Source organism: Eschscholzia californica, unplaced genomic scaffold (genome assembly GCF_041429995.1).
Source record: "Eschscholzia californica isolate CP2 unplaced genomic scaffold, dmEscCali1.0.p SCAF_1, whole genome shotgun sequence".
Classification (NCBI taxonomy): domain Eukaryota; kingdom Viridiplantae; phylum Streptophyta; class Magnoliopsida; order Ranunculales; family Papaveraceae; genus Eschscholzia; species Eschscholzia californica.
The window spans coordinates 46048810-46192988 of record NW_028238198.1 but is presented as its reverse complement, the minus strand read 5'-3'; the positions used below and the strand labels follow the sequence as shown (position 1 = coordinate 46192988).

The 144179-nt window shown below is 37.4% G+C and overlaps 7 protein-coding genes across 8 annotated transcripts; 1 reads left to right on the top strand and 6 right to left on the bottom strand.

Moving 5' to 3' along the window:
* Nucleotides 1-27595: 27595 nt before the first annotated feature.
* On the top strand, nucleotides 27596-86215 carry LOC147567164 (uncharacterized). The gene is made up of 9 exons (XM_086653787.1): nucleotides 27596-27833; nucleotides 27990-28222; nucleotides 81745-82453; nucleotides 83010-83048; nucleotides 83138-83218; nucleotides 83428-83466; nucleotides 83555-83635; nucleotides 84028-84803; nucleotides 84946-86215. The coding sequence occupies exons 3-9, from the start codon at nucleotides 82404-82406 to the stop codon at nucleotides 85983-85985; spliced, it is 2106 nt and encodes a 701-aa protein (XP_086509913.1). The 5' UTR covers nucleotides 27596-27833; nucleotides 27990-28222; nucleotides 81745-82403; the 3' UTR covers nucleotides 85986-86215.
* On the bottom strand, nucleotides 51948-53989 carry LOC147567166 (zinc-finger homeodomain protein 4-like). Its single transcript, XM_086653788.1, has one exon. The coding sequence runs from the start codon at nucleotides 52977-52979 to the stop codon at nucleotides 52185-52187; it is 795 nt and encodes a 264-aa protein (XP_086509914.1). The 5' UTR covers nucleotides 52980-53989; the 3' UTR covers nucleotides 51948-52184.
* LOC147567165 (uncharacterized) lies at nucleotides 72173-73177 on the bottom strand. The gene has a single exon (XM_086657174.1). The coding sequence runs from the start codon at nucleotides 73175-73177 to the stop codon at nucleotides 72173-72175; it is 1005 nt and encodes a 334-aa protein (XP_086513300.1).
* Nucleotides 86216-87617: 1402 nt separating the features above from the next.
* LOC147567163 (uncharacterized) lies at nucleotides 87618-89818 on the bottom strand. The gene is made up of 5 exons (XM_086669056.1): nucleotides 89679-89818; nucleotides 88770-89580; nucleotides 88426-88597; nucleotides 87984-88345; nucleotides 87618-87896 (listed from the first exon to the last, which is right to left on the bottom strand). The coding sequence occupies exons 2-5, from the start codon at nucleotides 89168-89170 to the stop codon at nucleotides 87701-87703; spliced, it is 1131 nt and encodes a 376-aa protein (XP_086525182.1). The 5' UTR covers nucleotides 89171-89580; nucleotides 89679-89818; the 3' UTR covers nucleotides 87618-87700.
* LOC147567162 (uncharacterized) lies at nucleotides 89387-92053 on the bottom strand. The gene is made up of 6 exons (XM_086657162.1): nucleotides 91520-92053; nucleotides 91296-91433; nucleotides 90360-91146; nucleotides 89989-90093; nucleotides 89679-89894; nucleotides 89387-89580 (listed from the first exon to the last, which is right to left on the bottom strand). Exons 1-6 carry the CDS (start codon nucleotides 92051-92053, stop codon nucleotides 89387-89389), a joined length of 1974 nt encoding a protein of 657 aa, XP_086513288.1.
* Nucleotides 92054-108781: 16728 nt separating this feature from the next.
* Nucleotides 108782-118026, bottom strand: MMT (methionine S-methyltransferase). The gene is made up of 12 exons (XM_086653786.1): nucleotides 117540-118026; nucleotides 117080-117273; nucleotides 116761-116967; nucleotides 116588-116683; nucleotides 115565-115753; nucleotides 115172-115360; nucleotides 114849-115085; nucleotides 113498-113632; nucleotides 111650-111955; nucleotides 111264-111443; nucleotides 109767-110723; nucleotides 108782-109482 (listed from the first exon to the last, which is right to left on the bottom strand). Exons 1-12 carry the CDS (start codon nucleotides 117754-117756, stop codon nucleotides 109171-109173), a joined length of 3219 nt encoding a protein of 1072 aa, XP_086509912.1. The 5' UTR covers nucleotides 117757-118026; the 3' UTR covers nucleotides 108782-109170.
* Nucleotides 118027-136815: 18789 nt separating this feature from the next.
* LOC147567160 (ornithine carbamoyltransferase, chloroplastic-like) lies at nucleotides 136816-139994 on the bottom strand. Of its 2 annotated transcripts, XM_086653783.1 has the most exons (6): nucleotides 139854-139994; nucleotides 139163-139425; nucleotides 138464-138798; nucleotides 137977-138108; nucleotides 137574-137849; nucleotides 136816-137202 (listed from the first exon to the last, which is right to left on the bottom strand). In XM_086653783.1, exons 2-6 carry the CDS (start codon nucleotides 139392-139394, stop codon nucleotides 137020-137022), a joined length of 1158 nt encoding a protein of 385 aa, XP_086509909.1. In that variant the 5' UTR covers nucleotides 139395-139425; nucleotides 139854-139994; the 3' UTR covers nucleotides 136816-137019. The 2 variants fall into 2 exon arrangements, with proteins under 2 accessions (XP_086509909.1, XP_086509910.1); XM_086653784.1 differs by lacking the exon at nucleotides 139854-139994 and having other exon boundaries at nucleotides 139163-139533.
* Between the last annotated feature and the right edge of the window lie 4185 nt (nucleotides 139995-144179).

The window sequence follows — 144179 nt, the reverse complement described above, 5'->3', positions numbered from 1 at the left end:
CTTCTTCATAGATCTACCCGTATTGTCCCGAGGTAAAAGATGGCACCTGCTTTGGCAGACCCACCATCGATGAACAAGGACTCAACAGGTGTCTTAATCTGGGTAGGCTCTACTCAAAATTCTTTTTGGGACTTATTACGTAATTTATCAAGTTGTGTTACTGTGAACTCTAGCATAACTATACATGATTTATTACGTAAAAGTTTATGTGGGTTTGCGTAATGATTTATTCAATCTTAGTATAACTCCTAAAAGATCTCATCTTTTAGGTTATTTCTTGTTCGCCTATGGTTCGTTTGGATTCATATCCTTGAACATCCATTGACTACTCCCACTTGAACCACGATCTCATCGTTCGGTTCGTCAATAGATTCTAAGACCCTATACTCTAAGTATTATTCAGACACATTCACTTGTGCTTAAAAACAAGAAACGATTACTTATCTAAAGGTATACTATTCTACGCAATCACATATGTCCATACATACAATAATATGACATTCATAATTAAAACATAAAGTATGTATCTTAGATTCGTTTCTAGGTTTGCTACGTTTCGTATAGCTAATCGTAGGAAATAGTGAGATCTCTATATCTAATGGGCTTTAAAGTTTATTTTCGTAAAAATTCGGACTAAAAGCTCATTATGTTTCTTCCTTAATGATTTCTAAAATCGATTCAAGGAAAAATTCCGTTTGGGCTCTCCGATGGCCCGGATCGATGTTGGAAAAATATGCTTGGAATCGGGAGAAAAAGGTTTGAAAAACTCCCACTTAGGTCAAAGCCAAAAAGCCCTCGAGTCAAACTCGAAAAGACCTAAGTCAACCCTAGTCAAAGTCCCTTGACTAGTCTCGGATCAGCCTAGTCATTGGCTGGACCAAGGGACAGCACATTCCTTTCGTGCTCTGTCCCTCGGTCAGACGCGTCCTAGCCTAGCTAGACACGTCCTTACTAGGTCAGATGCGTCCTAGACGCTTCTGACCTAGGACAGACCATAGGCATCACGGATGGGATGCCTAGGATGCGTCCTGGATGCGTCCTGGACGCGTCCCGACCATCGGGTCTATGGTATACCCTCTCGGATGCTTAGTCCGAGAGGTGTTGGAACAGTGAGACGCCTCCAAGACGCGTCTCGGGTCGGGACAGTGCATGGCCATCTCGGATGCAAGGTCCGAGATGCCTTGGTGCACCACAGTCGCGTCCTAGACGCTTATGTGTACGGACGACACGGGCATCCTGCATGGGATGTCTTCTGAACGCGTCCAGATGCGTCCTAGACGCTTCTGGTTGCTCCAGACGCGTCCTAGACGCATCTGGATGCTCCAGTCGCGTCCTAGGTGCGTCTGGAAGCTTCCAGTCGCATCCTAGATGCGTCCGGTTGCTCCAGACGCATCCTAGATGCGTCCGGTTGCTCCAGACGCATCCTAGATGCGTCCGGACCTAAGTCCAGGGTCTCGGTCCTAGACCGAGACCACTAGGATTCCCTAGAGCGCGTCCCAGACGCGTGAGGGACGTCCGAGACGCGTCTGTCTCGGATTCCTAGTCCGTCTCAGACTGAGATATCCCAGACGCGTCCTGGACGCGTTGGGATGTCCGAGACTTCGAGTCTCGGAATCCTAATCCGTGTTGGACTAGGATATCCCAGGCGCGTCTTTCACGCGCTGGGATGTCTGAGACGCTCCTATCTCGGACTCCTAGTCCAGTCCGGACAAGGAATCCCGATCCTTGACGGACTGGGATATCCAGTCCGTGTCCCACCCTGTCTCGGACTTCCTGTCCGAGACGTGCTGGTCCGGCCCGGATGCGTTCTGGACGCGTCCTGGTCGGTCCGGCCAACTGGGTTTCCAAAATTTTTGGAAACCCTAGTGTTCCCTTCTTCTTTCTTTTCTGTTTTCTTTACCAAGCTATTGTAACCTGCTGTTTTTGATGAATTCCTTCATCAAAACAGTAGGTGTTGACACCCTTTTGTCAAAATTTTAAAACCTAAAACTAGTTTTTGAAAACCTTTATAAAAAATTCAAAGGTTTAGTGTTTTAGGTCATCGAATCATATCCAAAAATCCTAATTGATCTAATCAAAACATGTTTAAATCTCCATTCAAACGTAACTATCTAGTTGTTCAAGTTTGAATCTAATTCATCTAGTCAAAGATAGTTCATGCAAATGGCTCGTGATGCCACTGTAGGGTATTGGGTGTATCTAATACAACTAATTGACTAGTGTTCTAAGCGGAATCTCAAACATCTATATGTTTAACACTAGATTACCAGGATTTATACATGAACATATCAATGAACTAGAATGGAAAGATGATTACCTTTAATCGCTTTCTCACGAACGAAATCCCGACCAGTATTCGGAAGATAAGAGCTTCAATTGTAGCTCCTCTACTTGAGACACCGAGTATATGACTTGAACTCCCTCCTTCGAGTCAGCTAGGACCTTCTTGAAGGTTGAGATGAAGAACCTCTTCTTCTTGACTAGATAATTTAGAAAAACTTCTTTTCTCTCTCTCAGACAACTCTTTCTCTCTCTCTGAGAAATAGATTTGTTGGTTTTTTCACTCTTCTTTCACCCCTTCTTTAGGTTGTCTAATTAAGTCCATATATAGAATTCCATAGAATAGGTGTTTGACCCAAACTAGAATTCATAAAGACTTAATTAGGAGTATTTTGAAAATACCTTCGGAAGTATACCATTCCTTCTGACCTAGGGAATATATATTTCACGTACTTTCACCACCATCATCATACCTCCACCACTACCATCACCATAGCTCTACCACCACTACCTCTACTGCCACCATCATTCCTCTACGACCACCATCATACCTCAACCACCACCAAACCCCATAACCATACCTTCAAGGCACCGCCACCACTACTACCTCTAATATCGCCACCACTACTACCTCTAATATCACCACCACTTCCACTAATATCACCCCACTTCGTATACAAGAGTAATCGTGGAAATCATAAATAAATTCATTAAAATCAAGTATCTCTATGGGTAAAAGAAAAATAAAGTTATCAAAAGTAAATTGGATTACCAAACTTACTTTTTGACTTTTTTTTTACTTAAAAGTAACATTTTTGCCAAATATACTTTTGAAATTTTTTTACTTTTTTAAAGTAAAAGAACTTCTACTACAAGTAAAAGTACTTATACTTTTGCGAGGGAATAACGACCGAATCAGAGTTTGACACGTGGCGTGGAGAAGGAAATCACGTGAAGTTAGATTTCCAAATTGAATATCACACTTAAGTCCTCATCTATTCCGCGTTTACGCTTAAGGGCTTCCGCCCCAAACTTGATCTGGACCGTTGATCTGTTCAAAGATCCGGATTATAACAAAAAGTTCTTACAACCAACCCCAAGTCTCATCAACTTTCTTTAATAGTTTTCCTGTTCAAATCAACTTTCTTTAGTTTTTTTTGTTGAAGAAAATTTTCTTTAGTTGATAGACAATAAGAAATATCTCGTATATTACACAAATGCAATTATTTCTGGACGAAATGCAGGTGCTCTTAGTTGGAATCTTTAATAATGTAATTACATTTGTATTTAAAATTATCTTCTCCAAAATGTAATTAAAGTTGTATTTGTTAGAGGGCTTCACTTGTACTCAAATTTGACCTCACTTGGGTTCCATATTCCTTGGTATAATCACCCATTCATAAATGAATTAAAGTGATTTCAAGGGTCGGAGTTAGTGAACAAGAAAAAATGAAAGAATGAGACATGATCTTAGTATCCTCTCCAATCACCATAGTTACATAGTTTTACACATACTGAAATAAAGATGATGATTTCTTAGCATTTTCAAATTTAGCTTCATCTTCAATTTTACAAACGAAGAAGGTCATGGGCGAGGTACATGTGGTAGTTTATTAAATATCTTGCGCCTCTATATGAATAAAAATCTATCCCAGTATTCAAATGACTCATTTTTCTACCGTAAGAAAAAGAAAAATAATCCAACAATACAAATTAGCCTAAAAAACCAATTTCTCCGCCCTCTGAAGAATCAAACTCCGAAAAATAAAAAGTAGCGAAGTAAGTAACTGATTTCCAATGGTAAGGTTAGCATATTTATTATTATCAAAGATTCCAACTAGGAGCACTTGTTTGATGAATAATAGCATGTGTGTAATATATGAAATATTTCTTATTTTCTATCAAATACATAAAGAAACTTGATTTCCACACACAAACTATTAAAGATTTCTCAACACAAAATTAGTTTTTTTTTTGTTGAAAGGAAATATATTAACATTAAGCGTCTATTACAATATCCTAAGTACAAAAACAAAATTACAATACATAAAGTAGTAAAACAAAATATCAGAGCTGAAGAAGTGCAGAAAAGAACTTCGCTTTGTATAGCAGTCTTCATTCAGTGAGTTGCGAGGCTGGCATCTCTTCTTAAGCATGAAATAAACTTTGACCTTGAGAGTCCGTCTGGTTGTATTAAAGATAAAACCCTTACCTAACTTCTTGTAACAACTTAACATGGATTAAACATACACCCATAGTTTCAAGAAGAAACAAAGGTGTCTGCAAGATGGAACCATAGGATGACTCCGGGGTATCCCGCCAGGATTCTCCATATTCAGAGACCATATCTGATCGAATTCTACAAAGTAGAAACAGGTCAGACACCTGGAAATTGGGATTGCCGTTATAGCCTAAGTATAAATACTCCGCTAATCTGACAAATGCACGCAATAAAATTGCGAAAAGGGGTGGAAGTGAACATGTTACGGAAATAGTCAACAGAGTTAAATCTATAAGGTCACCATAGCCCAATGCTATCATCAAAAGGTGAGTAGGAGTATAAGCAACAGAAACTTCATGATGAGAATTGAGATTAATATTCGAAGACTTGTGTCGACCAGGGTCAAAGGGAAAGTTAAGATGAATGAAATTAATTTCTGTTCTGATTGATAGGCATAAGAGTTCAACAAATGTATGATTAGTGTACTTAACCCTATGGTAGATAATCAGGATGAACACAAGCTTAACTCTGCTCATGGTACTATGAGCGTGCAGCAACAAAAGGTAAACGATAACAAAGATTAAATCCAGACCCGTGAATAAGGATAGCAGTGGAGAATTGATATGCTTCTTGATAAGTATTCGATTAAAATCGATACTGTGAAGTAGAACCCTAAAATATAACTGCCTAGTAACTATTAAAAGGTAAAAGGGAGAAATACTACCCTGATTTTCAGATCCGAGCCAACCCCAGCTTCCGATTCTCGCGGCTGACTGATGCTGGTGGATCTTTGTTCATGTCCCTTGTTGATGTTTTGTGAGATATTTGATGCTGATTCTTTGTTGTTGAGGCTTTGATTTGATCTTTTATGGAATTAATATGATATTTTGAGTGTAAATAGATGGTTGCATGTGAGTTTTAGTGGTTAGATTAAGAGGATTTGATTGAGGATTTTTTGACACAAAATTAGTTGATGAGACTTCTTTCAACAAAGAAAAAAAAGTTGATGAGACTTGGGAGTGAGAACTTTTTGTTATAATCTGGACCTTTGAACAAATCAACGGTCCAGATCAAGTTTGGGGCGGAAGCCTTTAAGCGTAAACACGGAATAGATGAGGACTTAAGTGTGATATTCAATTTGGAAATCTAACTTCACGTGAATTCCTTCTCCACGCCACGTGTCAAATTCTGATTCGGTCATTATTCTCTCGCTTTTGACTTGTCGTGCTAAGTAACATTTCTCTAAACCTAAATCTGCTATAGCAAATAAAAAAACACCATATAAGTATGAAATTTAGAGAAGTTCTAAAATGGTCTTTTATTTATGTATGATAAACATTTTAGACATAGTTTCTCTATGATTAGTCAAAAGAAACAAATGGGGTCCTTCCACAAACCATGAGAACACAATATGATTGTTGCTCTCAATGATGTCTTCCTTGCAAGTTATTGTTTTAAGAAAACAAGTTGGAGAAATATTTTGAATTTGATTCGAACTGAGGAACAAATGGGAGTATATGGTAGCTTCCCAAGAAACTTCTTAAAATTTGGGAAGATTTCACACAATTGTCCAAAACCCCAGGTAAATCCTTTGAAGGCCCACACAAAAGCTATAACGGAACCAGACTCTGAAATTGACTGAGAGCCAAAAGATCAGAATTGGAATCTATGTTTGAAATGAAGTTTAGAACTTTGTCTAGTTGCTAAAAATGGGATGATACTTGTAAGACAAAATTATAATTTTAAAGCGAAAATCAGACAAAGATGGAAATATCGAGTTTTCCCTAAGTTTATGATTAAGACAACGAATTCATAGTAAGAGACTACGAATAAAGTTTTACTCTTGTCATAAAAGTCCATAAAAGATCAACTAGTACATCGAAAAGGGTAACTCATGGAACTGGTAAAGTAGGGAAACCACGTCGAGGGTAGAGGAATTGTGCTACACATAAGAGTTGATATCTTACATTCAAAAGTTTTGTTTACTTGTTCGACAAAATGGTAAGTGGGAGTAATCCAATTTTTTTGTCCAGTATGTATGAAACATACTAAAATTGAGAACACCATTTGAAATGTTGAAACAGTCAAGGAACTGGCTTAATAAAAGGACACCAGACAAGGATATTTGGGCATCGAATTAAAGTCTATAATTATAGATAAAGTAGATGATATGACTAGTTTATGAAAGTCTTGAAGAGGTCTAACTAGAATTACTCTAAAAGAGAAATTCTATCCATATCTCATGACACAATGCTTAGCACTCAAAATTTGAAAAAGGATCTGATGAGCAAAAGCAAACATGAGAGAGATACTTATTTCTGAAGCATAAGATCGATTATAAAGAGTTGATTGTTACCTTGACATCTTAAAATACTTGGAGCATGAGATGTCATCACCCATAAATTTCAAAATAAGTACTTTGGACTGTTAAAATTGAACTTCCTATAATGTTGAGACCATCTATGAGAAAATCTCAGAAAGCAATAAAAGAGAAGGTTGAAGCAAGTCATAAAATGTAATCGTCCGAAATTTAAGATATGACAATCTTAACGAAGGAAGGATAACCGGATGAAAGTGTTTTAAGCTGGAAGTTGTTGCAAACTCTATTAAGTAAAGAGAATAATTATAACTTAGGAAATACTAATTTCAGTTTAAGAAATTGATGTTGTCACTTAAGTTGACGGAAGCGTTCTTCAGGGATAAGATAATTAGCAAAATATAATATGGATAAGATCCACAAACTAAACTGTCTCCTCAGAACAAACATGAAAGATGTACAAAAAAAAATCTGGGGTATTTAGGGTCATATTAGAATGTCCTAAACTCGTAAAATTGAGTGTGTAAAAGAGTTTTACGTGGGAACTCTCATTTTACGAACTCTTGTTATCCGAAATAAAATTGTTTATTTTGTCGTCTAAATTTTAGTTTAGTATTTAAGCGACAGTCAAAAATAATGAAATGTCCCAAGTAGGATTATTAGATGTGTGGCCTAATAAATGAAACCCTGCTAAGTGAACGTGGAACCATTTTATTATATCATCCTTAGTACAAGTCACTAAAGTGGACAATAATGACTGACAAAGACTAGCACGAGAGATTGACGGATAGCGTTGTTTTTTGGGCTATACGAATAATGTGTATTCAGGTCAACTGCATGGGTGTATAGTATGATACACTGGATAACCCACAAATGAGAGTTCTTCAAAAGTTGAAACGAGATGAATGTCAGAACTCTCATTAGCAAATTGGAAAGATTCCTCAAAATATGAGTGCTCGACTCATCTTATGTAAGGAATGTTAACCTCTGGTCTCGTGAAATGCCACACTTTAAAAGAAGGTTATAAAGGCGGAAACCAGGTGAAGTATGATAGACATGAAGCAGAGTGGGAGTAAAAGAATGGAATATGTCCTCCTCAGTAAATTTAGGATTAGTATCTGAAGGCCACGTGGTGATTAACAACTGAAAATACATGGTCGTGCTCAAATGGATTAAAAGTTAATAATTTGTTTTCACAGTTTGTTCTCTATATCAAGAAAGTCCGAAAGGTATTTCGTATCAGATGAGATACAAAAAAGAATGGAAATGCGTGCAATTTTTCGAATAGGATAACGATGACCTTATCCGAAAGATCATCTAGTCTGGTCGAATTTGAGATCATAATGCTTAGCTATAAGCCAACTACGATCGTCAGATCACTTCAATGATCCGCGGCTAAAATAGATCGGATCCTACAACGGATTACACCAAAGAGTGGTGACTTGATAAGGGAGAGTTGATTAGAGGGAATTTGGTAAATAGATGGATTAGATCCAGTTTGATGGGCCTAAAAGGTTAAAAAAGAGTTTGAACAAAGATAGAAATATTTATGGATAACCAAGAAGATAATGGGTCTGCCATGTTATGGTAGGCCATATGACGACCATGCCCAACCCACTAAAGAGGCTGCCCTGGTCGGCCACACAAGGAGTCCCAGATGGGACGGAAACCCCATCTGAGAATCTTACTCAGAAAGGGTTTTCTGAGTCTTATCTTTTCTATGGTCCATATTGAATCCTAATTTGAATATGATTCTACCTTAGCTTTTCTATATAAGGACTCTTTAGGGACAGAAAAAGTGTGGAATTTTCTAAAAACAAAATCTAGTTCTACAACATCAATTAGAAAGTAGATTTAGAGAAAAAAACTCTCAATCTATCTATCTAGTCAAGAAGAAAGAAATTCTTCTCCTCAACCTGGTCCTAGTTGATATTAAAGAAGGGAGATCAAGTCAACCTACTTGCTGTCTCAAGTATAGGAGCTCTCATCTTGCAAAAAGCGTCGGAATCTAAGTTCGAGGGAAAACGATTAAGGTAATCTTCTTCCCAATTCCAGTTCATCTTTAGTTCTTGCATGTGATCATAGAAACTAGTGTTAGACGTATTAGACGTCTAAAATTCCGCTTAAAACACTAGGTGACACCAAAACCCAACAGTGAGGTCCTGTAAATATTGATGAAAGATGATAAGATTCAGTTATTAAAGCTAACCCCAATAAAAGGGACTTCAAACCCAGGGACATAAACGTATGGTGTGCTTTCCACAGAGAGTACGACCATAAAACTGAGAACTATAGACCCCTCAGAAACCTCATATGGAAGTTGATAAAAAAAGAGCTCGACAAGTACATTATATGAGAACACCAGGCTCACACGCCCGAAAATAAACTGAAGTCCCCAGGTAAAAGAGGAGACGGGTTAGGCCTTGACACGAAAACCCACTTCACTTATGTGAAAAGGTCAGAAAAAAATGAGTCGCAAGAAGACCCAGAACCCAAAACAGTGGGACCAATCACTACATAGCTGGGGGCGACATCAGATGGAAACACAAAGAATGCTCGTTGAAGATACGCGAACGAATCTAGGGGACCACTCCTCGTGTACAAAAATTCCGCAATCGAGCTTCCCCCGACCACCTTCGTAGATTACGACTAGCTCTGGATAATCATCCCACACAATGATCCTTTGGTAATTACTGCAACAATTGAAACCTGGAACGTAAGCCGAATCATGATCGATACATGCAACTCGGCTGACGTCATGAGCAAGGCTCATTTCCAACAACTCTGCGTGAGCCCAAATTACTTAAAACAATGAAACTTACCAAAATAAAGTAAGGTACTCATAGACAGAACACTCTCCATAGCTTTGGCGATCAAAGAAGGAAAGTTTAATAGGGTCATCCTGGTGGGCTTCATCGTGGTAAATCGACTCTCCACTTATAACTTCATCCGAGGAAGACGTTTTATGCAAGATTTTGGGGATGTCGTCTTTGTTTCACATTTAATGATGAGGTTTCTGATTACGGGAACTAACCTGATATGAACTGTCAGGGCAACCAAAAGCTTAGCCTGAGATTTTTATCCGATCTTGACCCAAATTTGCAATAAACCGGAGGAAAAGCTCGAAGAGATCGATGTATCTGATATGCAAGAGTAAACTCCCGACAATACCGGTAAGCATGGAGAAAGGACGAACAAACTAGGAGTGCAAGGTAAGGGCACCATTTCAGTGTACTTTATTTATATTTTTTTTAATAATAAAAAAATAATTAAAGACTGGGGAAGTAGCTTAGTACACCTATTAGGCTATAGTAGTTGTCTTTGAAACTCTATCCTTGAACTTTATTTTCAAGTTAGCAAAAGTACGTCTAGCCTATTTGATAACAACCCACAGGTCTTAGGAACTATATCCTTTATTCTTAGACCATAGAAATTTTATCTTGGTAAGTTTCATTGTTTTCACAACTCATGAGTTAGAAATTAGAATTTCTAAAGAAACTTTGGCGATTGAAATATTGTTTCCACAAGGCACCAACACAAAAACAATCAGTAGATTAAGTCCTGAAAGATCTAGAAGCAAGCGTTGCGAAAGCAGACCCCCGCAATTCAAAAAGCCTTGATAGTTCTTTATCACCTAGGCACCAAAAGCTATAAGTCTGGATAGCTCAGGCGACAATATGCGATCAAAATACAATTTTGCCCTGAACAAACATGTAACAAACTAAGCGTTGCTTCACAGACATCAACCCTGATAACCCAAGCTACGACCGGGATCAAGGGGAATTCTATGCAAAGCTCAAATTAAATCAAGGAGGAGTCTTATGCGAAACTCAAATTAAATGAAGGTGGAGTCCTATTCAAAACTCAAATTAAATGAAAGAAGAGTCTTATATGAAACTCAATTAAATTAAGTAGGAGTACTACGAAACTCAAATTAGATTGAGTATCTGAAACTCAAATCAAATTTAGGAGGAGTCCTACGCGAAATTCAAACTCAAATCAAGGAGGAGTCCTATTCGAAACTCAAATTAAATTAAGGAGAAGTCCGATGTGAAACTCAAATTAAATTAAGGAGAAGTCTTATGCGAAACTCAAATTAAATTAAGGAGGAGTCTTATACGAAACTCAAATTAAACTAAGGAGGAGTCCTATGCGAAACTCAAATGAAACTGAGGAGACCTACGCAAAACTCAAGTTAAACTAAGAAGGAGTCCTATGCGTAACTCAAATTAAACTAAGGAGACCTTTGAGAAACTCAATTTAAACTAAGGAGGTGTCATATGCGAAACTCAAATTAAATTAAGGATGAGTCATGCAAAAAATTCAAATTAAATTAAGGAGGAGTCCTATGCAAAACTCAAATTAAATTAAGGAGGAATCTTATTCGAACCTCAAAATTATGTCAAAGAAGAGTCATGCTCAAACCTTAAACCAAATTAAGGAGGAGTCCTATTAGAAACTCAAAATAAATTAAGGAGAATTTTGTTCAAAACTCAAACAAGGAGAAATAGGTTCTGAAAGGGAGTCGTTGTGGTTTCTTCAATATTTATTTCCGATGTGACTCGAGTGTCATTTGGGGCCAGTAGAAACTAAATATGGGTTTGCCCTTCTCTGTTAGAGATAGCCTCGTGAAAAGCCTTCGTGTTATGATCTCTATTTAAAGCCAAAAACTGTTGGGCCCTTTGTGCCAATCTAGTCCTTTATTCTCTTCAAGGTGTGTTAGGTCCTTTGTTATTTTTGATTCCTGTTGATTTTCCTAGTCAAAGATGGGTTTAGATTAAACACTAACGAGTTTGGATCAAAGCAATATTCGCTCTCTAAATCTCTGAAACTTTTGCCCCACATCTGTAGTTGATGTCAGCCACCTGTCAGTGATGATCTAACTGAGCCTTATACCTCTGATATTTAAGCCGATAAGTTGCAAATTTATCATGGGTTCCAGAAACCTAGAATTTTATTTTAGTAATGGGACAGTGATCATTGTTATATCTAGGTAGATGGGACTCTCCAGCGTTTGGATATACATTAAGCCAGTTTGCCGATGCTAAAAAGTGCTCTAGTCTTTCTGTGTCAATGCCCCCGTTGCCTATACTGTTTGATCTGGTATCAGCTGGTCAATTGTACCCAAAACCTATAAAACCAGAATTATTCATGAACGAAGTAAATGTTGTTTTCGGTGAACCGACTCAACGAGTTGACTCAACGTGTCTCTAACCGAATCACTAGTGAAACTGGTTACTACTTTGATTTTATTTGTAACTCAATCAAAAACACTTTCGTGCCAACTTAACGGGCATAGACTAAGGAAGAGAACAACTCATTATCTTTCGTATTTCTAACCGATACTGTCTATTATCCAGAACAGATGATTCATAGTCAAATCTCACTATCGATTTAAGATCGAAAAGAGGAATTGTATTCGTTCTGTGTTTTCTGATTTATCACTATCGATTTTATGCAGACAGAACGCGAGTCGTCCGATCTGCACGTGTTCTCTTTGTGCAAGTGGCTCCCAAACCAACTTTTCGTTATTGCCATTTGGTTCTTAACTTAACCATTTTTCGTCCAAACTTCAGACTTGAATATCTCATTCATCCGAAATCGGATTTGAGTGATTCTTGACTCTAAATTTAAGATCTCGACAAGAATAACGCAATGACTTGTTCTGTTTCTGAGTTTCACAATTTGAACCGATCCAAAATTGGGTCTGATTCCAACAATCCCCCCTCCCCCCCACATGAATGAATATTTGAGATTTACTACTATCATGCAGACTTACTAGACTGACACACTGACACTGACAGAGGGCAGAGGAGGAATTTCACTGCATCGAGATAGATAGCTTGCGGCTTTGAATCTATCGTAGTGAATAGTCATCAGGTTTACAAAGACCTTAGTGAACTATGCCTTGAACTTGGTCCCATAAGTTGTAAACCAACGAGTAACTATCACAAGTAGTTCCTTACTTTCAGAAGTTCTCGGTTGTGTTCGTTTCGGCGCTGGACAACCTGGTTTTCATGTATGTTCTGGAAAAGTTGGGCATTACGACCTTCTCATAGAGCTGACATCCGTTCACACATATACGGTAAATATAATAAGGTATTATGCTATAACTCATGTTAGAACCAAGTTATAAGTTTTTAGATTCGTTAAAAGCTTAAAGCTTAACCGCTCAATGAAGGCAACACTGATTTCCTCCTAGGATGGGTAAGAGATAAATCTCCTTCAGTATTCTGATCGAGTCGGTATAAACTTTAGTTTTCCCGTTGAATCTACATCTTGGGATCTCCAATCACACAGGTTTGGTTTCTGTTATGACTTTACTCATTTACTTTAGGTAAAAGTCCCATTCCCCTTGATGAAGCAATTATTAACTCTTTAGGTAACCTTTTTGTAAATGGATCTATTACGTTATCCTTAGATTTGATACAATCTACTGTTATGACTCCTTCTGAGACTAATTTCTTTATGGTGTTATGTCGTCGGCGAATGTGTCTTGACTTACCGTTACACATTTTACTACGTGTTGTTGCAATAACTGCCTTATTATCACAGTGTGCAGGCATCGACTTAGTCCATATAGGAATATCCTCTAGGAAGTGTCTCAGCCACTCTGCTTCTTCTCCTGCTTTATCTAGAGCAATGAATTCTGAATCTATTGTTGATCGAGCTATACATGTTTGCTTTCAGGGTTTCCATGATATGGCAGCCCCACCCAGTGTGAATACGTATCCACTGGTGGACTTGGTATCATCAATATCTGAGATCCAATTGACATCCGCATATCCCTCTAATACTTCTAGATATTTAATATATAATAGCCCATACTCTATAGTCTATCTCAAATACCTGGGTACCCTTACCATATCAGTCCAATGTTCTTTACTCGGCTTGCTTGTAAGCCTACTCAAATAGCTAACAGAATAGGCTATGTACAGTTCATCAGTTACATTAGACTTTCGATAATCGGTAGTACCTTAACTAGGTTACTCCTTGACCACGCGTTTTCATCAAATGCACGGTCGGATCTATTGGCGTCCGAGCTAAACTCTTGTCGTTCTTGTTGATTTTTTTTAGAATTTTCTCAATGTAATGAATCTGAGATAATTTTATCCAGATGAAATTCTAGAGATTCTTATTCCGAGAATGACTTCAGCTCTCTCTAAGTCTTTCATGTCGAAATTCTTAGACAACATCTGCTTAGTTGCTTTTACGACATCTATATTATCTCCCATAATACGTATGCCATCTACGTACAGACATAAGATAACACATCTTCTAGCAGTGACCTTAGTGTAGACGCACTTGTCACACTTATTTATTTTGAACCCATTTGATAGCATTGTTTGATCAAATTTCAAGTGCTACTGATTAGCAGTCTGCTGTAAACCATAAAGCGACTTTAAACTTTCTTCTCTTAGTCGGGTACCACAAACCCTTCTGGTTGAGTCATATAGATCTCTTCTTCAAGTTTTCCATTTAAGAAAGTTGTCTTTACATTCATTGATGTATTTCTAGATTGTGGATAGATGCTATCGCAATTTGTAATCTCATGACTCTCTGAGAAGTCTTGGGGTGTCATGTCCGACCAAAAAAATTAAGACGACAAAAAAGAACTTACAAGTATAAGTTGAAGAAAAAACTACAAGTACAAATCTCTCAGACTATCCTATCTGAGAGATCCTAGAACTAGTACACTCCGAAAGCTTACACAAAATCACAGAGTACTGTGTGGTCCGTGTGCTAGCAGTGAGCCTGATATAGTTCGTGTGCTAGAAAGAAAGTCTGGATAAACACTGTCCCATGATGGAAATTCTAGGTTGACGTTTTACTCAACCAAAATCACTAAAATTCAGGCTTATGCATGAAGACATAATTTGAACAAGTGAGGATAGTAGAAATAGAGAAAGAAGAGAGAAAGGAGTCAACGGAAAACGACAAGTTAATTGTGTTAAGACTTAGGAACAAGCCCGGAGTCCACCACCCTTTGGTGTAATGGTAGGACATCCCTCTTAAGCCCATGAGCTCTTCCGATCGAGTCTCGGTGGAAGCAGTTTATCGCCAAGATTTATTCCATGTAATTTAGGCACTAAATAAAAGTAGATTTTGTCGGGCTTTAGGCTCTTTGTTGTCGGGCTTTAGACCTCTTTCATTATCGGTTTAACATAGGCGGTTATCGTGCGTATCACATCTTAATGATGTATCAATGCTTGGTAACGACTAACGCAGATCGTAGTCAGTTTCTCAAAAAAAAAAGAACAACTCGGGATGTTAATAGATTTTCGAAACCCTATAACATTTCAAATTTCCGGATTGCTTGCTTTTAGTCCAGCCGGTGATAACATTTCAGCGGGGTGATTTTAATGGCGCCCTTTTTCAAGTGAACCTCATGTGGAAATTAGGGTGAAAGAACCACTATTGAAGTTTTAACATTAGAGGAAGGTGGCCAATACGTGGACAACTGTTTTTTTTATATTGACAACTATTTTCGGGCCCGGTGCGAGTCAATTATGCTTGACTTAGTTGACTTTGATTTAATAAGGGGACAACTCCATAAAGTCTTAAATACTAACAGTTACTAACTTGTGGACCATTAACAAAATAATAGTTCAAAATTGAAAACCTAAGTTGTCTTCTTCTTCTTCATCATCTTCTTCTTCTTCCTTCTTCTTAGTCTTATTCTATTATTGTACTGCTACTAAAAGTAAACTATAGTTTCTACCACTTCCTTTTGTTTTTTATCAAACCCTAGATGAATGAAGAAGATAAAACTCATCAATCTTCACTTCCCTTATTTTTTTAGTAAGCTATAGTTTCTACCACTTCTCTTTGTTTTTTAGTGAACTATAGTTTCTACTACTTCTCTTTGTTTTTTATCAAATCCTAGATGAGTTTTAATCAAACCCTACATTGATGAGGTAAAACTCTAACTTTTTTAATTTTATTTTGTATTTTTGTTTGGGTAGTTTGAAAGAATACAAAACGATTTCAAGGCAAAAAATCGAAGTGAAGAAGAAATTCCCAGAATTTCGTGGGAAATCTACGAAAATATGGTAGATTTTCGTGGCAAGTTTCCTTCTGTCTTGCCAAATTTTCGTAGGAAATCTACGAAATTGGCAAGTCAGGTTTTTTTTATTTTTTACAAAAATTCAGAAATTAAGATCTCTCGTGTTTTGTCAATTTTCCACGAAGCACGAGAACTCTACTTGTCTGTAATAAAATTTAGGGTTTTGAAATTTTTGATTTCTAGGTTTTAAAAGTTTAACGGGTTTTAGGGTTTTTAGATCTGATCTTTCTGGTTAGGAATATCTTTCAACAATTTTCTTCCCTTTGTTTGATACCATAATCTTCTTCAAAAAAAATTCTCTCTCTAGAATTTTGGGTTGATGATGAAGATGAAGTAGTAGAAGAAGACCAAACTCACTTAGAGGTTAAGAGAAAAGAGGGAGGTGTTAAAATAATACATCTAATTCTAAGAGGACTTGAGTGAAAATAATAGAGAGTTGTCCTTTTAGAAACTGGTGTCCATATAAAAAATTAATTATTTTGGTTGTCCACATAAGATAGTTGTCCATACAAGAAAAACGGTTGTCCACGTATTGGCCACCTAGAGGAAAGGGGTAACTAAATGAACATGGGTATATTGGTCAATTCCACTACAACAATGCCTATTTAATACAACCATACTATTTGTAGCACAACCTATTAAATATGGTCACATGACATCAGGGTTCCCAAATTAATTATTTGGCTGACTGATTTCGGGGTCCCTTGAAAAATGCAAATCGTCAAAATTGTCTGCTTCTCGAATTTGTGAAGGTCGTACGGTGTTATCCCTTCCCTCCCTTCTTGTCTCTTGTCCATTCCTTTAACAAGGTGCAAGCTTGGAGAAGGAACATGTCCAAATTTTATGCTCCTAATACTTTAGGATAATTCATCTAGGTCAATGTCTACATGAAAATTTTATCTATTAAAACTTTACTCCCATTTATTTTGGCCGCAACTCTGGGAAATAAACACTCCATTCCTATTAGTTTGATTGTTTAGGATTCCAACTTATTAAGAATTTTTATTTACGAAAAATGGTTGATTAGGTCAAAAAATTATACACAATAACTAAAAAAGCAAATAACTTTTCCTATTCACTATAAGTTGTCAAAACATTATGGATAATAATACATAAAATTTAAAATAATATATGAGTAATTATCAATAAGGTCATTTTCTAATTTTTCTGTTCCCAAAAATAGCCTTCTGGAAAACTCACTTTCTCTCACAAGAAAATCAGAAATTTTAGGGCTTTTGCTTTATTCCTCTTTTTCACCGTCGACGAATCTTCTTCTTCTCCGATGCTTTGACGGATCTTCTTCTATGATGCTTCGACGGATCCTCTCTCATAAGCATCTTTTTTCCTCTTTCATCTTCGTACTAACCAGTTCCGATTTTTTGCTATTTCTCTCTCTACACTCAGATCTTTGTCTTCTCTCTCTGAGAAAAAAAAAACCGATCTTTTCACCAACTAAAGTAAAGAGAAAAAGTACATAGAGAAAGCAAGAAATGAAAAATCGACATATTTCGGTCGAAATTGCCGAAATATGTCGGTTTTTAAAATTAGGGAAACGAAAAGCCACTTACATATATTTCGTGCAGATTTTCGGTCAAAATCTGGCGAAATTTCGCTTGATTTCTTTTCTATTTGCTTATTTATCATCTTCACAGATATAACCCTAAGAAATTTTCGTTCTAACTTGAGAAGATTGAGGTTTTTGGAAGAACCCTAGAGAGAGAGAGCAGGCTCGAAGAAGAAGGAAGAAGGTGAATGTCGTGCTGCTGAAAAAACCCTAATGTATTTAGGGTTTATTTTGGGAAGTGTTTAAGACTCCCCAATTTATTGCAGTAGGCACCCCATAAACAAATGAACCCCTTCAAACTTTCAGCTATGCAGGGAGCCTATTGCAGTAATATGAGGGGCCTATAGAGCTTTCATGGGTTTTACTTTGTAGTATATATAATTTGTAAGCTTAGTAATTTACCCCCTGATGTAACAATTTAAGTTTAAATTACTAAATTTACCCTCCTAACCTAATTGTGTAATTGTATATACCCCCAAAAGTAACAGATTTTGTTACAAATCAGCTATATTTTTTTCATGTTTGCTCTCTATATCAACTATATATAACATCTTTTTTACATTTATAATGATTAAAGAGTTGTATATATAATTGCACTACATTTCTATCATTTTTATAGATTTGTAAGGTTTCCACACTGACCGAAACGTTCACACTTTTGGACCAACCGAAATTTCCATCGAAACTGAAATTTCATTTCTTGAGAGAAAGATGATGAAATCAACAAATGGTGCTGATTCTCAACAATAGCCACAACCCCAACAATGAATGAATATGCAGTATCCGGCGGCCGCATCATCATCATCATTCGATGATGCCTCAACCATTTCATCAACCTTTCATTCCTTATCAACTTCATCAACAACAAGGATCTAATGATGAAAACAAAACCATCTGATTGGAGATCTTCATTATTGGATGGATGAGAATTATCTTCGCAGTTGCTTTATTCATACCAGAGAGGGTTCCTCTTTCTCTCTACCTCACCTTATTTGGTTTTACTGATTCTAGATAAGGTTCTTCCTTTTATTTTATTTCTGAGCTCAAATATGATACAATTAGGTTTCGATTTTAAAGGTATTTAGAGATCTGATTGAAATGAATGATAAAGATTCCAACTTTTCTCACAAAAAATACTAAAAAGACTCAATTTTTGGTTAAAATTAGTGTTTCTGTTCAATGCATATAAATTAGTTGCATATTTGAGAGTATAAACGATTTCGGTTATCAAGTTTAGTGTCGCGAATTATGCAGGTGGTTTCGATTAAGGTCATTCGGAATAAGCAGACTGGGTCAAACAGAGGGATATGGGTTTGTCGAATTCTATTTTCATGCAGCAGCAGAGAAGGTTCTTCAGAGTTTAAATGGTGCTGCAATGCCGAATACTGATCAACTTTTCGCTTGAATTGGGCATCGTTTAGCATGGGAGATAAACGTTCGGATATTGGTTCAAATCACTATATTTGTAGGAGATTTAGCTTCGGATGTTATTGATATAATATTGCAAGAAGCTTTTGCAAGTAAATACACATCTGTGAAAGGAGCTACAGTTGTCATAAACTCAAATACTGGTTGTTCTAAAGTTTACGGGTTCGTGAGGTTTGGTGATGATAATGAGAGAACACAGGCTATTACAGAAATGAATGGTGTATTGTTCTAGTAGGCTTATGAGGGTTCAAATGAAAGTTTTTGAACAGACAAATTCTAGGATTAAAAGAGATTTGTTGAAGATTGATGCTGGTCAGGTGAACTTTAATTGGGTTTTCTTTTTTCTTCCCTTTTTTTAATTGATTAAAGATTCAATCCAGATTTGTGGAAAAAGAATTAAATTTTAGCTATTTAATGAGCTTGATTTGGGTTTAGTAATTGATTTTATGTTGAATTTGTAAATACCCATTACCATATCATTGGGCTCTCATTGATTCCAACAAGTAGGGACAAGCAGATGGAAGGAAAACCAAAAAGAGAAGAAGAAACAAAAATCATGAAGAGCAAGAAAAGAAAGACTATGAGCAATAAAGATGGTTGTGGTGACATTCGAAACCCTACTTCTTTGGTTCTTGGTTATGATAGGTAGTCGGTACTCTTCGTTTACATTCTCGATTTGCAAATCGAGTTTGCAAGATATGGAACTTAAGATTATATTTTGGTAAGCTTGCATATCATCTATATTTTGCACATACAATTTGCAGTTTACATTATGCAAACACATGGTTTCAAAACAGATTGTTGCAAACATGTGCTTGCAGAACTTATTTGCAAACACTTGTTTGCAAAACAAATTGTTGCAAACACGTGTTTGTAGGGTCTTTTTTTTGAAAAAAAAGTATTGAAAGTGGATCTTGTTAGTAAACTAATGAAAAATCATTTCTAAATATATAACTTTTATAGAAATCCGACATCTCAAAAAAAGTTATATCGATTTAAAATTTAAAGAAAGATAAAAGAATTTAGTTACACAAAAAGGATATTTTAGTATTTGTATATGTTTTGACCTCAATAATAATTTTCAAATGTTATATGTTTTTTTACTTATTTTCTATATTATTTTGACATATATAGAAACTACCCCTTTCATTTATTGCTTGTTAACTAAATGTATTTTCTTTATCTACCCATAGTTACTTTAAGAGTTAAAATAAATACTATATTGGAAGTAGTGTGAAACCTTATTAAAAGTAAGGGTGGATTGGAAAATGACAACAAAATTACTAATAAATGAGCCATATTTAAGGTAAGTGGGCAAACATTTTGGGACTTCCTTTAAAGGAATAAGACCCAAACAAAATGGGACGGAAGGAGTAACCTCTAAAAAATAAATATTTATAGGGAATTCATGTTTTTTTTTTTCTCTTTTACGATTTCGAGGCATAATTCTTTTAGCTAAAAAATTAACTTAATGAAACATTGCCTCCTAATCTTCATCTTCTCTATCACCTTCACCACCACAACTTCCTACCACAACCATTTCGACCACCATTGCCACCTCTTCTCTTTCCTCTTTTCTCATTTGTCACTCATTGTGCCTTCTCTCTCGATCTATCCTCCACCTCTCTCAGTATTTGTCCCTATTTCTCTTTTTCCCTCTCGTTTTACTACTCAATCTCCCTCTAGCTCTCGATATTTCTTTCTCTAGGTCGCTTTCTCTCTTTCTAACTCGTCATCTCTTTATCTCACGATTGCTTCCTCTCTCACAGAACTCCAACGAAGGGGGGCCCCAAGGATGGTTTTGCCAGAAGCCCTCCTCAAGGTCTGATTCCGACTATGGGAATACTCCCCTTTGACGGAATTGTGTTTGTGTAAGAGAGGGAGAGAGATAAAGATCGAGAGAGAAACACTAGAGAGAAAGTTAGTGGGAAATAGAGAGTAAGAGAACGAGAGAAAGAAATTGTGAGAGTGATAGATAGAGTAAGAGATCGAGAGAGAGGTAGTAAGAATATGCCCCCTGAGTCAATATTTATTGGCTAAGTCTTTATGCCTAAGAGATTTTCCTTACTCCCCAAAGCTGTGTAAAAAAACTAATTTAATTGTATGGAAGAAATCACCATCGTTGGAGCCTAATCTCGTAAAGGAGATGGAGCTCGACTCTACAAGATGGTCGAATGCCGAACATGAAAGGAATGAAGGTAAGTAATAGATAACACTGGTTGCAGAGAAGTAGGCGAGTTTGGACTCTATCCCTTTCTTGGTGAAGTTGTTTCCTTATATAGGGATAAAGGGGCCTTACTGGAGCGAAGCCGGTGATAAAGGCGTTACAAGCTACGTTTGTCCGAGGATCTCGAATCTTGAATGACCTAAGTCTGACGTCGGCCGACTACGCGTTCTGAAGGTCGGTCGACCTCGCGTTCAAAAGGTCGGTCGACCTCGCGTTTTGGAAGTCTGTCAGCCTTTCCTTTTTTTAATGAAGTTTACGAGCCAAATAAATTGTGGTCCACTGTGTGTTGCATCGAGAGGTCAAACCCACCATTCTTGGGATTTTGGAGGCACTTCGCCTGGTTACTCGTATACGAGATTTCGCCCAAATAACAGTGCAACACTTATACCACCAAAGACTCTTTCGATTTTAGTTACCCATTATGTCTTAAATTAATAATGTGGTTGATTACGTTTAAATGTTTTAGAAATTTCTTACTATGCAAACACATTTCAAGTATGTCTCGTTTCGTATATACGTTTTAGCTCTTATGTCTTTTAGTACCGCATCAAACTCACTTGTAGATCAGTTCAGAGATTCTTAGTCATGCACCCACATGCCTTGAGTCCTATTCTAAAGGTTTGTCTTCTCTCACCTTCCAGCCAGGACCATTGATGGCACACTGACATCATTAGGTTGTATTGGCTCTGTCGTCACACCTCATATATCTCTTTAAATATTCTACATGTTTGGAATCACCCTCTAAATTTTGGTTCTATGAGGCACTTGTGTTGTTCTTGATGTTTGGTTTTCTTTTCTTTTTGAAGTTATTATATGCAGGATATACAAGCTCAAAATATGATTCGGACAAGGCGTAGACATAGCGCATTATATTTTGTAGAGAACTTAAAAGTACTTGATCTAGGAGCTATTACATTTGACTTATCTCATTTTCGTTTGAGTCATTCTTCTACTTTTATCTATGGCATTCTCATCATGGTTACTGTTTACTGGTGCACTAGAAGATTTGCAGGTTCAAAACATATTTTTTGTAGTGGTTGCAAACTGGAAATAACTTTACCATTTAGCCACAATGTATTTGTTTCAGTTAAACTTTTTAATTTAGTTCATTATAATGTGATGATCCATATAGTGGTAATCAGTTGACTAAGTACGCAAGTCAAGAAATGATTAAGAATCCAATGGGTCAACTCGTGACAGTTAACCAGGGGGATGAATTCGAAAGAGCTCCATCACTCAATCCCAAAACTTGGGGAAGGGGAGTGAGTACGAGTATGCTAGGCGCCTAAGCCTTGCTTTGACTCTAAATACAATCAGATTTCCATGGGTTTTAGAGAAGTGAGGGACGTTTGCGAAAGTAAAGCCGATACCTTAATCCCATAATGGAGGGGATGTAGAAGCGTGTCTGATATTTTTCAAACCTAAGCCCGAATTGGATCCTGGATATGGGACATAAAATATTATCAGTATCTAAGTAACTTGGGACACAAGAGTCCCCCGGGAGAAAACTTTCCCACAAAATATACAAGGTCGACAACACGATTATCTAAAATACAAAATATCCTCAAATAAGGAAACTTATCTTATTACGGAAACGAAATAGAAGTTTCATCTTAAGCCGGTGGATCCTTACCGCTGCTTATCTGCAGTTGGCTAAATGATCTTATATAAGGAACAGGTTCACCCTAAACTAGGCAAGCAATCAATCAATCAAAGGTTCAAAGTCTAATTTCGGGCTTTCGACTAAATTCTTTAATTGTAAGAACACTTTACTGACTTGAACGTTGGGAGGCTTCCGAGTTCCATGCAGGTTTTGTCCCTGAAGTACAAGAAACAATTCTAAGTTCAGAAGTAGCAATTTTGTTATCCTAAATGATAGTATTGCACGTGCACGTATTATTGATACTCAGACAACTGACACCTTTATTTATCTTAATTCACATATTATTTTATAGATGGTATTCCTTTGGTAGATCCTACACTATATTTTATTATTGTTGGTAGCTTAGTAGATCTCTCTATGTTCTGCATGATGTTAGTCAATTTGTGGGTTCAGCTACTACCGTTCATTGGATAGTTATTCTTGTTATTTTAAGATATCTTCGAGGTACTTATTTCCAGACTCTCTTTGTCTCTTTGACTTCTTCTTGATGTTACGACCATATTCCAATGTAGAGTGGGTGAACGATTGCACAACCGCAAGTCCATTATGAATTATTGTGCATTTGTGGATAATTCCATTATTCTCCGGATGAGTAAGAAATATATTATTGTATTTAGATCATCTAGTAAAGTTGTTGTACTGTGATAGTTGTAGGGTTTCATGCGTATCTAATACATTAAATCTAGTGTTCTAAGCGGAATCTCAACATCTATATGTTAACACTAGATTACCAGGATCGATTATACATGAACTAAACAATGAACTAGAAGAGAGATAAATACCTTTTCGCGTTTTTCCCTCGAACCATTCCAATTCGCTTGTGAAGATCGAGAGCTTCAATCGTCGTTCCTCTACTTGAGACACCGAGTTGGTTAACTTGATCTCCCTTCTTTAATGTCTGCTAGGACTTAATAGAAGGTTGAGAAGAACCTTTCTCCTTGACTAGATTGATAGAATGGGACCTTTTTCTCTACAATCTCCTCTCTCCACTAGTTGTATATTGTGAGAGAGAGAGATGTGTATTCTTGAGAAAATTCCACACCTTCTCTGAACTACTAATGAGACTATTTATAGGCATTACCTTAGTAGAGTCATACTCAAATAAGGAATCCAAAAAAGTCTCCTTAAGAAAAGATAAGCATAAAGGAGTTTTAGTCCTCTGGAATTCCCTAATTAGGGTTTTACCCTAATTAGGGCATCCCCTAGTGTGGCCGGCCATATCAGCCCATTATGGGCTTTATGTGGTCGGCCATAGTAGCCTTGCTTAAGGGCACTCCCTTTTATGCCCCATTGTTTCTATCTTGTTTCGAATCTCTATTCGAACCCTTTTGGCCTATTTAGTTGGATCCAATCCATCTTTAGCCTAGTCCCATCTAGTCAAATCTCTCCGATCAAGTTACCACTCTTATGTGTAACCCGTTGTAGGATCCGGTCTATGTTAGCCGTGAATTACCTAAGTAATCCGAAGATGGTAGTTGGCTTCTAGCAAAGCACTACAACCCTAATTGGACCGACTGGATGATCTTCATAACTTATTCATCGTTATCCTAACCGAAAAATTGATCGCATTGTCATCTTGGTCGAAGGACACTCCTTCGGAAGGACATTTCCTTCAGACCGAACGAATATATCCTTCAATAGTTTGGTTACGTTGGTTACTTGCAGACATGGGTGTTTCCATTGAATTGCTTCATAAATACAGAACGTACATTGGAATTGCTTGTCATTTCACTAAACACTATTTCACTCAAGGCACCATTAGTTTATCAAATGGATCATTCACGGTGCAGATAGTTGACTTGTTCACCAAGTCAATTTGGTACATAACTTTCATTTCTTAGCTGACAAACTCCTCATGATTTCCAATGTTGCACCATGAGTTTGAGGGGTTGTAGAGTTTTGGCTAGTTTAGTCATTTACGCTTTAAGAATTTTTTAGTTTTTTTCTCTACTATTTATTTACGTGTTTGCTACTTCTCTTGTAACCTTACTTCAATCTGATGAAATTCTAATCTCGATTGACAGGTCTTTTCGCTTCTTTAAATCTTTTTTATTTGCTTATTGGTATTTGGTAAGGATCTTCATATTATTAAGAATAAGGTTATTAAGATCTCTCAAAACCTACGTTTACGAGGAGTTTGTCAGCTAAGAAATGCAAGTTTGTCGGTCGAAAACTTTCACACACAGAGATATGTCGGAGCTGATAGGGGGACTCACAGGTTACCTCCTCTAATAGGACAAGGGGTATTTTAGTATTTTTATTGTATTTTCAAACTGTAAGAAGACTAAAATACCTCGTCTTATTAGCCACCTCAGCAATGAGGTATGCCAAGGGAGTACATAGAAATAAATATATATTAGATATATATGAGTAAAATGTTGGGTGTTTCCTGCTAGTGGGGAAACCTAGTTAGGTTTGGTCTAGTAAACCAAACTCGAGCCCGAGTCGAGTTTCTTTAATCTTAATTGGAAAGACAGAGCACAAATAGAAACGGACAAGAGAAGAGAGGAGAGAGAAAGAGGTTGCCGAGAAGAAGGGGTTGAACTTTTTCTACACGCGTAGTCCTCGTTGTTCGGAAAATCCGACGGTGAGATCTTCTCCGATTAAGCTGAAATTTTGCAAAGGTATTCTGACTTGTTCATCTAGTATATGTACGGTGTGATTGATATTTGGTGGCTGGATCCTAGTGAATTTAGGATCGCTTTGCACTGCATATTTTTGGGTTGTTTTGTTCTTTTTTTGTGAGGGTTTCTTCGTGTTTGAGATTGAATCCTTTTGGAGTCTGAGCCTCAGATTTTTTTTCTTTTGAACAAGGAGGGCGTAGTTTGCAACTCAATTATTGATTTGGTTTGACTACTAGTCCCGTGGTTTTTACTGCTCATATTGAGGTGGTTTTCCACGTTAAAAATCATTGTCTTATTTACTTTCAGTTCTTTGTTTATTGCTCCTACTATTCTTCATATTATACTCATAACTAACCCAAAGGGGGAAAGCTTATATTTTCGCCGCGTCGACTCAACCCATTTTTCCCAACAAGTCAGAGCTTCAGGTTAGAGAGCTCTTTGGATTGTGATAAATTTGGTTATTGGTGTGTTTGTGTTAATGATGGAAAATATGGGTAGAATGATACATTTGAATGGTGCTAATTATCATCTATGGAAGGCTAAGATGGATGACTTGTTCTTTGTGAAGGAATTTCACGTTCCAATGTTTCATGACAAGAACCCCGATGAGAAGACTATTGATCAGTGGACATTGCTACATCACCAAGTTTGTGGTTTGATGAGGCAATGGGTAGATGAAAATGTGTTCCGTCATATTGAGAATGAGACTAATTCTCGTTCTTTGTGGTTGAAGCTGGAGTAGTTGTATGCTCGGAAGACAAGAAACAATAAGATGTATATGATGAAAAGATTGCTCGAGTTTAGATATAAAGAGGGAACTCCCGCGACTGATCACTTGAATGTGTTCCAGGGGTTACTCAATAAACTATCTGACATGGGTATAAACTTTGATGAGGAGATTCACGATTTATGGCTTCTTGGTACGTTACACAATTCTTGGGATGTGTTCATGATGTCTCTTTGTAATTATACTTATAAAGGATATATCTCAATGGAATTAGTGAAGAACAGTGTCTTGAATGAGGAAACTAGGAGGCAATCAAATCCTATTTCTTCGCATTCAGATATGCTAGTTACTGAGTCGCGGGGGAGAAGTTCACATAGAGAGTCCAGAAGAGAAGACGCATGAGTAAATCTAATAAATTTTCTAATGTGGAGTGTCATTATTGTCATAAGAAAGGGCACTTAAAACATAATTGCTGACTGTTGCAGAAAGAGAGTAAGCAAGGAAAGAAGCAAAAAGATAGTGAAGAGAGAGTGACTGTTACTGAAGATGAGTTTCTTATACTCTGTGAGAGTGATGTTATTAATGTTGCATCCTGTGAATCCAGTTAGGTTATTGATAGTGGAGCGACTACTCATGCTACATCACGGAGGGATTTGTTTTATTCCTATACTTCTGGTAGTCATGGTTCCGTGAAGATGGGTGATGAGACATGGAAATGTCCCATCTGAGTCTCTTAATTTAGACGAGTTAGTCTCTCTAGTGCAGTTACTCTCACGAATTACTCTCTTTTATGTTCAGGTACCTTTTTACAGAGTTACGCGTGCAAAACGGATAAAGTCAGAAAGAATACGGTCTAGGGGCATTTTGGTCATTTGTTGATTCTGACTTCTTGGTCAAGATTAATGCTCGGATGAGAAGAGGGGTTCAATACGAACCCGTAGGCGAAAACGGAAGTCAAATCGGAGTTCGAATGAGTAAAATAGAGCGAGTCAAAGTTCGGGTCAAATTCAGTTGACCAAGGGTCAAGAGGGACACGTGGCGCGCATCCAGGAAGTCATCGGAGGGACAAAGAAGTCGCGGGCTACATTCTGTCACGGTCAGAAGTACACCTAGCTATTAGAAAAACACGGGATTATTTAACGGACCCGATTTAGCTGAGATACGTGGCAACATCAGAGAGCTGAGGCCGTACCATTTTCGTCCAGCCGCGAAGCACCGAATCCTATACAGATTTCCAGCAACAGAACACCGAGATTTTCTCTTCTCCGGCGACGAAGTTCGTTCGGATTTCCGTTTGAAATCTGGGGATAACGAAGAATCTATGGGTCGGTCCTAGAGGATACTCTTCTGGGGGTTTGTTATAAGACGGTTTAGAGAAGAAAACAAAGGAGGGGAGAAGGAGAGCCCGGTCTATAAAGAACAGTAGAGAGAGAGAGAAGGATCATCTCTCGGCTGGGGGTTCACCTCCTCAAAAAGCTCAACTAAAAACAGTAAATCAGAGAGAGAGAGTGAGAAGAAAAGAGGGACGAGTTGTACGGTTTGACAGAACAGTTTAGAGAGAGAGAGAGAGAGAAACCGGAGCTTAAGAGTTTGTGATTTTTCTCGACTTTTGATTTTTGTTTCTTTTCTTTGTTAAGCTCTACTTCTTAGTGAGAAAGAGAGAGAGAGATTACAGAGGAAGAGAGAGAATAAGAAAGGAGACAGAGAGAGTTATTGTAGAGAGAGAGAGATACCCGAGAGCTTTAATGGATGTATTTCTTTGATTTTAATTTTATATCTCTTTGATTATAATTAGTCTGTCTTTGTGAGAGAGATAGAGAGAGAGAATTAATAGAGAGATTATGAAAAGAGAGAGAAAACAGGAAGTTTAGAGAGAGAAAGAAGGTTGAAGAAGATGAGAAAATAATTTTCTCTCAGAGAAACCATTTCCGGGAAGACGAGAAAATCGTTTTCCCAGAGGGTGCGTTTGGCAGATTCTTGGAAAAACAGAAGGAAATCACTTCCTTAGGCTCTGTTTGGTGGGAAAAGCGCAGAAAAGTTAAGTTTCTTTCTTCTTTTTCTTCTATTACTTCAAATATTTATCGTTTCTAGCATGAGTGGCTAAGTCCTTTATATCTAGGGTTTTAGATGAAGTTTAAATAATTATTCTAATGATAAATTTATTACAATTTTTATTATTTTAACGATAATATCTTCCGGGTTTTTTTAGACCGTTCATGGACTGAAAACCTGAGTTATACAAAGAACTATCGAATTAGACCAAAAATTAATTTGTCCTTAGAATTGTTAGGAAAACGGATTCGAAAACCCTAGGTTCCCTTTTTCTGAATATCGAAATATTTATTTATTTATTTATTTATTTTTCTTGAGTTTTATATTATAATTCTATTTTATCACTATCAAAACCAATTTTAAATCTCAATAGTTTTAAGGTTAGAATTAGTTTAACTTAGTCTCTGAGGAACGAACCGGTCTTACCGGACTTATTACTTGACGCCCGTATACTTGCGGGTGGAGACCTTTTAGGGTAACCTTTTAGGCCCATCAAGTTTTTGGCGCCGCTGCCGGGGACTTAGTTTAAATTTAATCTAATTTTATTTCTATTTTTGGTAAGTTTATATTTTTGGACACTTTTACTTGCTTTTCCGTTTTTGGTGTAGAAAAAACACTAAGGAGCAAAGGAGAAGGCGCAACAAGGAGAGGAGCTCAAAAAGAAGAATTTACATTTTTTGTTATTTTTTATTTTGTTTTATTTTTTTGGTGAGAGAGAGACTTTTAGACTTTCTAGTTTTATTTTTTAAGTTTTGACCCTAAATTGGAGGGCTTAATTAAATTGTAACCGAAAACCAAAACGAAGCCTCAGGTTGGAACACTCGCGGGTCATCTACAAAGGTCATCGCCCGTCTTGAACGGGAGGTAAATTTCTTGAACACCCACGAATCTCCTGTCAGTGGGTATTGGTGTGAATTCGTGTGCCTAATTGGTTTGATCGAACTGTTAGTGTAATCATTCTAGTAAGGGCACTAACCCAGTTACAAGATAAGAAACGGATTTCATCACCGTTCTCTTGCCCACATAGGTAACAACATTCACGAACCCAAACCTCACTTAAAAAGCTAAAATATTATTTAGACATCAGCCCCTAAGGTATCGAGCTCATAAGACCCTTCAAAAACAACTCGGGAAATTGACTTTTATCTAGGCATTCTCAGAGGAAAGTTTGTAAACAATTCTTGTCAAAAAGGCCGCCTCGAGAAGAGGAAACGTTTGCCGAAGGAAGACGGCTGTCACAACGTTCATCGTTGGTTGTCTTCCTGGAGAATTGTTTACCGACTACTCTGATCGAGTAACCTTTATAACAGTCAAAGTTCAAGTATTGTGGTGAAGTAGGAGCTGTCTAGCTTTTTAAGTGAATCTGACAAACCCACTCATTGCTAGATTTTGTCTAGGTTGCTTGGTGGAGTCAGCCTGATTGTGTTTGCTTTCCTATAAGATCTTCGTAGGGCTTCCTCGGTTTTCGGTCTTCCAAAAAAAAAAAAAAATTTTGATAAGAAATGGATAGATCGTGGTCCCGACATAATGGCAGAAGGGACGAGAGTTTTTCTAATCTACCATGGTGGTATTTAGCAAATGGGCAGAATAGTGTTAGTCATCCTAGATACAATGTGCATAATGATGGTCCTAGGGATTATTATCAACCTCAAGAAGGTTATGAACCATATTATAGACATCCTGACAGATCATCTTACATGCATTATAGTAGAGAGTCTTATGCTCCAAATGTGTCCCAGCCTCAATGGGAAAACATTGAAACTAATGACTCTTACATGCATTATAACGAAGAATTTTATGCTTCACACGTGTCTCAACCGCAATGGGATAACGGTGAAACTATTGATCCTTCATCTTTAGCATCACCTTCGTTGGTCGAAACTATGAGTATGTTAAAGAAGGTTCATGAAGAGTCTATGAGTGCACTAAGGAGGATTAATGAAGAGTCTCATGCTTCACACGTGTCTCAACTTCAGTGGGATAACGGTGAAACTATTGACTCTCCATCTTTAGGATCATCTTCATTGACCCAAACTGTTAGTGATCTTCAAAAGAGTACTTTCGAGTTTTGTCAGACTTTAGAAGAAAAGACTGACAATACCTATAGAACTCTACAAGAAATAACAACTAGTATTATAGAAGAAGATCACCATGAGAATGTAGAGTACGGTCCACAGTGTCCTGTGTACTATGATGACGAGGATACAATTTTAGAGGAGTATAGTTCTCCCGACAACATCGTTATTGAGACTAAAATCTCAAAAACGATGGAGCCCGATATTGAGATATCCTCTCATTGTATCGAACTTGAAATACATTCAGACCATAATGAAGAGTTCACTAGAGTTGAAGATGATTTGAAGTCGTTTGACTCAACTGAGGATGATGAATCATGGTTGACCAATTTGCTAAATGAGAGGATTGACTCGCCTGATTTAGGCGAAGATTTAGAATTCTTTAGGGACACCGATGATAACATGATAAAAGAAATTATAGAAGGACTATCTAACTCGACTTCTAGGGATGGTGAGTCTGATAGTAGGGTTTCTCCATTAAAGGAACCCGAAGTACCTGTTTTAGAGAACCCTAGTTTAAGTCCGGGTGTCATTGATAGTCCTCTAGATTGCTTTGTATTTTGTCCCTCAAAACCATGTGTAGACTTTGAAGCACTCACTCCCTCTGTCGATCATCCATATGAAGACCTATTATATCCGGTCTGTACTCTTTCTAGTGCGGTGCCAAACTTAACGACCTTATTGTCGTCTAAGTTTGGGGATTGCCCTACTTTCTTGATAGTCTCACTTACACTATCACCAAGTTACGAAAATGTGAGACTATCGTTCACTAAAAACTTTGTGTTTTGGATGGACCCACAGATGTATCGATTAATGGTTTACAGTTAATCACATATTTGTAACCCAGTAGGTATAATTTTTTCTATTTTTCGAACCATCTGTTTCGTCTGGCTGAAGACGTTAAACTTAGCGCTTTCTGGGAGGCAACCCATGCATAGGACTTCTGAATCTGGTAATATCTTTCCCTAATCCTGTTATTTTGCATAGTCTTCAGAACATTGAGGACAATGTTCGGTTTAAGTTTGGGGATGGGGATTGAATTTTTAGTCCTTATTTCAAAAATTCAAAAGGGTTCAAAATTTTTAATTTGGATTAGAAACGTGAGTCTAGTTGTTTTTGCTTGTTAATAGTTATAGAGTCTAGTCGGTTGTACTATGCTTTTGCTAAAGGTTTTTCCATGAATTTCGAGTCTTGAAGTTGTCTGTGCACTAGCCATGTGAGTATTAGATAGGTGAAGAGTAGACTTTTCTAAGAGAACTTAATCGATCATTAGTGGAGACTTAACCCATGTGAGATTCTGAGCCTTTCTTTTGCTTTGAGTGATCTCTTCTGAGCTAATTCTGAGTAGAATGAAGAGCTACTCAACCTCGCAATATTCATTAGAACTCAGTTGATCTCTTGAGTTCAAATTTTACAACCACTAGGGATGTCATCAGGAATGCAAACCTTCTCTTGTAGTCTGAGAAACTTGAAAACAGTGTCAACTATAGGAAGATAGGAACTTCATCATTTAGAACCCTGAGAATAAGGCATGAAGCAAAGTGAATAGAATTTTACCCAAGGAAAAAATAATGTGAAGAAAGTATGATATGTATTTTGAGTTTTACCAGAGTCAGTAGCAAAAAAAAAAAATAATGATGATGAAAAAATGAAAAAGAAAGGAAAAAGAGTGTTTATGTAGTTTTGTTTAAGTGTTTACCCCTTGAAGTAGTTCTTGAAGATTTGAAGATGTCGAGTTCTCAAGAGTTCTAGTCAGATCCTCATTAGTGTCTATCGACCTCTAGGAAGCATTGTTAGATAGTAGATCAGGTGAGAAGAGTTGGTTTGTTTCCCCATTCCATATGAGTGGTTGTTTCCTTCTTTGAGATCAGTCGTCCACAGAATTTTAGTCCGTCTTTTTCATGTGTTGAGTTTTCCTTCATATTCATACCAACACATAGAGTGAACCATTCTTGAGTTACTTTGATTTTTGAGTGTATGACCGTGAGGCAGTAGTCGAGGCGAAATGTATCGAGACGGTAATCGAAGTCTTGTCTTTTCAGAACCGAAATGATACTCATATTGGCTGGTCACGTGCACTTCGAGTCTTGATTACTAGTGAAGGGATTTTTAGCATTTGTATGGTTTGATTGATTTTGATTTCATTTCTATTAACTTTCGAAAATCTACCGGATGAACATTTTTAGTCCACATCATATTTAGACCCTTTTGCATTTTTGATATTTGAATTTTGTGGGTATATTCACTGCAAACCCTCACGAGACAAAACTCGTCCTCTTGGGTAACCTAGAGGTTTAACGGCTTGTTGCACGTGCTAAGTGCAATCGTGGGTCCCTACGAAAGTGGTGAAATGGGTTTAGTTTTATTTTTTTGTTTTGCTCGAGGACTAGCAAAATCTAAGTTTGGGGATGTTTGATGAGACATGGAAATGTCCCATCTGAGTCTCTTAATTTAGACGAGTTAGTCTCTCTAGTGCAGTTACTCTCACGAATTACTCTCTTTTATGTTCAGGTACCTTTTTACAGAGTTACGCGTGCAAAACGGATAAAGTCAGAAAGAATACGGTCTAGGGGCATTTTGGTCATTTGTTGATTCTGACTTCTTGGTCAAGATTAATGCTCGGATGAGAAGAGGGGTTCAATACGAACCCGTAGGCGAAAACGGAAGTCAAATCGGAGTTCGAATGAGTAAAATAGAGCGAGTCAAAGTTCGGGTCAAATTCAGTTGACCAAGGGTCAAGAGGGACACGTGGCGCGCATCCAGGAAGTCATCGGAGGGACAAAGAAGTCGCGGGCTACATTCTGTCACGGTCAGAAGTACACCTAGCTATTAGAAAAACACGGGATTATTTAACGGACCCGATTTAGCTGAGATACGTGGCAACATCAGAGAGCTGAGGCCGTACCATTTTCGTCCAGCCGCGAAGCACCGAATCCTATACAGATTTCCAGCAACAGAACACCGAGATTTTCTCTTCTCCGGCGACGAAGTTCGTTCGGATTTCCGTTTGAAATCTGGGGATAACGAAGAATCTATGGGTCGGTCCTAGAGGATACTCTTCTGGGGGTTTGTTATAAGACGGTTTAGAGAAGAAAACAAAGGAGGGGAGAAGGAGAGCCCGGTCTATAAAGAACAGTAGAGAGAGAGAGAAGGATCATCTCTCGGCTGGGGGTTCACCTCCTCAAAAAGCTCAACTAAAAACAGTAAATCAGAGAGAGAGAGTGAGAAGAAAAGAGGGACGAGTTGTACGGTTTGACAGAACAGTTTAGAGAGAGAGAGAGAGAGAAACCGGAGCTTAAGAGTTTGTGATTTTTCTCGACTTTTGATTTTTGTTTCTTTTCTTTGTTAAGCTCTACTTCTTAGTGAGAAAGAGAGAGAGAGATTACAGAGGAAGAGAGAGAATAAGAAAGGAGACAGAGAGAGTTATTGTAGAGAGAGAGAGATACCCGAGAGCTTTAATGGATGTATTTCTTTGATTTTAATTTTATATCTCTTTGATTATAATTAGTCTGTCTTTGTGAGAGAGATAGAGAGAGAGAATTAATAGAGAGATTATGAAAAGAGAGAGAAAACAGGAAGTTTAGAGAGAGAAAGAAGGTTGAAGAAGATGAGAAAATAATTTTCTCTCAGAGAAACCATTTCCGGGAAGACGAGAAAATCGTTTTCCCAGAGGGTGCGTTTGGCAGATTCTTGGAAAAACAGAAGGAAATCACTTCCTTAGGCTCTGTTTGGTGGGAAAAGCGCAGAAAAGTTAAGTTTCTTTCTTCTTTTTCTTCTATTACTTCAAATATTTATCGTTTCTAGCATGAGTGGCTAAGTCCTTTATATCTAGGGTTTTAGATGAAGTTTAAATAATTATTCTAATGATAAATTTATTACAGTTTTTATTATTTTAACGATAATATCTTCCGGGTTTTTTTAGACCGTTCATGGACTGAAAACCTGAGTTATACAAAGAACTATCGAATTAGACCAAAAATTAATTTGTCCTTAGAATTGTTAGGAAAACGGATTCGAAAACCCTAGGTTCCCTTTTTCTGAATATCGAAATATTTATTTATTTATTTATTTATTTTTCTTGAGTTTTATATTATAATTCTATTTTATCACCATCAAAACCAATTTTAAATCTCAATAGTTTTAAGGTTAGAATTAGTTTAACTTAGTCTCTGAGGAACGAACCGGTCTTACCGGACTTATTACTTGACGCCCGTATACTTGCGGGTGGAGACCTTTTAGGGTAACCTTTTAGGCCCATCAATGGGTAATGATGGTTTGGGTCAGGTTGTTGGGATTGGCGATATTTGCTTGGAGACTAGTATTGGTACTAGGTTGTTGCTTAAAGGAGTTAAGCATGCCCCAGACATGCGGTTGAATTTGATTTCTACAGGGAGACTTCATGATGAAGGTTTCTATAGCTTATTCAGAGAGGGTAAGTGGAAACTTTCGCGGGGTTCTATGATTGTGACTCGAGGTGATAAATTTTCATCTTTCTATTGAATTAAAGCTAAGGCCTCCATGGATGGAGTTAATGAAGTGGAAAATGATGATGCCATGGAATTATGGCATAAGAGACTCGGTCACATCAGTGAGAAGGGATTGTGTGTGTTATCAAAGAGGGATGCCATTACATGTATCTCTAGTTTGCAATTACAAAAGTGTGAACATTGTTTTGCAGGGAAACAACATAGGATCTCGTTCAAGTCTTTTGGATCTTCTAGAAAACCTGAGATACTTGATCTGGTGCATTCGAATGTGTGGTCCAATGAACACAAAATCTCTTGGTGGTGCATCATATTTTGTCATGCTCATTGATGATCACTCTAGAAAGTTGTGGTTTTATCTTATGAAGTCCAAAGATCAGTTCTTGAGATATTTCAAGCATTTTGTAGCATTGGTGGAGAGACAGACGTGCAAGAAGCTGAAGTCCATTCGCAGTGATAACGGTGGAGAGTATTCTGGACCATTTGATGCTTACTGTAGGGAACACGGTATTTTGCATAAGAAGATGCCACCCAAGACTCCACAATTAAATGGGTTGGCTGAGAGGATGAATAGGACGATTGTCGAGAGAGTTAGATGCTTGATTTCACAGTTAGGTTTGGCGCAGACTTTATGGGGAGAGGCGTTGAGCTCGGTTGTTCATGTATTGAATTTGTCACCAAGTGCTCCATTGGAGGGTGATAGTCCAGCGAGGGTTTGGACCTGTAAGGATATTTCTTATTGTCATCTGAAGGTCTTTGGGTGTAAGGCGTTTGTACACACTCCCAAAGATGAAAGGTCAAAGCTTGAGATGAAATCGCGACAATGTGCGTTCGTCGGTTATGGTCAGGATGATTTTGAGTATAGATTCTATGACCTAGTGGAGAAGAAGCTCATCAGAAGCAGAGATGTTGTGTTCATGGAAGATCAAACGATTAAGGACATTGACAAGTCCGAAAATCTAACTCAAGGTTATGAAGGTTTAATAAATTTCAAGGTTGCTCCTTCTACATCTGTCGATGGTCATGTAGAGGTTGAGGTTCAAGTTGATACACTCGGTGTTAATGCTCCCGCACAAGAAGATAGTATTTGTGGTCATGGTGACGATCATGATGGAACACCAACTACCGAGAACCTCCCTATTGTTAGAAGATCTGAGAGAGGTCTGTGGCGTTCGACAAGGTATGATCCTAGTGAGTATGTGTTACTTACTGATGGAAGAGAACCTGAAAGCTTTGGTGAAGCTTCGGAAGATAAACATGAACATGAATGATGGAATGCCATGAGAGACGAGATGGATTCTACGGAGGAGAACCATACGTTTGAGCTGGTGAAGTTACCTAAGGGTAAGAAGGATTGCTTAACAAGTGAGTGCCTAGAGTTAAGCACGATGAAACCAGTTTGCTCCCTCAATATAAGGCTAGCTTGGTTGTGAAAGGATTCAGCCAAAGGAAGGGAATAGATTTCGATGAAATATTCTCTCCTGTTGGGAAGATGTCATCCATTCGGGTTGCAACTAGATCGGCAGCGAGCCTTGATCTAGAAGTTGAGCAGATAGATGTAAAGACTGTTTTTCTCCATGGTGATTTGGAGGAAGAGATTGACATGATGCAACCCGAAGGCTTTGATAAGAAGGGAAAATAGGACTAGGTTTGTCGCTTGAAGAAAAGCCTTTATAGATTGAAACAGGCACCGAGACCGTGGTATAAGAAGTTTGAGTCAGTTATGGGGGAACATGGTTATAACAAGACTACTTCAGATCATTGTGTGTTTATTCAGAAATTTGGTGAAGATGATTTTATCATCTTGTTGATGTATGTTAATGATATGTTGATTGTGAGCAGTAACTCTAGAAGAAGCCAAGAGTTGAAGAAACAGCTTAGCAAGTTCTTTGCCATGAAAGACTTGGGTCCAGCAAAGCAGATTCTTGCTATAAGAATTGTTCGAGATAGAGAGAACATGTTGATTCACTTATCTCGGGAGAAGCACATTGAGAAGATATTTCAAAGGTTTTATCTGGACAAATCTAAAACTGTCAGCACGCCTCTTGCTAGACACTTAAGATGGAGTAGTCAACAGATTTCTAGTATAGATTCAGAGAGGGAAGATATGGAGAGGGTTCTGTTGGGTTTTGTAGGTCTCTAAGACTCTAACTAGGGTTGCAAGCGGAATCTTAAACATTCTATGTTTAACACTAGCTAACCAAAATCATATGCAAGGACTAATAAGAACTAGAATCGGGAAAAAGAATACCTTAATCGTAATTTTTCCCTCGAACATTTCCAATCGCATGCGAAGATCAAGAGCTCCAATTGTCACTCCTCTACTTGAGACACCGAGTAGGTTAACTTGATCTCCCTTCCTTAATGTCTGCTAGAACTTAATGGAAGCTTGAGAAGAACCCATGTTCTTGACTAGATAGATTGAATGAGAGTTTTTTTCTCTAAAATCCTCTCTCTCTCTAAGATGTCCGAGAAAGTTGATTTTCTTTGAGAAAATTCCACACCTTTTTTGTTCTCCAACTGGCCCTTATATAGAGAACGCCTAAATAAGAGTCCCACTCAAATTAGGATTTTATTGGGTTTCCCCTTTAGTGTGGTCGGCCATCAACCCACTATGGGATTGGCCTGGCCGGCCAACTCACCTTGGTAGGCCATCATATGGCCGACACTTTGAGCCTTCTTCTGGGCACCCTTTTCGCGCCCAGTTCTTTCTATCTTTGTTCGAATCGTCTTTCGAACCCTTTTGACCTATTTAGTTGGATCTAATCCATCTTTAGCCTAGCTCCCACTAGTCAAATCTCTCCGATCAAGCTACTACTCTTATGTGTAACCCGTTGTAGGATCCGGTCTATGTTAGCTGCGAATTACCGAAGTGATCCGATGATCGTAAGCGGCTTCTAGCAAAGCATTACGACCCCTAAATCGTCCAGACGGGATGATCTTCCGAATTAGTTCATCATTATTCTAGCTGAAAAAGTGATCGCATTGTTACCTTGTTCGAAGGACACTTCTGCAGAAGGACATCTCCTTCAAAACAGTTTTGCCATATTATCCAATTAAAACCGTCCCCCTTTGAGTAATATGATTCTAAGATCCCATTTCTTCGAAGTTAAGTGTACTAGGGCACTGCCCTTAACTTCGTCGTCCTGGGTGAGTAAACTCTTTACTGATCATACTCCTATGATTCTTGGTTGATGAGTTTCACACTTGAGTGTCAAACTCATTCTTTGCCTCGAAGTCCAAAACTATTTTGCTGACTCGTTGAGAATAACCATTTAGACATGTAGACCTCTTCATAGGTAAACCCACCATCGATGAACAAGGTCTCAACAGGTGTCTTATTCTGGGTAGGTTTTACTCAAAATTCTTTTGGGGACTTTTACGTTTCTATCATGCATGCATTACTGTGAACTCTAACATAATCATCCACAACAGAAGACGTAAATAAGTAAATGCGAGCGAGAAAATAAATCAAGCAGACTAGATCCTAGTATGACCCCTAACCTAAAAGATCTAATCTTTTCAGGTATTTGCTTGTTTCGCGATAGTTCGCATGGATCTCCATCCTCGAACCTCCATTGATTTCTCCCACTTGAACCACGATCTCATCCTTCGATTCTTCAATGAACTCTTTTAGACCCTTTAAACTCTAATTACAAGACTTAACGATTCGCAAATCGTATAAGCCGAAATTAAAGAATTATTACATCGGGCACACATTTGTGCTTACAAACAAGAATAAAACACTTTTATGGCCATACTAGTCTCTTCATTCACATTCAAACATACATAATAATATGACATCCATAAAACACCAAAGTATGTCTGAGATTCGCTTCTAAGCTCGAATCTAGGTTTGTTATTTCCTAAATAACCATTTGGGATAAACTACCGACATCTCCATGTCTTACGTGCCTAAAGTTTATTTTTGTAAAATTTTGGACTAATGGCACGTTTCGGTTTTATCCTCAAAGATATTCAAAATCGTTTTGGAAAATCACCGTTTAGGCCTTGGGATGGCCCGGGTCACTTTCAGAAAAAATTAGTTCGAATGGGAAGAAGAAACGGTAAAACCTCACACTTAATTCAAGGCCCGAGTCAACTCGAAAGACCCAAGTAAAACTTGGTCAAAAGACCCATGGACTAGTCTCGAGAAACCCCAAGATAAGTCTCGGTCAAGGGCCTAGCACTGGTTGGACTAGGGACAACATGTTCCAAACGTGACATGTTCCTCGGTCCAGACGCGCCCCATGTTGGGAATTACACGTATCTAATACATAACCTAATCATGTTACTAGTGTTGGTTGAGGAATCTCAATCATCTTATGATTAACACTAGGTTGTCCAGGATCTATACATGAACATATCAATGAACTAGAATGAAGAAGAATAGCTGGATTCGCTTTCTCACGAAAAAAATTCTGACCAGTATTCGGAAGATAAAGAGCTTCAAGTGGAGCTCCTCTACTTGAGACACCGAATTGTATAACTCGAACTCCCTTCTTTAAGTCAGTTAGGACCTTCTTGAAGGTTGAGATGAAGAACTGCTTCTTCTAGACTTGATAGAAAGAATGAGAACTTTTCTCCAAAATCTTCTTATCTCTAAGATGTGTGAGAGAAATGATTTTTTCTGAGAAAACTCCACACCTTTTCTGAACTCATAATGGGGCTTTATATAGGCATTACCTTAGTAGAGTCATACTCAAATAAGGAATCCTAGAAGTCCCTTCAGAAAAGATAAACACAAGTTAGTGTTTAAACTAACCAGGACTCTTTAATATGGGGAAAACCGTAATTAGGGGATCCCCATGGTATGGCCGGCCAGAGAAGCCCTTAATGGGCTTGCTCTGTCTGGTCCACCCCTTTAATTAGGTCGGCCAGGGATCTCCCCTTAAGGGAATCCCTGGTTGCCACTTAAAAGTGGGTTTTTACCTTTTCGGACTACTTTTTCGAGCCCGATTCTTTCTATCTTTTAGACTGGATCATATCCATCTATTTACAAGTTTCATCATTCTATTCTCACTGTTCAAGTTACCAATTCTTATGTGTAGCCCGTTGTAGGATCCGGTCTATGTTAATCGCGGATAACCGAAGTGATCTGACAATCGTAAGCGGCTTCTAGCTAAGTATTACAACTCCTAATTGAACCGGATTGATTGATCTACCAATAAAGTTGATGGGCCTAAAAGGTTACCCTAAAAGGTCTCCACCCGCAAGTATACGGGCGTCAAGTAATAGTTCCGGTAAGACCGGTTCGTTCCTCAGAGACTAAGTCAAACTAAAATCTAACCTTAAAACTATTGAGATTTAAAAATGGTTTGATTGAGGTAAAATAAAAATAAAATATAAAACTCAAAAATAAATAAAGAAATAAGTCGGTATTCAGAAAAAGGGAACCTAGGGTTTTCGAATCCGTCTTCCTAATAATTCTAACGACAATTTAATTTTGATCTAATTGGATAGTTCTTTATATAACTCAGGTTTTAGTCCATGAACGGTCTAAAAACCCGGAAGATTTTATCGTTAAAATGGTAAAAACTTTAATAAATTATCGAGAAAATAATTATTATGACTTCATCTAAAACCCTAGATAGAAAATTAGTTCTTCATGATAAAGGATGGAAGCTTAACTATATAGAAAAAGGAAAGAAAAGTAGAAAAGTTGGATTTCTTACTGATTTTGTAGCCAAACAGAGCCTTAAGGAAGTGATTTCCTTCTGTTTTTCCAAGAATCTGCCAAACGCACCCTCTGGGAAAACGATTTTCTCGTCTTCCCGGAAATGGTTTCTCTGAGAGAAAATTATTTTCTCATCTTCTTCAACCTTCTTTCTCTCTCTAAACTTCCTGTTTTCTCTCTCTTTTCTTAATCTCTCTGTTAATTCTCTCTCTCTATCTCTCTCACAAAGACAGACTAATTATAATCAAAGAGATATAAAATTAAAATCAAAGAAATACATCCATTAAAGCTCTCGGGTATCTCTCTCTCTCTACAATCTCCTTCTCTGTAAACTCTCTATCTCTCTGTAATCTCTCTATCTCTCACAAATAGAAAAATACAACCAAAGAAATAAAGGGAAAAACTAAGAAATCAGAAATCAAAAGCTCTCGGTTCTCTCTCTCTCTCTCTACTTTTTTTGTTCTAAAACCGATCATCAAAACCGTGATGATACCTACTGTTCTATCAAAAACCGATTCTTCTCACTCTCTCTCTGATTTCTGTTTGTAGTTGAGCTCGAGAGGAGGATGATGCTCCCAGCCGAGACTCAACTCTACTTCTCTCTCTCTCTTATTCTTTTCTCTAAAAACCGTCCTTTTTTCTATGTTCTGTCTCCTCTCTGTTTATAGAGAGATGCTGATCGAATCCCCTCCCTCTCGGTTCTGTTTTGATTACATCTCTCTCTCGGCTTCTCTCTCTCTAGTTTTCAAAACTCTTTTTCTTTCCTGATTTGTTGGAGAAGATAAGAGAAAGTATGAGAGAACTGTGCCAATATTCGGTTTCGGGTCAGGGAGTACTGGTGTTGAGTGGAGAAGCCGTCGGATGGACTAATCAACACGCGTGCATATCAGTCGCCGTTAGATCTTGGCGGGAGTACCGTGTTTTTGTGTACCGCGTTACACTAAATTAGAGCTCGGTCTTGATCCGATAGTGACCCTCTCGTGTCCCACCAGTATACCGAAATATCACCAGGTATGTTGGATCGACGCCACCTGTCACTGGTATATTTGTGTTGACCTTTTGCCCGACAGATTATGAATCAAACTTTGACTTCACCTAAATTGCCCGTCCGGACTCCGATTTGACTTCTGTTTTCGCCTACGGGCTCGTCTTGGACTCTATTTTCCATCCGAACACTAATCCTGACCAAGAAGTCAGAATCAACAAATGACCAAAATGCCCCTAGTCTGTATTCTTTCCGACTTTATCCGTTTTGCACGCATAACTCTGTAAAAAGGTACCTGAACATAAAAGAGAGTAATTCGTGAGAGTAACTGCTCTAGAGAGGCTAACTTGTCTAAATTAAGAGACTCAGATGGGACATTTCCATGTCTCATCAAAAGTCATCATTATCCTATGATCCAAATCATACGTATTGCTATCTTGGTCGAAAGACATTCCTTTAGAAGGATATACCTTCAGACTCTAAGGACATATATCCTTCAGTCTCCCACTTGTACTTTGAACAAGTGCAATGCTCGATTCCCAGGTCTCTCATATCTCATCTGATACGTCGTACTTATCAGACTTTCTTGATCGGGAGGACAAACTGTCAAATCAAATGATTAACTTTTAATCCATTTGAGCACGGCCATGCATTTCCAGTTGTCACTCCTCAAGTGGCCTAGAGATAATTCATCCTAACTCTCGTTAGGAAGACATATTCCATTCTTGTACTCCCACTCAATTTCATGTCTATCCTGTCTTACCCGGCTTCCGTTTTTATAACCTCTTGTTACGGCGCGGCGTTTGACGGGACCAAGGCTTGACATTCCTTACATAAAACAAGCGAGTACTCATGTTTTGAGGAATCTCTTTGATTTGCTAAATGAGAGTTATGACGTTCATATCTTCAACTTCTTGAAGTATTCTCACTTGGTGGGTTCCAGCGTATCTTTATACACCCATGAAGTTGGCTTGAATTCTCTAATTCCTATAGCCCAAGAAACAGCGTTATCTTGTCAATCACTCATGCTAGTCTTTTTAAGTCATCGTTGTCCAATCGATGTCCTGGACTAGGGTTATTTTATAACGGAATGCTTCCATGTTCACTTAACATGGTTTCTTTCATTAGATCACGTATCTAACAAACCTGCCTGGAACTTTCCGTCATTTTTAAACTACCGTCTAAATTCTAAACCAAAATTTAGATGACGAAATAAATTTAATTTATTTCGGATAACAAGATTTTGTAAAAGTGAGTTCCCCACGTAAACTCTTTACGTGCTCAATTTTACAAGTCTCTTAGGGAAGTCTTTCATGACCCTAACTCCTTAGATTCATACATCTTCCATGTTCGATCTAAGGTGACAGTTTAGTTTTGTGGATTTAATCCACTTTTCATTTTCACTTTGCTTATCATTATCATGTTGAAGAACGCCTTCGTCAGCTTTTACGATAATGTCAGTTTTCTTAAACTGAAACTAACACTTCTTAAGTCCTAATTGTTCTTTCTTTACTAGTAGAGTTTGCAATGACTCCCACTATGAAAAATTATTTTTCACATGATTGTCCTTCCTAAAAGATTCCTATTATTTTCGGAAGATTGCTTTTATGACTTTCTTCAAGTTTTACTTTAAGAGATACTTTCTTAGATACTCCAAGTATCCTTTGGAACTTCTCTATTGTTTATGGGCGACGACATCAAATACTTATGTATTTTTAGATGTGTGGGTAAACATCGATCATCTTTATAATCGATCTTTATGTTTTGTGACATAAGTGTTCCCTCATATGTGCTTTTGCTCATCAAAATTCCAAGTTCTAATTTCTTGCTTAGCAGTGATCCATGATAGATGGGTAGAATCTCTTTCTAAGAGTATTTCTAGTTGGACTTCTTCAAAACTTCTTTTGAATGAGTCTTATCATCTGTTAATCTATAACTTTATAGATTTCGATGTCTGATTTATTTATTTACCCTCGTCTGGTGTCTTATTGAGTCAGTTCTTTTAACTGTTTTCTCAATTCTCATATGTCTCACATATAGGACGTGAAACTTACTTGTTTCACTCCCATTTACCCTCTTGTCGAACAAGAATCCAACCATTCTTTTCAGAAAATCAACCCTTGAATTTCTTTTATGAATGTTTAGATACCAACTCTTACTTTCCATTGACTCTTAGTCAATTTTCAGAGTCTGGTTCTGCTATAGTTTATTTGAGTCTTCTGAAGACTCAATGAGGTTTTCTGAACAATGTCGTAGAACCTTCTTAACTTATCTTAAGAAGTTAGGTGAGTTTCTCGTACTCCCATTGTGTTCTTTTGTAGCTCGATTAGAATATTTTCTCCCACTTGTCTTCTTCAACAACTCTTTTCAAGGAAGACACCATCGAGAGCAACAATCTAATTTTGTTTCGATGTTGTGAGGGAAAACCCCCATATTTCTTCTTTTGAAGAAGAAGAAACTATATCCGAAGTTCTCAGACTACAATTGAGAAGCTATTTTAGAATCTTTTTAAAATCCATATTCGTATGGAATTCTTTCAATTTCTATAGCATTTTTTGGTTTCTTGTGGTTATGCAGTTTTTATTTAGACACTATCGCTTTGGAAGACTTGTTATGACTTAGACTATTGATCTTATCAATATTTTAGTCATACTGATTCATTACTGGATTTAGGTGAAGTTTCTAAAACTTTTCCTAAATTCGAGCACTTAGTTGATTCTAGTCACATTAACCACTATCTTATGTCCAACATAAGTTTTAGTGATTAATTGACCTCTGTTTTGTCATAAGAGATCTTGTCAGATCGGTTAGTTTGAACCATGTTTATTCTTTCGAATTTCATGTTCATCCTAGTTGTCTGACTAGATTAGAATAACTAATTGAATCGTTCGGTCATTAATGTTTATAAGTTGAAATATGTACTTTTCTTAAGAACATCATAAAATATTGAATCTAAATACTTTATTTGTCATAAATCCAATTTTAGAGAGATTTTCAAAAGGAAAGAAAAATTACTAATATCTAATAAATGTAATGCCTATAGGAGATTTAAAATCCTTCTAGAACCTTCTCAACAACTATTGCTTCCTTGACTCTTCGACAGGTTCATCTCCTGCTTCCTTGAATCTTCGACAGGTTCATCTCCTTTCAGTTAAATACTCAGCGCCCATTTGCTCCTGTCATTCATAATGAGATGAGCGTTAGGTATCCAATACCTTTAAGGGAATTGTATTTAATTGAATCAACTTTTAACATTTTTACCTTGTCCGGAGTTTCCAACTCCGTGGTTCAGCTCTTTTTGGTAGCGTGGACAATCTCTTATCCATATATGAGATCTGCTACCATAGAATATACAGTTCTTGTTAGGAAGGATCGTTCTAGGTCTTCGGACTCGCCCACCCCTTCTTGTCCTAGAGCGTATCCTAATCCTAACGCCTTCCGTTCCCGAGTCGGTACCTTCTTGAACAATAAGAATTTCTTCTGTATTTCTAGGTACTTCGAATTTGCTTTCGGCTACTTCCTGAATAGCAAGCAATCTTTCCAGTGATACTAATCCAAAATTTTGTTTAAAATTGTTCCTTACTTGCTCAAATCTATCATGAAGGGACGGCAAGATTGTGTCAATTGCCGTATAAACATCCATAAGGGATCCCAACCACTTCAAGTCATTTAGACGGTCCATCATGCTTAAGACATGAAGTCGAACTGGTTCCCCTTCTTTCTGGCATTTACCAAGTATGTATGAAAAGATCTTGAATCTTTCCATCTGACATTGTGTTTTGAACATAATCCTTAGTTGTTGAATGATGCTATATGCATCCATGTCAATGAAAGTTTCTTGATATTCCCTTTCCATGGATACTAGCATTAGCGCTGTCACTGGTCCTGAGTTTATCTTGATAATGTCAGTTTGCTCACGTTCCTCTTTAGAAGAGGTTTCTGTAATTTCCGGGATCCGTCTGTCTAATACTTCTGCTCTTCTTCCGAGAACCTTTCTCAGATTTCTTTCCCATTGGACGTAGTTTGTGTTGTTCAATTTTTCCATCACGGTGTAGAGGTTGAAGATATCGTCGAATGTCATAATTAAACTACATGTAAAGAATGCAAAGTGACTTAAACTCGTTATCCTATCAAAATTTCCAATTTTGCCATATTATTCAAAATTCTCCATCCCTTGTTTGAATAATACGATTCCAAGATCCTAATTCTTCGAAGTTAAGCGTACTAGTGCACTGCCCTTAACCCTGTCGTCCTGGGTGAGTAACATCTTTATTGATCATGCTCCTATGACTCTTGGTTGATTAGTTTCACACTTGAGTGTCAAACTTAATCCTTTGCCTCGAAATCCAAAACCCTTTTGCTGATTCGTTGAGTAAAACCAGTTTAGACACGTAGACTTCTTCATAGATTTACCCGTATTGTCCTGAGATAAAAGTTGGCACTCTGCGGAGGCAGACCCACCATCGATGAACAAGGGATCAACAGGTGTCTAATTTTTGGGTAGGCTTATACTCAAAATTCTTTTAGGGATTATTACGTATTTTATCAGGTTTGCGTTACTGTGAACTTTATCGTAACCATTCGTGATTTTCATACGTAAGTTTTTATGTGAATTCTCGTAAGATTTTCTGTAAAATCTTAGTAGAGCCTTCCTAAAAGATCTCATCTTTTAGTTTATTCTTGTTCGCCTAACGGTTCTTTGGGTTTTCGTCCTTGAACCACCATTCATTACTCTCACCCAAATCATGATCTCATCATTCAATTCATCAATGGTTTTTCTAGACCCTATACTCTAAGTATTATTCGGGCACATACTCGTTCGTGCTTAGAAACAAGAATCATTTACTTAACTAAAGGCAATACTACACTACGCATTCACATATACATAAAAAATATATGACAATCATAAATAAAGTATGTGACCTAGATTCATTTCTAGGTTTTGCTATGTTCCGTATAGCTAATCGTGGGATATTGTGACATATCTATGTCTAATGGGCTTCTAAGTCAATTTTCGTAAAATTCGGACTTATGGCCCACTTAGTTTCTTCCTTTGTGATTTCAAAAATCAAACTCGGAAAAACTCCGTTTTGGGCTCTCGGATAGCTTGGGTCATGTCGGAAAAAGTGTGTTTTGGGATTGGAAGAAAAGGCAAGAAAAAATTCCCTCTCGATTCAAGGCCCAATGGGTCCAAGTCAAGCTCGAAAAGACTCAAGTCAAACTTAGTCAAAATGTCCTTTGACTAGTCTCGGTCAAGCTAGTCAAAATTCTGGACTTATAAGGAGTGGTCCTAGACCAAGTCGGTTGGCTTGGGCTAGTTGCGTCCTAGACGCGGTCTAGCTCGGCATGTCCCTAGGCCATGCTCGATCCAAGTACGGAAGTTGCCCGTCTCGAACTCCAAGTCTGAGACGCCATGGGCGCGTCCTAGACGCGTCCAGTACCTTGGACGGAACAAGTCGTCTCGAACTCCAAGTCTGAGACGTGCTCGGATGCGCCAGACGCGTCCTAGACGTGTCTAGATCCTCCAACTGCGTCTAGACGCGTCTAAAAGCTTCCAGACGCATTTAGATGCGCCTGGAGACGCGCCCTTGGTCTCGGTCCTCGACCGAGACCAGCTGGGAATCCCAGACGTGTCCAAGACGCGTCTGGGATGTTCGAGATATTCTCTCGGACACCCAGTTCGGTTGGGACTAGGAGTCGCGGTCTTATTAGGACCGGGACTTCCGGCCCCGCGTTCCGCGGTCTCGGGACGCTGTCACGATGCCAACTGGACCGTTCGGAAACGCGTCCTGGCTGGTCCGACTAGAGATTTTTTTGGAGATTTCCAAAAACCTCTCTTCCAACCTTCTTTTTCCTGGTTTTATTGGTGTTTAGCTGCTGTTTTTGCACTATTCACCACCCAAAATCCCTGATTTTGAAATTCGTTTTTCAAAATTTTTAGTCCTTTAGTTCCGTTTTCGAAAACCCTTTCCAAAAACATATAATTTTGACTATTTTATGCTTTGAAACCCTTTCAAATACATGTTTGAAAGTGTTTTAAAACCTTTCAAACTAATCAAAATTTTGTCCGAATCTTTATTCAAACAATTCTATATATCAATCTAAAGTTCGAATCTAATTCGTTCTACCCAAATATAATTTCATGCAAACAGCTCGTGATGCCACTGCTGGGAATTACACGTATCTAATACATAACCTCATCATGTTACTAGTGTTGGTAGCGTAATCTCAATCATCTTATGATTAACACTAGGTTGTCCAGGATCTATACATGAACATATGAATGAACTAGAATGAAGAAGAATACCTGAATTTGCTTTCCCACGAACTAAATTCCGACCAGTATTTGGAAGATAAAGAGCTTCAAGTGGAGTTCCTTTACTTGAGACACCAAATTGTATAACTCGAATTCCCTTATTTAAGTCAGCTAGGACCTTCTTGAAGGCTGAGATGAAAAACTGCTTCTTCTAGACTTGATAGAAATAATGACAACTTTTCTCCAAAATCTTTTTCTCTCTAAGATGTGTGAGAGAGATGATTTTCTTCTGAGAAAATTTCACACCTTTTCTGAACTCATAATGGGGCTTTATATAGGCATTACCTTACTAGAGTCCTACTCAAATAAGGAATCCTAAAAGTCCCTTCAGAAAAGATAAACACAAGTTAGTGTTAAACTAACCGGGACTCTTTAATATGGGGAAAACCTTAATTAGGGTTTCCCCATTGTATGGCCGGCCAGAAGAAGCCCTTAATGGGTTTGATCTGTCCGGCCCACCCCTTTAATTAGGCCGGCCAGGGATCTCCCCTTAAGGGAATCCCTTGGTTGCACCTTAAAAGTGGGTTTTTACCTTTTCAGACTTCTTTTTCGAGCCCGATTCTTTCTATCTTTTAGACTGGATCATAACCATCTATCTACAAGTTTCCAACAATCTATTCTCACTGTTCAAGTTACCAATTCTTATGTGTAACCCGTTGTAGGATCCGGTCTATGTTAGCCGCGGATGACAGAAGTGATCCGACAATCGTAAGCGGCTTCTAGTTAAGCATTACGACTCCTAATTGAACCAGATTGATTGATCTTACAATAAAATCATCATTATCCTATGAGCCAAATCATACGCATTGCCATCTTGGTTGAAGGACATTCCTTTAGAAGGATATACCTTCAGACTCTAAGGACATATATCCTTCACCACATAGCCACAGCCGCGCCCTAGACGCGTCTGACCGAGTTACAACCATCTCGGACATGAAGTTTGAGATGCTGGGGACGTGTTAGACGCGTCTGGATGCTAGGTTTAAGTCTCGGTCGTAAGCCGAGTCATGCTGGGATCTCAGACGCGTCCTAAACACTCGGTTCTAGTCTCGGCCCTAGACCTAGACGCGTCTGAGACGTCTGAGACGTCCTGGTCTGGGACGTCTGAGACGTCCTGGTCTCGGACTCCCAGCTAGGTTCGGACTGGGATATTCCCAGTCCGACATTCCTGCGTCTTGGGAATATTTCCTGGGATGCTCGGACCGGCCAGACGCGTCCTGCCGGTCCAGACTGGCTGTTTCTATTTCCTTTTATAGAAACTCCCGTTCCAGCCTTCTTCTTCTTCTTTTCTTGAATCGACTCCAACTGCTGTTGTTGATGAAGAATCATAAAAAACAGCAGGTTTTGTAAAACTTTTTTCAAAACAAACAACTTGTCAATTTCTATTCGATTACGTCTAAATCTAATTTAAACTAATCAAACTTCATGTCTGAATCTGTATTCAAACATAACTATTTAATTTATCGAGTCAGAATCTAATTCGTCCAGTCAAAGTTAGTTCGTGCAACCGGCTCGTGATGTCACTGTTGGGTTTTATAGGTCACTAAGACTCTAACTAGTGCTGCAAGCGGAATCTCAAACATCTTATGTTTAACACTAGCTAACCAAGATCATATGCAAGAACTAATAAGAAAATAGAATCGGGAAAAAGAATACCTTAATCGCAATTTTTTCCCTCGAACCTTTCCAATCGCATGCAAAGATCAAGAGCTCCAATTATAGATCTTCTACTTGAGACACCGAGTAGGTTAACTTGATCTCCCTTACTTAATGTCTGCTAGAACTTATTGGAAGGTTGAGAAGAACCCTTCTTCTTGACTAGATAGATAGAATGAAAGTTCTTTTCTCTAAAATCTTCTATATCTAAAATGTCTGAGAGAGTTGATTTTCTTTGAGAAAATTCCACACCTATTATGTTCTCCAACTGGCCCTTATATAGAGAACCCCTATATAAGAGTCCGACTCAAATTTGGATTCTATTGGGCCCAAAAAAGATAATACCCTTTCGGGGTAATTGAAGGTTTCCCTTAGTGTGGTCTGCAAGATCACCCCACTATGGGTTTGCCCTGGTCAGCCAGATCAACCCACTATGGGTTTGGCCTAGTCGGCCAACTCACCTTGGTCGGCCATCATATGGCCGACTCTTTGAACCTTCTTCCGGGAGCCCTTTTCGAGCCCGGTTCTTTCTATCTTTGTTCCGAATCGTGATTCGAACCCTTTTGGCCAATTTAGTTGGATCCAATCCATCTTTAGCCTAGATCCCACTAGCCAAATCTCTCCGATCAAGCTACCACTCTTATGTGTAACCCGTTGTAGGATCCGATCTATATTAGTTGTGAATCACCGAAGTGATCCGACGGTCGTAAGCGGCTTTTAGCAAACATTACGATCCCTAATTCGACAGAACTGGATGATCTTTCGAATTAGTTCATCGTTATCCTAGCTGACAAATTGATCGCATTGTTATCTTGGTCGAAGGACACTTCTTCAAAAGGACATCTCCTTCAGAACGAACGGATGTATCCTTCAGGTTCCATATGCTTCTGCAGTTGGTAGTCTGATGTATTTTATGGTGTGTACCAGGCCAGACATAGCTCATGCGGTTGGTACTGTTAGTAGGTTTCTTTCTAATCTGGAGAAGGAACATTGGACGACAGTGAAGTGGATTTTGAGATATCTTCGAGGGACTTCTGGTTTGAAGCTTACTTTTGGAGCTGATCAGTCATTATTGGTTAGTTATACAGACGCTGATATGGTTGGGGACATTGATTCAAAGAAGTCTACTTCAGGTTACTTAGTAACATTTGCAAGGAGAGCTGTAGCATGTCAGTCAAGGCTCAAAAAGTGTGTTGCACTTTCTACCACTGAAGCTGAGTTTATAGTCGCAACAGAAGCTTGTAAGGAGTTGTTGTGGATAAAGAATTATCTTGAGGAGATCGGATTCAATCAAGATAAGTATATATTTCTTTGTGACAGTCAAAGTGAAATACATCTCGGTAAGAGTTCGACGTTTCATTCACGTTCGAAGCACATCGATGTGAGGTATCATTGGATACCCGATGTGGTTGCTTCCAAGGAGTTAGAGCTGGCTAAAGTTCATTCAGACGATGACGAAGCTGATATGATGACGAAGGCACTGCCGAAGGGGAAGTTGGAGGTCTGTCGAGGGATAGCGGGGCTGGTTGTCCAGGGATGCAGAGGGACGACAGGGTTGATTGTGTCTCCCACCTAGTCAGAGGAGGAATTTGTTGGGTTTTTCCTCCTCGTGGGGAAACCTAGTTGGGTTTGGTCTAGTAAACCAAACCCAGTCCCAAGTCGAGTTTCTTAGGGTTGGTGACTTAGGTCGGTAGAATTAGGGTTAAGGGGAAGTCTATAAACACTTCCTTAATCTTAATTAGAAAGAGAGAGCACAAATAGAAACACGTAAGAGAAGAGAGGAGAGAGAAAGAGGTTGCAGAGAAGAAGGGGCTGAACTTTTTCAGGACGCATAGTCGTCGTTGTTCGGAAAATCCGACGATAAGATCTTCCCCGGTTAAGCTGAAACTTTGTAGAGGTATTCCTGACTTGTGCATCTAGTATTTGTACAGTGTGATTGATATTTGGTGGTCGGGATCCTAGTGAATTTAGGATCGTTTTAGACTTCATATTTCTGGGATGTTTTGATCTTTCTCGCGAGGGTTTCTTCGTGTTTGAGATTGATCCCTTTTGGAGTCTGAGTCTCGGATTTTGTTCTTTTAAACAAGGAGGGCGTAGTCTGAAACTCAATTGCTTATTATAGTTGATTTGGTTGGACTACTAATCCCGTGGTTTTTTACATCTCATATTGTGGAGGTTTTCTACGTTAAAAATCGTTGTCTTATTTACTTTCAGTTCTTTGTTTATTGCTACCACTATTCTTTATATTATCTTCGTAACTAACACAAAGGGGGAAATTTTATATTTCCTCTGCGTCGACTAGACGCGTTTTTCCCAACATAAAAAGAATAACAAACAAAAGAATACGGCCTATTTTATCTGTTTATTAAGTTCTTTAATCAAAACCAATTCCATGCTATCTATTGTACTAAATTTTAATGGTTGATTAAGATTTTCACCTCCCACGAGTAAATATATGTTTGCTCATAGACTCCATTGATCATGTTATTTATTGAAATGTATGAAAGACAGAGAGAGCGAGAGAGAGAGAGAGAAAGATCCCAAGTCATATATAGAAGAAACAAAATGCCTAGCCAAACATTGGTTTACTTGAAAAAGAAGAGTTTCTTCTCAGCCTCTCTATTGATTAAACCAAATCTGTAAGTAAACTACAATAATATAAAATGGTGACATAAAAAACATAGCAGAAAAGAAAAAGTAGTCTGAGCAAACTCATGGCTATAAGCTATCAAACTCATACATCAAGTAGAGAGGGAGAAGCACAAACTAGAAAGAGAAAATAAGGTGAGATCACGAGAGAGAAACAAGCTAGTTGAATAGTTCAAGTAATGGAATTAGAAATAATATTCTTCTTAGCCAAATTATGCTTGTTGTTATGCATCCAAACTTTGAGTACTCTCCTCTTAATTCCAATCTCTTGACAGAATTGTTGTACAACAGATTCCTCTAGCTTTTGTAAACCCCATCCAACTTTTTCTGCAAAATTGAACATCTTTTCTTTTTGATCTTGTGAGAATTTAGTCCTGAATCTCTTTTTAATGATTTGGGTAGGTCTTGCCAAAATCACATGATCACCACCTTCTTGTTCATCAGAGTCAGAAGGAAGTGACCCAAAGTTGTAAGGTAATATCATTGGGTGGTGGTGGTGGTGAGATTGGTGTGCTCTTGAAGGGATTATTGTCTCTGTAGGGTACCCTAAAGCTTCTGATCCCAAGACTTTGTGATGGCCAACAATAATTTTCCTTTTGTTGAGATGTGGGTGGTGATAACAATCACAAGATGAGGCTCCACCTTCTATCTCTTTTCTATGGAAGTTTCTATGACAGTTGCAGGCTGAACATTTTAGGGCTTCAAGGGTACCTTCTTCTCCACTTGGCATGAACTCACCACACCCATCTATTGCATTTCCACCCATGGCTGCGGCATGGTTCTTCAAGCATTCTCTGTACTTCACCTTCTGGTAGGGTGTATGACCACCTTCTATTGTAGGGGCTGTGGCAGGGCCATTGGAAGGGAGTTGAGGTTGAGGGTCATGTTGGATAATGGGACCATGACCATGTCCTCCACCATAGGCGCTGCTTATTGGGATTGGAATCTCATGACTAGAAAGATCCATTGCTATACTCCCCTCTCACTCTCTCTTTCTCTCTCTAGAGCTCTTTTGGTTTATGAATGTTTGCTTGGGGTGTCTGTTGGGTTGGAGACCAAAAAAGAAGAAAGAAAGACAGAACACAAGTTGGTTTTCTTGAAATGATTAATTAGAATTCTGTTTTAGTCATGGGTTCTTAAAAACATGTCTTAATCAAGTGCTCCCTATTCTTTATCTCTATTTCTCTCTCTTCCTAGACTAAGGACTAAAATACTTGCAACTCTGAGATTCTTGACAACACTATACTATTATCCCATTTTTCTCACTACCAAGACAAGAAAACAACAAAAGAGAAGATATTATAATGGGGAACTAGGAAACATATGTTTTAGAGAAAATTAGACCTAACTAAATAATCATGATCTATACTACTTTTATGAGAGAAGACAAGTTAAAAAAGCAATCAAGGTAATTAGTAAAAGGTACCTAAGGATTTGACACTCCTTAGCTAGGTTGTTAACTATTCACTAGTTATTGTCTCTCTTCTTTACCCTTTAGGTTTGGTTTGGGTGTGACTTGTGAGTTCAAAAAAAGAAGAAAGATGGGAAGAAAGATAGACAAAATTATTTATCTTTAGGGGTAGAGAGACTCTTGAAAGTGAAAAACCATTTCATAGAAGAAGGAAAGATGAAATGGTCCTTAAGCTAGACTTTGAAATGCCTCTCTCTCTCTTGGGGTTGGAAGGTGTAGCTAGATTAACAAGGCAATTTGTTTCCTCTCTCTCTAAAAATCTCCATCCCTAGAGATAGGAAGAGAGCTATTAAGAGTCTCTAAATATCAAAAGAAAATGATGATGATGATGATGATGATGATGGAAGATTAGAATGAGACATCCTTTTGTTTCCTTAACTAGAAAATAGAAATTGTGAGAGAATGAGCCTCAAAAAAATCTTCCACACAAAAACTGATAAGGGGTTTAGAAGAAGATAATTGGGTAGATGGAATTCAACCTAGCTAGATGTTAAAGGAGAGAGAGAGAGAGATTAGTAAGAGAAAGACATAAGAGAAGAGATGAGGGGAAAATGAAGTGAGTTTTGATGGCAAGTGAGGCATTAAGTAGGAGGGTTATAGCCTTATAGTAGTGTGACAAAGAACACAAAACATAGGGAAGGAGAGAGAAAGCAAGTGGGATATAAGCAGATTTTTACATAAAGATGAAAACAAGGAGGGTTTAGGAGAGAGAGATGGTAAAAACAAAAAGTAAGTGCTTGCTTTGCTTGCACTATCAGGATTCAGGAATCAAGCTTAAGCCACACAGAAGGCAGTGTCAGAGTGTATAGGCCATGAGAGAGTTAGAGAGAGTAAATGAAGAGAGAGAAACTGACCCCACCCTCAACAGATACTTTGAAAAAAGAAAAATAGTGAATTTTACTCATATATTTAGATACCTAAAATCAAGTTTACCATAAATTTGAGCCCTGATGCTATGCCCGGGTTGTGGTCCGGCATTTGATCATTTGATCATTTTCTCTTACATTTTAGGTGTTATAAATGTATGTATCTATTTTTACTAGAAAGACGGATTGATCTTGTCCTTTAAAAAAGATAATAAAACAATTAAAAAAGATAATAAAACAAACAAAGTTATACCATATTTTTTGAGTGAGAGGCCCAAAAAATGGAGGGTAAATAAGCATTACCTCCAGTCCAAAAAAAAAAGTTATAACCCAGTCCAAATTGTCAGGACAGCTCACAGTTTTCTGGTTTTTATTTTATTTATCCATCTTTTACCCCTCCACGGGACGGCAGCGAAGCAATTAATTCCCCGTACATGACGTCATGTCAGAGAAACATTCAGATTTTCTGAAAATTCAAAAATGGCGCCATTTTTTGACGAAATTTCAGCCAATTTTTTTGGATCCCTCCCATTATATTTTGTTTCAACTCCTTCTTTCTTCTTATTTATACATCCAAAAATCTTCTTCATCATTCTTATTTTGTTTTTCACATTTTATCTTCTTCATCTCTTTCAATCTCTAAAAACATAAATTTTCTTTTCTTTCTCTTTAAAAGTTTTATTTTCTTATTTTTGGATGTTCATCATTCCGGTTGGAAGGAAGGAACTTGACAAAAGTAGATTAATACATTTAAGAAATATATAGTAATGTCGCTTGGAAGGAAGGAACTTGACAAAAGTAAGTTTTAAGGAAGCTCTTATTCTTCTTCTCTAGTTCTAAAGTTCTAGTCTACTTTGTAGCCTATATAAATGGTGAACTATGTTAAGTCAACAAAATTGATTGCTTGTGGACTTAAAATAGTAAAAAAATAACATATTCTTGCCGTTGCTTCAATGTTTACCTCACTAAACAGATTAAAGTAGTATGTTTATCTGCTCGTTAATTATAAGATAAGCTACCAAGTGATTACCCATAAGCAATTGAGAAGATTTGATGAATGATTTCGATGATAAAACCCGATAAAACTTGATGTATATTTATAATCAACGAGTTATCAATATTTGAAACTTTACAAACAAAAATACTGGAAACATAATATATACAAGACCCACATAAAAAGTAGAAACTGATGATGTCAAAATTTGTCAACCTGGTACCAGTCAGAACGATGAGACTGTAATGTTAGATCTCACTGTGTATGATGCAGATTGTTGTGATTAATCTTGTTGTTGCTCCCCTTGACCTAGGGGAAAACCTGCAAGGACTTCAGAAACATTTCCACACTCAAGGCAGTCAGATTGCCCTTGCCGTTAAAAGAATTAAATATAAAGTGAACCTCTAAAGACTTACTCAATGAATTGAGAGATATGGTTCAAGGTTGTAAACGTGCCTTTTTCGAGGTGATTTGATTACCTTTTATAGGTTGTTTTGACTGACTGCAAGGAGGCGGCGTGATTGAGGCGGTTCAGATCAATCGCGTTGGCTTGAAACTACTATTTCGTAGTTAGAAGATTTTAAGGTATCTCTTTAGCGTTAATCCGTATTTTTGATATCTTGGAGTTACTTTATTCAAGGATTCTTGATAGATGTGTTCCCGAGTCGATAAATTTTTTGAGATGTTTCCTCCTTGAAAGACTCTTGAACCCCAAGTTAATTAAATATTTAAGATCTTCACCAACTGAAATCTTTGATTAGATTCGGGATTAAGTAGCTAAGCATTAGGCATGCTTCTACCGCTTGTTTGGGGATTGAGGTATCCGCGTTGCTGACGTGGACTTCCTAGTTTTCTCGTAAATTCCAGGACAAATCTGGTTGTATTTGAGTCAGGGTAGGACTTAAGACGCCTAGGACAATCGTATCGATCCCCAGTTCTGGTCTTAAGTGGCAAACCTCATTTGGATTCAACCTCTCTTTTGACTTGACGCATGTTGACTGGCGGACTTTTGGTATGTTCTTGACCTCAGTCAACTGATGGTCATTTTTTGGATCAGCAGAAACTACCCTCAAGTTCTCTCTTTCTCTTTTCTTTGATATCACCCATAACAGCGAAAACGTCTATCCTCAATACCGGCTCACAAATTGATTATTGGATTAGGACGAAGATTCATTCTGGGACATAACTCCAAAAACAATAAGCTTGACAGATTCTTTGTTAGATACAATTTCCAAGGGACTAAGGTTAAAATTAAATCGCCTTCCTAAACAACTAGAGAGTTTTTGTTGGTTGCCGTATTCAATGTGGATGATGAATCCATGGCAGAGGTAAAAACTGCTAAAAGAGTCAATCGTATAGTAATTAAAGTTATAGTAGACAAATTATAAGCTAGAACCATCAATTAAAATACCAGGTACAGTATCTACAATATTAGAGGAGTTTAAAGCAATTACTGTTGATGATGACCTACGAGAGAAATGACCTCGTTAGAGGATATGGCATATCATATCATATTGACTTTGTTCCTAGAGAAAACTTACAAAACATGCTTCAGTAAAGAATGAGTCCAAAAGATGATGAAACTTTAAAGAATCCGATAAAATAATTACTCTAAGTAGGTATTGTCAGCCGAAACATAAGTCCAAGTGTAGCATATGCCTTGCTAACACGAATTACAGAATATGGCTTATTAGTCAAGCTATCAACAAGATAACTACCAAGTTTGGAATTGAAGGAAATCTTTCGCAAGGGAATATTTCTCACTAGGGGATAGATCGTGAGATGAGTAACGCACAGTGGGAAAAGAGGAACCGAGCCAACTAGAACCCTATCATTCGACCAATAGGTCACGAAAACCCGTCCTGCCACCAGTGGAAGCAAGCTAGCCTCCTATGTCTTATCGTTTAGTCATATAAATGCAATTTCCAACTTAGGCAACTTGATTGTGTGAATGATGCAACAAGCACATGCAACCGGAAGGATTATAATGTTGCTTCAACTTTTCACCTGCAATCAACGAAAATCATTCCTCTCGTAGTCTCGTATAAGCTCATAAACTCGTTAATGGGAAGGACAGGTTTCTTTAATCATGAAGCACTAGTTTGTTGAGTTAGTGTCTTGTAAGATCTAAAATAAAAGTGCATGGAACTTTTCTTTTATGGTAGCAATACTGTATACTTTTTTAAGGGTTACGTGTGCCATAAGAAAAATAAATTATTCTTTTGATATTTTCGATATAAACTATACTTGTGGTGTTTACTGGGTCGGGTCAATCCAAAAATAAACGGGTCAGTCTAGGGTTCAACCCAGGCCTACCGAAATAGTGTCTGTTGGGTCACATTCATGAACCATATATCCTAGTCCCACAAGAGACTCCGACCAAGCCTATCAAACCCCGGGTCGGGCTTTGATCACTGGGTTGGTCTCCCGGTATACTTATAAAAACAATTTCGAAATCTTCAATTTCGTCTTTGAAACTTTAAATTTTATTATGGGAAGAGAAATGATCGAAAAGTTCTCTAAAAAAGAGTACAATTATTCACGAGAGGAGTTTGTTTCTGAAAGTCATTGAAACTCGTCTCAAACTCTCATCCAAAGGGAAAAAAACATGAATATTCATACATACATAATTGATCAGACTCATTATGAATACCTATAAGTGACTGGAAAAAAAATTCAGACGGGCCTTCACCCCAACCAGGGCTCACAATTGAGTCAGGCAAGACTGGACCTCCAGACTCAAAATCAATCCTAGCCCGTGACCAGAATATAACCCAGGCTGGTTTGCTCCGTGTTGTGATGCGCCTAGCCGATCTTGGCTCGAGCCAGCCCGATAGTCAAGTTAACCATTATTAGCTTACCCCAACACTATTAGATGCACTACTATATACTTCATACTTGACTCTTCGTACTCCTTTTGGATGATTTTTTCATCACCCAAAATTTAGCGTATCGAAACCTCCGATTGTATTCAACGTATATATATTTTTTTAATACAATATTCCAAAAACCTGTTGCAACAGAAAATAACAAAAGGAAGAAGCTAACCGTTGACTTACAAAATACTCACATAAGATTGCGTATAAGGGTAAGGCCACTCATTGACTACCCAGCCTAAAGTCGGGGGTAGCATTTGAAGATTTTGTTAGGAAAAATATCCTAATTAACTTGTTCAGGAATATGAAGATAAACGATGTGAATGTAAAAGTAGAGAAACCAAGATTATTTAACGTGGCAAAAAACCCCTCCAAACTAGAAGGTAAAAAACCACGGGACCTAGTCTAGAAATCTTCCACTATAATTAAGTAATGGGTTACACAATTCTTCAAGATGTGTAGAAACACTCTTGGACAACTCTTCACCAAACCTATGGTGGATAAACTGAAGAAAGAAACAAAGAAATAGAAATCTCTTACTCCTTAGGATTTGAACAAATCCTAGATTCCTAAAGGTTGAAGAAGATAACCACAAACTAAATTGCTTCACAAGATTAATAATCTTCTTTTCTTCAAACTAATATTCTGCTCTTTCAATCTCTCTTGAAAGAACCACTTCAGAAATCTCTCTTTCTCTGACTTCTCTTTGTTCTGGAAGTTGTTGTGTATAATATCTTCCCTTTCATTCCCTTTTTATAATGATAAATAGGGAGGTTTATCAAATAGGAATTCCTTTTTAGGCTTGAAAAAATAGAAGTTTCTATTTTTTCCCCAAACAAGGAATAAGGGAAATCCTATTCCAACTAGGAGTCCTTTTATTATAAGGAGAGACCCCAACAAACTCCCCCTCCCGACTTATGAAGAGAGACCTACCATCCCCAAACCTGCAACACTGCTACATAGCTCATGTTTGCCTTTGGGTAATGGTTTTGTCATCATATCTGAACCATTGTCGTCAATATAGATTTTCTCGATCTTCAACACCTTTTCTTCAAGAACATCTTGGATCCACTGTATCTCACATTTATATGCTTGGACTTGGAATGGAAACTAGAATTCTTACTGAGGTGGATGGCACTTTGACTGTCGCAATGAATAACATAATTATCTTGTTTCATACCAAGTTCTTCTAACAGTCTCTTCATCCATAACATCTCCTTGCAACATTCTGTAATGCCAATATATTCTGCCTCTGTAGTAGATAAAGCTACACACTTTTGTAATTTAGATTGCCATGACACTGCTCCCCCTGAAAATGTAAATAAGTAGCCGATGTGGACCTTTTAGAGTCTACATCTCCTGCCATGTCTGCATCTGTGTAACCGACTAATACTGGCTTATGATTACCAAAACATATACGAGCTTTAGACGTACCTCTAAGATACTTCAGAATCCACTTCACTGCTAACCAATGCTTTTTGTCTGGATTGGCAAGAAATCTGCTTACTACTCCAACTGCAAATGCAATGTCCGGTCTTGTACACACCATTGCATACATCAAGCTTCCTACAGCTGAAGCATAAGGAATTTTCTCAATTTCTTCTTTCTCACTTCTAGTTGATGGACACTGATCACGAGTCAATTTGAAGTGACTGGCTAATGGACAACTCACTGGTTTTGTCTTGTCCATATTGAACCTTTCTAGAACCTTCTCAATGTATCTTTCTTGTGATAGCCAAAGTTTTCCAGCTTTTCTATCACGAGAGATATGCATGCCAAGAATTTGTTTTGCTGGACCCAAGTCTTTCATATCGAAATACTTGTTTAGTTCCTTCTTTAATCTGCTAATTTTATTAGCATCCTGACCAACAATCAACATATCATCAACATAAAGTAGAAGTATAATCAAATCTCCATCAGGAAATTTATGAACGAAAACACAATGATCTGAAGCCGTCCTGTGATACCCTTGATCCTTCATGAATGATTCAAACTTTTTGTACCACTATCTTGGTGCTTGTTTCAGTCCATATAAACTCTTCTCTAACTTACAGACCAAGTGTTCCTTACCTTTAACTTCAAACCCTGTTGGTTGTTCCATATACACATCTTCCTCCAAGTCACCATGAAGGAAAGCCGTCTTGACATCCAGTTGTTCAATTTCTAGGTTCATACTTGCAGCCAATCCCAATACTAACCGTATAGAGGACATCTTCACCACCGGAGAGAAAATCTCATCAAAATCAATACCCTTAATCTGCCCAAATCCTTTCACCACTAGGCGTGCCTTATATAGTGGTTGTGAATTTCTTTCTTCGGTCTTGATTTTGAAAACCCACTTATTTTTAAGAATTTTCTTATTCTTAGGTTTTTCAACCAACTTAAAAGTGTTGTTTTTATGCAATGATTCAATTTCATCTTGCATAGCTTTCAACTACTCCTTCATGTGTTCATCATCTAGGGCTTCTTCATAACATTGTGGTTCTCCACTATCTGTAACCATCACATACTCGTGTGGAGGATACTTGGTAGATGGTGCTCTCTCTCTAGTCGATCTTCTCAATTCAACTGGTGGTTCATGTTGAACTTTCGTTCCTTGCTTAACATCATCACCCATAGGAACATCTTCATGAGCTTCATCTTCATGATTTTGTTCTTCACCAGCATTATCATGCATAACCTTAGAAGAGATATGTGGATCTAGATCAATGAGATCATTACTATGATTCTCATGCTTCTCAACTTTCCCGAAGTCCTCAATAGTTTGATTCTCAAGAAAGACCACATCTCTACTTCTAATAATCTTCTTATCGACTGGATCCCATAACCTGTACCCGAATTTCTCATCTGCATACCCTAAAAAAATGCATTGCTTGGCTTTATCATCAAGCTTTGCTCTTTAATCTTTAGGTATATGCACAAAAGCCCTGCAACCAGACACCCTTAAGTTTTCATAACTGACTTCTTTCCCAGCCCACACTCTCTCAGCTACATCTCCATCTAATGGTGCTGAAGGTGATAAATTAATCAGATAACATGCAGTACGCATTGCCTCACCCCAGAAGCTTTTAGGCAGCTTTGCTTCTGAGAACATACATCTGATCCTCTCCACAATAGTGCGGTTCATGCGTTCTGCTACACCGTTTTGTTGTTGAGTTTTGGGAACTGTCTGTTCATGTCGAATACCATGGGTTTTGCAATACTCTTCAAACGACCCGATGTATTCTCCTCCATTGTCAGTACGAATGTACTTCAATGATTTTCCTGTCTCCCGTTCTACCATGTTGTGGAAATTCTTGAAAACTGCAAGTACCTAATCTTTGGTCTTTATGGCATATGCCCAAACTTTCCTGGAAGCATCATCTATAAGAGTAATGAAATACAAAGCATCACCAAGTGTTTTGACCTTTAAAGGTCCACAAACGTCAGAATAAACAAGCTCCAAAACACTGGATTTTCTTTCAGATGCATTCCTTTGAAAGGAAACTCTATGTTGCTTTCCTACTAAACAATGAGAACAAGTGTTTAAATTTATACCTTTTATGTTCGGTAAGTCTTGTCGTTTAGCAAGGATTTGAAGTCCCTTCTCGCTCATGTGCCCGAGTCTTCTATGCCAAAGATCAGTGGAAGAATCTTTTTCAACTGCATTCAATTCTCCTTTACACAGTTTTACTTGAGTCATGTATAAAGTACAACACTTCTTCCCCCTTGCTATCATCATTGACCCTTTTGTGAGCTTCCACTTTCAATCATCGAAGTGACTGTGGTACCCTTCATCATCTAATACTCCGGTAGAGATTAGGTTATATCGAAGATCTGGTATATGCCTCACATTCTTAAGAATCAATGTACTTCCTGTGCTCGTCTCAATTTTCACTTCTCCAATTCCTACGATTTTTGAGAAACCTAAGTTTCCCATCCTAACTTTGCCAAGGTCACCAGTTCTGTAAGAGTTAAAGAAATCCTTACATGGAATAGCATGATACGAAGCACCTGAGTCAACCAACCATGTTGTTTCTTGTTCTGACTCATTCATACATAAGCAAGTGTCTCCACAACCTGAGAGTAAGATAATGTCATCACCTGAGGCAACTGCCGCAACATTATCTTGTTTTTCATCATCCTTTTTATTTTCCTTCTTTGGTTTCCTGCAATCACTCTTGTAATGACCCATTTTTCCACAACTAAAACATCTAAATTCTTTCTCTGGTTTTGATCTTCCCCTGGACTTATCACGGTTATGGGGTTTTCTACTTTTACCTCTCCCCCATCTTTTTGTAACAAGTGCCTCTGAATGAGACTCGTCTGACGATGATTTCCTTCTTGTTTCTTCATTCAACAAACCACCTGTTACGTGATTCATACGCATTATGCCATCAGGAGCAGAATTGCTAAGAGACACCACCAATGTCTCCCAACTATCTGGTAAAGAATTTAGAAGAAGTAAGGCCTGCAACTCATCATCCAAAACTAACTTCATTGCAGAAAGCTGATTTACTAGACTTTTCATCTTATTCAAGTGTTGAGCAATTGAGGTTCCTTCTTTATATTGTAATTTTCCTAGCTTTCTGAACAAGTAAGCCTTTTTGGCAGCTGTCTTCTGATCATATAATTCTTCTAATTTTCTCCATAGACTAAAAGCGGAAGTCTCCGTCGATACATGATGAAAAACACTGGGTTCTACCCATTGTCGAATAAATCCAACAACCTTACGATCTAATACCTTCCAGTCTTCTTCATCTATCTTCATCGATTTTGTACCGTGATTTTCAATGGGTGCAGCTAGGAATTTGCAGTATAACAAATCTTCCATTTTTGCTTTCCACATCAAGTAGTTTTCTCCATCTAAACTAATCATGCGATTAGTATTCACTTCCATATTTCTGAACAATAAACCCAACCTAAGCTCTGATACCACTTGTTAGAAAAAATAACCTAATTAACTTGTTCAGGAATATGAAGATAAACGATGTGAATGTAAAAGTAGAGAAACCAAGATTATTTAACGTGACAAAAAACCCCTCCAAACTAGAAGGTAAAAACCCACGGGACCTAGTCCAGAAATCTTCCACTATAATTAAATATTGGGTTACACAATTCTTCAAGATGCGTAGAAACACTCTTGGACAACTCTTCACCAAACCTATGGTGGATAAACTGAACAAAGAAACAAAGAAATAGAAATCTCTTACTCCTTAGGATTTGAACAAATCCTAGATTCCTAAAGGTTGAAGAAGATAACCACAAACTAAATTGCTTCACAAGATTAATAATCTTCTTTTCTTCAAACTAATATTCTGCTCTTTCATTATCTCTTGAAAGAACCACTTCAGAAATCTCTCTTTCTCTGACTTCTCTTTGTTCTGGAAGTTGTTGTGTATAATCTCTTCCCTTTCATTCCTTTTTTATAATGATAAATAGGGAGGTTTACCAATAGAAATAGGAATTCCTTTTTAGGCTTGAAAAAATAGAAGTTTCTATTTTTTCCCCAAACAAGGAATAAGGGAAATCCTATTCCAACTAGGAGTCCTTTTATTATAAGGAGGGACCCCAACAGATTTCATCTTAGTTAAACATTCTTTTGATATTGAACGAAGTCCAACTAAGTGCATCTCCAATACCAGGCTCAAATTTAAAATTTGCAAGTGTCAAATTTTTAAGTTTTTCAAGAAACTCTCTTCAATGTAAACCATATTTTCAGCCTTAAGATGCTTCAAGAAAGAAACTCAATATTTAAGATTGCTTTTGAGAATCTCAATTGTCCACTCAATATTGAAAGCAAAACTGCCTATCTAGAAAATAACATTAATTAATTTTGAACGTTTTTCTGGTATCAAACCAACACTTACTCAATTTGACCTTGAGTTGATGTTTTTCTAGTATTTAAAATACTTCTCCAGGGTGTTCAAAGTGTAAATTTCAATCTGAGCTATAAACCAATATATCATCAAAGAAAACAAAACAAAGTGGCGTACCTGACTTCAGATGACATCACTCATGAGATGTTGAAAGATAGATCGTCCTTGCTTCTCCGACGAAGGGTCTTCCCTTCGCCGGACTTCCTTGCTTCGTTCTTAATAAAGGTTATTTACTTTGTTGGTCTTTTAGGGCTTGTTTTATGTTGATCTATAGGATCTTTTTGTTGTTTTCGTAGTTCTTTTAGATCGAGTGCTTCGTCATGGACAACTGCTGGGAGTTTCTTCAACAACTCACAACTCTCTCAACCGATAAACCGGAACCATTCAAAATCCAAAGTTCATTCCAAGAAGTTCAACCCGTATACTATAGACATCTATGATGTTGACGTTGTTGTTTAAGCAAGACATGGTAGTTAGGCTGTGTTTTATGTGATTCAGAATGATGAAGAATAAAGTTCTTTTGTTTTGTTATTCTTGATGGATGAGATGATGGAATCCTACTGAGCATCATATATTTATTAATTACGGATCACAATTAGGTTATCTTGACAAGTAAACATACACAAAGGGAGACCGTCATGTTTAAGCTTCTTCCCAAGTATCCATATGAGTTCCAAAGTTGTACTATCATGGGAGAAGGATAACATTGCAAAATTGAAATCTTTTCAACCGGATATGTTAATGGAAGATGGCAATCCGTCGGAGGAGGAGGCGGTGCGCCGGAAAGAGAACACCGATCATCGACTCAAACTGACCACGTGGCAGGAGCGGTTACAATCCAAGAAGGTAGTGCTTTACCCGCTACATCCACTATTCTGGTACATTCCAGAGTGGTTACAATCCAAGAGTGGTTACATTCCGGAGCGGCTAGAATCCAGTTCGGGTTCAATCCAGTTCGGTCCGATAAAGGCTAAAACTGAAGCCCACGACTTGGCCCTGAAGATTGTGGGAATCATGTCACTTCCCTCTTTGTAGCCACTCATTTGTAAGAGTGTTTCTTTGTACTTTAACTTCTCCATGTAATTACTTTTGGCTTTGCCACATCAATGAAGTTAACAGTTTCCAAAAAAAAACTAGTTGAAATTTTATGTTGGTCGCAAACATGAAGAAATTGAGTTTACCTTAGAAATATGTGTTTTGTTTGAAAGAATCACCATTTTATTTTACCTCTAAAAACATGTTTCCATTCAAAATGTTATTACTATGATTATTGATAGATCATGATGGTTAACCTCCTCCATTAATGATGATTTTTGAACTTCATACTCTTTCCAATAATGAAGTTTCTTGAAATATTAACCTCCTTCACTAATCAAGCTTCAATGAGCTAATTTCTCATAATAATAACATTTGTGGTGGATGATTGTGCATGTGATAGTTTGTATATCGCATTTGATAGTTTGTATATCGCATCTGACAGTTTGTACAATGCATTTTTAAATGTGTAATCCATTTTAGTCTTTTGTCTTAAGTTCTTACCATCTGAAAAATTAGTTACGAACTTGACTTTGTATGAGTCTTAGATGTAATGCATTTCTAATTCAATGTTGGTATATTAGATCTGGTAGTTTGTACAATGCATTTGTAAGTGTGTAATTGTATTTGGTATATTGTACAAACTATGTGAATAATTACAATAATTCTGAAAAATGCATTGAGAATCATAAATAATGCTTGAAAAATCTGATGAGCAATGTAAGGTAAAAGTTATGCAATGTTACATTAACGGTTAAATTATAAAATACAAATGAAGTACACATTGTATGTAATTTATGGAACAACTAATACAATGCGACGAACATGGTTAAAATATAAAAGAAGCTTGAAGAAAATACATTGTATTATTCCTTAGCCATTTTGAAAAATGTACATATTGTAAATCATTAAACAATTAGAACATACATTTTAAAAAATGTACGAAGTATCTGAATAATTTACCACACTATCTGATAATGTATCATAATTCTGAAAAAATGTATGCTGAGTTATATGTATAGAGGGGTAAAGTTGGAAGAAGGACTTTTTTTTCCTAGAAATGGGGTTTAGTGCATCGGGATCCGTTTTGGATTAGATGTGTATAATTTGTTTTTGGATTTTTGATTCATTTTGGAAAATGAGGGGACTATTTGTACTTATAGGGCCTTCTTTTTGGACCTCTCACCTCTTTTAACTTCTATAACTTCTATATTTTATCTGTAACTACCAAAGTATATTGGGCCAGAAATAAAGAGTAGTATAACTTTTTTTTTTGCTCCCTAGAGAGCCTTTCATGCTATGTAAATATCAACCACCTTAATTTTAGGCTAGTCTAGCATACCACACAAAAGAGTGATCATCTTTTGTGGTAACATTAGCTTACCTCAATCTCATCAATCAGTACATTTTCAAGTGAAGTACCTTTCAAAAAAAAAGTGAAGTACATTCATTGGGCTGGTGCGACATGGACCACAATAAAAAAATATTAAAGGCTAAACTTAATAATGGAAAAAAATAATATTGTTTTTTTTTTTTTTGAAAACTTGATTTTTCTTCGTGCAAATGCACAAATTTATCACTATTGTGTTAAGTGTTTAGTGAACTGTATATGTGTATGAATATGTTTATACTTTGCCCAACACAAACTAAGTTGCATGACATTAAATAATGGCCAGCGCTTTGGGGAAAGCTAAATAGTTTCCGGGGTGTGAAGATTTGGTCAAAAATTGGTCAATTTTGTTTGACAATTTTATTTACGGGGAAAGCAACATAACTTCTCCACCTCAGCTCTCTCTCTCTCTCCACCTCAGCTCTCTCTCTCTCCACCTCGGAAAATTTTCCGGCCGACGACCTAATCGGAGAAGACAAAGAGGTGAGGTGGAGAGAGAGTGAGGTGAGGTGGAGTGTTTTTTTATCTCCCTTAAAATTTATTTCCCCGGAAAATTTCTAAAATTCTACATATTCCCTTTAAAATTTCACACCCCGGAAACTATTTAGCTTTCCCCAAAGCGCTGGCCTAAATAATAGAAGGTGTAGAGTTATTTCCGTTTTGGTTAATCCAGATAACCGTGTCATGTAAAAATAATTTGTTGGGTTAATTTCGTTTTGGCCCTCAATTTGTGACCAACTAACCGTTTTGGCTCCATAAGTGTCCGGCAGTTCGATTTGCCCTTAAGGGTAATTTTTTACCAAATTATCTTCGGGGGCCAAAATGGAATTATTTCTATTTTTTTTTTGTAGAAAGACAAGGCCACCTCACCTCCCTTATTTCCTCCACTTCATCAATTCATATCGTCTCACATCCATGTCATATGTCCATCTCATCATCTTCTCCGATGAAGGTCGCCGGTCGGCGAATTTTTCTAGCGACCTCCAAACATTAAAAATATATATGTTCTTCATTCTTTCTCTCTCTCATTCTTCTTCTTTCTCTCTCGTCTTCTTCTTATTCTTCTTTCTCTCTCTTCTTTTCCTTCTTCCTTTCACTTCTCTTTCTTTACTTTCTCTCTTTTTACCACTCTCTCTTTCTAAGGACTGTCCGGCGAAGGGGAGGAGAGAGAGTAAAGAAAAAAAGTGAGAAGAAGAATAAGAAGAAGAAGAAAGAGAAAGGAAGATTTTTTAAGGGTAACAGTGAGCGTCCGGAATTCCATTTTGGAGAGGAGGTGGTGTGACGGAGGAGAGATAAGGTGAAAGAAAAAGATGATGTCGCTTTTATGTCTTTAGCCTCTTTTGAGAAATGATTCCATTTTGGCCCATGAGGATAATTTGGTAAAAAATTAGGCCCTTGGGGGCCAAATCGAACTGTCGGACACTTATGGGTGCCAAAACGGTGAGTTGGTCACAAATTGGAGGCTAAAACGAAATTAAACATAATTTGTTTGGTGAATACCAAAATATATGGGCAGCGCTTTGGGGAAATCAAAATAGTTTCCGGGGTGTGAAGACTTTGTCAAAAACTTATCAACTTTAGTTGACCGGTATATTTTCTAATTGTTACGGGGAAAGCAAAATTTTTTACCATCTACTCTCCATTCCGGCAATGGTTGTCGGAATCCGACCACCACCATCATCACCAAAATCTGGCCACCACCATCATCACCAAAATCCGACCACCACCATCTTCACCAAAATCCGGCCACCACCATCTTCACCAAAATCCGGCCACCACCATCTTCATCAAAATCCGGCCACTTCCATCATCATTTTCATCTTTCACTCTCTCTCCCTATCTCTCTTTATCGATCTCACTGACTCTCTCTCACTATATCTCGTTTTCTTTATGATTGAATCTCGGTTTCTCCGATCACGAAACCATAATATTTCGTTTCACTCTTATTCACCCTAAACTCTCTCGCTAACAGTTTCAGATTTCGTGGGACAGTCGGGCCACGAAATGTGGTACGTGGCCGACCGACCCACGAGATCTTGTGGGTCTTTCGACGACAACCTTTTCGTGGGACGACTTCCCACGAAAAGTTGTTTAATAGAGCAAAATTGATTTTGAATGATAATTTATTCATCTCATATGAGGAGTATATATAATGTTACATGATAGACATGAATAGAAATAGAGATTAGGCATATGTTAACAATTTCGGAATACTGGTAACTATATATTTACAGATAATATTATTTCCTATATAATAATATTCTTTCCTATATGATAATATTGGGTGATTCACGTTTCCATGATTCACGCCAACACTCCCCCTCAAGGTGGTGCATAGATATCACCAATGCCCGACTTGACAAGTGAATCAGTGAAACTTTTACTGGGTAACACCTTTGTTAGAATATCAGCTAGCCGTTCTATTGACTTAACATAAGGAATTTCAATAATTTTTTCCTCTATCTTCTCATATATGAAATTCCGATCAATTTCAACATGTTTAGTTCGATCATGTTGCACTGGATTTTCTGCAATATTAGCAGCAGCCTGGTTATCACAATATAATTGCATAGCTTTGTCAGGAGGAAACCCAAGCTCCCCCATAAGTATTTTCAACCATAACATCTCACATATACCTTTAGTCATTGCCCTGTACTCCGCTTCTGCACTTGACATAGATACGACCTTTTGTTTCTTACTCTTCCAAGTGACTAAGTTACCACCAACAAATGTGAAATAACTAGAAGTAGAACGCCTTTTTTCACATTTGCCACCCCAATCCGAGTCTGTATATCCTATAATATTCGCGTGTCTATGGTTAGAAAACATAAGACCCTTTCCTGGAGCTGATTTTAAATATCTTAAGATTCTTGCAACTGCCTCCATATGAACTTCACTAGGATTGTGCATGAACCGGCTAACAACACTAACTGCATATGCAATATCAGGCCTAGTGTGAGATAAATAGATCAAATGGCCCACTAGCCTTTGATATTTCCCTTTGTCAGCTGGTACTTGATCAGGAAGCTCTTCCATCCCATGATTTTGTTCCATGGGTGTACTTATCGGCTGACAATCAAGCATGCCAGTTTCTTTCAACAAATCAAGGACATATTTCCGTTGAGACAAAAATATTCCCCGTTTTGACCGAGTAACTTCAATACCGAGAAAATATTTTAAACCTCCAAGGTCTTTCATGTCAAACTCAGAAGACAAGTAGTCTTTTAGCTTCCCTATTTCTTCATAGTCATCACCTGTCACAATCATATCATCAACATAAATAATCAACGCAGTTTGTCTACCATCTTGTCTTTTTAGAAACAAAGTGTGATCAACATTGCTCTGAACATATCCATACTTTTTCATAGCTAGCCGAAATCGGCCAAACCACGCTCTGGGTGACTGTTTCAAACCATACAATGCTTTCTTGAGCTTACACACTAAATTAGCATCTTCAGTAGAACTGTAACCGGGTGGGAGACTCATATACACTTCTTCATGTAAGTCTACATGTAAGAAAACATTCTTCACATCATATTGTTATAAAGGCTAGTTAAAATTCGCAGCAAGTGACAACAATACTCGAACTGGATTAATCTTTGCTACTGGAGCAAAAGTTTCCTGATAATCAACTCCATATGTGAAACCCCGAGCAACTAGTCTAGCTTTATATCGATCTATGGTTCCATCAGGTTTATGCTTGATAGTAAAAATCCATTTGCAGTCAACTGGCTTCTTTCCTTCTGGAAGTGGTACTAAATCCCAAGTTTCATTCCTGTCAAGGACGCACATTTCTTCACTCATTGCCTTTCTCCAAGTTGGATTTGCCAAAGCATCCTGAACTTTAGTTGGAATAATAATATCACTCATTTGATTTACGAAGGCCTTGACTGAAGTAGGTAGATTATCTGTTGACACACAATTAGCTATGGGATACCTCATACTCTTTGAGTTGTCGGGTGAATATCTATCTGGAGGCTTACCTCTAGTGCTTCTAGGTGGCAAACTATACCTGTCATTACTTAGAGCAACTGATATGTCATTGTTAGTTAAACTGTTAGTATTAAGACTCGGTTCAGTACATACCTCAGTTTCAGGAACATAAGGAGACTCATTGGATGGTACCGCAGAGAAGGGAGTAGTATTAGTAGTGGATATATGAGTACTTGGTTCTGAATGAACAATCATAACTTCTTCTGCAAGATTCGATGCTAATAAATCTAGTGCCGCAATATTAGTATCTTTATTTGACTGTTCTGGTTCTTCAATGAAATCTGGAAGTAGCTTCCTCCAATTCATCTCTTGGACAACAGTAGTCTCCCCCGGAAGAGAATAATTGGATATCGATGAGGAAAAATACATCTCATGTTCAGAGAATGTTACATCCATAGTAACAAACAATTTACGAGTAGGTGGGTGATAACACTTGTACGCTTTCTGATGAGGAAAATAACCGACAAACACACACTTCAAAGCACACGGATCTAACTTTGTACGTTGATGTTTAAGAATGTGAACAAATACTACACATCCAAACACTCTAGGTACCAAAGTCAACTGAGAAGGTATAGACACATATTGAGAAAGTTTCTCTAGTGGTGTTTTGAAATCCAACACTTTACTTGGGACACGATTAATTAAATAAACTGCAGATGTTATAGCGTTCTCCCAGTAAGTTGGTTGCATACTAGCACCAATGTGACTTGCACGTGTCACTTCAAGTAATTGACGATTTTTCCGTTCTGCTACACCATTCTGTTGAGGGGTATGTGGACACGTGGTTTCATGAATAATACCATGTTCTTGAAAATATTTTCTTAACTCATGATTAACATATTCACCGCCGTTATCCGAACGAAGAATCTTAACCGTAGTAGAAAATTGTGTTTGTATCATCTTATGAAAAATTTGAAAGCATTCTTGTACGTCATTTTTGTGTTTCATAAGATATAACCATGTCATACGGGTACAATCATCAACGAATATTAGAAACCAGCGATAACCATATACTGTAGATACCGGAGCAGACCCCCAAACATCAGAATGAACTAACTCAAAGGGTAACAAAGTTTTATTTTTACTAGAGTAATAAGAAGCACGATGGCTTTTTGCTAAAATGCAAGTCTCACAATTAAAATTTGAAATATCACAACCCGAAAATAGACGAGGAAATAAATATTGTAAGTAACCAAATGAAGCATGACCTAACCGCTTGTGCCATAACCAAATCTGTTCTTCCTTAACATGAGATGACCCTGTTACTGCTAACCCTTTTCTGATGCAGACATCATCCACATAATACAACCCCTTTCTTTTAGTACCACGCCCAAATATCTCCTTGCTGTTGAGATCCTGAAGTAGACAAAAACAAGGATACATTAATACTAAACAATTTAATTGCTCGGTCACTTGTGCCACAGACAGAAGATTATTAGATAATGAAGGAACCAGTAATGTGTGCTCAAGTGACAACGAGGGTGTTAAATTAACAGTTTTGGATTTAGTAACGGGTACAGATACACCATTAACGTTATCAATATGAGAACAGTGAGGTGCACCAAGATTAAATAATATATTAGCATCATAGGTCATGTGATCCGTAGCTCCAGAATCAATGACCCAGCCAGGATCCTTTGAAGCATCAGAGGAGAGAAGAGCGAAACTTCCTGATTATTGTATCAATTTTGGATCAAGAAGAGAGACACCAGAAATCGATGGTTGTGTATCAGAAACAGAATTCACTAGTGGATATAATTGATGTAGTGTTGTTGCAAGAGCTGTTTTTCCTCCACCCTTCTTATTTTTCCCTTCTCGTTTCCGTTCATTGTAACTGTCCCGCCAGTCTGGATATCCGTTCTTCTTAAAGCAATTTTCAATTACATGCTTAGAACTACCACAATGTTTGCATCCTCCTGACGGACCATTAGGTAACGATGGCCCTGAAAGTTTAGCAACCATAGCCATATTAGTATCAACATTTAGCATCGTGTTTCGGCGTTGCTCTTCACCCCTAACAATTGCAAAAGCCGAATCTAAATTCGGAAATGGATCTGTACGAAGAATATCACTTCGAACACGATCATAGACATCATCGAGGCCTGCAAGAAATACATAAACTCTATCTTCCCCAATTTCCTTCTGTCGAGCAAGAACAACATCAGGTTGTGTAAATTGAATTGGTTTATGGTAATCCAATTCATCCCAGATAGCACGTAAATCAGCAAAATATGTTGATACAAGTTTACCAGTCTGTCTCATCTGCATAGATTTACGTGTTAAATTGTAAATTATTGACCGGTATGCTCCTTCAAAATAAGTCTGAGAAACAGCTTCCCAAATGGCCTTAGCTGTTGGTAAACGAATAAATAAATTCATCACATCTGGTTCCATAGCACCAATAAGCCATCCTTTAACAATTGCATTTTCCATACACCATTTATCATAAATAGGATCTTGTATTTGAGGTTCAACATTTCTTCCATTAATATAACCTAGTTTACCTCGTCCAGCGATAAACGTCTCAACCACTTGTGACCAAAGTGAATAATTGATACCATTCAGTTTTACACCATAAGGAATAGACATAGGCTCACTAGTATAGATAGACGATTGTCCGGTGGTCATAGTCTGAGAACCAGACGGAACTGTCATTGACATATCTGATGAACCAGACATCTTATAATGTAGGAAGTATATAATATATATTGATAATATAAAAGATGATTTATAATCAATATATAACATAACTAACCTTAACAGTAGAGATAATGGATGACAAGCACTGTCAACGACACCAAAAGAAATTGAAGATGCCAAAAAAAACTTCGTACCTAATCAAGATTAATACAACCTAGATCCAGAAATACTCTAGATCTGGACACAACCAAACCTTGATGTTATGATAGTAAAAGCGACCGTCGGTGATGTATTCTCCGATAGTCGACGTAGCGGAAGCGTAACATTTTTAAATAACCTGCACTGATGCCATGTTTAATAGAGCAAGATTGATTTTGAATGATAATTTATTCATCTCATATGAGGAGTATATATAATGTTACATGATAGACAGGAATAGAACTAAAGATTAGGTATATGTTAACAATTTCCGAATACTGGTAACTATATATTTACAGATAATATTATTTCCTAGTATATAATAATATTATTTCCTATATAATAATATTCTTTCCTATATGATAATATTGGGTGATTCACGTTTCTCATGATTCACGCCAAAAAAAGTTAGTGGTATGTCGACCACGAAATGTTTCGTGGTCGACAGACCCACGAAACCCTCGAAGAAGGTTTGGTGAAACCCTCCTCGAGGTCTTGTTCCGGTTTAGGAAAATTTTCGTGGGTCTGTCGACCCACGAAACCCTCGAGAAGGATTTACCCTCCTCGAGGTTTTGTTTCGGTGAAGGAAGAGCTTTCCTTCGTCGGAACTGTGTATGATAGAGAGAGAGAGACGGTAAGTGAGAGAGGGGCAGAGGGAGAGACATCCCCCAATCAAGAGAGAGATCAGTATTTGGGGTTAGAGTTTGTTTTTAAAGTTCTAAGAGAGAGATGGGCAGAGATAGAGAGACAAACTATAAGAGGGAGAGAGAGAGGAGAGGAGGAAAAAAATGGTGGTGGTGGTGGCCGGAGATGGTAGTCGGAAATGGTGGTCGGAGTTGAAGATGATGAAGAAGAAGAGGAAGAAGAAATGTTTTATTTCCTCTTAAAATTTGTTTCCCCGGAAAATTTCTAAAATTTCACATGAACCCTTTAAAATTTCACACCCCGAAAACTATTTTGCTTTCCCAAAACGCTGGCCAAAATAATTTATTCAATGAGCCAAAAAATTTGTAATTTTTCTTTTATTTTTTAACAGATTTCATGTTAATATTGGACTTATTGTCCTCTTAGTTCGGTCAGTTTTTGTGTCTAACACAAAAAATTTGTGCATTTATTGGGTGGACTCTACCTGTACCTACTAGCAGATTGTCTTTCATAATAATTTGAATAAGCGGTTTTCATTAAGTTTGATCTTTATTCAAGACATATCAATGCAAGATAGAGCTAAAAGCAGCAAGGAAAGTGAAGCCAAAACCATACAAGAACAGACCCTGTGGGACACGCCTCTCAATTTGGATCAAATTATCATAGAAAGTGACAATCAAACCGTCATACATTATCTCCAACAAAAGTGAAATCTACATTAGATATCTTTACCACGTTACACAAAATAGGCGCATTAAGTAAATCATTTTCTGGTTTTGAATTCTCTTAATGTAATGCAATCTATTATATTAAAACAGCTCAGTCAGTTGTTCAGGAGATAAGTCTGACCGTACCTTTTATTTTAGAGATTTGGTTGGGAACACATCCGACGGATGATGTAAAAACTAAAATTTGTTAAAATATCCCTACAATAACTACTACCCACTTATTTCTCTTTACCCACGTATTTCTCTCCCTATTTATAAGTTGGTTGATATTTCTTCTTTGAGAAGATCCTGGGATAAAGAAATTAGTGGGGAGAAAATCTTTTGTAACCGCTCTGAAGAGATTAGTGGGAGAAAATCTTTTGTAACCGCTTTGAAGTGAATATCACTTACTGCTCTATATATATTTTTTTCGTAACAAAGTTTTGGTATCTTTTTAAAAAAAATTCACCATTTTTAGTTATATCCTTCGTCTGCTCTATGTCTCTCGGTCAACTTCAATTTAATGAACAAATGGTTACAAGAAACACAAAGGGATCAGTGAAGTAGAGAGAAAAATGTAGAAATTTTTCTTCAATCTTCATTATTTGTATTTTTGTTTTCTTTGGTATTTATATTTTTTTTTTTTTGGTTTACATTAGTTGTCATCTGTGTCTTTAGACAATTTTATTTTATGTTATTCCTATCTTTTGATTTAGTTTATTTTTGTTGTAATCTACTTATCTGGAGAAGTGAATAGTAGTCTTTTGATTTATTTTGTAATATATTTTTGTTGTGATTTACTACAACGGTACGGGCCGGGTGGGAACCTAGTATACAATAAGATAGCTCATAATGTAGCAAAAAAATAGGAATACAATCTTGCATAAGGACTTAGTCCCTACTAAGTCATGGTTTTGCTCTCTTTGTATTTTACTTCTTTAATGAATGTATCTTTTAACAAACACCCCCTCCCCCCCCCCCCCCACCACGCCCCCCGAAAAAAAAAAGAAAAAAAAAATTAAGTTTAGTTTTTATCAATCAGAGTCAAAAACTGTTTGGACCGGTCAGGGCTGATCACCCCGCTATTGCTTCCAATTATATGTACTACAAAACTAGTAATTTTGGTGACGATTATTCCTAGAGTAGGTGATTCGGGACGATTATGCCAACCATGCGTGTCTTTCTGTTGTTTCTTTTTTGAGAAATGATATAAAAGGCGAAAGGGGGAACCTACCATGGACCTACGGCTTATGTGTCGCGCCATTTCACGTGACAAATCCCAGCTGTTCCTTCCTCCTATTCAGATTTGCAAATTTGAAATTTCAGCTCACGAAACACACTAGTTAAAATAGCAGTTCCTCCCTCTTTATTTGATCTGGACCGTCGAAATAGATCGACGATCCATATTAAATATTGGTTTCTTGGGAAAAGAATCGACTCTCTCTCTCTCTCTCTAGAACGGACATTAATTCAAAACCTAGAGCCTTCTTAATTAGTTTTCCTTCCTTTTGTTTGGTCGATTGAAGACGGTGTTGCATCTAGGGTTTGTGGCGACGATACTAACTCAAATCTACAACTACTTGAAAGCTCCAATCGAGTCAAAATTCGGTAGAAAATCAACGCTATAAGTGAAATCTACATTAGATATCTTTACCACGCTACACAAAATCAACTAAAGAGGGAAGGACTGTTATTTCTGTTGTTCCTCTGGTTATCAGTTGATAAGTTGATTTGTCTCTGTCTTGTCTTGGTTAAGACATAGTTTCCTTTCTCTAATTTGTAGAGAGATAGACTGTAAGAGAATAATGATTTATCAGTATTCCTTCTTTCGGATTAACCGAGTTAGACAAACGTTAATGTAGTCGAGGCGAAAATAAATTCTCTTTCCTTAAGACATTTTACACCCCCGTAACCAGGGGCGGGGCCACTAAGGGGCCTGTGGGGGCGCATGCCCCCACAAGCTCCTTAGTGACCTTCTTGTCTTCTTCATAATTGGAAACCAAACCTTTTCATATGGAAACCATTCACCCTATATATCCACCACATATTAACCAATTAATAATTTAACTTTAGCCTATTGTGGAAATAAAGCAATTCCTAGTATTTTTCTACTTCAAACTCATACGTTTATTAAGATCCTTAAGATAAGATCAGAAAAAGTTTTAAAGGCACTTCTCGTTCTTGTTAAAAGAGTCTCTAAGTTAAAAGTACTCAGAAGTTCTAAAATTAAAAAAAAAACGCTCTTAAGTACGATTTTGTTTTGCTCAAAATCGATAGACTCAAGATTCAAAACTACCATTTTCTAGCGAAAGACAATGAAATCACATTTACCAAGTCAAAAGAATGCGTAACAAGAAGGGCAAGATGGCATTGTCAAAGCTTATCTAAGATCAAACAACAACATATTAATTGAATTTTTTTTCCAACATTGTCGTTTTTTTAAATATGGTAAACTTTTGTGTGACTTAAACTTTTTCCATTAAGGCGACCCAGGAGGAATTCAACACGGTAAATTAAAATATTATGAATAAATAAATAACGCCTTATTTACTTATGATACTTTTTTTTACAATGAAAATGTGCCCCCAGAAAAGAAATTTTCTAGCTTCGCCACTGCCCGTAACAGTACCAAACGTTAGGGTGTATGCCTTCGGGATACAACGACTTTCCTTTCAGAATTCTAAGATGGTACTTCTATATTCTGAAAGCGGACGAACCTTCGTAAGTATTATAAGCTCTTGGACTTATGCGAATGATCTTCTAGACGCTTTAAAAATTCACTCGAAAACTTCTTTCTTCCTTTTTCTTCTAGATATTCTAGGCAACCCAAAACCTCTAAAACTACTTCTCAATCAGATATTCTAGACAAACCATAACCTCTAATTGTTAGAAGAAAATAAGGAAATGAATTTGATGTCCTAGACGTTTTATGCTTATCACTTCACTCAAAACTTATTTCATCCTTTTTTCTAGATATTCTAGGCAAACCAGAACCTCTAAAATTACTTCTCAATCAGATATTCTAGACAAACCAGAACCTCTAATTGTTAGAAGAGAAGAGAAGAAGAGAATGAATTGATGTGTTAAATGAAGTGGGTTTGGTGGGTTTATATAGGAGTTGAATGGGTGCATAGTGTCTTTTGGGGTTAATGGATGTATCCCTTCGAAAGGGTGGACTAAACTGAAATAATAACTGAAATTGGAGTCGGTTGAAATGTGGACCGTCAGATTTCTCTAAAAAGCTCGATTGGAATGCCAGCCACATTCTGTCCCGAAATTGTCCCGACGCAGACTAGAGAAATGGCCGTTAGATTGAGATCTAAACAAATCCCGAAAGTAGCCCACCGCGCAGAGGACGCACACCGTTGGATCAGCGATGATCAAACGAATCTGGTTCGTGACCGAAACTAGCCTGACACATCTAAACGCGGGCCGTCAGATTTCGTTCAAATAGCGCGGAGTGAACTGTCCAGATCTGGACGTGTTCGCTTCGCTCAAATGGTCCTCAATCCGACTTGTCCGGTTTGACGTTTTAGTCCCTAATTTCACCGATCTTCGTCCAAACTTTAAACTTGAATTTCTCATTCATCCGGAATCGGATTCGATTCATTCTTGGCTCTAAATTGAAGAGCTCGATGAGACGAACGCAGTGGTGCATTCTGTTTCTGAGTTTGACGAGTCGGGTCGGGTCAAAATTGGCTCCGATTCCAACAATTTCAACTAGTGTGTTTCACAGGCTGAAATTTAAATTTTGCAAATCTGAATAGGAGGAAGGAACAGTTGGGATTTCTCGCGTGAAGTGGCGCGACACATAAGCCTTAGGTCCATGGTAGGTTCCCACTTTCGCCTTCTATATCATTTCTCTTATTTTTTTTTAGCTTCTCACATATTTCCACAAAAAGTCATTTTGTTTGAGGGGCCCTGTCAAAAGGAAAAGTAGAAGACCTAAATGATAAAAGTTACATAGAAGAAAATGAAATGAAGGAAGAATTAAGAGAAGAGAGAACAAAAAGGAAAAAAGTAGCCGTTGGTAGATATTCTGAACTTTTTAAATTTGTCATGACATGTCTAAAGGCACAACACAAATATTCTCCAACATTCTAAATGCCTATCTGCAAGAAGATTCCAACCTCACTTTAAGAAAGAACCTCTTCCATTTCTTTTTCTTTCTTTTCCTTTTATTTATCCTTTCCCTTTATGTTCTATTTTTTTCCATTGTATTTATTGTTATTGGCAAAAGAGAAAAATAAAAACACAAGTCAGAATTGACAATTTGATAAATAATTATCTTTTAATCAATTATTCAGTATAACGTAGTATTCTGAACAGACAAAATATTGGAAAAAGGAGAAAAACGCTAGTAATTCAATTTTTATGCATTCAAATGAATTGAATTCCTAACTAACTGGTCATGATTTATAATTTCAATATGAAAAAGGCCAAGATAAAGAATATTCAAAATAGATAAAGAGATGATATATTCTAGGTTTCTTTTTGTGTTAAAAGTTTAAATTGCTATCTCCCTTTATTTGGAATCTATTATCAGTTTAAGGATAAGCATACAATGGGATCTATGTGGTTGAGCAGCTCCCACAAGGCACACTTTACCAATACCATTAGTTTTTAGAAATTAGAACCATCTGATAGTTTCATAATCTTGGTGGCACACCAACCAACCAAAGTCTCATCAGAATGACTTAAATAAGTTCAAATTATCCTATGAGAAACTGTATTTGCATGAATCACTTGTAATTTGAAAGGGTAGACTTTGACATAGGTCTCCACTTTAGTACCAATATTCGGACTACACCCACTTTCGGAAAATAGTTGATTTACACCCCTACCAAATTGTTAATCCCACTTAACTTTGTGTGAGTTTACGAAAATGCCCCCTCTTAAATGCTAGAAGTTCACACCGGTATTACACTCCAACAATCATCTTCCATTTTAAGTCCTTGTATATTTGAATAGTCTCCTTCAACTTTTTCTACAATTTGAAGAAACTTAATTGATAAAAGATGCCATGAGGTGTTGAAAATTGATGATAAAGGTCTTTTTATATCTTCTATGTTAAACTTGATTTAATGGTTGGTGGTCATTCCTGAGTCAAAAACAAACTTGGAATTATCACATCATGCTTTCTACTTTAAAATCTGATTTTTTTTCATAGGAAATAGCTTGCCAAACTTACAAGATAGAGCCACATTTGGCCTCATATGTTCCTTTACATACTCATCCTACAAGAATAGGAAGTGCCTCAACATTCGAAAACTAATTATATCAAGCACAATTTACGTCAGCCAGGGTTGACCATAAGTACATTAATGTAGAGGTACCAAACCAAAAGTATAAAGTGAATACTGTTCCATTTTCAACACAAATATATTAATATAGAGTGTAAAGTGTTCTGGATGTATAAATCAAGGGTGGATCCATGATTTTACGCCAGGCAGGACTAGCCATAAGTTAAAACGACAAGAAAGAAAAATCGATTTATTTATTTATTTATTCATATTAAAGAATGTAAAATAAAGTAAAGTTGGTTAATTTAAAGGGTGTGTCTATAGGCGCATCCCAAAATTGTTTTTGGGGTTCTGCCTGTAGGCGCACCTCGTACACCCCTAGAGGCATCCCTATTCTTCTTTCCTTCTTGGTTTGTTCTTCTCTCTCTATTTTCTCTCCTAGATCTTGTGCTTGCTTCATTTCTTCTTCTTTTCTACAGAAAAATCCAAACCCCAAGTAAAAATAATATACATACTAATCCTATAAATGAATCAGAAAAACCCAAACACAAAGAACCCTAACCCTAGAGAAGTTGATGACAACTCAAGGGGAAAAGAGAGAGAGATCTCAAATGAGAGAACCGTAACAAAAAACGAAACCAAAGAAGATTAGCGATTAGGTCCAAACCAAACTGTTAATTGATAGCATTGAGACGAACGAGAGAAGGAGTAAAACAAAATGAATGGTAGATGAAAATCCAAAGCCAAATAAGATTAGGGATCTCATTGAAAAAAGGTAGAAAAGTTGTGCTGGTAATGGATGAGAGAGTATGGGATTGCTTGATCTGAGACCCTCGGGTTGGTCCAATCCGAGAACTTAGCAAGCCTAGACTAGTCAGTCCGAGTGTGGGGTGGGGTGGGGGCGTATAGGTGTCAAGAATTGACTAGAGTTAAACACTGTTAGGGGACCCTATAGCAATTTTCAATTGTACATGTGGACAACCTAATTTAAAACAGGAAATTGGGTCGAAGATCCAATTTTGAATATTTTTAGTTAAAAAGACAAGTTATATTTCTTTTTGTTAAAATCTTATGTTTTGTATTTTTTTTTTAAGCTCAAATATTTATATTTAGTTTAGGTTAAAACCTCAATATTTTTTCTAAAGTTATCACAAGGCGTTGCAAAGCTGTCGTAAGGTGTTGCAAGACATTGCAAAACTATTGTAAGGTGTTGCAAGGCGTTCCAAAACTGTTGTAAGTTGTTGCAAGGCGTTCCAAAATTGCCGCAAGACATTGTGAAGCTGTCGCAAGGCGTTGCAAACTAAAAAGAAAATACTAAGCAAAAAACTTTAAAAAAAAAAAATTGAGTGACCTTTTTTAACCAAACCCCAGATTTTTGGGGTAGTTTTGGTCAAATTTCCCAATTTAGAACCTAACTCCCTCCTTCAAACTCATTAACTAAAAGAGATTGGTTACTCTTACACGTCATCTTCTGGTGTTTTCTTCAACTTTGTCTCAAGCTTTGATGGGGTTACCATAACTTGGAGAATGTGTTAGTGTGGGTGGAGGATAATAAGATCATGGCGGTTATAAAGTGAAGGGGACCATTGGTTAGAGATTATAGAGAGAGTAGTAAACTAGTAAATGAGGAAGGTTATCATTCTCAAAGTCCACAATGGTTTTGAAGTTTCTCGAATTTCTTCGCCTTAGGGATTAGTGCTCACTTCCAACTTTATTATTTGGTATCATCTCCTTCCAACTTTATCTCCTTTATCATCCTTTCATGCTTTTGACAGTAAAACACAGTTAGTGTGAAAGAGCACGCAAGGGTTAGTTTTCAAAAAATGGGCGTTTGGTCCAAATAATGGGGGGGAAATAAGCTAGTCGTCCAAAAACGGCACAAAATTCATTTCCAGTCCTTTGTGTCAGAAATCAGGCCAGTTTTCCTTTTTATTTTTATTTTTTCCCCCTTTTACCCCTCCGATTGGAAACCGGGATTAGTTAATGAGGGAATGGGTCTTTGTCAGGTTGATTTGTAAGGGAGCCTTTAATTCCCAGCCATGATTTGACCTTAATGTCACCCTCCATGTCTCTAAATCTTCCCTCCATCTCTCTAAATCCCGCCAAATCATCCATTTTCTTCTTTCTCTCTGTTCATTCCTTCTCAAAACAGCTTCATTCTCTCCATTTTTATTCCAAATTTCAAATTTTTGGCGAAATTTGAAACTAAAATTTCGTATCCCGCCCATCAGTTTGAAAATAATTCATTTTCTACCTTATTTATACCTTAGATGAAGTTAAGTATCTTACCCAAAACCATTAACTTCAATGCTTAACAAAAACCATTATCTTCCATTATCTTCCTGAGTCTTCAATGCTATCCTAAATAGTTCACCTGATGTTTTCTGTTTTTTTAACCATTAATGCTATTTAAGATCCACCAAACCAAATAAGTCCTCACCCGTATTTTGTTTCTGATTTTGCAACTACATAATGGATAGTATTGCACAATGGTCCACCTCTTCAAACATAGGATCATTCACGTAAGTAGTTCGTTTGATATTTTTAATGTTATTTCTTCATCACTGATGTAACTGTTTTCGGATTATTCCTCTTTTATCTTTTCTGTTTTTGGATTCTTATAACTGGATGAGTTCCCTATGCATTTAGGGTGGTAAATTTTTCAGTTTCCTCTAAAGTAGTAAGTTCCCTAAGCCTCTGTAGGTGCATTATCCAGTTTCCTCTAAAGTCGTAAGATGTCCTGTCCCATGTATATGAGTAAATTCACAAGTTTTCTCTAAAGTAGAAAGTTTCCTAAGCTTTTATGTGTGTGCAATATCCAGATGCCTAATAACTTGGTAAGTTTCCTAAGCATGTATATGGGTAATCTCAAAAGTTCCCTCTAAAGTATGTATCTAGGTAAATTGTCCAGTATCCTGTAAAGTAGTTAGTTCTGTAACCGATTTAACTATTATTGTGTGATGTGTACATTATTATGTTGTTAATAAACTATCCGGTTTTTACTAAATTAACTTGTTTCCTGCTCACTTATGTAACTATGTTCGCACTCTAATATTTTTTGTGTTTTCCATGTTTCAGTCATTTGCTTTTGAATGTTCAATCCACCCCTCCTCTCTGGTGAATCAATCATTATGTTACTTTGTTTAGATTTTCTCCTTTTCTTTTTAAAATGACTAACTCTTAAGATGATTACATGAACTAATCAGTGTGGACCGCGAATTTGTCTCTTCCACCTCGGCTTCTGTAGCAGTAGCACAGGATGAAATTGTTCAACATGAAATACATAGGTACACTCCCTAACTTCATAACAATTTATATACTTTACTGGTAAACCGTACAATTTTCACTAAACTATTAAATTTCCTAATAGTCTGTGTGCTTGAAGTTATTTACCTTAGGCGAAAACTGTCCAGTTTCTTATAAGCTACTAAGTTTCCTCATCACATATGTAAATGTTTTCGTGTTCTTATTGATTTTTCTGTTTTCCATGTTTCAGTCAAACGCTTTTGAATGTTGAATCAACCCGTTCGCTCTGGTGAATCATTTTTTATATGACTTTGTTTAGTACTTCCCTGTTGCTTTTTCTAATGATTACATAAGCTTTGTTTTCTTGAACTACTCAGGGTGGAGCGCGACTTTTTCTGTCCCACCTCTGCTTCTGTATCTGATCCACGTGATGGAGCTTTCCAACAGGAAATACATCGGTAAGTTTTCCAGTTTCTCATAATCAAGTCAGTTCCTTAAGCATGTTTATGGGTAAATTGCCCAGTTTCCCGCAAACTGGTAAGTTTCCTAATCAGTTCTTAAGTTCCCTAAAAATGTATTTTAGGGATTTGTCCAGTTTCCTAATGTATAAGAATTTCCCAAACCTAGATGTACGTTTCCAAACCTAATGTATAAGAATTTCCTAAACTCTATAGTTTTCCGAACACCAGCTTGTGTCTTGTAATTCTTCAGATTTTGGAAAACTTGTACGTTTCCTAATAACTACTTAAGTTCCCTATGTCTGAATTTTGGGAAATTGTCCAGTTTCCTATAATATAATATTTTTCCTAAAAAACCTATCGTTTCTTAAAAATTATCTTGTGTCCTGCAGTTTTCCAGAAGATTTCCTCTCTCCCTCTTCAACAGGTCATGCTGATGCATCTACTGCCCTCGTTAGGAGTGAACCTCTTCGATCAGATAGTTGGCCGGAAGTTTTTACATCCATCGGGCAGGAATTTCCGGGGGGTGCTCCTGCGTTTCGACAGGCGCTTAGTCGATATTCCATAAAACATGGATTCAATTATAAATTCCTAAAGAATGATCTATCCCGTATAACTTGTGTATGCAAAACTTCTAGTTGTGGTTGGACCATTCATGCCGTTGCTCCTCTGAAGTCCCGTTCCATGTTTGTTCTGAAAGCTTTCAACCCTGTCCATACGTGTGATGATTTTGTATTGTCTTCTCGTAAACCTAGGCTGTCAACAGAAGCTGTCAGCCAGTTAATAGCTGATGACATCCGAGAGAATCCTACAAAGAGTACCAAAGATATTATAAGATCATTTAAAAAGGATTATGGTATATCTCTTAGCTACTATTATTCATATAAAGCTCGGAATGCTGCTATTTCTTTAACATATGGTGAAGAAGAGGATTCATACGGTAAGCTCCAGTGGTATGTGGATGCACTATCTCGGTCGAACCCAAATAGTCACATTGATCTTCAAGTTGATCCAGTTTCCCGTCGTTTTGTTAGAATATTTATTGCTCTTGGAGCAAGTATTGAAGGCTACAAGCACTGCCGACCGCTAATATTTGTTGATGGTACCTTTGCCAAAACTAAATACAATGGATGCATACTTGCAGCTGTGGCAAAGAATGGGAACGATGGTAAGTACTTCCTCATATATTTTTCCTTAAACTATATACTTTTTTGAACAGTAGCCGGTTTCTGAACACGTTCTTATTTCCCTAAAACTACCTGGTCTTGCCCCTACTGTATATGAGGAATGTATTTACTGTTTCATTGCAGGGTTTTTTGTGGTTGCTTACGCCGTTGTTGATGTAGAGAATGATACAAACTGGACTTGGTTTTTCTGCCATTTGTCGCAAGTTGTTCCTAGTAGTCCATCGTTGACGTTTATGTCGGATCGCCACCATGGTATTATTAATGCAGTTTCCAACATATTCCCAGAGGCCCACCATTCATTTTGCGTTTGGCATTTACGCAACAATTTGAATGTACGTGTCAAGAATGGCGCAAAGAAGTCGGATTATTTTCAGTCGCTAATGTTTAAAGCGGCTCGGGCGCTAACTGTATCGGACTTTCAAAAGTACACTACAGAACTTGTTGTCATGGGTGGAAATGGTGTTCAGTCGTTTTTGTACTCCGTCGATCCAAAAAACTGGGCGGATGTGTATTTCCCGGGTAATAGGTATGGTTTAATTTGTTCTTCTCTATCTGAGTCTTTCAATTCTTGGATAAAGGACGAGAGAGTTCTTCCCATTTCTGTCATGCTCGATATGTTGCGGGTTAAAATAATGAACATGATGAACGATCGAAGGATTGAATCGGCCTCCTGGAACTCATTCTTATGCCCGAAAGTCAATGAGACAATGAAGTCCAGATTTAACGTTGCTTGCAGTTGGAAGTGTCTTCAATCAGCTGAATTTAAATATGAAGTTATGTCGAACCCCAGCCACTCTGTTGATCTTGCTAATCTGACTTGCTCATGTCGTAAGTGGCAAGTTCAAGGTATTCCGTGTGAACATGCTATCTTGTGTATTAAAGTGCATGGAGGTGATAGCTCAAGGTTTTTTGATCCTGCTGTCACAACGGAAGCTTATTGTAATACCTACCGTCTTTCCATCAACCCTGTCCCTACTTTTGATGCACCAAAATCATTCGATAAAGACAACATGATACTTCCTCCCTTAACCAAGAAGCGTCCAGGGAGACCACGCACTGTGAGGATTGAAAGTTCAGGGAACTTTCGTAAAAGACAGAGGGTATGCGGTAGATGTAAACAACTCTCCTACCACAACAGTGCTTCGTGCAACCAACCTATTTGATGTGGGAAAATATCTTACCGGGCACTCTACAATTTTGAATAGCTTCCACAGTGTTGGTGTTTTTCAGATTATGAAGAGAGCCTGTGTTTTTGTTGACATTACAATGTCCCTTTTTTGTGAATTCTATTTTGTGTCCAGTAAATTGGGTAATGTACTGGAAATAGAGATGTTTTCTGGAAGTTTGTAAAATTTCTTTTTTATATGGAGCAGAATTTAGTTATTTAGCTCAACCAAACTGTTATTTTCCGGATTCCATGTTGTTTACAAGACATTTATTAAGTGTAAGGACTGGAAAAATTACGCAGTTTTCTGAAAACTAGTGAGTTTCCTAAAAATGAATTATTTCCCTAACTTAGTTTGTGCTTCTTAGTTTGTGGGTACATAGTTCCCTGAGTATGTATGTGGGTAAATTACACAGTTTTCTGCAAACTAGTGAGTTTTGCTAAAAATGAATAATTTCCCTAACTTAGTTACATTCTGCAGTATCTTGTAAACTCGTAAGTCTGAAATAGAGCTATTTATCTGGTAAGTAAGTGTATTATTTCCCTTTTTCTGCAAACTAGTAATTTTCCTAATTACTTCTTAAGTTGCCTAAGCATGTATATGGGTAAGTATAAGAATTTCCCTGTTGTGCTACTTATTTTGTGCGTACACTGTAAACTCGAAAGTTCCCTAAGTATTTATGTGGGTACATTCTCCAGTATCTTATAAACTCGAAAGTTCCCTAAGTATTTATGTGGGTAAGTCATTTATTTAGTGTAACATTTATCTACTAGAGCTAGTAAATGTACTGTCTATCTGGTACCTAAGTTCATTATGTGTTCTCGCATTGTTTTTGGTTGCTGGAAAATTTATTGGTTTATAGAAACTAGGAAATGCACCAGAAACTGATGAATTTATGTGTTCTCGCATTAGTTTAAGGATTTCTGTTGTTGAGTCTTCTCAGTTATAAACCATACAACTGTCACCATATAATCCGTTCGTAAGTAACATGAACAAAACAACACATGGGTGGAAATAAATGACTTAGTTTGTGCTTCTTAGTTTGTGCTTCTTAGTTTGTGCTTCTAAGTTTGTGCTTCTTAGTTTGTGGGTACATAGTTCCCTGAGTATGTATGTGGGTAAATTACACAGTTTTCTGCAAACTAGTGAGTTTTGCTAAAAATGAATAATTTCCCTAACTTAGTTACATTCTGCAGTATCTTGTAAACTCGTAAGTCTGAAATAGAGCTATTTATCTGGTAAGTAAGTGTATTATTTCCCTTTTTCTGCAAACTAGTAATTTTCCTAATTACTTCTTAAGTTGCCTAAGCATGTATATGGGTAAGTATAAGAATTTCCCTGTTGTGCTACTTATTTTGTGCGTACACTGTAAACTCGAAAGTTCCCTAAGTATTTATGTGGGTAAGTCATTTATTTAGTGTAACATTTATCTACTAGAGCTAGTAAATGTACTGTCTATCTGGTACCTAAGTTCATTACGTGTTCTCGCATTGTTTTTGGTTGCTGGAAAATTTATTGGTTTATAGAAACTAAGAAATGCACCAGAAACTGATGAATTTATGTGTTCTCGCATTAGTTTAAGGATTTCTGTTGTTGAGTCTTCTCAGTTATAAACCATACAACTGTCACCATATAATCCGTTCGTAAGTAACATGAACAAAACAACACATAAATATTGTTCTAACTTTAACAAAATTAAGATTATCCAATTTTTAGTTTTCTTCTGCAATTTGGTTTCTCCATTCGTCCTTTGATTCGTCCAAGATTAGGTATGTTACTTCTGCCCTCAATCTCCTTGCTTCATCTTCATATGCTTCCTTTTGTGAGCACTTTACAGGGTAATTGTGCTGGATGCTTTCTTGAAATATTTCCTTCATCTTTAGCATCACGTATAGACCACAATCTGGACTGTTAGATTTTAAAGTTTGAGCAAGATAATGTTAGTTTCAAGTAAGGAATAACATAGTTAATTAATGCTCCAAAATTTGCCCTCACCTTTCCCCTTGTTGGGGGCATTCAACATCTTTAATGTATGGGATTTTTTTGTCAATTTTTCCCCTTCCGGCCTTCATCTTTATCATCTTTTCTGCCAGGATGCGCGCCAATTTTTTGGAATTGTAGTTACATCTGTTTGCCAGTTCCATGTCCCGATATAAGGAGTTGAAGTGCGTCCACTCGTTCTCCTCAAAATCATACACCAACAAAGTCCAGTGATGGCCCTCGAAAGAGTCATCTCTGTATGGTGTATTAAGTGGAACGCACAACTTGCTCGTATGATCTTTGATTAAGTGTTCTTCCATCCTTTTATCTAAATTCACTTCGATTGTCTTCTGGCTGCGCTTCTGCCTTATCAATGTCTGCAATTGTGTCATGTAAGTTTACTAGTCAATTCACAAATCCTCTTCAAATGAATTATAGTAATGTTTAGGAATCTTACAAATAGCAATGATGATAGGAACAACACTTCACGGTCGAGGTTGGTAGATGAGAACATTAAGTGGTCTTCAAACCAATCAATTATTTGGGAATCACACCCTCTGTTCATCATCAGTTCATCTAGATCTTTTGCCCTTAGACAGTGTTGCTGGTCCTTGTTCCAGACATCCAGGCTGTATAAAACAATGTAGAACACATTATGCACAGCATAATTTACCAGAAACTATCTTGTTTCTTGACCACATACTTGTTTACATTTAACCTAAATGTGTACTAGACACTGACTAATTTTCTGTCGGCCAAACTTATAACCAACAAAAAAATTCTAGAGAGAAAAGATTATACCTTGTCCATCCATACTTCATGAATTCTTCCATCAGAGATTTTTCAGTTTGTTGCACATAAGGCCATAACCCCCCTTTTCTCCAGTCACTCAATTTGACATGGGGTTCTTTCTTTAGTGTAATCATCTCCAAGTCAATGACCTGTACTTCACTGCCACCTCCTTTTTCTGTTCTTCTCCTCACCCTTGGATTATTTTTAATCCTTTTAACAAGTGATGTTGGGACCGGAGATGACCCTTTGTTCCCTTTTTTGGAAGCTACTCTTTTTGGAGGACTGACATGTGGTGATTCAAATTGTCTCATGTCCGCAGACAGTTTTGACACTGATTCTTTTCCAATTTCAGCAATATTTTTGAATTTATTGTTCCCTGCTGTACTCTCTTCACCTTCTTTAACCATCATGGAAGACTTTTTGGGAGGAGTCCACTCAATTATTTGAGTCCCGAGATCTATGTTGAGATCAAAACTAGGACAGTCGTCTATTTCATCCAACCTCCTCCTTACCTTATTATCTATAAACAAAACAAAGTTCGTAAGTTACCAAAGTCAGAATGTGGGAACATTGTCCAGTTTGTTCTAAATTAGTAAGTTCCCAAGGCATATATGCTTGTGAATTTTTCAGTTTCCTAACAACTTCGTAAGTTCCCTAAGTATGAATGTCGGTAAATTTTTCGGTTTCCTATAAACTATCAAGTCCCCTAAGAATGTATGTGGGTACCTACCTCTTCCTTTTGACAGATCCTTTTCCAGTGTATCTGCAACCCACCATCCTTCCTCACTTGACAAATTCACTTCTACCTCCTCTTGATCATCTTTATAAATTGTAGACAAGAAGAATAATTTGAAACTTTAATTTGAGGATCATTTGTTAAATTATTCGAATTAATTGTGAAGGGAAATTATTGTTTGCCTTGGTTTTGCTGAGCATCTCCCTTGACCTTTGCTTTTTTATTCTCGCTTTCCTCACTCTCGTTGCTTTTCTCGCTTTCCTCTGTTTCCTCTCTCTCCTCGCTCTCCTTGCTTTTTTCGCTTTCCTCGCTTTTCTCTTTTCCCTCACTTTCTTCGCTTTTCTCGCTTTCTCCGCTTTCCTCGCTTTCGTCCTTGTCATTGCTATTGTCTGATATAACTTCAGTGTAAACAACACTAAGTTATTTTCCAGACATTGAATAACTTACTATGAATGTACAAATTAACTATATATCATAAAAATAATAGTTTGCCTGGGTTATTCTCAGCATCTCCCTCGCTATCCTCGATTTCCTCTCTTTCCTCGCTATCCTTGCTTTGCTCGCTTTCCTCGTTGTCATAGCTACTGTCTAATATAACTTCAGTGTAAACAACACTAAGTCATTGCCAGACATACAATAATTTTCTGAGAATATCTAAATTTACTAAGTATTATCAAAATTCTGTTTATCAGAATTTCAACACCTTAAAGACCTTGAGCATTAATACTTAAAACTTGCCAATTGTTTACTACTTCTTGAATAAGAACATAAATATTTAAAACATTGGAACATTTGAAATTAGTGTTTGCCTTTTTTCGCACCCTTGGTTTGACCTTTGCCTCTGCCCTTGGTTTGACCTTTGCCTGTGCCCTTGGTTTGACCTTTGCCTGTATTCTTTCTTGCAACCTTTTTTGGTTCAACTTCAACCTCCTCTTCCTCACTCTCTTCCTCTTCTTCTTCCTTTTTGTCTTTCGACTCCTCTTCCTCACTGTCCTCATCATCTTCTTCCTCACCCTCATCTTCTTGTTCACCCTCTACTTCCTCATCTTCTTCTTCCTCATCCGTATCTTCTTCTTCACTCTCTGTTTTTTCTTCATAGCTCTCTTTAGCATTGAGCTTATCTTTCTTCTCCTTTTCTTTTTGTCCCTTTCCCGAAACTTGCTTGTCTAAAACCTCACCAGCTGAAACTTTCTTTCCTGTAATCTCCTTTCCTAAAACCTCCTTACTATGTTTACCCTTTACCTTTTCTTTCTTCTCTATTTCTTTTTCTCCAATTCCCTTTCCTTTTTTCTTCTGACCCATTTGTTGTTTTGCTGGTGCTTTCTTTGCAGGCACTAAACTGCTCTCTTCTGCAGGCATGAAATTGCTCTCCTCCAGTCCAATGTCCTTGTTTTGTTGAACCATCCCCTCAGCCAGTAGTTCAGAATAAGCTTTGTATGCTTCGTCCCTCTCATCAACAGCTTCTGCCAGTTCTTTCCTAAGCTCTTCATTTTCGAGCTTAAGTTTATCTATTTCTGTCTCGAGCTGGGCAGTTGTTTCCTTCTGTTGTTCAAGCAGGAGAAGCATCTCACTTTCGTTGCCCCAATATTCTGTTGTCTTCAACATCTTTGCTTCTTCTTCGCTTAGGGGGATAACATATTCTTCGCTCACCTGAAAGAGAAAACAAGTCAGTTAGTTCCTATTAAACCAAAGAATGTTTAATACATCCGCAAGTTTACAAAAAATCAATAATTTTAGGAGAAACAAGTCAGTTTTCTAGAAACCAAAATTTTTTCTGTTATATAAATGGCATTTTATACCTGTTCTTCTGTCAGACTTTGTAGCTTTTCAACAAAGGTTTCCTCTATTTTGCTAAGAGACCACCTTAAAATCCTTGGTATTTCTTCTTTGTATTTCTCCTCTCTTTCGTAACATGTAGTATGCTCGCAGAACCAGAGCTTTAAATAACACAATTAAATTTCTGTAGAATGAGTAAGGAACTTCAATGGTAAGTTATAATTCAAATAAATTTAAATATACTTACAGGGAGGATTAACAGGCAGCCTGAAGCTTTTATTGGGTCGTTCGGGTGCCGATTGATGTGGTCAATCATGAATTGGTGCACCGCAACTGGCCAATTGTAATCCTTAATGGTTTTCATTGATTCTAAGTAAATCAGAATCTGTGTGGAAACCGAGTAACCCGATGTTGTTGGAAATAGAATATTTGCAGCAATACACATAATAATCAACCTAATTGCATCCATTTCATCCTCATCTTCAAGTGCCATTCTCAATGCCTTACTTATTTTAATGCATGAAACTTTGGGAAGCACCTCTCCAAAGTACTTCACTTGAAACTCTTTTTGTGGTTCCTTCATTACTTTTGTGCTTGGGAAGACATCTGTCACCTTCCCTCCCAACGGCATTCCAAGAATCAGCGAAATATCTTGAGGCTTTAACTTTAATGCTTTCCCGGCGAGATTGATAGTTTCAGTTGAAGTTGAATACAGGCACAGAAGGTCAAAAACAGCTCTGTTTGGTCTAGGTGGGTGGTCCATGTCAATCTTGTCACTCATAAACGCTTAGATTAAGTTGTTGAATGGACTCTCTTTCAACAAATCCTTCTGTCTCTGTGTCAACTTTGGATAAGTTGTCTTCAGCTGTGTCCATGTATTCTTCAAGGAATACTTGTACACTTTTGTCAATCTCGTCGCCAAATTATCTGGAACATTTTTGTGCTCACCGGGAGAGCCAACCAGTCCCTGTTGGATTATTCTGTCCTCACTACCAGAACCAGCTTCCTGTACAGATAGCTTGGACTTCTTTCTCTTCCTTTCTTCTGCTTTATCCTTTGGCATTTTCCTCTTTGCTTTAGTTGGTTTCACAACTGCCGAACTTTCATCAACGGAGGACTGAAAAAATTAAAAAGCATCAAATTATAAGAGCAGAGTTTACAAACCACTCATATTATAGAAACACATCTTACAAACCACTCACATAAGATTTGTCCATGTTTGGCATCCAGTTTCCATGAAATCAACTGGTTTACTGTCACTATTTTCTTATACCAGTAAACGGTCTAATTTCCTAGTTGTTATTTTCTCTATAATATTCAACATTATAAAAGCATAGATTACAAACCACTCACATTATAAAAGCATAGATTACAAGCCCATCACATTATAAGAGAATAGATTACAAACCACACATATTACAGAAACACATATTACAAACCAGTCACATAAGACTTGTCCATGTTTAGCATCCAGTTTCCATCAAATCAACTGGTTTACTGCTACTATTTTTCTTATACTAGTAATATTTGGTCCGTCCTAGGTAATCATTTTTAACATGCAGTGTACAGAAAACCAACTGGTTTCCATGAAATCAACTGGAACACTTAATCATTTTTAACATGCAGTGTACAGAAAACCAACTGGTTTACTGCTAATATTTTGTCTTGCATTAAGTTTTCATGAAATCAACTGGTTTACCATTGATATTTTGTCCTACCTATACACTGTAAAATTTTCTAGGAATTATACAGTTTATAATATACAACCTTATCAAAAAACAGATTATAAACCACTCATATAAGAAAGAGATCTATCTACAGGAACTTTCATGATGAAGAATCAGATAGAAACCCTAGGAAATCATTTTAGTCCTACCTGTACACTGTAAAATTTTCTAGGAATTATACAGTTTATAATATACAACCTTATCAAAAAACAGATTATAAACCACTCATATAAGAAAGAGATCTATCTACAGGAACTTTCATGATGAAGAAACAGATAGAAACCCTAGGAAATCATTTTAGTCCTACCAGTACACTGAAAAATTTTCTACAAATTTATCTGTTCATAGATAAGAACTTAAAGAAACAGATCAATCTACAAAAATAATTTCTGAAACACAAAAATTTTCTAGAAATTATATTATGTAGTAATAATAATTTGTGAAACAGAAAAAACTAAACATTTTCAGTTACTTACCCTTTTCCTAGGGCTCATTCTTCTTGTAACTTGTTCCTCCGTAACCGCTTTCGATCTGGTAGATCTTGGCTCTTCAAGGCTTATTTTCTTTGTTTGTTGTTTGGGCGTATTAGGTTTCACCATCTTCCTAAAAATTTATGAACACCACTGTTTTCGTAGGATGAAGAGAGAGATAAAAAACCTTCCTTTGATTTTGTTTGTTAGAAGAGAGAGATAACTAAGATTTTCGAACTTAAACCAGGTGAAACAAGATGATGATTCGCCTTCTTTGCACCGGTTTGGGGAAGGGAAGTGGTTTGTGAAAGGAAACTGTTTGGGAAAGGGAGAAATGAAGGGAGAGGGAACGGTTTGGAGATGGTTTTGAGAGAAGATTTGTTTTGGATTTGATGAGATTAGGCGTGAGAGAGTAATTAAGGGGAGATGTGACTGGCCAGCTGCAACGGTCATCTCGCCTGACGCACGTCACTCCCGAGATTCCGCTTTTTCAGACAATCTCTCTCTTTCGCGCCCAAAATTTGAGTGGCATGTATCGTAATTTTGGGCGAAATGACGGGGGCAACGGTAATTTCTCCTGCCTCTCTGACCCGTTGGACTGGGAACGCATTTTTGCGTACCAGTGGATTGGCCTCTCTTTTCCGGGCCAATTTTGGATGTCCCGCCCATTCCCTCGTTAGTTTTATGCCAGCAGTTTTGTCATAAGCAGTAGCGTGGAAATACATCTTTCCACATTGCTTAAATTATAGGATGATATCATAAACTCTGTGGTAAGTTGATAGTGTATCTACTATAAAAATCTGAAGGCCATAGGTTCCATTCACCGCCAAAGTAGAATATATCATTTATGGACTTATATTAAAAGTAGGAATGAGTGGTAACTTTGGGAGTCTTTATATGGCATTTAGGTTCCAAGATGTCTTTGATTATGGTAGTTGTCGGGCTTATTTAGTTCATGTATTTATTTATGATATGTCCATATCATATTGAGTATAATGACTCTTAGAATCCATGTAAAAAAAACCTACGGACTGGTTGAGAAATTTGATGAAATACTCCTTGTTAAGGGGGCGACTTAAGAAAATACTGCTGATCCAAACAATCGCCAGCGTTGACCAAATCAAGAGGTTAACAAAAACCCAAGAGCCGAATTGACGAACCCATGTTTAAGTCGCCAGGGGTGAATCCAAAAGAGCTCTGTCACTTAGGCCCTGAACCAGGGTGAATCCAAAAGACTAAAACACGTCAAAGATTCACTACATTTAAGTTCGTCACCATCGCATTGTAGTCGCTTGTCACAGTCGGTCAGCCGAGCCTATATAAAGGTAAGCCCTAATCAATCATGCAAGGTTCAACTTCTTAACTCAGACTGTGAATTCAATTCTTTAAGTGCAGAAACACCCTACTAGCTTGAGTGTCGAGAAGGTTTTCGAGTTTTTTTTGCAGATTTTGTCCTCAAAATCACAAGGAGATTGCACTCTGTGGTTCGTTGACTCTTCGTTACCTAAATGATAACCTAAAGCCATCGTCAGTTTGACGATAGAAAGAAGGTTGACTCTAGCAAAAGTCTTCAATGTTAGATACCTCGAACTTTATAACCCAGACTCCTCGCAGAACCTACCCTGTAAGTCAAAATTGTCGTAAGTTCGTTATGTTTGCAGAAGAAAATTTGTTGGTGGAGATTGTTCGCTTAAAAGAGGAGAAGAAATGCGATGCAAATACACATGTTTTTAATGCAATCCACTCTCTTGAAATTGTACAAACAGGTGTACCAATTGAAAAAATCCAAAGAGACAGAAAAAATGAGGGAACCCCTCCATTCCAATACGAAGAACTATTCCAACTCAAGTGAATACATCCACCCCTTTCATTAGGAACCCCTTTCATTAGGAACGACAAGAATCTAAAGGAGGTAGATAAATATGGAAGAAGCAAAACGAGGAAGTCGAGAAAAGAAGACAGAATATGAGGAGAAAGAGTGGGAAATACTTCAAAGAGAACATAAGGAGCTCGTTGCGGTAGCCGAACAAAAAAGAAGGAAGATCTTGTCGTCCTGGTGCTAGAAATTAATGGAAACAATGAGGGAGAATGAGTTGGATATACTTTAGAGGAGTTGGTCAAACAACAACTTACATAACTAGGGGTGGGAAAAAGATCCAGAAGATCGCTATCCGACCCGTTCGACCGAGATAAAAAGTGTCCATGAACACCCGATGGTCATAGCGGTCAGTGTCCGACCGGCCCGAAAGAATTGGCGGACGGTCACGGTCAAAATTCTATGTCGAAGGACCGGCCGCTAACCGACCGACCAATATAGACCGTCTAAATAACCGACCGGTACGAATGACCGAATAAGTTGACCGACTAAACTGTCCTCATTTTTAGAAGTTGACCGTTGAATTTTTATAAACATATGAATATATGATGGTCGTTGGCTATAGTCATATAGTCTTTTGGAAGACCAAACATTAGTACATGGCTTAATTATATCTTGTCAAATGATGATCAACTGTGTTTTTTTACTTTTTTATATTTACTTTTGATTTCTTGGTTAAACATCTTCATTTGTAAGTAATTTTGTTTGTGGTAATAAAAATAAAGTTCTGAATTTAAGTAAAATTTATTAGAAAGTCCGGACCGAGATCGTCCGGTGTCCGTCTGGCCTGGTAAAATAAACGGTCTTGGACGGTCAATGAACAAAGAATTCTTGAGAGTGACCGTCCGAGTCCGCCCGAGTAAATAGGTGGTCACCAACAATTTATGTTCGAGTCGACCGGTTCGATGAAGTTAGAGTCCGGTACCGACCGGTCCGGACCGATTTCACCCCTATGCAGAACTGACTAAGAAGGGCGCGGAAAAGGATATACAGTGTCCAGTAAAATTTACTCAACACCCTTTCAGCCCAGAGAAAGTGGTCGAGCGACCCTAAGATTTCAAGTGCCCCGCCCAAGAAACTTATGATGGCTCCAGAGATCTGAAAATTTTTCTCCAGAATCACATCACCATCATGAGTCTGGCTTGAAGGATATATCCTTGCAGTCTGAAGGAGATGTCTTTCCGAAGGAGTGTCCTTCGACCAAGGTGGCAATGCGTTCAATTTGTCAGTTAGGATAACGATGACTTTATCCAAAATATCATCTAGTCCGGTCCAATTAGGGATCGTAATGCTTAGCTAGAAGCCGCTTACGATCGTCGGATCACTTCGGTAATCCGTGGTTAACATAGAGCGAATCCTACAACGAGTTATACGAATGAGTGGTAGCTTGATCGAAGAGAGTTGACTCGTGGGAGCTTGCCTATAGATGGACATGATCCAGTCTGACAGTGCCAAAAAGATAGAAACAATCGGGCTCGAAAGAGAAGCATGAGAAGTGGTGGAACCCACTTATAGGGGGTCCTGATCAAGCCAAAAGCGGCTTTGATCAGGACCGACCATATAAGGTGGGTGGATCGGCCAGGGTAAGTCCATAATGGGCTTAAGTGGCCGTCCACACCATATTAGAGTGGAAACCCTAATTCGGGTCAGAAGGAGTTCTGCAAGTTTATCTTCTCTGAAACTCTTTAGGAAACCTAATTGAACCCAAGTTCTAATTAGGGTTTCTCTATATAAGGGTCATTATAGAACCAGAGAAAGGGTTAAATTTTTCTCAGGAGAAAATATGATCTCTCTCAAAATATACAGCTAAGTGGAGAGAGATGGTTTTAGAGAAAAAGCTCCCGATCTATCTATGGAGTCAAAAGAAGAATGGTTCTTCTTCTCAACCTTCAATGGAGTCCTAGCTGACATACAAAGAAGGGAGATACAATTATTCACTCGGGTGTCTCAAGTAGGAAGCTACATATGAAGCTCTCATCTCCGGCATAAAGGAGTTGGAATTTAATTCGAGGAAAGCGAATCCAGGTATTCTCTTTATGTTTCTAGTTCATTATTAGTTTTTGCATGCGATCCTGGATAACTAGTGTTAATCATATGATGATTGAGATTCCCCTTACAACATTAGTTAGATGATTAATAATCTTTGAGACGTACAAAACCCAACAGTGGCATCACGAGTCGTTTGCATGTAACTAGTTTTGACTAGAACGAATTAGATTCAGACTTGATTTATTAGATAAATTAGTTTAAATAGATGTTTGAACATGTTTTGATTAGTTTGAATTAGATTTTGGACGTAATCAAATGAAAGATTGAAAGAGTTTGAATGCTTAGAAACCTAAAATTTTTGATTTTTTGAAAAGTGTTTTCGAAAACAAGATTTTAGGGTTTTTAGATTCAGAAATTCAAAAATCACTGTTTTTATGTTTGAACAGAAAAAACAGCAGGTTGGGATCAGTTAGAAAGAAGAAGAAAATCGAAAAAGGAGTTTCTAAAACTAGTTAAGAAACTAGCAGCCCGGTGTGGCCGGGACACGTCTGGGCCAGACGTGGACACTGACTGGGAGTCCCGATCCGTCTCGGACTGGGAGTCCCGATCTGTCTCGCACTTGAAGTCCCGATCTGTCTCGGACTGGGAGTCCGAGAAGTACGCTTCCAGGACTCTTAGTCGTGTCTCGGACTATGAGTCCGAGACGCACAAGGACTGCAACTCAGAAATTATTAAGGAAGAAATCATTGACCCGATTCCACACAATTTTTCCGACATTGACCCGGGTCGTCTGAGGGCCCAAGCGGAGTTTTTCCTTGAATCGATTTAAGAAATCATTAAGGAAGAAACGTAACGTACCATTAGTCCATATTTTACGAAAACAGACTTGGAAGCCCGTTAGACATAAAGATGTCACAATTTTCGAAAAATAGCTATATAGAAGATAGTGAACCTAGAAACGAATCTAGGATACATACTTTATCTTCTGAATGTCATATTTCTGTATGTATGTATGTATATGCTAATGCGTAGAATAGTATTGTCTTTAGATAAGTTATCGATTCTTGTTTCTAAGCAAAAGTGAGTATCTGCCCAAATAATACCTAGAGTATAGGGTCATAGAATCTATTGATGAACCGAAAGATGAGAGCATGGTTTAAGTGGCAGAAGTCAATGGAGGTTCAAAGATGAAAATCGAAACGAACCGTAGGCGAACAATAAGTAACCTAGAAGAACAGATCTTCTAGAGGCTATACTAGGAATTAATTCCTTACGCGAACTCACATATACTCTACGTATTAAGTCATGAATGGTTATATTAGAGTTCACATTAATGCATAATTGATAAAATGCGTAAAAGCTCCCAAAAAGATTTGAAGTGAAGCCTACCCAGATTAAGACACATGTTGAGCCCTTGTTCATCGATGGTGGGTCTGCCTCTGCAGGGTGTCATCTTTTACTCACCCAGGATGATGGAGTTAAGGGCAGTGCCCTTGTACGCTTAACCTCAAAGAAATTGGGTTTTGGAATCGCATTATTCAACCGTGGCGGTTTTCATTGAATAATGTGGCAAAAACTGTGTTTTTGCAATGATAATAAGTTTTAGGATTTTGCTTTTTTCTTTTAATGTATAGTATATATATGACTTTTAGAAAATAGTTTTCCAACCTTCATCTATTCATTGAGGAGGAATAAAACGAAATTTATTTTCTTGATTGGATTTGAATCCGAGAAACGCTCTCGAATTCGAAACAAAGAAAACGTCTGAGAGTATCCCATTCCTAATGTTCGTTGCTACTTCAGTTTGTGAAGACAACTGAAAAGAACATTGAGGAACTTTGAATCCAAGAAGCAAGTTCTTAAGATTCAGCAACCAAAGAAATATAAGAAGAGATGGTTAGTATAAATGTTTCTAAGGCAATGGCTAGGCCATTAAAGGAAACCACCCTAAGTACCTGGAAGACAAAAGAAACGGAATTGAGAATTCTGGTTCTTGCATCTTCGTTAACAAAGTTAATCTAGCAAGCATACTAGACTTCCTTCATCAGGTGTTTAAAACCGGATGTGCAGCTCAATAGGAGCTAAAGGAAATTACATACTTTGACTAAAAGGAGAAAAGATCCAAGAGGGAGCAGAAGCAAGTGATTGCTAAGGACGTTGATTAGATCAAAAGTCTTCTATTAGACACTGATTTAGCTTAGAACTTCATAAGTGTTATTATGTTCTTCTAGAAACATCTAATGTTCTAAATCAGTGTTAAAATAACAAAGTCGGTTCTAGGAGAACTGAAACGTTACCAATGATACTATAGGCTACGATCAAAGGATTCAAACTGGTCAACTCTAATTTTTTGATTGCGTCAAATTGACATAAGACACATGAGGAAGATCCAATGGTATGGACTTCTAAGTCTAATGATTCAGAATCATACGACACATGTGAATTTTGCTCAAAAGGACTATTTGACAAAGTCACCTTTTCGAAAGAAGGATATGACTAGTGAACTAATAGTCTTCATAGATATGGATGTATGTAAAACTATACACTAACTAGGGTTAACCAGAATCCACTTGACAAAAATATAAGTCATTCGATTGGATCGAGGTGATGAATATTTGAGTCAAGAATTTGATAACCATCAAAGAAGTTAAAAAATAGTTTCTCACCTTTCTCCAACAAACACATCATATGGGTGATGAGTCCAGTGGGAGTGATTGAACATGTTAGACATGAGTCGATCAATGATGGGTATACCAATATTCCGAACACTTTATGGGATATATTCTCAACACGGTCATTCTTCCTACCTAACCACATTTTGTCGATAGCTGAAAAGACGCCATAAGAGTATAGGTTTGGAATGGTTCCAAATAGGTCTTTTCTCAAGGTCTAGAGATATGAAACTAACGTAAATGGTTACCGAGAACCAAGTTATCATATCAGACAAAATATTTCTTTATGGGATAAAGCAATAATGGGGGTTCCTCCACAAACAATCAGAGAACAGTGTTGTAAGAATGTCAGTAATCGCGGTTTCTATCTATTCATAGTCGATTGACAAGGAATGAGAGGTAGAGATAGGAAATCTCGGAGATCCTCCCGCATAAGTCGAATCAGATTCGCAAGAGAACCCTCAAGAAGTTGAGAGCGTCTCAAAGTTGTTCAAACCCCTTTTAGACCTTAAAAGCTCATAGATCTGTCTTAGAGGATTGGAAACCTGCTGAAGAAGAAAATGAGCTACCTACACAAAAGCTATGAAGGAATCACTCTGAAATATGACTTAGAGTCATAAGATCAGAATGAAATCCATGTCTGAAATCAAGTTTGGAACTTGAAATATTTGCTTAAAGGAATAGTTCCTGTTAAGTACAAATAGGTTTTCATAGTGAAAAAAAAGACAAATGATGGAAATATTGGTGTTTCCCAGAACAAGACTAGGAAAGAAGGTCACAAAATTCATGGTATAGACTATGAAAAGAATGTCTCTCATGTCACGAGGCTTAAAGACCATACTGATCAACCACTAGCAAAACAATGTGTACGAGACACATCCTGGTGGAAGTTAACACTTCTAAATGTTGGTGAAAATCGCAATCTTAAGAAATCCATCAGTGGATTTAAGAGGGCAAGTAGGAGTTAAAATCTTTGATTCTGCAAAGTAATCAAGCATTGGTTTCTTTGGGAATGAAGAGATATCTTGAATTTAGGAAGTTCAAGAAGGTTAGTGGGAGTGACCCAGTTTTCTTTGGTCCGGTATCTAAACGACATACTAGAGATTGAGAATAACATTCTGATGTTGAAAACAGTTTAGAACTGACTCAATAAAAAGACCACACAGATAGGTGAAAGGCTTTTGGGCATCAAAAGATCTATGGAGATAGGTCGAGAAGATGATAAGACTCGTTCAAGAAAAGGTCTTGAAAAGTCTAAATATGAAAGACTCAAGTAGAGTATTTATACCCAAGTCTCATGACACGCAGCTTAACAAGATTCAGCATCCGAAGGATTCTGATGAGCAAGCACGCATGAGAAAGATGGTTATGCTCAAGGCATAAAAATTAGTCATGTTGGACATGATTAGCATTCGCCTTGACGTCTCAAAATACTTAAAGTATTTATGGTCGTCACCAATTAAATCCAGATAAGCTGATCTGGATCACACAAAGTTCTTGAGAAAAACTTGTGGTAAATTCTCGGTAAGGAAATAAAACAGTTGAAAAGTCATATGTTGCAAACTTCCAGAATAAGATGACAATCTTGACTTGGAAGAATAGTAAGCTGGAAGGGTTCCAAGCGAAGACTGTTGCAAACTTTACAAATAAAAAAAAGTAGTTAAAGCTTGAGAAGCTTTAATTTAGTATTGGAATACTAAAGATTATCATCGGGATGATAACCAGCAAAATCCACATAGATTAGATCTACTAAACTGTCACCTTAGACTAAGTGTGAAAGTCATACTAGGGTCATAGGCATTAAGCTTTCCTGAAAAGCTAGACTTGTACACTTGAGGGCGTAAGGAGTTACACAAGAAGGCTCAAATTTACAAACTCTTATTATCAGAAATAAGTTACTTATTTTGTCGTTAAATCGTGGTTTAATATTTAACCGACAGTCCAAAAATAATGAAACATTCCAAGTAGGATTATCAGATACGTGATATGGTGAATGAAACCATCCTAAGTGAATTTGGAATAGATTCATTATTAATTTTAGTCCCTAGTCTAGGTCATTGCATGGACAACAATGACTTACGAAGACTAGCATGTAAGATTGATTGATAGCGCAGTTTCATGGGCTATAAGAATTGGGAATTTGAGTCAATTACAGGGGTGTATGATTGGGAATATACACTGGATAACCCAACATGAGAGTTCTTCAATGAGTAATGAAAAACGTCATAAACTCTCATAAACAAGATTGAAGAGATTCCTTAAATATGAGTGTTTCATTCATCTTATGTAAGGAGTGTCAAACTTTGGTACCGCCTAACGTTGTGTCGTAAAAAAATGTTATAAAAGTGGATTACCGGGAATGACACGATAGACATGAAGTTAAGTGGGAGTACAAGACTAGATTATGCCCTCCTAACAAGGTTAGGATAAATATCTCTGGGCCACTTGAGGAGAAGCAACTGAAAATGTGCGGTCGCACTCAAATAGATTAATAGTTAATCATTTGTTTTGACAGTTGTTCTCCAGATTAAGAAAGTCTGATAGGTATGACGTATCAGATGACATGCGAAGTCACATGGAAATCGAGCATTGCACTTGTTCTAAGTACAAGTATGAGACTGAAGGATATATCCTTGCGGTCTGAAGGAGATGTCCTTCTGAAGGAGTGTCCTTCGACCAAGGTGGAAATGCATTCAATTTGTCAGTTAGGACAACGATGACTTTATCCGAAAGATCATCTAGTCTGATCCAATTAGGGAACGTAATGCTTAACTAGAAGCCGCTTACGATCTTGGAATCACTGCGATAATCCGCGGCTAACATGGACCGGACCCTACAACGGGTTACACCAAAGAGTGATAGCTTGATCGGAGAGAGTTGACTCGTGGGAGATTGCTTATATATGGATATGATCCAGTGTAATAGTGCCAAAAAGATAGAAAGAATCGGGCTCGAAAGAGAAGTCTGAAAAGTGGTGAAACCCACTTGTAGGGTGCCCTGATCAAGCCCTAATTCGGGTCAGAATAAGTTCTGACAGTTTATCTTCTCTGGGATTCTTTAGGAAACGTAATTGGACCCAAGTTCTAATTAAGGTTTCTCTATATAAGGGTCATTATAGAACCAGAGAAATGGTTTCATTTTTTCTCAAGAGAAAACATCAGCTCTCTCATAATATACAGCTAAGTGGAGAGAGAGGGTTTTAAAGAAAAAAACCCCCAATCTATCTATGGAGTCAAAAGAAGAATGATCCTTCTTCTCAACCTTCAATGGAGTCCTAGCTGACATACAAAGAAGGGAGATCAAGTTTTCCACTCGGGTGTCTCAAGTAAAGGAGCTACATATGAAGCTCTCATCTTCGGATAAAGGAGTTGGAATCTAATTCTAGAAAAGCGAATCCAGGTATTCTCTTTATGTTTCTAGTTCATTATTAGCTTTCGCATGCGATCCTGGATAACTAGTATTAATCACATGATGATTGAGATTCCGCTTACAACATTAGTTAGATGATTATTAGTCTTAGAGACATACAAAACCCAACATGCCCACCACTGACGAGTTGGTCATGTGTTGAGTTTTTCCTACCACTCTAAAGGTGCAGCTAGGGCATGGTACGTGACACTCCTTCCAAGCTAGATTAAGTTGTTCAAATATCTCTCTTCGTTCTTTTCCAAACCATTAAAATAACTGAGAAAAATTTACAAGACTTGTTCATCATTGTCCAGAACAAGGAATAAACATTGAGAAGTTCCTGACAAAGATTAAGTGACGATATGGCCCAAATATCTCACCAGAATGCCAAACTCACTCAAATAGCTCTAGAAAAAGGCTCCGCCGCAACGATCTACTCCAAGAAATTCTTAAAGAAGAGCCAATAATCCTAGCTAGTTGGCTAATTTGTAGAGCTCTGACTGTTAAAGCAACTGAAGAGAGGTTTAGAAAGATGAACGAGGTGAATATTCCTCATGGAGAATATGAACAACCCAGAAGAAGAGAAATAGAAGAGGCCCGACACACCACATAATACAACCGATATAAAAAAACTCGAGCTAGAGTACAACGAGTATACTCCCCTAACGAGGAAAATATAAGAAATCTAGGAAATTTTGTTAAACAAAAGCAAGGTGCGATTGCCTTGGCCAAATCTCGGGAAAGGGATAAGTGGCCCAAGGATACACCGACGTTGTGTGTTTTTTACAAAAAGTCTAGTCACAAAACCGAAGGATGTAGACACCTCTAAAATGTCAAGTCTGTTGGGGTCCCTCCTTATATAAAAAGGATTCCTAGTTGGAATAGGATTTCCCTTATTCCTTTTTTGGGATGAAATAAAAGTTTATATTTTAAGCCTAAAAAGGAATTACTATTTCTATTGGTAAACCTCCATATTTATCATTATAAAAGGGAATGAAAGGGAAGAGATTATTCACAACTTTCAGAACAAAGAGAAGTCAGAGAAAGAGAGATTACTGAAGTGGTTCTTTCAAGAGAGATTGAAAGAGAAGAATATTAGTTTGAAAAAAAAAATTATTAATCTTTTGAAGAAATTTAGTTTGTGGTCATCTTCTTCAGCCTTTACTAATCTAGGATTTGTTCAAATCCTAAGGAGTAAGAGATTTCTATTTCTTTGTTTCTTTGTTCAGATTATCCACCATAGTTTTGGTGAAGAGTTGTTATCCAAGAGTGTTTCCACACATCTTGAAGAGTTGGTTAATCCTCTATTTGTTTAGGAAAGAATTGTTATCAAAGAGTGTTTCCACACATCTTGAACAATTGGTTTATCCACCATAAGTTTAGTGAAGAATTGTGTAACCCATTATTATAGTGGAAGATTTCTGTACTAGGTCCCATGGTTTTTTTTACCTTCTATCTTGGAAGGATTTTTTGTCACGTTAAATAATCTTGGCGTCTCTGCTTTAACATTCACGTCTTTTATCTTCATATTCCTGAACAAGTTAATTAGGTTATTTTTCCTAACAAAGCCAGGCTCAGGAACGGGGAACTTGACATGTTCGTAAGAAGTGGAGGTTGAGTAGAGTCAACTGAATATCACTGCAAAAACACCTCAGGGAAAGGAAACAGTAGGATCCGTGTTGGACGCGAAAACTCACCATACCTCAGCTCGAACCTACGAGAGGGCCAACATAAAAAAAAGAAAATGATTGTTCTGGCACAAGACGGAACGATACGGATCCTATCTTACCATATAACGGAGGAACCATTGTCACTATAAAGAAAGGCTCAACTGCATAAGGATGCGCCAATAGTGCACGCAAAAGGTATGTGCATGAAGCAAATAGGCCACTCCCGCCCTAAAAGTCAAAGGTTCAAACCCCACCGATCATCTTTCCGGACGATGATTTGTTCGGAATGAGTACTCCCCACGGCGATCCGCATAATAACGACATTATTAGCTGATTGGAACATTCGAAGGATAATAATTGACAATAGTAGTTTAGTTGATATCATCCTGCTTCCAGAAATTGCTTATAAATGAAAGGTTCCCGAAGCCTTACAGTACACCCCTGATCAGGTTGGGGAACAGTCAAGTCATGGTTTTTTTTTGGTTTTTTCCGTTTTGGCCTCCAATTTGTGACCAACTCACCGTTTTGGCCCCCAATTGTGTCCGGCAGTTCGTTTTGGCCCCAAATTCGATTTTTCGAGCAGTGCTGACATCATCAGGTCAAATGTAATATTATCCAATACTCGAAATACCCCTCTGACCATATCTACACTTCCCCATGCCAAATCTCAAGCCGTCAAATCATATCACATCTGTTCGGCCATTTAATGCCCCAAAACTTTACCTTCCCAACACATTTACTCCAACTTCATCAGTCAATCACAAATACCTTCTTCATCTTTCTTTAACGTCTTCATCTTTCTTTAACTTCTTCATCAACTATGTACCCTTCTTCATCTTTGTTTAACTTCTTATTCACCAACAGACTCAAGACACGAATGTTGTTTTCACTCAATAACTTTTATCTTTCTTTAACTTCTTATTCACCCTCCTTCACCAGAACGAGATCTGGTTAGTTTTATCATATGAGAAAGAGATGGGCAGCAGTTCTTCATCCCCACCAATAAGTTTCAAAGTTTCCTGTCAAATGTGTGATGAACCATTTCATTCAGCAATTGAATGTCCTTGGGTTTACAGTCCGTGCAAAAGCCCCAAGTGCATTAGCTCAGACATCTTGAGGTTGCTAAGACTAGAGAAGGTAGGGTTAGGAAATACCTTTCTTGCAAATTTCATACCTGTCTTGCTTTTCAGTGGCTTGATGGCCCCCAACTTTGTGACCAGCTTCCTGCCTAGCCCCCTACTTTAGCAAATATTCTCATATGGCCCCCTTTTTCAGTTACCGTTAACTTTCCGTTACTCTCTCTCCTCCATCATCTCCTCTCTCTCTGCCAAATCACCTATCACGCCACATCATCATCTTCTCCGCCAGGGGTCGCCGGCCGGCCAAATTTCCGGCCGGCGACCTTTAAATTTTTTTTTTTTTTCTCTCTCTCTAAAAACTCCGGCGAAGGGAAACCCTTCGCCGGAGTTCGATCTTTTCCCTTCGCCGGAGTGTTTAAAGAGAGAAAGAGGAGATAACTTAAAAATATTTAGAGAGAGAATAAAAAGAAATATTTGAAGGTCTACCTGAGAAGATGATGATGTGGCGTGATAGGTGACTTGGCAGAGAGAGGAGAAGAGATGGAGGAGAGAGAGTAACGGAAAGTTAACGGTAACTGAAAAAGGGGCCCATATGAAAATTTTTGCTAAAGTAGGGGGCTAGACAGGAAGCTGGTCACAAAGTTGGGGGCCATTTGGAAAATAACCATTTTTTTGTTGAAGAGAAATAATGCTGGAAATCATCTTAGTAGACCTGCCACTGGGGGTGTACACGAGTCGAGCTCTTAACGAGCTGCTCGAGCTCGGCTCGACTATTGCTCGTGCTCGACTCGAATATTAACGAGCACGAGCTTAACACGAGCCCAAAATCATGCTCGTTTATGTAAACGAGCCGAGCTTGATCATTCTTTAGTGTATCACGAGCTACTCGTGAACAACTCGTTTAACATACTCTTATAATATTGTAGTACATAATTACGTATTAGTATTGAAACTTGTACATGAAATATCAACCATTAAAAAATTATCGGAATATGAATCATTATTCATTATTATTGTATGTGATAAATGATCATTGAAGTATTTTGATAATTTAGGAAGTTTTAATTTGAAATATTTTGATAAACGAGCTTAAAAGAATGCGAGTTCGAGCTCTTTCAAACTTATACGAACGGAGCTTGAATAAGTGGGCAATTACTCGAACGAGCTCGAGTTCGAGTTCGAGCTCGACAGTCAAATACACGAACCGAGCTTGAACATCTTACTACTCGGCTCGGCTCGACTCGAGTACACCCCTACGTGCCACTGGCCTAGAACCCAATATTAAACAAAATCAAAATTTGTTGATTTCAGAAGTTTAAAATTAAATTAAACCCCAAAAATGAACCATTATTATTTTTTCAATAAGTTGAATCAACAATTAGTAAGTAATGTGATAAACAAGTGAATCAATAAGTAATTCAATAAAAAAAAACCTCAAATTTGTTTTCTAGGGGTTTCCAAAGCTGAAATTTTAAAACGGGAATAGTTTGAAAATCAACAAACAGTTGTTTGAAAAATTGCAAAAGACAATCAACAGATTGAAAAACTATACATGAGAATCAACTAGTTTAGAGGGCAATATTATACAAAATAAAAACTTGTTGATTTTAGATTTTTGAAATTAAAACCCAAAAATGAACAATTATATTTTTTTCAACAAACTCGTTGAATCAACAATCATTAACTAATTTGATAAACAAGTTGAATCAATAAGTAATTCGATACACTCGTTGAACCAGCCCCAACCACCTCCAACCCCGACCACCTCCACCACCAACCCCGACCACCACCAACTTTGACCACCACTATCTATCTATCCATGTGTTTGTCCAAATTTCTCACCCTTGCAATATCATCTCTACATTATTTCACTAGAAATTTGATCATTATGTAGAACTTTTTTACTTTGCTTTAGTAGAAAGAGGGATTGTGTTTAGCAGATACAAAGATTTGAGGTAGCCGCTTGATCCAAGAAAGCAACGCATGCGCGGGCATGTTGCAGTATAGTGGGCCTACTATGTATATGCACATAACAACCACCTTCACATAACAACAGTAAATCCACATTAAAGGAAAAGCTTCTTCTCAAATCATCACTCTGCTTCCCCTGCAATCTGCTTCACTGTTTCTGGTGGTGGGGTCTCTCATGGCTCTTCCACTCTCTTTTTCAATAAAGAGATATGAAACTCAAACAACCACTTTCAGCTTCAAGGTGGCGGAGTGATCTGTAAGCCCAAGTGAGACTTGATAACAAAAAGGACTAGAAGCGCGCCTAAAGAATGAGGCCCCAAAATTACGGTTGTCCGCCTCATTTGAGGCCTTCAGTGGATTAGTGGGCTGGGTTGGGCAGGTGATCTATCTCTATAAAACATGCTTAGTCCAATGGGCCATCTAAACTTCTGCCAAGTTGATCTAGGCAGAGAGGACTGTACATCTCGGTCCATTTAATGTTACAATAAATTTCTTTGGGATAAGTAGTGCCTTTGACAAAAACAAGACCTTCTACCCACTCTTGCCTCGAAAGTACGGATAGTCAACAACTAAGGTTTGGGTCGTTACCAAAAATACATAGAAAGTATTCAAATAAATTAACCATCAAACTATGTTTTTATAACAACTAGCAAATAAACAGTGAATTCTGAATTGAAATTCAAATGAGATGCTTCACAAGAGAACTCGTCTTCTCAGACCATAGTGAGTTACTATATGGTAGGAACAACATGGTTACTCATGACCTGCTTATACTTGCACGAAAACAACGTTACAAAGGGTTTCTTTTATTACAAGAGCAAGATAAAGATCTTAGTTCCAACTAAGACCAACTTGACTAGAAAAACAAAAACACAATCACCCGAAAAAGAAAACTATGAACCACATGTCTTCGTGGCAGAAGAGAAAATATTTTGGCGCATACCTCTTCATTCAGAAGGTACTTGAAATAAGTTTTCATGAAGCTGCTGATTTAATCACGATGATGAAGAAACAGACAGAACATGTGAATTATTTTTTAGGCGCCGAGAACTGCTTTCTTGAATTTGTATATGCATTCTAGTGCTTGATGAAATTTGCTGTCCTCCAAGGCAATGGTAAACCGGCAATAACCAGTTCCACTCCACTTGCCGCTGTTGATGCATAGCCCTGTTTCCCGGAAAATCGCTTCCCTGAAGTTTGAATCCTCGAGCTTGGCTTCATATGCTTCTCCACTGGAGTCTCCTTCCTTGTGGATCTTCAATGTTTTGCCTAGATAAGCAGATGGTTTTGCCATCATTGACACACCACCATGGCATTCCAGTACATCCCATCCACAGCTCTGAAGTACCTGTTTTGTTAATGTTAAGAGAAATGTATTAAAATTCGAATTCCAATACGGTTTATGTGGATTGGGAACATAAATTATTTTGACCACTGTGGAGAGAAAGCATTATACGTCGTAAAATGTGAGGAAATTGATTGATCTGTACTAATTTTTGTAAGCATCAAACAAATCAAACAATGTGAGGAAGGTTATATCATATGGGTAAGCAGAAATCATTCACTAGTAAAAAGAGAAGGTTTGAATGCGTCAAAAACTTTTTGCTACAATTTCTTAAAAATAATGCTTACCTCCTTCAACTGATTAGATCTACTCTTCAGAATCCCCTTCTGCTCGATAATGGCATCTAATAGGCTCTTTTCTTTCAGCTCTCTCTGACCTAATAACTTCTTGATCGCATATTTGGTAGTGGTATGAGGTTTGCTTAATCCTGGGAAGCTATAAAATGCATCTACCAAAAGAGGCTGATTCAGAACTAGATATCCAAATTCAAGCCCTCCAGTCAGCATTTCAAAAGATAGTCCTCCAAGAAGACACACACAAAAAGATGAGTGACAATTCAATAAAGTAGTGTTCAAATTCCAGATTCTCGAGTCGTCGGTGCTGAATTCTAATCCTGAGAAAGAAGTATCAATCACTACTTTTACTCCTAATTTAGCACAAACGGATAATATATCCTTCATCTCTTCGTCGCTGTAAACAAGTCCTGTCGGGTTAACTGTTGGTCCTGAAAGATACAGCCATGGTTTATTCACCTTCGTAAGTACACCCGTGATCGCCTCCTCTGTAAGCTTAAATCCTAGTTCGGCACTTGTCGGGATATTCACAATATTTACTTTCATGAACTTAGCAGCGGAAACATAATTTCCATTAGAGCCAGATGGAAAGCACAAAGTTCCGCCTTCTTGGATACAGCAAAGAACCAGCTTGTTGAAGAGGGCTAATGAGGTGTCCCCATAAATGATTTCTGTAGAGCTATCAGTTTCTAACCCATATTTTCCTTTGATAAATTGCTGTACATCACCCTTCAAATCAGTTTCTGCCTCAACCATATTTTGTCTAGCGAAACTCTCAAAGATAGCTGCCTTGACAGGAGAAGGTACAGGGAGGAAGCTTTGATCCACATCCATGTGAATTACTGATGAATTCTCTGACTCGCTAATGGTAAGCTCGGTATCGTTGAAGGCCGAAACAGCAGAATTTGAAAACCCTATCATATCCACAGATTTAGTATCTCCACATTCTCTCTGCAGAAATAAAGAAAAGATTAATCTAGAGAAAATATATTAATACAATTCGGTTGGATCACATGTGCTCTGTTGAGTACAAAAACTGTCACATGAAGGAGTTTAAGAGGTAGAAGGTCGTCTTTCTGAAATAGGGGAAAGGAAATCACGATTTATTATTAAAATACTGCTCAAAGTTAACATCTTCTGTTTATAGTAAACAACGGCTGATTCAAAATTAGATTTGTAATTAAATAAAGAATTTAAATACTAAGGCAAGAAAACGTATTTGCACGAAGTCCAGACATATCCCTGGTTTGGCAATTTTGTCAGTCACCGGATGTGATAAATCATACCAGTGTCACTAGGTAACCATAATAACCCTAGTGCAGTTCAGAAAATATTACTCCCCCAGGTGGTCAGCTACTCAGATATTTCAGTACAAAATAGGAAAGCCCAGAAGTTTGACATCAATACTAGTCACATGACTGCTTTATGTAATAATCCAGACAGTTGCACCTTAACTCTTCTCATAACGTAAAAAGTCTACAGACTACTTACCGGTTCTGGTGGATGGCGATCAGCAAGCTGAAAGGCTAGAAGCTCGTGGAAAATACAACTATAATAGTATTGGCTGAAAACAGCTGTATGGCCATCAAGTAACTCCACGGTCTTAGACAAAGCCTTAAATATACTATCCTCCTCTGAAATGACAAAAGCTACTTCAAGATCTGAATAAACCTACACAAATGTTTCATGTTCCACAATTAGATAGAATAACAATTTAATGCATCAAACTAGGGACCGATACAGTATAACAAAAATACTCAAGATGCAATCTGATTTTCAGCTTCACTAATTGCCAACAATAATCTCGGCGCAAATTCTGTTAACTTGCAGGATATTACAAGGGTAAATCAATGAAGATAGGGGAGTGTAAAGCGTACCTGGTTTTTTACTAAACCACATAATATTGCTGCATGTGATGGTAAGGTACTTCTAGCGAGATATTTCAAGACCCCATTTGAAGTAGGCAAACTTGAGAGCTCAAGATGGTCAGATATGTCAAAGAAAAGACGAGAACCAATCTCTCTTGTGGTGTCTAAAAGATGCTCAAAAGCTGAACTGGTAACAGACTCAAAATGGGCCATTCCTGTAACCACAACTTGGGGCCTGAGTTTCTTTATCAATTCAATCATCAGATCTGATTGGCGTGGAGCTTCAATGACAGTAAGCACATCCTCTGTTTCTCCCTGCATATGGAGACTAATTACTCACTCAAATGATGCAATTGTAACCACAAAAAGGAAATTAAGATGAATGATGTAAAAGTACTTCTTCCCTACCCATTAACTCAGTTTAAGTTACTCCATTAACCTTCGGGACATACTTAATCAGTGGAGTTATTATAAACTCATAATCAATAAATCAAGTACTACGTAGGAAATAACAAGCCTACACGAGCAAATGTGCGACTGAATGTAATTATGCTTCTATGACAATATTATGTGTTAATTTAAATGCAGGGATGACCATCACATGTTTGTGCGGAACCAGATTGAGATGATGAGATCATTCTCAAAAAAAAAAGATCAAATTATTTTCAAATTCTAGTTCTGACAAACATTGATAAGAAGCCATGCAGAAGGAATGTTTTAATTTGTTACAACAATTACATTGGTTTTGACGTTAAAAGCTTTATGACTTCTACCTGTGATGTACTAAATTTATCCACAAGTTTACATCTATGTAGCTGCAAAAGTTATCTAAAACCAATGTATCGCTTCTAATATTTCAGTTCTGGCCTTCTAAATGTTCTGGGTGCAGATCCCGACAGAAGGTTATCGTCTGGCTGTTCACTGATATTAGATCATCTACCAAAATCAACTGTACTGAATTAGGACTCAATGATTGAATAAAATGTAATAGGCAGCAGGGCTTGTATGACCTACTTCAAATATTTGGGTTAGCCTTGAACAGTCATCAAAATCACGTAAGAACTAAAAGTCTAAAAGCATAAGGCTTTGAGGTAGCATAACTCCTAAGCAAAAAGATGTTAGTTAAAATGGATGGACACTCTAGAGATTAATCTGTAAAGCTTGACAATTTGTTTGCATTTAGTCTCAGAATTTCATCTCCATAAAACATAAAATCCTAAGTTAACTGAACAATCTTGCAGCTAACAACCAACTCGTCAAGCTTATAAATTGGTACTACGAAATTGGGGTAAATTGAGGTAGCATAACTCCTAAGCAAAAAGATAAGTAGTTATTAGTTAAATTGGATGGACACTCAAGAGATTATTCTGCAAAGCTTGACAATTTGTTTGCATTTTAGTCTCGGAATTTCATCTCCATAAAACATAAAATCCTAAGTTAACTGAACAATCTCGCAGCTAACTACCAACTCGTTAAGCTTATAAATTGGTACTACGAAATTGGGGTAAATTGAGGTTGAAGATCACATTACAGCCAAATTTGGAGCACCGATTCACATAATTACCCCAAATCGGAGGGGAATCCGATAGGCGGTGCGTTAGAGGGAGTGGAGTATCTAATATCATTGACCTTATAACTAACAATTTGTTCCCCAGCGTTACACTTCTTCCATCATACTCCCGTCTAGTACATGTTTTTATAAAATAAATATCAACCGAAAGCAATAATGATGAAAAATATCTATTCAGGAAATACTACAGACTTTAGGCGTAAATGTAATTACATGAACAAATAACCACATGCCAAAAATTAAAGTTAATGAATAAAATAGCAAAATGAAGCATCTAATTACAATACCTCCATTGACAAAGATGTCAACCATTGCTTTGGTAGATGTCTAGTCAAGTGTTCATCAACAATGGCACAACGTGGTGAGAAAAGTCGGAGAGCATTCTCGATAGCCACCGCTCTAGATGGAAATACAACGACATTCTTGGAAGCAATAAATATAAGTTAGTCACTAAACAGTGAAATATATTCTTAAATAACAAGAAAACGCATATCAAAGCAGTTAAAATCATTTGCATAGCCCAAAGAAAATAACAATGTTTAGTAATTCCTCAAACAAAGTTTGACACTCCATGTCTTTGCTACTACATAACAAAGCTTTACTGCTTATACAATAATATCATATACGAGGAACATGTCATATTTTCAAAGATGAAGGTACAGATCATCCAATAAAAATATAAACTGTAGTGGAATTTAAGTTGAAGAGTAAGACTAAAATGTAGTTCCAGTATTCCCGAAGAAATACAATAGCAGTTCTCAGATGGAGACTTGCTACAGGGATCCAATCAAGAGTCGTTACTCTTACTCAAAAGCTAGTATATTTTATTCTTTAACATAAAACAAGAAGGCACACTGAGTAACATCCTCTCTTGAGGTAGTATTTCTGGACTATATTTTAAAATATCTTAAAACATTCTACAGTAACATAATGCGGTAGAAGTGTGACGCATCCTGAGTTTAGGTTCAAAATTGTGCTACATCCAAATAATAGTTTATGTTTAAGACTTTAGCCCCTTGAAACAGTGATCCAATTACAATAAAATATGGAAATTTAGTCACATAAATATACAGGAGCTTAACTAAAGTTTGATAACGAAATAACTTGATGTCCTAGCTTATCACATAATAAAAAGAATAAACAAATATGGTTAATGATCAGTGGATGGACTCCAACCACATTAACATCAGATATTTATATGAAAAGTCATGTCACAGCAGTTATCCTTTTTCTAGTTCTGTTTGTGATAAGCCGGGCTTCAGTTTCATGTCTTGTAAAACAAGCTATAAGAGAAAATACGAATTTGAACAATGTAACTATCAGAGATGACAAATCTGGCATCACGAGGAGAAGAACTGGGAGTCATTTATCTCTGATTGGTTGGTTTGCTTTCATGTTGAACAAGTTACTGAATACAAAACTAGAACTGGAAGTCTGCTTACAGTCTAGCTAGTTAGAAGTACAAAGGTGCAGCATGATTTTCAGATCCTTAAGGATATGGGGTTTCAGACGTTGAGCATTTGTAAGGAAAGACAGATGCTATTGGTGCAAATTAATGCAATATGTATTCATAAAAGAAAGCAAACATGGATGCAAAGATAAGAAAACCATCCAAACAGTATCAAATAATTTCCTTACATCATGTTTTAGTGGAATGTGGTGGTAAGTTTTCATAAAGCCTGCTATAAGGTTACGGAATCGGGTGCTTCCAGCTGGTGGCTCACACGGGAAATAGGAATTCTCTTTCAAAACACTGGCAAGGTAAGCTAGGAAAGGAATCTTCTCATCAGCAACAGAATCATCATCAAAAGATAAATCCAAGGAATTGCTGATATCTTGGAAACCATTTTTAAGAAAATCAAATATTATCTTGACCTGTCAATTTAATTCCACAGTGTAAGAATTTTAACCATACGGTTGAATATGTACTCAAGAGCGAAAGATTTATTCTAGAAAAATACTTGATTTGGTTGACGGAGTTGACAACTGTAAACAGATAAAGCATGTGAAATACGGCCACCAGCGTTCCCATAGGCCCAGGCTGTTCGAGCACATATAGGCTGGTCAGCAACAAGCCCCATGAAGAATTCAAAACGGTGGCGGCTGTTTTTCTCAATTTCAACTAGTGCTGAGATATCTGTATCGGCAGCCTGCATAAATATACATCAAGAGGTACACATTTTATTCATGTAATGAATATTTCATGATGGAAACTGTAACAAAAAGCAGTTTATGCATGTTGAAATCAGAGCCGAACACAAGTGAAAAAACAAAAAACCCTCAACCCTGGGAAGCATCTTTAAGTCTATGAAATAATGCGAAAGGCCAAAGTAATGGAACATAATATTACTTACCTGAATAATCTTAGTTTGCCAGAGCTTTGTTACTTGGAAACCTCGGCGTTCAAAGAGGCGCTTGCATACACCTTGTCCAGGGCGGCCTCCAATATTAAAGATCATAATCCCCATTGGTTTGATGACCTCAATACCCTCTTCAACTGCTCGAGCAATTAAACCTAAACCAAATTGATCCTCTACAAAACCCTGAAAGGATGAACTAATGCAATATCAGTAACATGCACTGTTCCTGAAAAACTAAGCAAGAGCGACATGACTCATGGAGTCCCATCATAGATACGCATCATACGCTTCATTGTAGTTACATTACATGTAGGACAAGGAATAATCGTATTAATAACTGCATGAATCTCTAATCAATCTCTAACACATAAACTCAGGCAATTAACTGTCATTATAGTGGGTTGAAGAAAGAACCAGCTACACTGGCCAAACCTTCTACAAAATCCCAAACCCTAACGATTCCAGCCACTATAAATTGCATCCCACATGTAACACTTCAGCAGTCTGAGCATGAGTTGTAAGTAAGTTTTTGCCCTAAATTCTATCTTAATTTAATTATAACCTACAAAAATCATAACTGTGCAGAAAAGGGACTTGGAGTAGTAACCGCCTAACCGGGACAAGAGAAATAAATGCGTATTAGTGAAAACAAGTCGAAGCAGAAGTTCATGATTCAACTAATTCTTAAAACATGTACTAACAAAACCAGCCAACAAAAGACAAGTAATGAACATCTAATTAGTGGTACGGTACCTACTATTATTGAGACTCTATTCCAGTGAAGTAGGGGAAGGAATGGGCCAAGCTCTTATCTTACAGGGATTTTATGGGTAGATTGGGAGGCCATGAATCTGAATTGTAACTTCCTTTTAGGATTCCAGCGGCTTAGGCCAATGGTTAGTTTTTCCCCTATTTTGCTAATCCTTATAATTGAATTCATTCAAATTTTTAGAAAAAAAAAATTGCAAGCTAAAAAGAATATAGAAAGAGTAGATTAACTGAGGAGACAATTCACACCTGAAGCGCACAATAGTTGCTCAATGAATATAAGAACTCCTCACTTGCATTTTCCGTAATCAACTTTGACATGGCCTCTGGATTAGGGTTGAGAATCTAAGGCAAAAACACAAACAAAAAATATTACAAACTGCTTTACCAATAAAAAAATATAATCCAAAATAGATGTATACCTGTGGTATGCACCCGACAATTCGTTCTAGTTCAATTTTATTGTCGCGACAGTAAGAGAGAAGATCCGATTCATGAAACTCCACTCGATCAAGCAAAGTTTTCTGCTCAGCGTCATAGATAGGTTGTCCATTTTCATCCAAAGCATTCAGGTATAAATTTATACGGGCAATTTTAATTGCTCTTGGATTTATATCAAGGCCATAAACCTGTTTAAACAGTATGATTATAGAGGTTACTACTTAGAAGATGAAAGAAGAGATCAAAATGGAAGAGAGAAAGGGCGGATTGAGACTATGATGAAAATGAAAAGGAAAGAACCTTCAAGGGAGACCACTTGTCAGCAAGAGCTATGGAAATCCAACCGTTACCGCAGCCAAGTTCAGCAACAGTCTTGTCTTTGAAAATGGATTCAGGATGTCTGTTAAGTCCTTCATAGAAAGTGAATGACCAGTCTTCTGGAATGAAAATGCTCGGAATCTCCATCATTCCCAATTTCTTCCTCTTCTGGTGACCTGTAGTGAAAATGTTACTAAAGATCTAGAGAGAGAAAGTGTTTGGCAGAAATCGAAGTTGAAGATAAATAAACAGATTAAGAGATTTTGCCAAGGTTAGAGATGATAAAGAGACAGAATACATAGAACGCCATTCAGAACGAAATAAACTTGATTGTATTTGCATAAAAATAGAGTTCTTCAATGTATTTTAATGGAGGAAAACAAAAACTTAGTAGCAGTACCGATTAAAATTCTAGAGAGAGAGAGAGAGATGAAACTACTACCTTGATAATCGGAAAGAGGAATATCGTGAAGACGAAAATGAAAACTCTTGAAACATAGATCCGATGATTCTTTAGAATGAAATCGTTTCTGAAGATCAGCCAAGAAAACACGAGATTGAGCTCTGGTGATCGGATCATCAAGCTTCTCTAACAATTTCTTGAAAGCGCCATAAGCTGCATCACCGGACGACTCACATTCCTTCAAAAACTCATCCATTGATGATTCGTTTTACCAAATTCTCTCAAAACTGAACAGAAACCTAAAACAAGAGGATGAAGAAGAAGAAGAAGAAGAAGAAGAATAGTAAAACCCGGATAGCGAGAAGGCTCGCTTGTGGTGTGGGGATATATAGTGTTCATTCGACTGTTCAACGAAGACTATTTAACTTATACTATTCTTTCCTTTTTTCTCATCTTTCTGATTAATTCTATTTTAGCCTTCGAAAATGATCCGCTCGCTAAAATGGTCACTCAAATGATGAAGTGTATTTTGGCATCTAAAACTGCCTTTTTCTTATGGGTTATTTCCCAAATGGGCCCCAACTTTGTGACCAGCTTCCTGCCTGGCCCCCTACTTTTAGCTAAAATACTCATATGGCCCCCTTTTTCAGTTATCTTTAACTTTCTGTTACTCTCCTCCATCTCATTTCCTCTCTCTGCCACATCATCGTCTTCAGCGGAAGGGGTCGCCGGCCGGCCAAATTTCCGGCCGGAGACCTTCAAAAAATATATTTTTTTTATTCTCTCCCTCTCTCTTAAAAAAAATTATTTTCTCCCTCTCTCTAAACTCCGGCGAAGGGGGTTTCCCTTCGTCGGAGGTCTATCGAACAGACCATTCAAGGTTTGTTCGACAGACCTTGGTCTGTTCATCACGAACAGACCAGATCATGGTGTCAGGTGATCGATCGTGATATCAGGTGTTAACTCTATACTCGGTGTGTTCGCCCAGAATCCAATGATTGGGTGTTTTAGTCGGAAATTGGATGATGGTGTTAAGTTTGTACTTGGTTTGTTTGCCAATTACCCGATGCCCTGTATCATCTTCATCTTGGTCCTTTTATAGGGTTGGTGGTCGACCGTCACCTAGTGTGAGCTGTCGTCTTCAATGTGGTAACGCATGGGGTTGTCACCATTAATACAGATAGTGTAACCCCTTAATCCAGGGCTGGATGCGCTTCCGTACTTTGGTGTTGCTTCGGGGTGGCGAAGATAAATGGGTCGGACCCATTAGCCATTAATTTGTGGCTTGGTTACCGTGTAAGCCCATTAATCGTGGATTTCTGGTGGCGCTTTTGGTGACGTATTTTAGCCCATACAATTTGTCCCTCACTCTCTAAGTTGACAGAGTGCGGAAACTTAGAGAGTAGTTTGAAGTCGTATATGCTGATTCGTAGTTCGATTTTGCCACATTCGTAGCACAATCCGTGTCCCGTAGGGACTTGTCCGCGAGAAGTGTCGCGTTCAATGAGTTATCTCGGTGCTTACAGTTTGATAAGGCAGTGTCGAATTGATCCGATAATTTCTGTACAATTCCCGGAGTTTCCAAGAGATAGATTTGCAAAATTAAATTATTCGCAATTTTTTTTTCTATAAGGTCTCCGTCGGGTGCCTTGAGCATTCGTCGTCTTTAGCCGGGTACCCAGAGTAGCCATGTTGTGCTCTGGGCAGGTGCCCAGAGCAAGATCCAGGGCGCTCTGGATAGAACGCCAGCGTGTTTTACAAAAAGCACGTTGATGGCATGGGCATTCTCAGTTCGTCCGCCCATGCATGTATATACATATATTTGAAAAAGTATATATATGTATTTTTTAATTTGTGGTCCCCTTTTCATATACATGTAGATATATATATATACCTATATGTCAGTGGTCATAAGATTGTTCGACGAGAAAGAACGTTATGTGAGACGGGTAATTTGTCGGTCCATCCAACATATTAAATATTGGTCGCTTTTAGATTTGTCGAACGTCTGTGACATAAAATTTTAGTTGGTGGATCCAGTGTTCTTGGCGAGACGCGTGGTGTGCAGGGATGTTAGCCAGGGCAATGCTAGTTTGCCGAGGGTTCCTGATGCAAATTTTCTAATCGAAGCAGATCCATAAGGCAGAACTACAGATCAAGGCGAGAGATCTGACGTAGACTCCTGACATAAAATGTTAATGAAGCAGGCTCATGAGGCAGGACTACCGATCGAGGCAAGGTGTTTGTCAGGTATCCCTGACATAAAATTTTAGTGAGGCGAGCTCATGAGGCAGGCTCATGAGGCAGGACTATCGATCGAGGCAAGGTGTTTGTTGTGCAGTCCTGACCTAAAATTTTTATGAGGCAGATCCTGAGCTCCTGGCAAGGTGGACCTAATGCTCTTGGCTAGGCACGTTGTGATGCAGGGTTGTCAGTCAAGGCAAGGCTTATACGCCGAGTCACTTGAAGCAGACTTAATAAGGCCTACTCAAATCGAGGCAGGATTGTAGAGTAGGGATACTGACGGAGGCATGGCTTACAAGCCGAGTGCTTTTCGATCGTGGACTTTTAATGAGGCTTGTTGTAATCAAGAAAAGCTTGCAAAGCAGGGTTACAAATCAAGGCAAATCTTACACGTTGAGTGCTTTTGATTGTAGACTTTTAATGTGGCGGAGCTGGTGTGCTGATTGAGGCCCATGCAAGCTTGTCGTTCAGGGCAAGGCGAGTTTACCGAGTGCTCTTGATGCAGACTTAGCTTTTCTGTCGGGGTGGAGCTCCGCCGATGAATGCCTCATATCCATAAGGGTAAGGGTATTACCCTTGATATGTAGCTTATATTGTTTGCATCTTTTATCCACAAGAGTAAGGGTATTACCCTTTATAGATAGTTTATATTATACCTGCATCGTGTTTGGTGTGGCCAAAGCTTGAAGTGTTTAGGCAAAGCGTGGCTTGCCTTGTTTGAGTGCTCGAGTCGGTGTATGTTGAGTGTCATGAAGCGTTTGAAATTCTTGAAGGATGTATACTGTTTGTCCCCCTAGTCTGAGCTTAGAGCTCGAGAAGGTCTAGGGTTATACTAAGCTTCGTGGCGTTAAAAGCCTTTAGTCTGCTTTCTACGGACAAAATACGACTTGAATTGAAACATCATTGTATTTCAAATAATCTTGTATTACAGGAGAATTATTCATGTGGTACGAGTAGTGTCGTTTTATTACAAAGTGGTTGCTCACTTTTGCCATTTAAGACTTTTACATGTACTGACGCGAGTAGAATTGAGGTCTGAAGAGGTGCAGACCTGTCTTGCAGAGCTGTATTGACTTTGGACAGAGTTGAGGTCTGAAGCAGTGCGGAGCTGGCTTGCAGAACTGAATTGACTTTTGACAATTTTTACTTCAACACGGTGGACTCACGACAACCACCCAGTCTGATAACACAAGCTTATAAAACGTAAAAAAACTCGTCTTGAACAAAGCATTTTAATAATCACGATCACAAGCTTAAAGGATCAATTGAAGGTCCAACTCCTAAACTCAGAACTTCAATAATCATTAATATAATTGCAAGAATACCTTTACTGACTTGACCGTTAGAGAGCTTTCAGATTCTATGTAAGTTTTGCCCTCTGATTTGTGACGAGCAGTTCGAAATTATACCAAAGTATCTCATCTCGAGTGATTAAAGGAAAATCATTTTTTTTTTTGACATCATCAGGTTGCATATGTGTCTCTCTTTGGATAAACTAAGATTTGGATTTTTTTTTTTTTTTTGTTGAAAGACTAAGATTTGGATCTTATTTGTCTCCTCCAAACAAAATCTTTTTGCCCATCTCACTCCTTAACTTTCTTATTTGGATAGTATTTGGTAAAGAGTCTTTTTGACATGTGCCTTACCCCTTATGTTAAATCATATAATTGATCCCATTGTTTTGGATATTTTGTCTTACTATTTTCCGTTGTTAGAAAAACCCTTGGATATTATCTTTAAAGAATCCTTCCCCTTAGAACATCCTAACAAGTAACAAACTCTTCTCATCTCCTGACACCACTAATGACTTATCTAGTCCTTGGTTAGTTTTTCTCCTTTCCCCATGTAACAACTAACAAACTTCTCCCGTTCCTTAACAAAAAAAAAAAAAAAGAACTTCTCCCGTCTCCTCCCCCCCACTTATCTCCTACTTCATTGCCATCATCCAAGCCATCAAGGTTAATGGTGAAATTTTAGTGGTTCCAAGCAAAAGTAAAAGAGAATTTATGCCTTACGATAGAAAAAGTTTTATCTTTCTCAATTCTCAGTTCCCACAATTTGAGGAGGTAAAAGGTAAACAAAGGCAACCCCAATAATTCAAGTAATATCAGCCTCTCCATGATTTCTTAAAAAAGTTCAATTAGGACATCCCCACTACTTCTAACCCACACAAATGTTTGAGGTAGCCTTCAGTATTTTATTTATGAAGAGTCACTTGACTTGAGAGTTTCATAATCACTTATGGTCAATAGACTAGTTTTAAATATGTCACATCTAAAGATATTTTTTATTTGTAATTTTCTTAGTTTTATATAATATAACATAAAATATTCCATACAACGTTGCTTTTATTAGGGTGAATTTAATAATTATCTGTAGTTCATAATTTATGAAGAGTACTGTTATTTATGTAGCATGCGAGGAAAGCACCAGTCCACTTATTATTTGCTACTTTATTTTTTGTTGAAATAATATTATTTGCTACTTCCTTTTCAAGATATGCAAACCTTAAGAGAAAAGGCTGAAAGATTTGCTTAACTTAATTATAATGGAATGGATTAATATTTGCAAAACTTTAAGCATTTAATTAATATTTGGAATCGTATATTCGGTTAGGTTCAAGGTACTCGAGATGTACAACTTTAAAACATATAACTCGGTAGTTTAATTCAAATCTCCCAATAAATGTACGAATTATTTCCCAAATAGGCCCTAACTTTGTGACCAGCTTCCTACCTACCTCCCTACTTTATCAAAAATACCCAGATGGCTCCCTTTCTGAGATACTGTTATAACTCCGTTAACCAGTCATCATTTCTCTCTCCTCCATCTCATCAGCTCCCTCTGCCACCTTATCTTATCGCCACCTCATCGTCTTCTCCGACAAGGTCGCCGACCGACCAACTTTCCGGCCGACAACCTTCAAACATTTTAAAAAAATTCTCTCTCTTTAAAAAAAAATTTAATTTTTTTTCTCTCTCTCTAAATACTCTGGTGGAGTGGGTTTTTGTTTTTAGAGAGAGAGGGAAGTTTCTTTTTATCTTTGAAGGTCACTGGACGGGAAATTGGTCGACCGACGACCTTTGCCAGTGAAGACGATGAGGTGGCAGAGAAAGGTAATGAGATGAGGAGAGAGGGTGATGACTAGTTAACGATTTTATAACGGTAACTGAAAAAGGAGGCCATCTGGATATTTTTGATAAAGTAGGGGGTAGGCAGGAAGCTGGTCACAAAGGTGGAGGCTATTTGAAAAATAACCCTAAATGTATACATTTAAAAGTGGTTTTGCATAATCCATAAAGGAGATCAAATTTCAAATTTCAGTATGATATAAAAAAACGAGCTAGAATGAAAATCCGATTTCGTTATACTTTTCTGAGAAATATTGGAATTAAAATATTGTAATTTTTAGTAAGATTTTGGAACACTTGTGTTTGGAAATGTTACCTCTCCTCAAGTTTGAGTTATAAGTGTTTTTAGTTCCTAAGGGTTGTCATATCTGTGAAATTGTCTCTGTGGTTGGATCCAAATGTAAATGACATAATATCACATAAATGACTCAATATGGTTGCACAAAAACCTACAATGTTGTTAAAGGAGAATTATTTTAGGGATATTTTTCTCAACAAGAAACATCATATGAATAGAACAAGACAAATTTGAGTCATCAAACATGAAATGAGGCAAGTTTGGTCATTCATATTTTGGGAGAGCGGCAACTAATTCGAACATAAGACATGGTTGATATGATAAGGAGGCCAAAATTTCACGCTTCATCACATTACACATATCAATATATCATGCACAATACTAAAGAAGTGTCCCCTATTGGCCCGAGCATGCGTATGGGTGTTATAGTCTATCAATGGGTTTAGCTAATATATGTGGATGTCTTAAAATATTACAAGGGAAGTTTAAAGATATCTCCTGTAAGTGTTAAAGCCTTAAAGGGACAATCTTAAGACAAATTTGAGAGAAAATTTGTGAAGGAGGTGCCTTTACAGGCGCTTTTAAAACTGCCCATATTAAAGAAGTAGTTATACTGCCCTTTAGAGTAAGTTTCTATATCTCAATGAGTTAATTTCATGCCCGTTTTCTATTTTTGTTTATGTATATGTAGCATATGACGTAAATCATGGTGTATGATGTTGTTATTAACAAGAAAAAGTTAGTCCAACCAAAGCTAGCGAAGTTGGATTAAACCCGCAATGTATAAGTTAAACTGGGGTTTAAATAGATAGAGATGAGCATCGACTGGCTTTAGAACATTTAAATTTTTTTTTTTTAACTATTGATTCCAAAAATCATAGAGTCAATTACAACAAGTAACGACCAAAAAGAACAACACATAAACAAGCAATGAGATCCCAGGACAAAGATGTCATAAACCAGATCATGGGGGGCAGAATTGGCATTACGCGTACAATAGTTGAAGATGACTCGGTATTCTCTAGCTTTAGCACGTAGTAACTCAACCTCGTGTTTCAGTCTCCAAGGAATTGAGGGAAAAGCGTCAGATAAGAGGGTAATCATAACCCTCGAATCTCCTTCAATCTCCGTATCATATAAAAGCAACTCCTCCACCATCTCTAACCCTAAACCAAAGGCTTTCATCTCGCTGTGAAGCGCCGAGATGGGTGGAAAGCTTAGGGTGTGTTTGATATCTCCCATTCCCATGGAAATAAAAGAATTTCCATGGAAATAGGTATTTCCACCGTTTGATATGAAGTGTAATTCCATGGCTTTAATTCCTTAAGGAATATATTTCCATGAAATAGCCCACTTTTAATTCTTTGCTCCCCCCTCGGAATTAGTTTCCATGGAAAGTCAAAAATAAAAATAAAAATATTTTAATATATTCGGATACTCGAAACCTAATATTTATCTTCATATATGTTCAAAATGATATTTTTACCCATAAAATTTAACAAAATAAATTTTTACTTATACATTGGGCAAATGACATTTTTGTCCTTCTTACCAAATGACATGTTTACAAAGTTGTCAAAATGACATTTTGAATTTTATAGCCAAAATTACATTCTTACCCTTTTATAATATTTGACATTTTACTCTTATGTTGTCAAAATGACGTTTTTACCCACGTATAATATCAAAATGACATTTTTGCCTTTAAATTAGTAAAGTGACACAAGGTTAAATAATTTTACAACATAGGCTTAAAAATATAATTTTGAAAACCTAAGGGTAAAAATGTAATTTAGACAACATAAGGATGAAAATGTAATTTTGGCAAAAGTAAAAATATCATTTAGACTACATAAAGAGTAAATAAAAACTCTTAATTGAATATTATATTCGTAGCAGTTAGTTGTCAACCAAATAACAGAGTTCGTAATTCCACGGAATAATAAATGACTACCAAACGAAAGAACTCTTATTTCCACGACGTAAATTACGTGGAAGACTTTTCATGGTACTCTTGTATTTCCATGGAATTGTTTCCCTGATATCAGACACAACCTTAATGATTTTGACTTCACTACAACACTATTTGCATCTCTTACAATAGCCGCCGCCGAAGCTCCATCAGATCTAAAAGCTCCATCAACATTCACTTTTAATCGACCAAACGAAGGTGGTTGCCAAGTTTGAACCTGTTGATCATCACCCACACCAACATGAGTTGAAAATATTAAGTTAGGGTTATGAGTTAACTCTATTTTCGTCAGCAACCAAACCCTCTCCAACTCGAAGCTTTGGTTTCTGAAATGCAACTCGTTTCGATGTTTCCACCAGATCCAAAGCAGATAAGTGAATTTAAACCAAACTCCAATAGCTTCATCACCTTTATTAAGTATATGCTGGAGATTTTTAATGGGATCTAACCCTAACTGTAACAGATCTGAATCATTAGTTATACTATAAGGTTAATAAAAGTAGGGCATGAACCAAATAGATGAGCGATACTTTCTACTTCCTGGATGTTACATAACTTGCAGTATGGATCGATGTGTTGCATTCTTCTATTTTTTTTTTTTTGGAAACCGATTACGTTGTCGTACAATTGGCATTGAATACATCAAAGATGTGATAAGTTTGCTAACCGCCCACCCAAACTCTAACATGACCTGGCCTATAGCCCACTCAAACATAACCTGGCCTATAGCCCAACTAGATAATGGCCTAAAGCCCAACTACACTACCTTATTTATACCCTAATAATCCCAATTCAAATAACCAAAGATTCCACCTTCTCTAGGATTCGAACCTGGGACCTCCAAGAATTTCTGGAGTTTATGTCAACACCTTGGAACCACTTGGGCTACCAACTGTTGACGTTGCATTCTTCTATTAATGTTAGCTAAGGTAGTCAACAGTTGGTAGCCCAAGTGGTTCCATTGTGTTGACATAAATTCTAGAAACCCCTAGAGGTCCCAGGTTCGAATCCCAGAGAAGGTGGAATCTTTGGTTATTTGAATGGGGATTATTAGGGTATAAATAATGTAGTGTAGTTGGGCTTTAGGTCTTTATTTAGATGGACTATAGGCCTTAAGAGTTTGAGTGGGCTATAGGCCTTATGAGTTTGAGTGGGCTATAAGCCTTAAGAGTTTGAGTGTGCTATAGGCCTTGTCATGTTAGAGAGTGGGCGGGTAGCAAGCTTATCACATCTTTGATGTATTCAATGCCAATTGTACGACAATGTAATCGGTTTCCAAAAAAAAAAAATGTCAGCTAAGGTAGCCACTCCATTATGAAGGAGTTTCCAAATAAACTCTTGAATTTTAGGATCCATATTAGTTTTGTTCCATAGTTTTTTCCATGGAAAATTCTCCAAGTGATCTGGTAAAACAGGAGGTAGATTAATTAGTGAATAGTACGACTTGGTTGAGAAATTACCTTTTTTTGTAGGGCACCACATTAGACTATCTATTGCATCAATGTGAGGAATATATATATTGTTGATTGCATTTATACTCTCTTGATCAAAATGTTCACTAAGTAATTCTTGATTCCACTGATTTGTGTCTGTAACTAGTAGATCTGAGACCCTTTTAATATTATTTGGAAGAGTTCTGCTAATGTGAGGTCTCTTGTTTGGCATTTCAGGTAACCAGAGATCTTTGTCAATCTGCACATCCTTACCATTACCAATTTGCCAAATACTGTTTACCTTCAGCACCTCTTTGATTTGTAGAATGGATTTCCAGAAGTGAGAGTTGGGGTTTTTGCTTAGAACATCCCAAAAATTATCATTTATCAGGTATTTGGCGTTTAAAATTTGAACCCACATTGCATCTTTATTGGTAATAAGCCTCCATGCCATCTTTGCTAACATAACTTCGTTAACTTCTGCCAATTTTCTTATACCCAACCCACCATGTTTTTTGGATGAAGTTAGGATATCCCACCTAGTGAAATGTATTTTATAGTTTTCCACATCATGTCCCCACCAAAAACTTCTTTCTTCCCTCTCAAGATTAGTAATGGTTGCTTTAGGAACTCTATGAAAACCAAAAGCATAAGTACAATATGGACTTAGGACAGATTTAATGAGGATTGTCCTTCCTGCTTGTGATATTAGACCCTGTTTCCATCCTGCTAAGGTTTTCTTAAGCTTCTCTGTTAACCAAGAGTAATTCTCAATTTTAATCCCTGGTTTCAGGATGAGTGATCCCAAATATTTGCTTTGTCTGTCATTCTGGGAGCCTTTAAACTCATTATATATTGATCTTGAATTTCAGGAGGAATACCTGCACCAAAAAAATAGATTACTTGTCAAAGTTCACTGCTTGACCAGAAAAGCCCGGATACTCTTCCATTAGCATCAAAATGGCATTAAGATTGGAAGTGTTAGCCTCACCAAAAAGAATGAGATCGTCTGCAAATAGTAAGTGAGAGATAGAGGGACCGAGCTTATTCAATTTGTAACCATTGTAAAGTCAACAAGTCTCATAGTGAAATATAAATAGGGATAGAGACTGAGTAGTTAAAATAAAAAGGTAGGGTGACAATGGGCACCCTTGCCTAAGGCCACGAGAGGCAGAAAATGCCCCATGGAGACCCCCATTGATTTGCACATTAAAATTGGCCGAAGTAACACAACATAAAATGAGATCCAATATAGGTCCGGATAAGCCCATCACCTTAAGGACATTGGACAAAAAGGACCAATTTACACGATCATAGGCCTTAACCATGTCCATTTTAAGCGAGAAGCCTCCATTTTTGGCTTTAGATTTTTTCATAGAATGAATAAGCTCACTGGTCACCACTATATTATCTAGAATTTGGCGATTAGGGACAAAAGCGATAATATTATCCTCTAAAAAAGGCTGAATTCTATTAGCAACTAATTTGGTGATGAATTTGTAAATAGAGTTGCATAAGGAAATCCGTCTGAATTCCGAGGCCATACTCGGATTCCTAACTTTAGGGATTAAGGCTATAGTTGTAAAGTTAAGAGAAGTGTCAATAAAACCTGATTTGAATGCTTCCTGGATGAATCGAACAAGGTCCAATCCAATTGTCTCCCAATTGTGTTGGTTGAATATACAAGGGAGACCATCTAGACCTGGACTTTTAAGAGGACCCATCTCCATTACAACTTCCTTTATCTCTTCAGTAGAGGGAATTCTTGAGATGTAGCCCAGATCCTCAGTCTAAAGAACCTTGTAAGCATTTAATATCTCTATTGGGGGTGGAACGACCGGCTCCGCCGGAAACAAATTCTGAAAATATGACGTGATGTCCTTAGCAATTTTTATAGAATTAGTAGACATAACCCCTGATTGTAGTCGGAGCTGACATTTGATTCTTTTGTCGCCTATGAGAAATTGACGCGTGAAAAGCTTTTGTATTTCTATCTCCATTCTGGACCCACTTCGTTTTCGCCCTTTGTTCGAGTTTAGTTCTCTCTAATTCTTCTACATAAAGTATTTGTTCTTGAAAATTACTTTCCATTTGAAGAGATTCATCGGTAGGGTCTAAGGTTTGAATATGAAGAAGTCTGCTTCTGAGTGATTTTAGTTGATCTTTAATAATCCCAAAACTTCTACGACTCCATTTTTTGGTAAGCTTTTTAACTTGCATGATTTTGTCATAAAACTGTCCAGTTGTTTTGTCCCAATTCTGTTGAAAATTTTCTTTATATGTGGGGTGTTTTGTCCAGAATGATTCAAATCTCTCTATTTTGGAATGAATATTTGATTCCACCACCATCTTGAGTAAAATTAGGGCGTGATCACTCGAATATCTTGGTAAGTGGAATAAACCTGAGTCTGGATATTGAATTAACCAATCCACGTTACAAAGTGCTCGATCCAGTCTCTCTCTAGTAATATGGAATCTTGATTTGTTATTGGTCCAGGTATAAGTCGGTCCATGAAAATCGAGGTCCACAAGTGCTCCATTTTGAACAAAGTTTTGAAATTGCTCTAAAAAAAGGAATATGGGACGATCCTCCCAATTTTTCTGATCTTGCTCCCAGGGCGTTCATATCGCCAATACAACAGAAAGGACTGTTAATACTCGATATTTGTAATAATAAATTCTCCCAAAATGCGGCTCTATATTGCACCCTTGGCGGGCCATACGCACAGAATAAGTCCCACGATTGACTCATGAAAGGACCTAGGACATTAATATGAATAAGATTATTAGAAGAGTAAATAACATTTATATCTAAACAATTATTCCATAATAAAATAAGTCCCCCACCTCGACCCTATGAGGGGACATGATAATTCTTAGATAAACCTATACAATCATAATTAGGGATATTATTCATATTATTAAGTTTAGTTTCAGAAAGAAATACAATAAAGGCCTAGTGGCCGTAAGGAACTGATACAAAGTATTTTTTGTCGTAGCGTTTCCTAAACCACGACAATTCCAGGATAGGATACTCATTCTTTCATCGGCTTTACGGTAGCCGGAACCGATGTAGTGTTGACCTCGTCCACTGTGTGTCTCATAGACCGCTTCAGTTTACCCTTAGTACGAGTCTCCCCTTGAAGAGAACTCTCTAGTGTTGTCACATTAAATTGTTCTCGATCCACAATAGTTAAATCTCCATTAAATGAGTGACTAATAAGATCTGAACTTAATCTGCCTTGATTAAGAAATAACCTGGAACGTTTTACCTGTGTCAAATCGTCCAAAAAATACTTGACACAAGATCTAATCAATCCCGTTGCACTTACTTGTGGTCTAGAGGCAATAGCGGATAATTATTGGATTTACCAAAAAGCCAGAATTTGTAATTATTTTTATTTTCAATTGTGTCTTATTTTTCGAAGATTTTGCAAGTCTTTTGCCGAAATTCTTTTATTTAGAAATAGTTTTGTGTTAAGAAACCTCTCCTCCTTCAAAAAAAAGTAAAGAGGTTCTTTTACAAGTTATAGTCACTACAAAAAGATGGGTTATTTGTGACGGGCTTTTCCGACGGGGCCAATGATTTCGTGGCAAAAACCCATGATATTCCGACGGCTAGGGGAAAGTCGTCAAAAATATGCATATTTTCGACGAGGTATTTTATTTTCGTCGAAAGTAGTATGTATTCACTACGAATTCTTACCTAAAAACCGACGTAAATAAATAAGTTGCTATTTGCAATACAAAACTTGTTCCGACGACTCTCTTTGCCCTCGAAAAAATTTCTATCATGATTAACTGTTACACTTCTGCATTTCGATTTTGTAAATTGTAAATTGTAAATTGTGTCATGACAATTATTTGTGAGTAAACTTGATGATATATTTTTTTTTTATTTGCAGTTTATAAGAAATGGGTGATGAACAACATAAAAAAAAAAGGAAGATGAAAGGGATAGAATTTGTGGTTGAAGAAATTGAAGCCCAACGAGAAAATACTAATACAAGTTAATGCAGAGAACATACCAATAGGACAAAATGCTTTAGCATTGGTGCACTACATTTCCTTGCTCGCGAAAGACGGAAATAAGTTCTTACTCATGAAAGAATGAGACGAAATATGAGAAGAGATCGCTGACGCCATAGAAATTATAAAAGTAAATGTGTAATTTAGTTACATGTGTTTTTCTTTCTTTGTTTCTTACATCTAATAATTTTTCTTTTTTATTTAGGTTTTGTTTGAATTTCCTGAAAATTGCTATGGATTTTTAAGAGAGAGATTAAATTTGCGATGGAAAGATTACAAAAATGTTTTGAAAGCTACATATTACAAGAATGTAGAAGACAAAAACCGATGTCTGGAGTTTGTACCTGAAGGAGTTGTTGCAACTCAGTGGTTCTCTTTGCTTGAGTTTTGGGGACGTGATGAGTCAAAGGTAAAAAAAAATTATTTCCTTATACATTTCGGTAAAAGTTTGACTTGTTCTATAAAGTATTATTGTGTTTTTAATATAGGTACTTTCCGAAAGAAATACCAAAAATAGGGTTGTCGCGAAGTATCTTCACACTATGGGTTCTAAATGTTTAGTACGAGCTATATCGGAGGTAAAGTTTCATCTTTCACTTAACATAAGTTTGTTAAAATACTTTGACAAACTTAAATTATTGTTATGTTGTAATGTTATTACTTGCTAAGTATTTTTTTCATTTATTTTGATTTTTTGTGGGTTCAAATGGAAGAAGGAAGCATAATCAATAGTCGAACAAATATTTTTAAAGTCACTCGAACTCCTAATGGTGGTAAAGGGATTGTAAAGGAGGGCTTTGCAGAAAAAGTAGTAAGTTTCTTTTCATATTAACATTTGATATGTTTAATGTCCTATTATACGTATGAAAAATGTGGACACTAATCAACTTTATATTGTTTCGAAGAGACAAATGGATGAATTAACGACAAATAGAATTGCCCAGAGGACCCCAGAAGATTTTGACAACTCGCCAAGTCCGAATGACGTATTTGGCACGTCATGGGGCGTGAGCGAGGTGGCCGTATTTGGTGTGTTCCAATGGTAAAACCAAAAGACTTATGGGGTCGACAGTCATCTTCGAACGTCATTAAGGATTTAACGGAAAAAAACAAAACATTAACGACAGAAGTTGAGGCTATGAAAGTGAAGATGGATGAATTTGAGGCTGTGAAAGAGAGATGAGAGTATTTAAGAGATTCATGCAGTCACACAATGCAAGTTCATCATCGCAGGTATAATTTACTTATTTTTTTATAACGTGACTTAAACCTAGCCACTTTCTCTTAGGATAACGACATAGATTCATAGTCATATATATACAACACTTATAATGACTTCTCATCCATCATTGGACCATTATCAATAGTTCGAATAACTAAGCATCGAGGATCAGAACCCAAGTAGATTTACTCATTGAAGCTAATTGATGTACAACTAGAACAAATCTTAGTTTTGATGGATCATAACTTATTTCTTTAATTTCTTCCACAATCTTTTGAAATCTATCTGAATTGATAATAAGAACTCTTGGTTGGGGTACTAATAAAGTAGTGATATTGGATTAGTTATCTTCGTTAATGCTTGAATTTTGATTCTTCTAAGTTAATAAATCTTCACGATGTTCTAGAAATTTCTTATATTTTTAGATTAAGAAGAGAGCATAATGACGTTCCTTGTGATTTTGTAGGAATTTGTAACCATATCATTTGATTAATATGGGTCTTACTTGCAGAAGTTTACTCTTTTGTTATTACTGCCTAGGTTCAATTTTGAAAGTTGATTACATATCTCATTAATGCATCACTTTGTTAGTTTCAACTCATAAGACACTTACTAACTTCATTTTTATGTATGCATGAGAATGCAGTTACCATGATATCTCATATCGTTTGGGGTGTTAAATGGAATATCAATTGGACTTTTAAATCTTAGCCTCGGTTTTAACTCGGTCAGTTTTACTGTTTACATTAATTAGTGGCTTTGTTATTTTACGGTATACTTGTATGAAACCAACAGTATTGTTTGCATTATTGTCCTTTGGCTTCGTTAACGAAATATTCACTAGTTTTAATTTGTTATTCTTATGAATGTCTAGTTAGAATGTTTGATTTCTATATTGTCAGTAGGTTTATATTATTTTGTTAGCGGGTCTATAATGCTGCTGCTGCAGCAGCGGAAAATAGGAAAAATCAATTAAAAAAAAAAAGATAAACTATTTATGACGGAATAAGGACCGTTGGAAATACTCTGAGCACTATTTACGACGAATTTAGTAAAACAACCTGTCGGACATAGCCCCGGTATGGTTTAATTTGAATAGGTTTTTTCCGATGGGTTATCCAAGTGTGCCGTCGAAAATGAGGTTTTTTCCGACAATGCAAGCCGTCGGAAAAGGTATGCTTAGCCCTTATTTGCGACCACTTTACGACGGTCTGTGTTCGTCGGAATATTTTCCGACGGATTTTCCTGTATTTTCGACGGTTTTTGTCCGTCATAAATAGGCTTCATTTTTGTGGTGAGCCATCCTTGACAAAAACGCCTTCCTATAAATATGATCATAGAAAAACCTAAATGAGTCACATGGGATCTTATGACCACCGAGAAACTCTATTCATCTCTCCCCCAACCCTCCACTTGAGTCAGGCAACATATTACTTGAACGTGGAGTAAATAGAGAAAGAATGGTGAGAGCATATGCTCTAGTAAGACATAGCCGCATCATGTGTAGGGCTGGAGGAGGGACCAACTGGAGGGGTAAATAGAATTTTTGATGACCAAGTCGCTGATTTCGTCCCTCTCTTTCTCTTCTTAAATTTTTTATTCTAGTCAAAAGATGCTCGAAGAACTTAAATTGTGGTAACAATCTATTGATCCTTTATCCTCATTTCCAGTAAATTTTTGTACGATTCGAGGGAGAATATTTGGTATTATGAATTGTTTCTCAATTTTTTTTGAACTTTAATTACCTCTCGTACTTTATTCTTGATCGTATCTATCATACGTTTTCTAGTATGATGATTATAAATCGTTAAACGTACTATTGTTAATGATGTGTTCAAAATTCTTTTACTATTTTATTTTGGATTGTTGATCTTCACAAAGATCTTCCAAAACAAACTCGCTTCTTTAAACAATGTTTTTCCGTTCATATAGGTCTAATTGTTCATATTGTATCCTGACAGTTGATATTGGAAAATGAGACCTCATATTGCATTACTTTACGTCATTTTGCAATATGAACTTCAATTATTATTATCGGCAAAATAATGTACACATTGTATCGTTGTTGGAGACATAAATCGTGTGAAGCGGACTGATGAAGATATCGTACGTGTTTTGGAGAAGTCACATTGATGAGGAAGCTATGAAGTGAAGATTTGACATTCCAAAGAAGTGATTCATCTTCTAATATTTCTAATGAGGTTCATAATGTAATGTGGCGAGCCAAATGTTGGTCAACTTTTATCTATCAAGGAAGCATATTGATCAACATGAAATTGCCCGACCAGAACCCGTAGCCACAGGAGCAAGTCCTCGCCAAAGCAATCAGGGAAACCCCAGAGGGCTTTGCCACCTAAGCCTTGACATGGGAGGTCGCCATGAGTCTCCTAGGAAGTCTGCAGAAATTAACTCGATACCTTGAGCCCTGACATCAAGGAGCCACTTTACACAAGGCATTTGTAACTATGTTATTTGCTTTAGGTAAAATGTTGATCGATAAATTTTTGAATTGCCTAATCAGATCTTTTATTTTTTCTAAGTATTTCACAAGGTCGACTCCTTTGTTCTCATACTCCCAAAACTTGATTTCCAACAAGTTGGGAATCACTTATCAAGACGTGTACGATTTGTCACTTTTATTTGTAAGGCCAACTAAAGTCCTGCTATCAGTTCATACTCAATTTCGTTGTTTGTACGGGAAATTCGAACTGCGTAGTTTAGTAGGTGTGGCTTCCTTTACGGAAATGATCATAACTCATGCTCCTTTCAAAGCTTCTCTTAAAGCGTCGTCCATATCAACTACCATACCACCTTTCGGCTTAGCTCTGTCGTGCTAATAAATTGCGCATTCTAAGATGAAGTGTGGCAGTGCTTATGTTTTAATGACTCCTCTTAACACGAACTCGATATCAAACTCACTGAACTCCAATGGCCACTCAATGAGTTTTCCAGTTCGTAATACATTCTTCAAAGTTGATCCCGACGTAGGCCTGAAAATATGGCCACAGTTTGCCTTGTGTTGGAGCATCTCAAGTGCAAGACTCGAATTGAAAAACTTTAAGTGCCACTTAGAAATTTTTTAGTTTTTACCAAAACTCTCTGCAAAAATTGAATTGTTAAATAGATAAAGATACTACTTTGATTATCTATTAAATGTTGAGCTACATATAAAATAAATAAAAGACAAAATTAATAAAACTAATTTAACATGACCTTTAACCACCACCTTATATTTTCATTTTCCTTGCCCCACCATCATTCATTTCATCTCCCAAACCAATTTATATATAAATGAGGATTATCATACTCTCCACATTAAAATTCACTCTTTCTCTAACTTAATTTCTCTCTCTTAGATCATAAATACATATGTTGCTTAGATAGCTTCTTCATGGATAATTAATCAAGAGAAAATCATTGAAGGAGAATTTGGTGAAATGTATGAGATGGACAACAAACATAGTGGGTCAGTAGTAGGCAAAAGCAAGAGCTTTTGGGAAAGAAGTAATAGTACTAGTAGTTATAGTAGTAATAGTAGTAATAAACTAATAATCTTCTTAAGAATTCCAAATGATTGTTACGAAGGTTTTGTTATAAACCCTAATGGAAGGTATATATTAATGAAACCCATTGTCTACTAATCTACTTTCTTTTTACTTCGTTTTCAAGTGTATATTTAAGGGTTTTCTTTATAGTGTAAGTGAAGTGTCATTATAATGTTAAATATATTGGATATATGCGGGTTGTATAAGTGGTGGGGAACATAATATCCATATCGTCAATAAATAATGTTGTTTGGGCTTCAGGTCATTGTCTTGTTGGGCTATAGGCCCGGTTTTGTTAAGGTTTGAGTGGGCGGTTATCGAGCTTATCACATCTATGATGTATCAATGCCAAATATCAAGACGTACGTAGATCGTAGTCGTCTTTCAAAATATATATATATATATATATTCAACCTTTTTCACACCATTGGAGTTTGGGTTGTTCAGAGTGTTACCAGATCATTAAAAGAACCTTGATACTATTCAGATGTTCTTCTTTGCTGATGTCATTAATGCAGTTTTTTGTTGCCTATAGATACCTTGATACATACAATATGGTTTAGGACAGAAAAAGCATTACCTTGAGGTAGTATTTTCCTTTCTTGCATCCAACTATATTGATATTTTTGAACAATAAAGCTAGATCAACCCCCTTACACCTTTTCCTTGGCTCTCTCGGATCGTTTATACGTTTATTGTCGTACTCTAGTTTCGACATTGAAATACATGTTCCTATAAATTATGACAATAAAAGGTATGATGACCCATCAAGAATGGAGTTGATCTAGCACTATTACAATCGTTTGCTACATGAAGTAGACAAATTTATATACAAACTTTGTGTGCTAATTTGCAGTTATGTGAAAGGAAATTTTGCATTAGATCTACTTGGGTGTTTTCCTTGGGATTTTAATGATTGACTCAATAAAACATATATATTACAAGGGTTTATTAGTGAAACTCTTAAACCTCCATAAAAAAAAATCTATATTACATGTTGATTAACAATGTGGTATATGGTTCATGTGACGAACCATGTAAGCAAAACCAATATTGTCTCTGCTACTAACATTCAGACCTAAACTAGCGTTAAATAGACTATATTTTCTGGCGTGAGCTTTCACGAACCCACCCTAGCTAACAAACCCCTATAAAGATGAGTATATATAACAATGGTGTAAGTTAATTAAAAGGAGATCACTTCTAACGCATTTATGTATTATAGGTGACAGGAAGAAATGAAGCAAGGGAAATTTTATAGGGCCCCCTCATTTTTGTTAAAAGGCCCCCCCTCAATGATAATTTACCAAGTAAAATGGTTAATGGGGAGGCCTTTTAACAAAATTGGGGAGGCCTTATAAATCTTCCCATGAAGCAATAAGGTACATGATATGGATAAGACTATATAGAGCAAGAAGAGTAACAGAGTCCTCTCAAAAGATGGAGAAAGATATTAGGATAAATTATATGTTCATTAGAATTGTTAAATAGATAACGGTGGAATTATACTGCACTCACACGACTGCCTGCATCTTCTACTACTTGGCTACTACCCTACAAAAATTGAACAGTTCTAAAAACAATAAATAGGTAACAAAAAGGGCCTGAAAACATGAACTAGTAAACGGGGGATACCCAAACTTCATTACAAACCAAACTGGTGAAGCATTATAGCGTTTTGAGCGTGCATACGATTTTCAGCCTGTGGGAAGACGATTGAGTTGGGAGCTTCAATCACTCCATCTGTTACCTCCACACCTCTTTCTGCTGGTAGACAGTGCATAAAATATGCTTGTGATCCTGCTAACTTCATTAGCTCCTCGTTTACCTGCAATAATTTATTCACAGAATAAGGCAGTGGGGAATACACTAGTTTCAAGTAAACAGGTGACACAAGAGTTCAGGGTATTTCAATCAAGTGATCGCCTATGTTTAAAGAGCGGTTAATAGAATAAGGTTAGAAAGATAACGGGTTTGATGTAACAAACATTTACTAAAATTCGATAACTTCGATATCCGCCTAAATATGATGTTAATGTTATGTGATTAAGTTAGAGAACATATTGTCAGTGGGAGGGGAGAAGCCGCAAGACTGGTGATACAACGTTGTAAGTACATATCAAGATTCAGAGAGAGAATCTTTAACCTAATTATGCTACTGGATAAGAACAGGATAAGGGCAATTTAATCAAGATATACCTGGAACCCCTCAAATACTTTCCGGCGGTATTCAGCTTCCCCTTTTTGACCCATACTTGCCCATACGTCTGAGTACACAACATCTGCTCCTTTAACAGCTTCTTTGGGATCATTTGTTATCTCAATTTTGCTCATTCCAGCATTTCGTGCCTTAAGAACAGTTTTCTCATCTGGTTCAAATCCTTTGGGACAGACACAAACAAAATGGAATGGAACCACTGATGCTAACAAGAGCCAAGAGTGCACAATATTGTTTCCATCTCCTACATAGACTACCTGGAATAGTCATCAACAGAAATCACTATAATCATAAATAAGAATTGAGGCAGAAGAAATGGAATACGTAGTTTTCTATCTGGCAGGAATATTAAAGTATTAAACAACAAAAGAAATATTGATAAACCTTTGTTCCTTCGAGCCGACCAATGTGTTCAACAATAGTGAGGGCATCAGCCATAATTTGGACAGGGTGATTATAATCTGTCAAGCCGTTGATGACTGGCACAGTAGCGTATTTTGCTAAATCGATCATATCCTGCAATGCTAATAGAAGAATATTCAAACAGAACGAGATTCACAAGTACGCAATAAATAGCACAGGTGACAGCTACAACATTGATCTAAAACCTAATACACTTCTGATTTTATCTAGATGTCTTGTTCAGGTCAAGCGCGAGTTCTTTTCCACGGGCTCTAAATAACTTCGTAAAATCAGGTTGCTACCAGATAAACGAGCCCACAGGAATAAGGTTTTAGTTAGTGAGAATAACAGCTAGTAAGCTAAGGCAATTCTCATAATTGATGTATGACTTATGATCGACCTTTTCGAAATGATCAACATGACAGCATGTAACATTTGCAGGCATATTAACAAAAACTCACCATCATACCTGATGAGCAAAGACACGAGCCATAATGATGTCGTTATAGCCAGATAGAACACGAGCAACATCCCGTGTTTCCTCCCTTTTACCCATCTGGATATCATCTGGTCCTAAATATATGGCATGGCCACCCAGCAAGAAGAATCCAGTCTCAAATGAAACCCGAGTTCTCATTGATGGCTTAGCAAAGATCATTGCCATGGTTTTCCCTTTAAATGGGAGGAATGTCCTGTCTCCCGATTTAAGCAGTGCCTTAACCTCAGCCGCCCGATCTAGGATCTTGAATATGGTTGCTTTATCAAAATCACTAATGTGAATGAAATCCTTCAAGCCAGACTTCGCTGAAACATAAAAGCAAGTAAGTTTCTGATTTACAGGTCGTTTCCTTGACTCATAGCATCCAACATTTTCAAAGCATGAAAGAGCTTAATAGACATTTAGTCCTACATCACTTGGGAAGATCTTTCAGTTATAACAAAACACCTTGGATTCACCCATTTAGTTGAGACTTTTTAAGTTTTAATCAGAATCTTAATATCTAGGGTTTATCATCAGATGACCAAAATTTATAATCAAACAACATCGTTTTGAGTTCAATTCTTTAAAGAAGCAACAAAAAATTACGAAATAAAAACATAAACCTAATTTAGTGTCATGAAGAGAACCATAATTACAAATATAGAGATGAAGATAGTAAAAGCTGACCTTTTTCACTAGAGGAAGCTAAAACTGACGGGGAAGAAGCAGAAGCGGAGGTCTGTAAGGAAATCCGACGATTAATGGTGGAAGACCTGACCGGATAAGACAAGGTTGCTGGAATCCGAATGGATTGAGGTAAAATTCGAGCATGAAAAGATGATGAAACGGATGAGAGTGAAGAAGAAGAAGAAGGAGATGAATCAGATCGGAGAGAACAACTGCAAGAGATTGCCGCCATTGTTGGTAGTCAGAAGAACTAACTGAGAAACCTGCAAAATGAAAGGGGAATGAATACCTAGTGGGTGGACTTTGGAGTTTGAAGGGGTTTAACGAACCATAAACTATGTAATTTCTCTTTATCTCACCACCTCTCAAATCCTCCATTCCAATTACCAAACCATTGAATCAATTACCATTCCAATTATTCAGAATTATTTTAGAGAGAGAGAGATGGAAATGAACAGGAAAGTTCCATTCCAATTACCAAACCATTGAATCAATCAATCTAGAATAAGCTTTTACTCACACAAAACAGAGAACCCATAATAATCAATTCAACATATCTATTTCATTTTGAAGAAATCAAAGTAGAAAATAAAAAGACGATCATCAACTTATTCCCCAAATCAAATTATTTCTGACCTAGAAATTGATTTTCAAAGAGTTCAAGTAATCCAAAGGTAAGATCTATTATTACCTTTGGATTAGCTCAAGCCCTAGGTTCGATTCCCTCTCTCGAAGAGTGAAGTCTTTGAAGAGTTCGGTTTCCCTCTCTCGGAAAGTAGGCGTTCACGGTTCTTTCTCTCTCTACTTCTCTACAGGTTGGTAATTTATAAAAGGCCAGCGCTTTGGGGAAAGCTAAATAGTTTCGGGGTGTGAAATTTTAAAGGGAATATGTAGAATTTTAGAAATTTTTCGGGAAAATAAAAAAAAACACTCCACCTCACCTCACTCTATCTCCACCTCACCTCATTCTCTCTCCACCTCACCTCTTTGTCTTCTCCGATTAGGTCTTTCTATTTTCGGGTCACAGAAAAGATAATTACCAAAATACCCTTTTGGGGTATTTTGACAAGTCCCTTTAGTGTAGCCGACCAGAACAGCCCACCATGGGCTTTCTATGGCCGGCCCACTTACTCTGGTCGGCCATCACATGGCCGGCCTTATGAGCCTTCCCTGGGGCACTCCTTTTAAGGCCCGGTTCTTTCTATCTTGATATGAATCTCCATTCGAACCCTTTCGGCCTTTCCAGTTGGATCCCATCCATCTTTAGCCTGTTCCCGTCTAGTCAAGTCTCTCCGATCAAGCTACCACTCTTATGTGTAACCCGTTGTAGGATCCGGTCTATGTTAGCCGCGAATCAACTCCTTGATCCGACGATCGTAGTTGGCTTTTAGCAAAGCATTACGACCCCTAATTGGACCAGACTGGATGATCTTTACGTGTGGTCATCGTTATCCTAACTGACAAATTGATTGCATTGCCACCTTGGTCGAAGGACACTCCTTCGGAAGGACATCTCCTTCAGACCGAACGGATATATCCTTCAGTCTCCCACTTGTACTTAGAACAAGTGCAATGCTCGATTTCCATGTCTCTTAGTATCTCATCTGATACGTCATATCCTTTAGACTATCTTGATCTTGAGAACAACTGGCAATACAAATGATTAACCCTTAATCCATTTGAGTGTGGCCACACATTTTCCAGTTGCTTCTCCTCAAGTGGCCCGGAGATACTTTATCCTAACTTAATAGGAGGACATCATCCAGTCTTGTACTCCCACTTAACTTCATGTCTATCCTGTCTCCCCCAGTATCCCGCCTTTATAACCTCCTTTTACGGCGCGACGTTTGACGGTACCAAAGTTCGACATTCCTTACATAAGATGAGTGGAGTACTCATGTTTAAGGAATCTCTCCAATCTTGCCTATGAGAGTTCGTGACGTTTTTCAACTCCTTGAAGAACTCTCATCTTTGGGTTATCCAGTGTATATTCCCCAATCATACACCCATGTAATTGACTTGAATACCATATTCCTATAGCCCATGGAACTGCGCTATCAGTCAATTCCCATGCTAGTCTTCTTGAGTCATTGTTGTCCATGCAATGACCTGGACTAGGGACTCAATAATGAATCTATTCCATGTTCACTTAGTAGGGTTCCATTTGCCAGATCACGTATCTGATAAACCTACCTGGAATTCCTCATTATTTTGGATTGTCATTAAACACTAAACCATGATTTAACGACGAAATAATTAACTTATTTCTGATAATAAGAGTTTGTAAATCTTGAGCCTTCCCGTGTAACTCCTTACACCCTCAAGTTTACTAGTCTAAGCTTTAAAGCTTAATGCCTGTGACCTTAGTATTACTTTCATACTTAGTCGAAGGTGACAGTTTAGTTAATAGATCAAATCTATATGGATTTTGCTTGTTATCATCCGATGATAATCTCCAGTATCGCCATACTGAATTAAAACTTCCCAAGTTTTAACTATTTTCTTTTATTTGTAAAGTTTGCAACAGTCTCTGCCTAGAACCCTTCCAGATTACTGTTCTTCCAAGTCAAGATTGTCATCTTATTCTGGAAGTTTGCAACATATGACTTTTCAACCTTTTATTTTCATACCGAGATCTCACAAGTTCTTCTCAAGTACATTGTGTGATCCAGATCAGCTCATCTGGATTTGATTGGTGACGACCATAAATACTCCAAGTACTTTGCGACGTCGAGGCGAATGTTAATCATGTCCCACATGACCGATCTTATGCCTTTTGCATAACCATCTTTCTCATGCGTGCTTGCTCATCAGAATCCTTCAGATTCTAAATCTTGCTAAGCTGTGTGCCATGAGACTTGGGTAGAAATACTCCGTTTCACATTGGACTTTTCAAGACCTTTTCTTGAACAAGTCTTATCACCTTCTCGATCCATCTCCATAGATCTTTGGTGCCCAAAAAGCATTTCACCTTTATGTGGTCCTTTTATTGAGTCAGTTTTCAACATCAGAATGTTGTTCTCAATCTTTAGTATGTCGCCTACATACTAGACCAAAGAAAACTTGGTCACTCCCACTAACCTTCTTGAACTTCCTAAATTCAAGATTTCTCTTCATTCCCAAAGAAAACAACTCTTGTATACTTTGCTGAATCGAAGATTCCAACTCCTATTTGCCCGCTTTAATCCCTCGATGGATTTTGAAGCTTGCATTTTCACTAGCTTTGGAAGAGTTAACTTCCTCCTGAATGTGTCATGTAAACATTCATTTTCTAGTAATAGATCATTATGGTCTTGAGCATTGTGACACGAGGGTTGGTCTTTCCTGGTCCATACCATGAATTTTGTGACCTTTAGTCATGCTCTGGGAAACACCAATGTTTCCATCCTTGTCTGTTTTTCACTTTGAAAAATTTATTTGGACTTAACAGAAACCCTTCCTTTAAGCAAAATAGACCAAGTTCCAAACTTGATTTCAGACATAGATTCCATTCTGATCATATGGCTCCAAGCCATGTTTCGGAGTGATTCCGTCACAACTTTTGTGTAGCTAGCTCTTTTCTTCTTCAGCCGGATCTCCATCCTCTGAGACAAATTTATGAGCTTTCAAGGTCTATAAGGGGTATGAGCAACTTTGAGACACTCTCAACTCTTTGAAAGTTCTCCTGCGAATCTAATTCGCTTTGTGCGGGGAGGATCTTCGAGATCTTCCATCTCTACCTCTCTTTCCATGTCTATTGGCTCTGAATAGATAGGATCGCAATTTTTGACACTTGTACATCACTGTCAGTTTTGTTGCTCAGATCGAATTTCTTCGATATCTAATATTTCTCCCACTTGTCTTCTTGAAATAATTCTTATTTCAAGGAAGACACCATCACGAGCAACAACCACCTTGTTCTCTGATTGCTTGTGAAAGAATCCCCTAATATTTCTTTATCCCGTAAAGAAATATTATGTCTGATATGTAAACTTGGTTCTCGAAAACCATTTACGTTAATTTCATATCATTAGACCTTTAAGAAAAGACCACTTTGGAACCATTCCAAACCCATACTATTATGGTGTCTTTTCAGTTTTGACGGAATTTGGTTAGTTAAGATGAACGACTGTGTTTGAGAATATATCCTAGAAAGTGTTCGGAAGATTGGCTTAAACCCATCATTGATCGACTCATGTCTCACATGTTCGATTACTCCCACTAGACTCATCATCCGTACGATGTGTTTGTGGAGGAAGTGGAGGAACTTTTCCTCAACTTCTTTCATGGTCATCGAATTTTGATTCAAATATTTATCATCTCGATTCAATCGAATGACTTATATTGTCGTCAAGTGGATTCAGGTTTACTCTAGTTAGTGTACCAATAGTTTTACGTACATCTGTATGTACAAAAATTATTAGTTTACTAGCCATTTCTCCCTTTCTAAAAGGTGACTTTGTCAAATGGCCACGTTGAACAAAATTCACATGTGTCGTATGATTCAAAATCATTAGACCTAGAAGTCCACACCATTGGATCTTCTTGTGTCCAATGTCAATTTGACCAATGACAAAACATGAGTTGACCTCTTTGATTCCTTTGATTATAGCCTATCGTATCATTGTTAATGCTCTTGGTTTTCTAAGAACCTTTCGTTAATTTAGCACTATTTTAAAACATCTGATGTTTCTAGAAGAACATAATAACGCTTATTAAGTTCTACCTAGATTAGTGTCTAAAAGAAGACTTTGATCCCTTTCAGCATCCTTAGCAACTCTTTGCTTCTGCTCCCTCTTGGATCCTTTCTTCTTTTAGTCAAGTATGTTATTTCCACGAAGGGAATCTACAAAACTTGCTAGATTAACTTAATTAACAAAGATATAAGAATCGGAATTCGTAATTCCTTTTGTCTTCCAGGTACTCAGGGTAGTATCCTTAAATGGCCTAGCCAAACTTTTATGTCAACCCTTTAACCTTTTGAACCATAAGAACTCTTCTTATATTCTTTTGGTTTCTGAATCTTAAGAATGTTTCT

What these genes read in the sequence shown, in the direction of transcription:
- LOC147567165 (XM_086657174.1), bottom strand. Translation starts at nt 73,177, where the DNA reads ATGTCTGGTTCATCAGATATGTCAATGACAGTTCCGTCTGGTTCTCAG.
- LOC147567162 (XM_086657162.1), bottom strand. Translation starts at nt 92,053, where the DNA reads ATGAGTGACAAGATTGACATGGACCACCCACCTAGACCAAACAGAGCT. An exon ending in GCTGCCTGTTAATCCTCCCT is followed by an intron (nt 91,434 to 91,519) that starts GTAAGTATATTT and finishes TGTTATTTAAAG; the next exon opens with CTCTGGTTCTGCGAGCATAC. An exon ending in AGATGCTCAGCAAAACCAAG is followed by an intron (nt 89,581 to 89,678) that starts GCAAACAATAAT and finishes CAATTTATAAAG; the next exon opens with ATGATCAAGAGGAGGTAGAA.
- MMT (XM_086653786.1), bottom strand. Translation starts at nt 117,756, where the DNA reads ATGGATGAGTTTTTGAAGGAATGTGAGTCGTCCGGTGATGCAGCTTAT. An exon ending in GGCAAACTAAGATTATTCAG is followed by an intron (nt 115,361 to 115,564) that starts GTAAGTAATATT and finishes ATATTTATGCAG; the next exon opens with GCTGCCGATACAGATATCTC. An exon ending in GTGGTTTAGTAAAAAACCAG is followed by an intron (nt 111,444 to 111,649) that starts GTACGCTTTACA and finishes ACATTTGTGTAG; the next exon opens with GTTTATTCAGATCTTGAAGT.
- LOC147567163 (XM_086669056.1), bottom strand. Translation starts at nt 89,170, where the DNA reads ATGATGGTTAAAGAAGGTGAAGAGAGTACAGCAGGGAACAATAAATTC. An exon ending in TCCTATCATCATTGCTATTT is followed by an intron (nt 88,346 to 88,425) that starts GTAAGATTCCTA and finishes ACACAATTGCAG; the next exon opens with ACATTGATAAGGCAGAAGCG. An exon ending in TGCCCCCAACAAGGGGAAAG is followed by an intron (nt 87,897 to 87,983) that starts GTGAGGGCAAAT and finishes AAAATCTAACAG; the next exon opens with TCCAGATTGTGGTCTATACG.
- LOC147567166 (XM_086653788.1), bottom strand. Translation starts at nt 52,979, where the DNA reads ATGGATCTTTCTAGTCATGAGATTCCAATCCCAATAAGCAGCGCCTAT.
- LOC147567164 (XM_086653787.1), top strand. Translation starts at nt 82,404, where the DNA reads ATGGATAGTATTGCACAATGGTCCACCTCTTCAAACATAGGATCATTC. An exon ending in CAATCCACCCCTCCTCTCTG is followed by an intron (nt 83,049 to 83,137) that starts GTGAATCAATCA and finishes TGAACTAATCAG; the next exon opens with TGTGGACCGCGAATTTGTCT. An exon ending in TTCCAACAGGAAATACATCG is followed by an intron (nt 83,636 to 84,027) that starts GTAAGTTTTCCA and finishes TGTGTCCTGCAG; the next exon opens with TTTTCCAGAAGATTTCCTCT.
- LOC147567160 (XM_086653783.1), bottom strand. Translation starts at nt 139,394, where the DNA reads ATGGCGGCAATCTCTTGCAGTTGTTCTCTCCGATCTGATTCATCTCCT. An exon ending in AGCTTCCTCTAGTGAAAAAG is followed by an intron (nt 138,799 to 139,162) that starts GTCAGCTTTTAC and finishes TTTATGTTTCAG; the next exon opens with CGAAGTCTGGCTTGAAGGAT. An exon ending in CTCGTGTCTTTGCTCATCAG is followed by an intron (nt 138,109 to 138,463) that starts GTATGATGGTGA and finishes TTAGCATTGCAG; the next exon opens with GATATGATCGATTTAGCAAA.